General features: G+C 41.3%; 9 protein-coding genes and 3 long non-coding RNA genes across 19 annotated transcripts in view; 5 read left to right on the plus strand and 7 right to left on the minus strand.

Annotated features, from left to right (window-relative positions):
• Positions 1-4,869: 4,869 nt before the first annotated feature.
• Positions 4,870-8,724, minus strand: LOC101164443 (gap junction beta-2 protein-like). The gene is made up of 3 exons (XM_004081623.4): positions 8,559-8,724; positions 6,058-6,843; positions 4,870-5,262 (listed from the first exon to the last, which is right to left on the minus strand). Exons 2-3 carry the CDS (start codon positions 6,809-6,811, stop codon positions 5,201-5,203), a joined length of 816 nt encoding a protein of 271 aa, XP_004081671.3. The 5' UTR covers positions 6,812-6,843; positions 8,559-8,724; the 3' UTR covers positions 4,870-5,200.
• A 6,347-nt stretch (positions 8,725-15,071) lies between these two features.
• LOC101161782 (gap junction beta-2 protein-like) lies at positions 15,072-18,633 on the minus strand. The gene is made up of 3 exons (XM_023951093.1): positions 18,077-18,633; positions 17,399-17,843; positions 15,072-15,369 (listed from the first exon to the last, which is right to left on the minus strand). The coding sequence occupies exons 1-3, from the start codon at positions 18,081-18,083 to the stop codon at positions 15,072-15,074; spliced, it is 750 nt and encodes a 249-aa protein (XP_023806861.1). The 5' UTR covers positions 18,084-18,633.
• Positions 18,634-29,653: 11,020 nt separating this feature from the next.
• On the plus strand, positions 29,654-35,213 carry LOC111946764. Its single transcript, XR_002872517.1, has 2 exons — positions 29,654-30,004; positions 33,603-35,213. It is a non-coding gene; the product is annotated as an uncharacterized LOC111946764 (long non-coding RNA).
• Positions 35,214-50,960: 15,747 nt separating this feature from the next.
• LOC111946712 lies at positions 50,961-52,753 on the plus strand. Its single transcript, XR_002872443.1, has 3 exons — positions 50,961-51,415; positions 51,533-51,591; positions 52,495-52,753. It is a non-coding gene; the product is annotated as an uncharacterized LOC111946712 (long non-coding RNA).
• Positions 52,754-53,138: 385 nt separating this feature from the next.
• On the plus strand, positions 53,139-54,500 carry LOC105356777. Of its 2 annotated transcripts, XR_002872442.1 has the most exons (4): positions 53,139-53,645; positions 53,763-53,797; positions 53,983-54,044; positions 54,203-54,500. It is a non-coding gene; the product is annotated as an uncharacterized LOC105356777 (long non-coding RNA). The 2 variants fall into 2 exon arrangements; XR_002872441.1 differs by having other exon boundaries at positions 53,139-53,797.
• A 765-nt stretch (positions 54,501-55,265) lies between these two features.
• On the plus strand, positions 55,266-57,733 carry LOC101164935 (tripartite motif-containing protein 16-like). The gene is made up of 3 exons (XM_023951095.1): positions 55,266-55,605; positions 55,653-56,296; positions 57,277-57,733. Exons 1-3 carry the CDS (start codon positions 55,266-55,268, stop codon positions 57,601-57,603), a joined length of 1,311 nt encoding a protein of 436 aa, XP_023806863.1. The 3' UTR covers positions 57,604-57,733.
• A 1,580-nt stretch (positions 57,734-59,313) lies between these two features.
• On the minus strand, positions 59,314-65,021 carry il17d (interleukin 17D). Of its 2 annotated transcripts, none has more exons than XM_011489433.2 (2): positions 64,128-65,021; positions 59,314-59,894 (listed from the first exon to the last, which is right to left on the minus strand). In XM_011489433.2, exons 1-2 carry the CDS (start codon positions 64,436-64,438, stop codon positions 59,573-59,575), a joined length of 633 nt encoding a protein of 210 aa, XP_011487735.1. In that variant the 5' UTR covers positions 64,439-65,021; the 3' UTR covers positions 59,314-59,572.
• Positions 65,022-65,264: 243 nt separating this feature from the next.
• ift88 (intraflagellar transport 88) lies at positions 65,265-94,593 on the minus strand. Of its 5 annotated transcripts, XM_011489444.3 has the most exons (27): positions 94,333-94,593; positions 94,107-94,169; positions 93,653-93,712; positions 92,950-93,003; positions 92,675-92,738; positions 91,873-91,942; positions 91,469-91,559; positions 91,060-91,164; positions 89,739-89,841; positions 88,777-89,123; positions 87,051-87,121; positions 86,887-86,973; positions 81,145-81,244; positions 78,750-78,836; positions 78,474-78,660; positions 76,676-76,784; positions 76,370-76,520; positions 76,156-76,271; positions 75,182-75,234; positions 74,425-74,490; positions 74,230-74,336; positions 72,154-72,217; positions 71,842-71,889; positions 70,889-70,903; positions 70,728-70,778; positions 68,158-68,256; positions 65,265-66,094 (listed from the first exon to the last, which is right to left on the minus strand). In XM_011489444.3, exons 1-27 carry the CDS (start codon positions 94,411-94,413, stop codon positions 65,976-65,978), a joined length of 2,568 nt encoding a protein of 855 aa, XP_011487746.1. In that variant the 5' UTR covers positions 94,414-94,593; the 3' UTR covers positions 65,265-65,975. The 5 variants fall into 5 exon arrangements, with proteins under 5 accessions (XP_011487746.1, XP_020568872.1, XP_011487747.1 ...); XM_020713213.1 differs by lacking the exon at positions 71,842-71,889 and having other exon boundaries at positions 94,333-94,537; XM_011489445.1 differs by lacking the exons at positions 70,728-70,778; positions 70,889-70,903 and having other exon boundaries at positions 94,333-94,537.
• Positions 94,594-94,849: 256 nt separating this feature from the next.
• Positions 94,850-110,883, plus strand: cryl1 (crystallin lambda 1). The gene is made up of 9 exons (XM_004081597.3): positions 94,850-94,983; positions 97,454-97,561; positions 98,775-98,901; positions 99,925-100,086; positions 100,304-100,399; positions 102,587-102,685; positions 106,031-106,139; positions 108,326-108,432; positions 110,523-110,883. The coding sequence occupies exons 1-9, from the start codon at positions 94,943-94,945 to the stop codon at positions 110,625-110,627; spliced, it is 954 nt and encodes a 317-aa protein (XP_004081645.1). The 5' UTR covers positions 94,850-94,942; the 3' UTR covers positions 110,628-110,883.
• A 4,028-nt stretch (positions 110,884-114,911) lies between these two features.
• On the minus strand, positions 114,912-115,807 carry LOC111946786 (EEF1A lysine methyltransferase 1-like). Its single transcript, XM_023951121.1, has 2 exons — positions 115,425-115,807; positions 114,912-115,326 (listed from the first exon to the last, which is right to left on the minus strand). Exons 1-2 carry the CDS (start codon positions 115,738-115,740, stop codon positions 115,193-115,195), a joined length of 450 nt encoding a protein of 149 aa, XP_023806889.1. The 5' UTR covers positions 115,741-115,807; the 3' UTR covers positions 114,912-115,192.
• A 4,363-nt stretch (positions 115,808-120,170) lies between these two features.
• On the minus strand, positions 120,171-126,345 carry LOC101157982 (EEF1A lysine methyltransferase 1). 2 transcript variants are annotated; one of them, XM_020713131.1, is made up of 5 exons: positions 126,229-126,345; positions 125,603-125,822; positions 125,139-125,275; positions 120,684-120,973; positions 120,171-120,585 (listed from the first exon to the last, which is right to left on the minus strand). In XM_020713131.1, exons 2-5 carry the CDS (start codon positions 125,753-125,755, stop codon positions 120,452-120,454), a joined length of 714 nt encoding a protein of 237 aa, XP_020568790.1. In that variant the 5' UTR covers positions 125,756-125,822; positions 126,229-126,345; the 3' UTR covers positions 120,171-120,451. The 2 variants fall into 2 exon arrangements, with proteins under 2 accessions (XP_020568790.1, XP_004081646.1); XM_004081598.4 differs by having other exon boundaries at positions 125,139-125,221; positions 126,229-126,344.
• Positions 126,346-129,319: 2,974 nt separating this feature from the next.
• xpo4 (exportin 4) overlaps positions 129,320-142,120 on the minus strand; it is a 71,488-nt gene continuing 58,687 nt past the window's right edge. The window contains exons 17-24 of the mRNA XM_023950593.1: positions 140,434-140,640; positions 139,126-139,212; positions 138,043-138,223; positions 137,845-137,966; positions 137,629-137,759; positions 134,099-134,216; positions 132,801-132,893; positions 129,320-130,582 (exon numbers count right to left, since the gene is read on the minus strand). Of these exons, the coding sequence (XP_023806361.1) occupies positions 130,385-130,582; positions 132,801-132,893; positions 134,099-134,216; positions 137,629-137,759; positions 137,845-137,966; positions 138,043-138,223; positions 139,126-139,212; positions 140,434-140,640 (1,137 nt within the window). The 3' untranslated portion in view covers positions 129,320-130,384. The remainder of the gene's footprint in view (positions 130,583-132,800; positions 132,894-134,098; positions 134,217-137,628; positions 137,760-137,844; positions 137,967-138,042; positions 138,224-139,125; positions 139,213-140,433; positions 140,641-142,120) is intronic.

Below are 142,120 nucleotides of genomic sequence, written 5' to 3' on the forward strand. Positions count from 1 at the left end.
GATCTAGAGGAGGATTGGGCGCAGTGGCAGTTCTACACTTACTTACTCCCCAGGCGAGTATGTTTTTGTGTTGATGTTGTCTCTTCTAGTCCTCTTGTTGCATTTGGCGCTCTGTTCCATTACTCCACTGCTGCTGCTGCACTTCTGCTGCGTATGTAACGAGGTTTCGGTACTCCTTCAACCCCCCCCGTCAACAACATCCTGCTCATTCACTTGCTACACCTGTGAACGCACTGAGGAAGAGGAGGGTTGTGTCTTCATTCACTAAGCAGAAGCAGTGAATACAGAGGCAGAAAAAAGAAGTGAATTACATTTTTTTGTGTAGTACATTCATTCATTCATCTTCTTCCGTTTATCCCTTTCGGGGTCTTGGGGCTGCCGGAGCCTATCCTGGCCATTTATGGGCGAAGGTAGGGGACACACTAGACAGGTCGCCAGTCTGTCACAGGGTAGTGTAGTGCAAAGTATGAAAAATATTTATATGAAATAAAAGCCGTTTCATTCACAGCCGTCCCATCACAGTTTTGTTTAGTCTGCCTTTCTTGTTCCTGTAGCCATAAAATCAGGAGATTTGTTTAAATAAAATTGAGATGAAAATGTATTATATTTAACAAAACCAAATAAGATATTTTTTCATGTTTAAGTAAAATGTAAATAAATTTCCGTTATCAGGTTTGTAAATTTGTCCCATATTTTGTCAGTGTACTTACATGTCCAAAAAAAATGAATCAACGTTTCCTCAAACTGGAAACAGAAAGCACAATTTTTAGTAATATCCTTTCTTAACCTTTGCCTATACTGATTTGTTGGATAAAACCTATAAATGATTTTGAATGAAGCCTCTTTTACCTCTTTCACTTTGTTGTTATAAGATATTTGTTTGGAAGAAGCCAAACCTTTTCCCAAAAAATTGAACCATGAAGTGAAGTCCAGAAAGTAATGGCTGGGGATTCCATTCTGAGCTCCTGCTGAAACAGTCTTCGGACGGCTTTGTTTTGGTTTCTCAAAATTGAGAAGCAGAGTTTTCCGACAGCAGTTTCCGTCACGTGAAGTTGTAGGTTGTTAGGTTAAGGCAGGGTTCGGCAACCTTTTTTACTCAAAGAGCCATTTCGGACCGCCCCTAATGAAAAAAAAAGCACCCGGAGCCACAACCCGTTTTGACATCATTATATATATTATGCATGTATATATTATATCAAGGGTGCTCATTACGTCGATCGCGATCGATTTTCAAGGACATAAGTGTAGATTGCGGGCCAGAAAAGATTAAAAACAAGTACTTCTTTCTTTTCATCTTCATGTTTATTTGTTACATGTTTATTTCAACATTATTATTTATGTACTGATGTTTAAAAACTACACAGTGAGTTTACATAAAGATACTTTGTATTAACAGATGAGGCGTTTTTTTACAAAGACAGAAAGCAGCGACCATCGTATTCATGCTCTGCTGTAAACGGTGCAATGCGGGGAGTGTGGCATATTGTGAGGCATTTGGCGCTGCTGGCTCCGTATTGATCAGTATTGATGGGGAACAACGACTACTAATTTAGTGCTCCGTCCTCCGAACACACAATATATTTCACGCACACACCTCCGCTCCGTGCTCACACCCCCATCTCCACCTGCACGCGCCCCTCCCTCGTGGCACGCGCGCCGCTCAGCACAAACACACACTCCGCAACAGTATAAAGCGCGTGCCTCACAGCTTCCTTGATGAGCTGGTATTTATCGGGCGAGAACTGCAGAGCTGATAGCAGGAGAAGACACGCAGGGCGGCTTTAATAAACTCCGGTTGCTGGACTTCTACCGGGGACATGATGTGCCGCGGGGAGAAAAAGACGTTCTGAAGGCAGAGTTTGTCAGAGGATGTCCGATTGGCCATTCTGCATGTCAATCAAGTCCCGTACTTTTCGGTGAGGATTTTGATTGGCTGGTGGATTTTCAAGAAGCACTCTGTTCCCCTTCAATCTCCCCCACGTCCCCGAAGATGACCCGTCGATCGCGACCGACGCAACGAGCTCCCCTGTTCTGAAACACACATCACCGCACACGGGAGTCCAAAACACCGGCGCAAACTCTCCGTCACCAGAAAGCCGCTCCCCGTTCCGCGCCACGCCAAGCCCCCGGCAGAAAATCACTCCAGACCCGGAGTGTTTATTGAAGCCGCCCCGCGTGTCTCCTCCTGCTATCAGCTCCTCAGCCCTCGCCCGACAAACACGAGCCCACCAAGGAAGCTGTTTTTTACGTGGCACGTGCCTCGCACGGAGCCAGCAGCGCCTTTGAAATGCCATGAAAAATGAACAAACTAAAATAAATTTGAATTTTTATAAAATACTCATTATTTTCCAAAGTCACAGGGAGCCACAACAGAAGGATGAAAGAGCCACATGTGGCTCTGAAACCATGGGTTGCCGACCCCTGGGTTAAGGGAAACGGCATCAAAAAAAACCTGAAAAGTCCTTTACAGAAACAGGGATCTTGTAAAACTGAATATATTCAGTGTAAGTGTAGAGTTGACCCTGTTAATTGAATAATTGACTGACTAATCTGATATTATGATCAAACCACTGTTGGATAAAGATAGCTTTATTTTTGTAAAGAATATATCTATGGTTCCAAATGTAAAACCTGTGAGGAGAAAAGTTAAGTTTATAGATCATGGACCAAGCAAGCAGCATCTGTTTATGAAATGAAGACTTTGTCTGGCTTAAGGTGCAGAGCAGTAAAAATACGAGGCCACCAACCTGTGAGAAAACGTAATTGGGAATGGAGTTCCACAGAGTTTGGATGAATCCAGTGTTGGTAAAGGTGAAGTTCAAATTTGTTTCAGTCTAAATGCCACATCCTTGTGCAAGGGCACTTTGTCTCTCTCCAGAAAGCCATTCAGTGTCATCTTTGAAATGTCTCCCCCTCTTCTCCTGTTAACTAGTATTCCATTTGCAATGGTGGCTTTACAAAGATCACTGGAGGATTTTGGTGCTCTTTCAAGTCCTTTAGTGGTCTGTAGTCTTCTCCCGAGTGGAAAAATTGAGTTTTGCAATAAATGAGAAAACTTGTAGGATTTTTAAAAATGTTTAATTTTATTAATTGCCACCGTTTTATTATTTATTTCCTTTTTGTTTTGTGCTGGTTAACTGTGTCTCTCTCTGGATGTCCTCCCCCTTCTGCCACAGCTTCCTGCAATATCTTGTTTGGTTCAATATTTAAAGAGGAGTTTTCTTCTTCTTTCTTTCTGTATGTGAGGTTCTGTATGTGAGTGTATTTTGGTTTCACCTTGTCTTTGGATCTTTGTTTGTACCTTTGGGAAAATAATCTCTGGAATTCCCTGAAACTATTTGAAAAAGGAACAGAAAATTGGAATCAAATCACAAAATTTTGAAAAGGAGACAAAGTACAACACTTGCTTTAATGCAAACACTGATATTTTCAACAGAAAATGTGTCAGGATTAAGTAACTTTTAAATTGAAAGCAAAAAACCCCCGAAAAACTTTACCATGAACCTTACAGGTTTAACCTCTTTTTTTTAAATTGATATATTCACTTAGCTTTATATTCATCACCATTTTAATCATAATATACACCGAACCCTCTTTGTTCTAGAAATTTGTAAATCCAAATAACTAGCAAAGATTGAACTTTCTTTGTGAGGGTTTTGTAGCACTGAGGTTAGCCTGTTGATTCAACGACCACACCTCCATCTGTGCTGACTTCTAAAGTCATACGTAGAATAACTTACGATGCATAAACATCAGAGTAACTGAATTGTAATTTCAATATAAGCACAGAGACAAAAACTTTTTGGAAATCAGGCTGTAACAATGTCCAGCAACCTCTTGCTGAATCAATTCTTACCTTATACAATCCTGTTTTCATGCCATGTTTTTTTCCAAATAGTTAATAATAATAAACTTTATTTGTATAGCACCTTTCAAGATAAAATCACAAGGTGCTTCACAGTAAAACACAGTAAAACCCAATAAAACACAGTAAAACACAGTAAAATACGGAGAGAAATAAGAAAAAGCAATTTTAAAAAGATAGGTTTTTAGCTGCTTTTTAAAGGAAAACAATGAGTCTGCAGATCTGAGACTGAGAGGAAGGGAGTTCCAGAGGGATGGGGCCACTGCTGCAAAGGCTCTGTCACCTTTAGGCTTTAAGCGGGTTTTCTTAACAACCAGCAGACCCTGGTCACATGACCTCAGGGACCTGCTGGGAGTGTACCGGTTGGTAGATGGGTGCTTGGTTAATGAAAGCTGTGTATGTTAAAACCAGGATTTTAAAATGCACTTGGTGGCGGATGGGGGCTAGTGCAACTGGATTAACAACGGGTTGACGTGTAAAAACTTAGATGATTTAGTTAAAAGCCTTGCAGCAGTGTTCTGGACAACTTTAAAGAGTTTTTGCTTAAGCATGTGAAGATGGAGTTGCCATTATCAAGACGAGATGAAATAAAAGCGTGGATGAGCATCTCCAACTCCTAATGTGACACAATTGGACTCAGTTTTGCAATGTTTTTAAGATGATAAAACCAAGAGCCTACAAGTGACCCGACATGAGAGTCAAGGGATAAAACTGGGTTGAGGGTTACCCCGAGGTTCCTGACAGACGGCTTGATAAAGGAAGCAAGGGGACCAAGCCACTGGACTATCTGGGGGAGGCAACTGTCAGGAGTACAGACTAGTACCTCAGTTTGGCTTGATTTAGTTTGAGAAAATTCATCCAACTCTTGACTGAATCCAGGCACCTGCATAAAATCTGTACTTTAAAAACATCCTGCGGTTTAAAAGACACATAGAGCTGAATATCATCAGCATAAAAATGATAAGAAGCATCGTTAAAAGAACTTAAAATGTGCTATAAAAAAAGGCAATAGATATAAAATGAACAATAAAGGTCCCAAAACTCAGCCTTGTGGGACACCAGAAGTGAGGGATGCAGAAGAGGACTTAAACTTTGTAAAAACAACTGAAAAAGATCTACCAGTCAGATAAGAGGAGAACCAGTTTAAAGCGGAACCATATACCCCAACCCAATTTTTTAGCCTGTCCAGGAGGACATAATGGTCAAAGGCTGCGGTCAAGTCCAGTAGCAGTAGCACAGAGCATTTTCATGCATCGACCCATCAACCCATCGATGGCCGAGGTCGTCCGATGAAGGAGTAACCAGCCTGGCAGAGTTCAATGAGAGATGAGTGAGTTAGAGATGTGTTGTCATCGGCCAGGATTTAGGCACTTTGGCTTGATAGAAGCTCCAAAGACCTTCGACAGAAATAAGTGGGTTTAGAAGATGAATTGTTGAAAAGTTTTTTTTTTTATAAAGCACATAACTTCCTGTTTGTGATAGAAATGTAATTTGCATTTGCAAAATAATTGGTAAAATGGTAAACGACAGATTTTTCTAGCGATTTTCTAGCCCAAGGACACTTTGACACATAGATGGGGGGAATCAAACCTGCAATATTCTGATCAGAGGTCGGTCGCCCTTCCACTGCACCACAGGACATAGTGTAAAGGTTTACAGATGCTCCTGACACTAGTTTGTTTTTAATTAAAAAAACGAATAGATTGTTATATAATATATCAAATGCCAATCATAGTAATATAGGAAACTCATTCTCATTATTTTAAATTGTGGGAAATAAAATGTATTCAGCATTTTTTTAGGAAAACATTAATACATGACAGTTGTTAGACCTTCAATCTTTTTTCATAAACTCTGAAAAAAAGTAATGTAATAATGAAGTAAAACAGCAGAATCCTTAAATTATCTGCCATATTCTTTTACAGACCCACTCCCATTAAAAATTGTGTTTTTGAGGTTTTAACGTGTTGCTGTGGCACGATGGAGGACATATATAAAGAAAATTAACCGTAAATTGCATTTCTAAACGATAATTTATTTAAATTGTTGTGAATAGAAAAATGCAGACAAAAATGCCATTTATAAAAGATTGTATTTGTTATAGAAAATGAGATGGGCAGGCTAAAAGTTCCCCGCTCCACTCCATTCTGTCTACTGCTCATCATGCTCTGAATCCAATTGTCGACACTTACTTGGAGAATGCAGTAGCTCCTTCTTCTCCCGCTCCTCGTTTATCTTGTTATCCTGGAGTTCGTTTGAGTTCATTGAAGACTCAGTGAGCTTCTTATGGATGAGGTAGAAAAGTTCAGCCACGTTCAGCATCATGCAGATGGCCGATGAGGCCACCATGAAGATGGTGAAGACAGTCTTTTCTGTTGGCCTGGAGATGAAGCAGTCCACCGTGTTAGGACAAGGCCACTGTTCACACTTCACAAGCCGGGGCATATAGAGGCCATCATAGATGAGGAACAATACATAGATGAAAACACCTTCAAAAATGAGCCTGAAGAGAATACTCCAGGTATAGGTCCACCATAGAGAGCCTGTGATGGATAGACGCTGCTTCTTCTGCTTCTTCTGCTTCTTCTTCTCCTTCTGCTCCTTAGGCTCTGAATTCTCAGAGGACTGCTCGCTCTTCCCATCCTTACGTTGTTTGAAGATGACATGCATGGTTACCAGCAAGGCTGGTGTGGAGACAAAGATGAGCTGCAGGCACCACAGGCGGATGTGCGACACAGGAAAGAAGTGGTCATAGCAGACATTTTTGCATCCAGGCTGCTGTGTGTTGCAGGTGAAGTCAGACTGCTCGTCTCCCCAAACTTTCTCTGCTGCCAGAATCAGGATGGCAACGCGGAAGATGAAAAGAACAGACAACCAGATCTTCCCCAAACTGGTGGAGTTGTTCCTGACACGCTTCAACACGGTGTAGAGCTTATCCCAATTCATTCTGAGACCATGAATCTGCACTGAAATCAAGACTGAAAAAGAGAAAACATCCGTTATCTTAGTTTCTGCATAAACTAACTGACATGTAGAAGAGATCAACTCAAATTCAGGCACACAGAGAAGAAACAGGATTTTAAACTGAAGACATCAATTGCTCTTAAACTCACTACAAAGTTAATGAGTTTTGAAAAACAAAACTAATGTTTGATGCAAAAAGACAAAAAATATGTGAAACCTATAAATTACACAAATGGATGGAGATTACCCTCTAAACAGATATGGTATTTTTGAACAAGTTAGAACAATTAGAAAAACTGTGTGTGTGTGTGTGTGTGTGCGTGTGTGTGTGTGTGTGTGGGTGTGTGCGCACATGCGCGTAGGCACGTGTGTGAGTGTGTGCGTCGGTGTTTGGAATGAATATGTGGAATAGCATGGACATTAAACAATTTACATGTACTAAAAACTTAAGATGGACGGACAAAAATAATGAAATCTCCAATTAATAATGGTCAAATAATTATTTGGAATAATATTAATTATTATGTAAAAAGTAGCTAACATTATAGGCTTAATTAGGCATTGGTACTGCCCATTTTTAACCCTTGTGCTATCCTAGGCACTTAAAAGTTGGTAGTTGGGTCATCTAGACCCACTAGACAGTGCTCTGAACCTTTTTTCTTCAATGATTTGTGATCTTCACTGGTGTCCATGGATTACATGAAATCTTTCCACCTTTATCCACCTTTGTCATGGTAGGGAGAAAAAGTCAGTGTAAGGGTGGGGTCATCTAAGATAGCACAATGGTTAAATGTGCAATTATTTAATAATAATAACCAATTTTATTTAAAAGCGCATTTCAAGGAACTCAACGACACTGTACCAAATAATAGTCACTCAGTTCACAAAAATATTCAATCAAAACACAATGAATAGTATAGCTGACAGAAAATCAAAAGTGAATCAGAGTGAAGAAGCCAAGTAAACAGGTGAGTTTTGAGGAGTTTGGGAGCCAGCTGAAGGCTCGGCTCCACATGGTATCGAGCCATGCCGAGGGAAAGGACAGCTTTTCCATTTTTTTTTAAGCATTGAAGATGGTGATTGTATTTTGTAATATTTTAATAATTTGTATTGTTTTTACATGTTTTAAATAAAGGAAATAATAAAATAGTAATTTTAAAAAGTCTCAATTTGTTTCTAAATAAATAAGCAGATCTACAACAAAATGTAAAATAGGTCAAATAATCAGCAACATAAAGGCCCGTACACACCGGGACGAATATTCGCCAGGCGTTATTCGCCAGCGTTTTTCGCCACGTTTGTTGTGTTCACACCCAGGCGATTTTCGCTGACGATGAGCCGAGCGAACATGCAATTTCATTCCCTGACGTTAGATGGCGCTTAATGTAAACAGAAATTCTCCTGTACACAAGGGGGCGCTGCGCAACTTTATGCTTCTTAAAGTCGCTTTTCACTCAGAAGAAGAGAGCAAGTATTTACGCGATTGTCAGATTCAAACAAAGAAAACATGAATATTTCAAGTACCAGTAGCTCCAACAACAATTAGATGACATTTACATGGTTTTTCTTAGTTTAAAAAACCTTCTTATATTAAAAACCTGAAAAAAAGGTAAGAAATTCATACAAATGTATTGCAAAATGATGACTTAGTGCTAACAAAATCTAACAGTCACAGTAACAGTAGGCTGACAAGTTTACTGAATCCTTAAAGGGGTTACCTAAAACTCACCTGACTGAAGAATTTTTCCAGACAGGAAGAATGTATCAAGTCTCCATAAAGAGAAAACACAAACAATCCTCAGTGACTTTGGTGCACAATCTGTGTGAGCAGCTGTAGATAGGAGCTCAGTCTCCTGTCTGCACTCCAGTTCAACGGAGAAGCACCTGGATCAGCAGAGGTTCATCAAACTCCTTTCTGACGAAGACGGAGGAGTGTTGTTTAGGGAGGGACTCTTCACGCCTCTTCAGGTGCTTTTCCGGTTTGGCATGCAGCTTCATTTTGAAAATGAAAAAGCATTTCTGGTTTTGACCTTGCTTTTTATTTATGCTACAGAATCGCTTCCATAGAAAGATGACTTCTTGTTGCTTTTCTGAAGAGTATTTCTAATGACATGGTCAAATAAATAAATAAATAGGCTGTAGCTACAATAACACTGTCTTTCTACAGACTTGTATCTGCCAAAGGTTGACCTTGACAGGTTATGCAAAAGAAGGAAAATGGTTTTTAACATGAGATTGGAGTGACCCTTAGTTTATGACTTTTTCTGCGAGTTTCAAAATCTTTAAAAACTGCAGGCATATGAGAATATACATGAAAAAAAAGTATTTGGCAGTCGCTGATTCTGCAAGTTCTCCTACTTAAAAAGATGAGGTCTGCAATGTTTTTCACAGGCATTTTTTTACTGTGAAGGACAGAATACAAAATAGGAAACCAGGAAATCATTTTTTTGGACGAAGGCGGAAGGTATTCCACCGAAACATGTCGGTACGTTTTATAAAACAAACCAGTGTCTGATAAAAAAAAAATTAATTACGCAATCCGGGAAATCCTTTTGAAAGAAATCTTTAAAATAGTTTATAATAGTGCAGAAAATAAGTATTTAGAAACTACAAATATGAAAGAATTCTGTCTCCCACAGACCCTTTAGTTGTTTGTCAAGAACTCTTCTCTCCTCCATCTGTTAACTGAATTCATTATCCTTCATCCGTTTCCTGTATTACAGTTTTTTTCCAATTGCTAAAACACTTAGTGTCATTCTCTAAACCAACTACGGAACTGCTTTAACTCTTTTCTCAAAAACGCCACTCTCTGGTCTAAACCTAAAACACAATTGGCAAAACTGGGATCTACTAATTGCAAAACAGAGTTGACATTCTCAACACACAAGATTCAAAAAGTTAACACAAAAAGGAAAACTCAAATTCTGCCCCAACACAGCAGTGATCATCAACAACCAACGAGCAAAAACTGGACACTTGTTGCAAAGTAACTGCAGCTAAAATAAGGGCAGTTGTAGAATAACTGAGCTGCTGTTCAGAAATAGATAACAGAGCAAGGCAAGTTACTAAAAAAATGTTATTGTGAATATCATTTTTAGGTCTCATAAAACATTAAAAACTAAATCATATGACTCATCACTGGGATTACTCCAAAAAATATTTGGCATTCTCCTAATTTTGTGCAACACCAACAGCAATAATCCTCTAAAAAACTTTAGTACTTTCATAAACAAATGATCTATTGTTTACTTGTGTTCTCAAAAAGCGCATCTGTTTTACTGCCTGCATTACCTGCTGTCTTTACGTCAAATACTAACAGCAAGTAAACCACAGGCAAAAATAAAAAAAATACTTTTATATGGAATATAAAGACACGTAATAAAAATGTCTTCAATAGTTAATAAAAATCACATTATTAGCATGAGATGAGTCATCTAAAGGCACGCGATGATCCAGGTGTTGCGCAATGAAATGTGAAATGTGAAAAACAACAACCTTTGTGCCTTTATAGCATGTGAATATTTTTAACAGTCTGATGTAACTGTTGGGTTCAGCTGTAACTGTCAGGAGGACAAAACCTGTCAAGGTAAAATAAAAAAAGCATCCCCCTAAATTGCTGCCAATTTCCTCCTTGATTTATTAAACCATTTCTTCCTCAAGCCTTCATGAGGCATGGCACCAGGAAGTAAAACCAAGTTATTTTTACTTACCTGTTTTGTCCTCAAAAGACATACCATAGTTCCCATTTGGGACAAGGTTATTGAGTGAGTACTATACATGTGGTATTTGCCTAACCCACATTTCTCCACCAAACTGAAAGAGAAGTGAAAAAGAAAAAATAAATTCCCCTCAGTACATCCTGACCAAATCAATCAATCAATTAATCAAACTTTATTTATAAAGCACTTTTAATATAAAAGAATAACACAAAGTGCTTTACATTAAAACCAAACAAAATAAATAATATCAAAACAAGCATGAAGATTAAAATAAACAAGCACAAAAAATAAGTAAATTAATAAATAAATGCCTACACAACTCCCACCCCCTAATTGATGGGGAAAGACAATTAGAAATGAGAAATAAGCTGAGCACGAAAACGCTGATAATTGGAACCTACCTCTCTGTGAACAGCTGCATGACCAGCCAAATGCAGCATCACAGGCGGGAACCGCTCCACCACAGCTAAGAGGTGATGCAGGTCCCCATCCAGAGCCGCAGTGGCTGTGGCACACGATTAAACTATGAGGAAAGAAAAATGGCAAGAGACATGATGTTGTTGACAGAGCATGACATAATTACTGCCTGAGCACATACTTTCCCATCTGTTTTTTTCAGTCAGTAATGATCTGCTCTAATCAGGAGAAGATTCTCTCAGTTCTCAGGTGCAGGTTGGTTGTGGAGCTGGTTCTAGATGGAATTGTTTTTTTGTATATGGGGTTCTGTTTGTGCCAAAAATATGTTTTCGTGTCCACTGTCTTTGTCTTTGGTCCCTTGTCTATGTCTACTGAACGAGTTCATTGAACATTGGTCCATGCTTAAACAATATATTTAATAAATTAATTTATTCAAAAACATGGTTTATGTTTAAAACTTTGCATTTGTCCAGATTTTGCTTCTTTTTCCATTTATTTCAGTATGTTTTTGTGTTGATTTTGTCTCTTCTAGTCATCTTGTTGCATCTGGCACTCTATTCCATTTCTCCACTGATGCTGTGTATGTAATGAGGTTTTGCTGCCCCTTTAACCCCCTCCCCTGTTCAGCACAAACATGTTGTGACCAATGATAAGCGGCTTGAAGATAAAAAGAAGTAAGAAAGAATGAAGGACAGTTAAAAAAACGGTTCACAGGAAGAAGCCAGCTTTTGTCGTTCGCTTTAGCCAAGCAATGGGTCATCGCACATATCGTTTCCACAATCTAGTTTCGTTAATACTACTGTTGTGTTCTGTGATGTACTTCTGAGATGCGTTTATACTTTTCATACAACACGATCGTCTCCAGGGTTTATTCATAAAATCAACGACATCCCGCTCATTCACTTGCTGCGCCTGTGAACGCGCTGAGGAAGAGGAGGGTGGTATTTTCGTTCATTTGGTCTTCAGACTGCAACCAGGGGTAGTTGAACTGTACCGCCACAATGCAGCGGTCAGTGGCGGTTTTTGATATGGGCAAAGTGGGCGGTCACCCAGGGCGGCACATAACAGGGGGCAGCATTTTCCAGGGTGCGCACTTCCAATAGCATGCCCACAGTGTAACACATAATAAAGCAACTCAGCGATGGATGAGACTTTCAGCCCTTTATTTTGATAGGCTTACCACAGACAGTATTTTGCGCCTATATTTTGACACATCTGACACTGAACATCGCACCCATGTCTTCATCCTCTCCCCTCTCCACACTTATGGTGCAAAAAAATAAAAAAAGTAAACACAACAAGATGAAATAACTAAGAGTCAAACAACGTAAAACAGCCACATGAAAAGGCACTTAGGCAAAAGAAAAACCCATGCTCAACCCAATTTCGACCAGAGCAGGCAAAGGGTATTATTTCCCACAACTCCCCGCTCCGACAGAGCAGACCCAACGTGCACGTAGCCACCACCCTCTGCTGCAAGACACTTGCGCCCACCCCTCTTTGCAGTAGTCTTTGGAACAGAAGTCAAGAAGTTCGAGAAGGGGCAAGTCACCGGTGGCTGGGTGAAGCACATACAAACACAGGTATTTTTTTTAATTTAATTTAATTTTTTTACACAAACACAGGTAATTGTGAATCTTTTTCACTCTAACAATCATCTGTAGGACGCAGCTGTGCGCTCCTGTCATAGAGACGGAGTCGCGTATGTCAGAATGAAAAGGGGAGGGGTAGTGGGCGCAGGCTGTGCAGACTGCAGCCTTGATTACGCAACACCTGGATCATCACGTGCCATTGAATCACTCAGCTTATGTTATTAATGTCAATATTTTACTTTACTTAACTATTGTAGATGTTAAGACAGCAGGTAATTCCGGATGACAGCTGCACTTCATGAGATCAAAAATAAACTATAGATTGTTTGTGTATTAATGGATTGAAGTTTTTAGGAGGATTTCTACTGTTGGTGTTGCACAAAATTAAGGAAATGCCAAATATTTTTGGAGTAATTTCAGTGATGAGTTCTATGGTTTAGTTTGTAATGTTTTACAAGACCTAAAAATGATGTTCACAATACGTTTTTTTATTTTAGATCCAATCCCTCTGATCCGTTTCACAAAGACACACACAGAACGTCACACACCAAGAAATTAACTTATTGCTAGAAATGATTCCAGGAGTCCAAAAATGATAAAAGAGCAAAGAAAACGGAAAGACATGATTTTTTTTTCTTTTTAATGTCATGACTATAGAACGACAGAGACCCAGATGCTGAAATCCTGAATGAGACACAGAGCAGAGATGTCTTGGCGAGAAGGTGGATTTAATGTGATGGCAAGACAGGTAGGACACAGTTCCTGGAGGTCCGGAGAATGAGTAACTGCGGCTCGTGGCGTCACTGGTGGATATGCTCGTACGGGTCTGGAGTCGGCAGCGTGGTCCCGTCTCGTGAGGCAGCTAGTTCGGCAGAGGCTCGTGGTGAGTGTGGAGGGAACAGACCAGAAGAGGTTTCCAGATAACGGCTGCTGTGGGCAACCACTCATGGCTGAGGTTTCCTGGAGACAGGTAAGACAACGTATGTTAATTGCTTGGCTTAAGGCAAGGAAGCAAAACATGAACTTGACGTGAGGCCAAATATGCACCATCAGGGGCAACGGACTGGTGTTGAATGAAGATCCTGGAGCTCCTTAAGAAGGCAGGTGTGGCGATGAGGTGAGTGGAAGCAGCTGGGAATAATCAGGAACCAAGCGGAGAGGAGAGGGGGAGGAGTCTGACAGAGGCACCATGACAATTAATGTTTCCAGGTTTTGTTTGTTTTGTTCTGCAGCATGTTAATGTTTGTATAAAACCACAATGATCATAATTGAAACACCACTGGGAATGCTTTTCCAATAGATCAAAAGATTATTGAAGTGGGACTTAAGTATTTTACTCTTTTTCAATAACTATTTTTTAGCTGTAATTTTAATGTTTGTGATACTTTCACAATGGTTGTTCTTCAATTACAAAAAAAGCATCTTCCTGGCCTCAAGTTCATCGCTTTTATAATACTAAAGTTTCTCAAAGACAATTTTGGACTACTTAGTTTACAACCCAAATATTATGCAATTTAATTGGAAAGTAGAAACCCATGGATAACATACAGTGGTGGACAAAATTGTTGGTACCCCTCAGTTAAAGAAAAAAGTCCACAACGCTCACTGAAATTACTTGAATCGTTCAAAAGTAACAATAAATTTAAATTTATTGAAAATTAAATAATCAAAATCAGCCATTACTTTTGAGTTGTTGATTAACAGAATTATTAAAAAAAAAAACTCATGAAACAGGGCTGGACAAAAATGATGGTATGCATTACTTAATATTTTGTTGCACAACCTTTTGAGGCAATCACTGCAATTAAATTGTTTCTGTATTTGTCAATAAGCCTTCTGCACCTGTTGACAGGTATTTTGGCCCACTCCTCATGAGCAAACTGCTCCTGTTCTCTCAGGTTTGATGGGTGTCTTCTCCAAATGGCATGTTTCAGCTCCTTCCACAGATGTTCAATGGGATTCAGATCATCAACAACCAACCAACCAAAACTGGACACTTGTTGCAAAGTAACTGCAGCTAAAATAAGGGCAGTTCTAGAATAACTGAGCTGCTCTTCAGAAATAGATAACAGAGCTAGGCAAGTTACTAAAAAAATGTTATTGTGAATATCATTTTTAGGTCTCATAAAACATTAAAAACTAAATCATATGACTCATCACTGGGATTACTCCAAAAAATATTTGGCATTCTCCTAATTTTGTGCAACACCAACAGTAATAATCCTCGGAAAACTTTAGTACTTTCATAAGCAAATGATCTATTGTTTGCTTGTGTTCTCAAAAAGCGCATCTGTTTTACTGCCTGCATTACCTGCTGTCTTTACGTCAAATACTAACAGCAAGTAAACCACAGGCAAAAATAAAAAAAAAACATTTATATGGAATATAAAGACACATAATAAAAATGTCTTCAATAGTTAATAAAAATCACATTATTAGCATGAGATGAGTCATCTAAAGGCACACGATGATCCAGGTGTTGCGCAATCAAGGCTGTGCTCCTCTGTGCCTACGCTACTGTGAATCCTGGATTGTGCTGTCAGTGCAGAGATCGTTCCTCTTTTCTGAGTTCTTTGAAGACTTAGTGAGCTTCTTATGGATGAGGTAGAAAAGTTCAGCCACGTTCAGCATCATGCAGATGGCCGATGAGGCCACCATGAAGATGGTGAAGACAGTCTTTTCTGTTGGCCTGGAGATGAAGCAGTCCACCTTGTTAGGACAAGGCCACTGTTCACACTTCACAAGCCGGGGCATATAGAGGCCATCGTAGATGAGGAACAAAACATAGATGAAAACGCCTTCAAAAATGAGCCTGAAGAGAGTACTCCAGGTATAGGTCCACCAAGGGAGAAGACAGAACAAGGGAAAGGTACTTCTCTGAAATAATTGGAAGTTGCAGCAGCAACTCTCGTATCCTGTTCACAACAGTTAACAGATTAACTAACCCTCCAACCCAGCTACCAATAGAATTGGTTTGTACACCTAAATGTAATGAGTTTGCTGTATTTTTCAATGACAAGGTTCAGGGCATTAAAAAAGCCATCAACTCCACAACACATATAACTATCGAACGGCCACCTACTCACTCTAAGCTGACTCACTTTATACCTGTCACTGACCAAACTGTCCAAGAGACCATCACCCGTCTGAGCTTGTCTACATGCTGCCTTGATGTGTTACCCACTAGATTTCTAAAGTCTGTCTTGAACAGTGTGTTGCCATCAATTACTCAAATAGTTAACATGTCTCTTCAATCTGGAATATTTCCGGAGGCCTTAAAAACTGCAGTCATTAAACCCCTCCTGAAAAAGAGCGGTCTTGATCCCACTGTACTGAATAATTACAGACCTATCTCTAATCTGCCATTATTAGGAAAAGTCCTTGAAAAAGTTGTCTACCAACAGCTCACTGACTTTCTCTTATTAAACAATTCGTTTGATGTTTTCCAGTCAGGTTTTAGACCCCATCATAGCACAGAAACTGCTCTTATCAAGGTAACCAATGACATCCGCCTGAACACTGATGATGGAGAGGTCTCTGTCTTAATCCTGCTAGACCTGAGCGCTGCCTTTGATACTGCTGATCATGGGATCCTTTTGCACAGACTCCAAGACTGGGTTGGCATCTCTGGATCTGCCCTAAGTTGGCTCAAGTCTTATCTAGAAGACAGGAAATATTTTGTTGAAATTGGGAGTTGTGTCTCAGACTACATGGGCTTGAATTGTGGTGTGCCCCAGGGATCGATCCTGGGACCCCTTCTGTTCAACCTCTACATGCTGCCACTAGGGCAGTTAATACGCAGTAATAACATATCTTATCACAACTATGCAGATGATACTCAGATCTATGTGTCACTGACAGCAGGTGAATATGGGCCAGTGGATTCACTCAACCACTGCCTCCAACAGATCAGCGCGTGGATGCAGAACAACTTTCTCCAGCTAAACTCAAACAAGACCGAAGTTATTGTTTTTGGCCCACAGAAACAAAGAGAAAGTGTCAGCAGCTACCTTCATTCTCTGTCTCTTAAACCCCTTAAATCAAGTCAGAAATCTAGGGGTAATCATGGACTCTGACCTGAACTTTAACAGCCATATCAAGTCAGTAACATCAGCGGCATTTTACCACATGAAAAACATTGCCAAAATCAAAAACATAATCTCAAAGCGAGACCTGGAGATACTTATCCATGCATTTGTCTCCAGTAGGTTAGACTACTGTAACGGCCTGCTCACCGGCCTCTCCAAACGAGCTGTAAAACAGCTTCAGTACATCCAGAATGCTGCTGCTCGAGTCCTGACCAAAACCAGGAAGTATGATCACATTAGTCCTGTGCTCAGGTCTTTGCACTGGCTCCCTGTACCTCAAAGAATAGACTTCAAAGCAGCTCTGCTTGTGTACAAGTCTCTCCATGGCCACGCACCAAAGTACATCTCTGACATGTTAGTGCCATATGAACCATCTCGTACTCTGAGGACCTCAGGGGCCGGCCTCCTGTTGATTCCCAGAGTCAGAACTAAACAAGGGGAATCAGCGTTTCAATATTCTGCAGCTAAAATCTGGAACAGCCTCCCTGAAGGCGTAAGACAGGCGTCTTCTGTGTTCATGTTCAATCTAGACTTAAAACATTTCTGTTTAGCCGTGTATATGACTGAAAGGTCCTATCTGCACCTTTCTTTCCTTCCTTTCTTTTTAAATCTTTTTTTTTTTTTTTTTTTTCCTTTTCTTTTAAAGTAAATTTTATGTTGATTATTTCTATGATGTATTGTGATTTTAATGCATTTTTCTGTTTTGTGAAGCACCTTGAATTACTTTGTGTACGAATTGTGCTATACAAATAAACTTGCCTTGCCTTGCCTTGCCATATAGAGCCTGTGATGGGTAGACGCGGCTTCTTCTCCTTCTGCTTCTCAAGGTCTGACATCTCAGAGGACTGCTCGCTCTTCCCATCCTTACGTTGTTTGAAGATGACATGCATGGTTACCAGCAAGGCTGGTGTGGAGACAAAGATGAGCTGCAGGCACCACAGGCGGATGTGCGACACAGGAAAGAAGTGGTCATAGCAGACATTTTTGCATCCAGGCTGCTGTGTGTTGCAGGTGAAGTCAGACTGCTCGTCTCCCCAAACTTTCTCTGCTGCCAGAATAAGGATGGCAACGCGGAAGATGAAAAGAACAGACAACCAGATCTTCCCCAAACTGGTGGAGTTGTTCCTGACACGCTTCAACACGGTGTAGAGCTTATCCCAATTCATTCTGAGACCATGAATCTGCACTGAAATCAAGACTGAAAAAGAGAAAACATCCGTTTTCTTAGTTTCTGCATAAACTAACTGACATGTAGAAGATATCAACTCAAATTCAGGCACACAGAGAAGAAACAGGATTTTAAACTGAAGACATCAATTGCTCTTAAACTCACTACAAAGTTAATGAGTTTTGAAAAACAAAACTAATGTTTGATGCAAAAAGACAAAAAATATGTGAAACCAATAAATTACACAAATGGATGGAGATTACCTGTCATGGCTACAGAACACTTGTCGACCCAGACGCTGGAACCCGGAGGAAACACAGAGGAGGACGAGCGTGGCAGGTAAGAGGTTTTAATAGTGAACAGACAGAAAGCCGTGGGCAGGATCTAGGGTTCCCAGAGAGTGAAGATCGAACTCGAGTGGCGTCACTGTTGGATCTTTCCGCAGACAGTCGGAAGGAGTTGACGTCGGAGGGGGTCCGAGAGATGGCAGAAGACGGCAGAGGCTCGAGGTGGGACCAGCGGGAGCAAACGGAGGGAAGGTTCCAGACAGAAGTTGATGCAGGCGACCACTTGTGACAATGGATTCCTGGAGATGAGCAGAGACAGAAATTAGCCAAGGGCTTAACGAGACAGAACACCATGAACGAGACGAGAGGACCAACTATGCACCATCAGGGGCAACGGACTGGCGAAGACTGGTGATCCAGAGGCTCCTTATGAAGGCAGAAGAGGTGATGAAGTAAGTGGCAGCAGCTGGGATGGAGAAGCAGCCAAGTGGAGGGGAGAGGGGGAGGAGTCTGACAGCGGCACCATATCATTACCCTCTAAACAGATATGGTATTTTTGAACAAGTTAGAACAATTAGAAAAACTGTGGGTGTGGGTGTGGGTGTGGGTGTGTGTGCACGTGCGGGTAGGCACGTGTGTGAGTGTGTGTGTCGGTGTTTGGAATGAATATGTGGAATAGCATGGACATTAAACAATTTACATGTACTACAAAACTTAAGATGGATGAACAAAAATAATGAAATCTCCAATTATTAATGGTCAAATAATTATTTGGAATAATATTAATTATTATGTAAAAAGTAGCTAACATAATAGGCTTAAATAGGCATTGGTACTGCCCCTTTTTAACCCTTGTGCTATCTTAGCCACTTTAACGTTGGGAGTTGGGTCATCTAGACCCACTAGACAGTGCTCTGAACCTTTTTTCTTCAATGATTTATGATCTTCACTGGTGTCCATGGATTGCATGAAATCTTTCCATCTAGGTGGGTCATCTAAGATAGCACAAGGGTTAAATGTGCAATTATTTAATAATAATAACCAATTTTATTTAAAAGCGCATTTCAAGGAACTCAACGACACTGTACCAAATAATAGTCACTCAGTTCACAAAAATATTCAATCAAAACACAATGAATAGTAGCTGACAGAAAATCAAAAGTGAATCAGACTGAAGAAGCCAAGTAAACAGGTGAGTTTTGAGGAGTTTGGGAGCCAGCTGAAGGCTCGGCTCCACATGGTATCGAGCCATGCCGAGGGAAAGGACAGCTTTTCCATTTTTTTTTAAGCATTGAAGATGGTGATTGTATTTTGTAATATTGTAATAATTCGTATTGTTTTTACATGTTTTAAATAAAGGAAATAATAAAATGGTAATTTTAAAAAGTCTCAATTTGTTTCTAAATAAATAAGCAGATCTACAACAAAATGTAAAATAGGTCAAATAATCAGCAACCTTACCTAAACTAACAAAAATCATTTTATAAACAACAATTAGGTGACATTTACATTGTTTTTTCACAGTTTAAAAAACCTTCTTATGTTAAAAACCTGAAAACAGGAAAGAAATTCATACAAATGTATTGCAAAATGATGACTTTGTGCCAACAAATCTAACAGTCACAGTAACAGTAGGCTGACAAGTTTACTGAATCCTTAAAGGGGTTACCTAAAACTCACCTGACTGAAGAATTTTTCCAGACAGGAAGAATGTATCAAGTCTCCATAAAGAGAAAACACAAACAATCCTCAGTGACTTTGGTGCACAATCTGTGTGAGCAGCTGTAGATAGGAGCTCAGTCTCCTGTCTGCCCTCCAGTTCAACAGAGAAGCACCTGGATCAGCGGAGGTTCATCAAACTCCTTTCTGACGAAGACGGAGGAGTGTTGTTTAGGGAGGGACTCTTCACGCCTCTTCAGGTGCTTTTCCGGTTAGGCATGCAGCTTCATTTTGAAAATGAAAAAGCATTTCTGGTTTTGACCTTGCTTTTTATTTATGCTACAGAATCGCTTCCATAGAAAGATGACTTCTTGTTGCTTTTCTGAAGAGTATTTCTAATGACATGGTCAAATAAATAAATAAATAGGCTGTAGCTACAATAACACTGTCTTTCTACAGACTTGTATCTGCCAAAGGTTGACCTTGACAGGTTATGCAAAAGAAGGAAAATGGTTTTTAACATGAGATTGGAGTGACCCTTAGTTTATGACTTTTTCTGCGAGTTTCAAAATCATAAAAAAAATTAATTACGCAATCCGGGAAATCCTTTTGAAAGAAATCTTTAAAATAGTTTATAATAGTGCAGAAAATAAGTATTTAGAAACTACAAATACAAAAGAATTCTGTCTCCCACAGACCCTTTAGTTGTTTGTCAAGAACTCTTCTCTCCTCCATCTGTTAACTGAATTCATTATCCTTCATCCGTTTCCTGTATTAAAGTTTTTTTTCCAATTGCTAAAACACTAAGTATCATTCTCTAAACCAACTACGGAACCGCTTTAACTCTTTTCTCAAAAACGCCACTCTCTGGTTTAAACATAAAACACAATTGGCAAAACTGGGATCTACTAATTGCAAAACACAGTTGACATTCACAACACACAAGATTCAAAAAGTTAACACAAAAAGGAAAACTCAAATTTTGCCCCAACACAGCAGTGATCATCAACAACCAACGAGCAAAAACTGGACACTTGTTGCAAAGTAACTGCAGCTAAAATAAGGGCAGTTGTAGAATAACTGAGCTGCTGTTCAGAAATAGATAACAGAGCAAGGCAAGTTACTAAAAAATGTTATTGTGAATATCATTTTTAGGTCTCATAAAACATTAAAAACTAAATCATATGACTCATCACTGGGATTACTCCAAAAAATATTTGGCATTCTCCTAATTTTGTGCAACACCAACAGCAATAATCCTCTAAAAATCTTTAGTACTTTCATAAACAAATGATCTATTGTTTACTTGTGTTCTCAAAAAGCGCATCTGTTTTACTGCCTGCATTACCTGCTGTCTTTACGTCAAATACTAACAGCAAGTAAACCACAGGCAAAAATAAAAAAAAAATACATTTATATGGAATATAAAGACACATAATAAAAATGTCTTCAATAGTTAATAAAAATCACATTATTAGCATGAGATGAGTCAGCTTTTTTTTTTTGATGATCCAGGTGTTGCGCAATGAAATGTGAAATGTGAAAAACAACAACCTTTGTGCCTTTATAGCATGTGAATATTTTAACAGTCTGATGTAACTGTTGGGTTCAGCTGTAACTGTCAGGAGGACAAAACCTGTCAAGGTAAAATAAAAAAAGCATCCCCCTAAATTGCTGCCAATTTCCTCCTTGATTTATTAAACCATTTCTTCCTCAAGCCTTCATGAAGCATGGCACCAGGAAGTAAAACCAAGTTATTTTTACTTACCTGTTTTGTCCTCAAAAGACATACCATAGTTCCCATTTGGGACAAGGTTATTGAGTGAGTACTATACATGTGGTATTTGCCTAACCCACATTTCTCCACCAAACTGAAAGAGAAGTGAAAAAGAAAAAATAAATTCCCCTCAGTACATCCTGACCAAATTAATCAATCAATTAATCAAACTTTATTTATAAAGCACTTTTCATATAAAAGAATAACACAAAGTGCTTTACATTAAAACCAAACAAAATAAATAATATCAAAACAAGCATGAAGATTAAAATAAACAAGCACAAAAAATAAGTAAATTAATAAATAAATGCCTACACAACTCCCACCCCCTAATTGATGGGGAAAGACAATTAGAAATGAGAAATAAGCTGAGCACGAAAACGCTGATAATTGGAACCTCCCTCTCTGTGAACAGCTGCATGACCAGCCAAATGCAGCATCACAGGCGGGAACCGCTCCACCACAACTAAGAGGCGATGCAGGTCCCCATCCAGAGCCGCAGTGGCACACGATTAAACCATGAGGAAAGAAAAATGGCAAGAGACATGATGTTGTTGACAGAGCATGACATAATTACTGCCCGAGCACATACTTTCCCATCTGTTTTTTTCAGTCAGTAATGATCTGCTCTAATCAGGAGAATATTCTCTCAGTTCTCAGGTGCAGGTTGGTTGTGGAGCTGGTTCTAGATGGAATTGTTTTTTTGCATATGGGGTTCTGTTTGTGCCAAAAATATGTTTTCGTGTCCACTGTCTATGTCTTTGGTCCCTTGTCTATGTCTACTGAACGAGTTCATTGAACATTGGTCCATGCTTAAACAATATATGTAATAAATTAATTTATTCAAAAACATGGTTTATGTTTAAAACTTTGCATTTGTCCAGATTTTGCTTCTTTTTCCTTTTATTTCAGTATGTTTTTGTGTTGATTTTGTCTCTTCTAGTCATCTTGTTGCATCTGGCACTCTATTCCATTTCTCCACTGATGCTGTGTATGTAATGAGGTTTTGCTGCCCCTTTAACCCCCTCCCCTGTTCAGCACAAACATGTTGTGACCAATGATAAGCGGCTTGAAGATAAAAAGAAGTAAGAAAGAATGAAGGACAGTTAAAAAAACGGTTCACAGGAAGAAGCCAGCTTTTGTCGTTCGCTTTAGCCAAGCAATGGGTCATCGCACAAATCGTTTCCACAATCTAGTTTTGTTAATACTACTGTTGTGTTCTGCGATGAACTTCTGAGATGCGTTTATACTTTTCATACAACACGATCGTCTCCAGGGTTTATTCATAAAATCAACGACATCCCGCTCATTCACTTGCTGCGCCTGTGAACGCGCTGAGGAAGAGGAGGGTGGTATTTTCGTTCATTTGGTCTTCAGACTGCAACCAGGGGTAGTTGAACTGTACCGCCACAATGCAGCGGTCAGTGGCGGTTTTTGATATGGGCAAAGTGGGCGGTCACCCAGGGCGGCACATAACAGGGGGCAGCATTTTCCAGGGTGCGCACTTCCAATAGCATGCCCACAGTGTAACACATAATAAAGCAACTCAGCGATGGATGAGACTTTCAGCCCTTTATTTTGATAGGCTTACCACAGACAGTATTTTGCGCCTATATTTTGACACATCTGACACTGAACATCGCACCCATGTCTTCATCCTCTCCCCTCTCCACACTTATGGTGCAAAAAAATAAAAAAGTAAACACAAGAAGATGAAATAACTAAGAGTCAAACAACATAAAACAGCCACATGAAAAGGCACTTAGGCAAAAGAAAAACCCATGTTCAACCCAATTTCGACCAGAGCAGGCAAAGGGTATTATTTCCTACAACTCCCCGCTCCGACAGAGCAGACCCAATGTGCACGTAGCCACCACCCTCTGCTGCAAGACACTTGCGCCCACCCCTCTTTGCAGTAGTCTTTGGAACAGAAGTCAAAAAGTTCGAGAAGGGGCAAGTCACCGGTGGCTGGGTGAAGCACACACAAACACAGGTATTTTTTTAAATTTAATTTAATTTTTTTACACAAATGTCGCGCTTTCAGCGCAAGGTTCTGGGATACCAGCACGAGTTCCACCGTTAGAAAGGATGAACGCAAAATATGTTGGTGTCAAAAGAAATCTTTAATATGTACCAGTGGTGACTACCACGAGAAAAATAGCTAAAAAAATTTAAAAGTCCCAAAAGCATAAGCAAAAGCATAAAATGGCCAGGTAAAAGGAGCAAAATCGATCACAAAAAACACGCCTATAAAAACACATTAAGAGTCCATCTTGGCAGTTCATGCATTGTAAAGAAAAAAATAGGAAGTCCTTCAATTTAAAGCAGTGGGTGAGCAGCATTCCACGAAAGGAGTCCCGATTAATACTTTTCTGCTCCAGCAGTGGCCCCCTTCCTGCACGCCACTGGAATGGGGAGAAGGAAACTCAGCTGCAGTTCAACAAGGCCAGACAGTAGCCACGTTCGTGCTCACAACACCAGTTACATTCCTTTAAACTTAGCTTTATGGGCGATTCATCACATCCATTCCAGGCCCATTGCAACTGGCCTCTGGGGTTGGTCCTCCGCAGCCCCCCTCGATCCGACCACACGCCTCTCTTCTCCAGTCGGCTCTCCTGCTGGTCCCTGGCTGCTCTCTGGTGGTGCTGCTCCTCTGCTGCGAGCCAGCGCTCGATCGTCTGGCTGACTCGTAGGGCGACCCGTTCTGGCACCACTTCACCCCGAGCTGCTTCACCCGGTGAGCGTTCCTTCGGGGGGGGGGACTCCTCCGCTGTCGGTCCGAAGCCTGCTCCTGCCGCAGCGATCCTCCCCTGTGTCGGTCCCGGCACCTGCTCGTCTCGTGGTGCTGCTCCTGTTCGTCCCTCTCCTGCTTCCCCTCGCGCCCCGCTCAGTCAAACGTTCTCCTCTTTATAGACTCCTGTGTGCTTCAGGTGCGGCTCATCAGCAGGTGTTATGCATCACCAATCAGTCCATGCAAGAGTTCATGCAAAGAATCAAGGAATCCACTACAAAGTCATGCAACACAGAAACCCACATAAATATTCAATAAAAACATGTGATAAGCCACCCGACATTTACCCCCCTCCTTTAACACAGGTCGTCTCGACCGCTTGCTACTACTGGTACCTGACTGGTGGGCGCCCTAAATTAACTTGCTGGGAACGCCGTAGATTTGGGTGCTCCTGTTCAGCCCTGGGAACTGCTGGGATACATGGAGGCTCAGGTTGCTCATTTTGTGCTGCACCTATGGTCGGTGGTACTGATTGTTGAGTCCCTATAACTAGACCTGGAAGCCAACAAGTTGGTGGCGGCAACCGAGGTGGTTCTTTACATGGAATGGGGCCTGGCTCTAGTGCTGTTGGATTTTCCTGTAACACACCTAGAGGACATGGACGAAGGTTATTATAATGCACTGTGCGTGTTGGGGCTTCCTTGCCCTCGGGCCACAGTACATAGACTGGGAGGCCCTTTCGCAACTGCGTCACCACCACAAAAGGTTCTGGACTCCATTTTGGGGTCAATTTGCCTTTGGCTCTCCTTTGGAAATTACGGACCAACACTCGTTCGCCTGGAAGTAAGGGGATCCACCTGGTCCGGCGATTATAACGTGCCTGGTCTTGCTTTTGTCAATGATCAGTGTGATTCCGGACACACTGGTATGCATTGTTAAGGGCTTGCTCGTGTTGTCTGACCCAACCTTGCAGGGTATAGGACTCTGTAATATGGTTCAAGCCCGTAACCCAGTCGATAGGGAGCCTTGCGTGTCTTCTAAACACCACAAAGTGCGGTGTCATCTTCGACGTGCTGTGTACAGTGTTATTGTAGGCCTGAAGGAGAGCCGGCAACTGGTCTGGCCACTGTGCTTGGCCAGTCTCAGCTAATGAACCCAGGAGCCCTATCAATGTCTGATTAAACCTTTCGCAGGCCCCGTTTCCTTGTGGGTGTTACGCTGTATGGGTGTTCTTTTGACACCCATACAGTTTACATAACTCTTGCAGTAGTGATGACTCAAACGAAGCCCTCCGATCAGTCAGGATGTGCTCCGGGCAGCCAAAGGTTCTTATAAAATGTTCATAGAAGGCTCTAGCTGTTGTATTAGCTGTTTGATCCTTGGTGGGCACTGCAACTGCATACTTAGAAAACAGGTCAGTTATGACCAGGATATATGGGTACCGGTCCTCAGGGCGGCCCAAAGAGAGGTAGTCCATGCCAATGACCTCAAAGGGATAGGATGTCTGGATAGGTACCAGTGGTGCTCTTGTATCCGGTCCAGTCTTGGAACACACACACTGCGGGCAGCTTTCCGTCCAGGCCTTCACTTCCTCTGTCATTCCCGTCAGAAACAGCGTTGTTTTAGAATGGCCAATGTTCGAGCTATGCTCGGATGTCCCATCTCCTTGTGGTATTTGTCCCAGATGTTTCGAGTGGCCTGTTTAGGGACAATTACTTGGAAGAGTTCTTGGTTAACATCGGTTGCTGTGGTTAACCTTCCAATAACACCATCTCTCACTACGATCTTATCCCACTCCCTCAACAGCAGTCTTACAAAGGGTGACACTTCACCCATCTGTGACCGTGGTATGGCCTATTCTTTCCACTCTCGTACCTTGCTCAAGTCTGGGTCCCGGGCCTGTTGTTCCACCCACGTCTCCTCTTCAATGACCACCTGGTTCACCTGCACGTCATCATCCCCTCGGTCATGCAGCCTTGACAGTGCATCGGCATTCTTATTTTGGGTGCCAGGACGATACTTGATGGTAAACTTGAAGTTGGCAAGCTGGGCAACCCATCTTTGTTCAACTGCGCCAAGGCGAGCACTCTCCAGGTGTACCAGTGGGTTATTATCTGTGAAGACAGTAAAGTCAGCACCATACAGATAATCTTTGAACTTTTCAGTCACTGCCCATTTCAGAGCCATTAGCTCCAACTTAAAGGAGCTATAATTTTGGTCATTCCTTTCAGTGGGATGCAGGCTGCGACTGCCATAGGCGATTACTCGCTCTTTACCTTCTTGTACTTGAGCCAGCACCGCCCCCAACCCACCAAAACTGGCATCTGTGTACAGGTTAAATCAGGGTTCGGCAACCTTTTTTACTCAAAGAGCCATTTCGGACCGCCCTTAATGAAAAAAAAAGCACCCGGAGCCACAACCCGTTTTGAGATCATTATATATATTATGCATGTATAAATTATATCAAGGGTGCTCATTACGTCGATCGCGATCGATTTTCAAGGACATAAGTGTAGATTGCGGGCCAGAAAAGATTAAAAAAAAGTACTTCTTTCTTTTCATCTTCATGTTTATTTCAACATAATTGTTTATGTACTGATGATTAAAAACTACACAGTGAGTTTACATAAAGATACTTTGTATTAACAGATGAGGCGTTTTATTACAAAGACAGAAAGCAGCGACCATCGTATTCATGCTCTGCTGTAAACGGTGCAATGCGGGGAGTGTGGCATATTGTGAGGCATTTGGCGCTGCTGGCTCCGTATTGATCAGTATTGATGGGGAACAACGACTACTAATTTATCGCTCCGTCCTCCGAACACACAATATATTTCACGCACACCCCTCCGCTCCGTGCTCACACCCACATCTCCACCTGTATGCGCCCCTCCCTCGTGGCACGCGCGCCGCTCAGCACAAACACACACTCCGCAACAGTATAAAGCGCGTGCCTCACAGCTTCCTTGATGAGCTTGTATTTATCGGGCGAGAACTGCAAAGCTTATAGCAGGAGGAGAAACGCGGGGCGGCTTTAATAAACTCCGGTTGCTGGACTTCTACCGGGGACATGATGTGCCGCGGGGAGAAAAAGACGTTCTGAAGGCAGAGTTTGTCAGAGGATGTCCGATTGGCCATTTTGCATGTCAATCAAGTCCCGTACTTTTCGGTGAGGATTTTGATTGGCTGGTGGATTTTCAAGAAGCACTCTGTTCCCCTTCAATCTCCCCCACGTCCCCGAAGATGACCCGTCGATCGCGACCGACGCAACGAGCTCCCCTGCTCTGAAACACACATCACCGCACACGGGAGTCCAAAACACCGGCGCAAACTCTCCGTCACCAGAAAGCCGCTCCCCGTTCCGCGCCACGCCAAGCCCCCGGCAGAAAATCACTCCAGACCCGGAGTGTTTATTGAAGCCGCCCCGCGTGTCTCCTCCTGCTATCAGCTCCTCAGCCCTTGCCCGACAAACACGAGCCCACCAAGGAAGCTGTTTTTTACGTGGCACGTGCCTCGCACGGAGCCAGCAGCGCCTTTGAAATGCCATGAAAAATGAACAAACTAAAATAAATTTGAATTTTTATAAAATACTCATTATTTTCCAAAGTCACAGGGAGCCACAACAGAAGGATGAAAGAGCCACATGTGGCTCTGAAACCATGGGTTGCCGACCCCTGGGTTAAATGGTTTAGAGAAGTCGGCATAAGCCAAAACAGGTGCTTTTATCAAAGCCTTCTTCAATAGATTGAAGGCTTCCTGACACTCTGAGGACCAGTCGATTACAGCTGGTTTCTTGCCATTTCCATAGCCATGGGTCAAAGCACGTAGTGGTCCAGCGACTCTGGAGAAGGCAGGTATATAGCGACGGTAGTTGCCAGCAAAACCAAGGAAGGACTTAACCTGCTTCACGGTCTGGGGTACTGGCCAATCCTTCACAGCTGAGATCTTTTGCGGGTCTGTGGCTACTCCTTCCTCACTGATAACATGTCTTAGGTAAGTTACTCTGTGCTGGAACAAGCGACACTTGCTGGGCTGGAGCTTCAATCCATGTTGATTTAGTCGTTGGAACACTCTCTCCAGATGGTGCACATGACTGCTGAAATCAGGGGAAAAAACGACAATGTCATCCGAGTAAATCAGCAAGAAGTCATTCACCATGTCTCCAAGGCAGCGCTGCATCAATCTTTGAAATGTTGCTGGGGCATTACATAGGCCAAATGGCATCCGGTCAAATTCATATAGCCCAAAAGGTGTGGTGAAGGCAGTCTTCTCTCGATCACAGGGCTCCACCTGCCAATAGCCACTGGCGAGATACAAAGTTGAATACCATTTGGCAGCTTTGAGTCCAGTTAGAGACTCCTCAATACGTGGGAGAGGGTGTGCATCCTTGTGGGTCACTGCATTTAATTTCCTATAGTCGACACAAAATCGCCAACTCCCATCCTTTTTCCGTACTAGCACAATGGGAGCTGCCCACGGGCTAGAACTTTCCCTCACCACGCCACTATTGAGCATGTTCTGCAGCAAGGCTCTTAATTCCGTATACAGGCTTGGGGGAACGGGTCGATACCTTTCCCTACTCAGTGGTGCTGACCCCGTCGGAATTTGATGTCTCACTGCTCCGGTACGGCCAAAGTCCTCATCATGGCTTGCAAAAACCTTGGTTCATCTGTGTAACAGACTAGTCATCTCAGCCTGTTGGATGGAAGTCAAACCATCTCCTTGTAGGGAGTTTAGAAGGTGAGTCCCCACATCATTTTCATCTGAAAACCCCACCCGTCTTACAGACACCTCCACTACATCTGATGTCATACTACTCAGGACCAACTCCTGTTCTCCTTGTACATCCTCTTCTGCGACTCCACCCACTTGGGCCAACGGCTGTCGTTGAGGGATTTCTATGGGGTAAGGATTGGGGTTATGTTAGGAATAATTAGAAATAGAATAGTTAGAAACTCCCTTTTTACTATTATAACATTTACCTATACCTTTTATTACACTAATGGTTTAAACTTAATTCACTGAGCATGTATTATCATCTCAAAATTATATTACATCCTAAGACAGCACAAACAAGCTATTGTCCTCACAGTTTCTCCTCATCCTCCCTTTTTACTTTTGTGTGTTCTGGTGTTTGTGCTCTGGCAAATGTCTGTGGGAACATCAGAGAGATCTGACACTTGAAGCTTTATGACCTTCAAGTATCCAGCCTGCAACAGCATGTGGGTGGGTTTTTCACACCATAGATCCCCAGACCATCTTTTGAATATGTAAATGTCAGGTATATATACCAAGCCCTTTTCTGAGTGTCTTTGTTCAGACCTGGTTCAGACCTTGTGATCCTGTTCCTCCGTCTGTAACCCTGCGTACAGATCTATGCTGTTTTGTGCGGAGTAAACCTACACTGAAGCTAAGTAACTGTCTCTGAGTCATTATTCATTATTTCTGTGTGCTGGAAACTGAAAAGGGATCGAACCAACCTAATACTATATTTAATACAGTCCTTTCTAGAAAATCCAGTTTCCTCACATTTGGTCCTTCTGAGCCGGCCGACTGACGCCCTGGACATCGCTGGAACCCCTGGGGGGGGGTTGCCTGAAAACCGCATGCGGTCTGAGATCACAGCCTCAGCATTGACACATCCGCCTTCAGGATCGGCGGCCCTCGCCCTTTGGATCCGGCGGTGCCCCCGACGTCGTGTCGGACCCTCATCAAATAACGAGGTTCATTGCTTGAAGTGAGTATGCAACACAGAAAGTCTGTCCTCTCTTTACTTGCTAGGGTTTTATGTTGACTGTGTCTGCGTCTTGTGTGTGGGTGCATCATCTCTTGGGGAAGAACAGAGAGAGCCGCGTGCAGTCACAGTGCTGCGCGTGCACGCTCCCTTTCCACACCGACTGTTACGCTCCTGGTTTCGGGCAGAGAAGTTCTCTTCCTCTGTGACAGTGGTGCAACCAAAACCACATTGAACTTTAAATTAGATGACATGACATTTAGCGGCAAAACAATTACAGTCAGGTCAGCTAATGGCGAATTGACCAAAGAAAAAGTCACAGATCCACTTTTGTTTGTTGATCCTGTCAGTAACCTGCAGACGGAACTGTCTGCAATTTACTGCCCATCCTGTCCTGTTAATCTCCTCGGCAGGGATGCTGCCTTTGATCTGCACTTAGCTGTAGGTCGTCAGGGGGATGACTACAGGGTTATACGTCAGACTCCCCCGCAGCAGCTCATGTGGCATGAGGATGACGGTGACTGGCAGGGTACTGGCATCTTATATGCCTATATGCTGCCTGAACACTATGCACATTCTCTTCTTGGCGCCTCCTCTTCTGCTTTAGAGTATGTGGCCCCGAATGTTGCTGCTGTTCACCCACCTATAACTCTGCATGTTACCATGCGTTATGATCCTTCAATTATGACTGATCTTGACTATGCTGGCAAGCTTGAATCTTTTCAGACTGAGGTTTTCCAAGTTACAGGTCTTTTCTTTCATGCCTCTGGTCTTTCGGCTGCCGCAGTAACACTTCCGTCCCATCTCGAACCCCTCTTCACTGAGGTGGCCCCTCACATCGCCTTATCTGGGTCCTCTGATGTGTTTTGGGAGGACTGTGGCCACCTTGTGTGTGAAGGCTTATCTGCAAACGATTGGTTGCCATGCACAGATCGTAAAGATATCTTCCACTCCCGCCTGACAGGGCTGTTTAAATTGCCATTTGCCTTTACGGCTGTGGGTTCTTTCCAAGTTGAACGCCAGTGTGGGTCAGAGAGCAGATGCCCCTCTGACTCCCTCCCCCTGCGAGTGCCCATTCCGTCATATTGCCTGCAATCTTCTGACTCCGCTGATCAGGCCTCTGATTTTCTGTTTGATAACCAGGACTGACCCCTTAAAAGCATTCCTGAGACTCTCTGGTCTACAGGACCTTCTGATGTGGGTCTCATAAAAGATGTGGCCCCCGTTGTTATTACACCTAAATCTGGCTTTCGACCCTATGTTAGGCAATATCCTTTAAAACCAGACGCCGTCGCTGGCATTCGTCCCATGCTTGAATCCTTTTTGAAGTCAGGTGTTATTGTTGAATGCCCAGATTCCCCCGTCAATACACCCATTTTTCCTGTCCCAAAAGCTCCTCCCAGTGTTGGTTGGAGGTTAGTTCAGGACTTACAGGCTGTTAATTCAAATGTAATTTCCAGATCCCCTCTTGTGCCAGACCCACACACTTTGTTAAACGATTTGCACCCACAAAGTCGATTTTTCACTGTGGTGGATTTGGCTAATGCTTTTTTTGGTTTGTTTTTTTTTGGTTTGATCTCAATTTTGGTTCGCTTTCACGTTTGAGGGCAAAAGACTCACTTTTGCGCGACTACCTCAGGGGTTCACTGACTCCCCTTGCATTTTTTCAATGGCCATGTCTGCAAACCTTTCAAAGTTTCAACCTCCAGGGGGCTCCCAGCTTTCACTTTACATTGATGACATTCTGCTGGCCTCACCTACCGAAGACATTTGTCTTTCTGATTCTATTGCATTGCTCCATTTCCTACATTCTCAGGGCCACAAATGCAGTAAATCTAAAATCCAGCTGGCCCAAACACAGGTTAAATTTTTGGGACATTTAGTTTCTGCCTCTGGCAAAACTATTTCTCCTGATAGGATTTCCACAGTTTGTAATTTGCCCGTCCCTTCCTCTCGTAAACAGTTGATGTCGCTATTAGGGACCTTTAATTACTGCAGACAATGGATCCCGAACTACTCTCAGATGTCTGCCCCTCTTTATTCTTTGTTATCTGGCCCAACCGCACATCACTGTTCGCAGATGCACAATTTTAAACCCAGCCACTCTTCTGCCCACTTCTGAAGATGGGGAAGCTCATGACTGTTTGGACTGTTCCCTAAAGATTTTTTTGCCTAGGTTAGATTTAACAGATAAGCCCATTCCTAACTCATTGTGGCTTTTTACTGACGGTTCGTCTTTGAAAGACGACTTTGGGGTGACACACACGGCTTATGCTGTCACTACTCTGTCTGATGTCTTGCTAACGGACACTCTGCCATCATCTTACTCTGCTCAGGCAGCTGAGTTAAAAGCTATGATTGCAGCTTTAAATTAAACCTCGGGCTTCCCTGTCACGATTTATACCGACAGCAAGTACGTTTTTAATGCCTGCCACACACATACCGCCATGTGGCATTTACGACAGTTCTCAACCTCTTCTAGTGCTCCTGTAAAACATGCAACTCTGCTGAAAGAGCTTTGTCATGCACTGACCCTCCCATCAGCCCTCGCTATCGTTCATTGTCCAGCCCACACAGGAAAAAAGGATTTAGTGTCCCTTGGAAACGCACTAGCTGACTTATCTGCTCGTTCTCTAGCTTTGAATTTACCTGGCACGCCTGCCCAGCTCTTGTTGTCAGACCCTGTTGACCACACTGTGCTATTACATCATCAGTCTCGACTGACTCCCTCTCCTGACATGCATGTTGCTTCTAACACAGGCATCCTTATACACGGACCCACGAACAAACCTGTTCTACCACCTACATTATATTCTTGGGCGGCATGTGTTTCACATGGTGCTTGCCACGTCACCACACGGAAGATGACAGATTCGGTGCAAAAAGTTTTTTACTGCCCAAATTTTCAGAAGATGGCCCAGAAACACGTTCGTGCATGATTGATTTGTTTACGCCATAACGCTCAGGGTGCTGTTAAAACGCGACGCGGTTCTTTTCCTCACCCAACGGAACCTTTCCAACATATTCACATGGACTACATTGAGCTAAACAAATCCCACAATTTTAAATATTGTCTGGTTATTGTTTGTGCATTCAGTAAATGGACAGAAATCCATCCTACTGCCTCGGCGAATGCAGACTTTACATGTAAGGTCCTTCAGTCAGCTATTTTTCCTCGTTTTGGTTTTCCTCAGATTATTTACTCTGATAATGGCACACATTTCACAGCAGAGTGTGTCAAAACACTGTTGACTTCTCTTGGCATTAAACATAAGTTGCATGCAGCCTATCACCCTCAGAGTGCGGGCCTTGTTGAAAGACAAAATTCCACAATTAAGCAGTTATTAGCGAAGGTTGTCGCTGACACGGAAAAATCTTGGCCTCTATAGATGCGGTTAGATTAACCATAAACACCACCCAAAGCTCTGCGACAGGTCTGTCTCCCTTTGAATGTGTTTTTCACAAACCTTTTATTTTGCCTACCTTTTCTGCTTTTCTGCCTGATTCTCATGAAAACTCTGGTGATTTACATGATTATTTGAAGAAAGCTGTGAGTGCAAAAGAACAAATTGAGTCTGCCCAAGCCCTTTCCTCTCCACAGACTCTGAAGCCAGATCAGGAGATCTCTGTCGGTGACCTCATTTTTCTCAAGGCCGTTCAACGGACTGTTTGGTCACAACCCAGGTGGACAGGACCTTTCAAAGTTCTCCTCGCCACACCAACGGCAGTCCGCATTGCTGAGCGACCCTCCTGGATTCACGTAAGCAACTGTAAATTACTGAGAGCCTACGAGACTGACATTGTGAGACACTCCACTGACTAAACTCCCGCTGAGAGCCCTGACACTGCCCCTGGCTGAAGAGCGCCCTCTGGAGTGTCTCCCCTGACGTTGCTCTCCTCCAGCTACAGTGAGCTTAGAACCAGCTGACATGGGTCCGCCTCCCCCTCGTGTTTTCATCTGCCTGTGGTCTGCCCTGCTGCTCCTGTGCGCTCTCACCCTTTTCCTCTGGTACTATGAGACTGGTCCACAAATCCACTCCCAGTCCGAACCGACAGTGATGCCAACGACGCCTGAATGGATTCCCAGAGTTAAGAGATTTTTGGTGGATCCCATTGATCATCAGGACAATTACTGGTTTCAGACGGTTAACCTCACAGCTTCTTCTTACAATGTCACTGATTGCTATGTTTGCTCTTTTGTTCCCCATCATGCACGTCACAATCCCACAATCACGCCCAGGTCTGTTTCTATGTTTCAGACGCTGATGTTTTTTGTTGACTTTACCTCTGCTTACTGTAGTATTGGTGTTAAAAGACTTTTTCCTGGTGTTAACATTTCTTTTTCTGCCCAGTCGACATGGAGACAACCTGCCCACTTTTCCAACGCCACTAACAGCACAAACTTAAGGGGTTTGGCTCTCAACAGGTGGCCTGAAACTACACCCTTCTGCATTAGGAGTAAATGTGATGCCCGTTCTACCCATTTCCTAGGCCGATCCCACTGTAAGGATGTTGTCGTCGTTCCTGGTTCAAACTTATCTGTTGCTTCTTTAGGTGGCATGCATTGGAGCTACGACGCCTCCATGCTTTCTAAACACAACCCTCTCCCTCATGCTTTGATCTTCAATTACACTGCCATAGGCATTCGTGCTGGTTTACGTACACCAGCTTCTGTTCCAGCTGCACTCACTTACGTTCCAGGACCACAGGGTTTTCCCTGTCCTCCTGAGTATGTTTGGACATGCGGCCTTAACACCTATCTGTGGCTTCCTGCAGATTGGTGCGGCACCTGTTACCTGGCTGAAATTATTCCTGCGTCTCTCGTTTTTCAGAAGTCTGACCCAGACACTGCTTCGTCTATTGATCATCTGTCCAGGCGTCGTCGCGACACTACCCATTACGAACGCCCCCCTGCTATTGGCACCGGTAAAACAGTTGCCATGGCGCTTTTCCCTTCCTACGGTGTTGTTGTTTTACATAACGCAGTAAATGATTTATATTGGTCCCTTGATAATCTCACCGCGTCCCTTTTGCATCTGACAGAATTTCTTCATGAAGACCCCGAACGAAAGGCTATGACAACAATGATCTTACAGAACAGGATGGCGCTTGATTTCATTTTAGCTGAGCGTGGAGGTGTTTGTGCTTTAATCCACGATTACTGTTGTACTTTTATTCCCTCTTCCTCCGCGAATCTCACTCACATCATCAATGAGGTCAAGACCCTCAAATCACACATTTCTTCTCAGATGACTGACACCTACTGGTCCGATTCCCCGCTTACTTGGTTCACTTCTGGCCCCTGGTGGAGTGTGCTGGTAAAACTAGTCACTCCGGTTCTCTGTGTCTTGCTTTTATTTTTCCTTCTCGTTACCTGTGTGTTTCCCTGCATCAGATCGATGGTTGACAAAGCCCTGTCAGGCCGTGCGACGTATGTCAACACCCTTTATCAACACTATGCCTGCAATTCTCCTGGTTCGCACCCGCTCGAGGTTGAAACTGGTCTTTAAGGTGTTATTTTTCCTTTTTATTGGGTTTGAAATTTTTTCTTGAGTTTGACTTTCTTTTATGGGGTTTGATTTTCTTTATTTTCTTTATTTCCTACTTTGTTTCTTGTACTATGTAACTTTAATTAACGCTTTTGTGCCGAGGTTTGGACTGGTGATGCATGCGTATCCTTACGGATGACTGCTGAGGGGCACAGAGTCGTTGATGAGTTTTGCCCTCCCTGACTGCTCACTGAATGTTTCACACAGATGGTATAAGTTTAGCCCTGGAGGTTTTCGCATCAACACTCATGTATCACCCACCACCTCTGATATACTCATTTATTCACGTTGATTTTATCTGCTCTTCAGTATTTACATGTACCTATACATTTTTGTTTTCGATGCGGTGCCGATATGATGCCTATACTGAAATTCCTCGTGAAATGGTATATGGTTGATGATGAGAAGTGTTCTGCTGACTTTACACATATAATTTTGATATGACAAACAGGGGGGTATGTTAGGAATAATTAGAAATAGAATAGTTAGAAACTCCCTTTTTACTATTATAACATTTACCTATACCTTTTATTACACTAATGGTTTAAACTTAATTCACTGAGCATGTATTATCATCTCAAAATTATATTACATCCTAAGACAGCACAAACAAGCTATTGTCCTCACAGTTTCTCCTCATCCTCCCTTTTTACTTTTGTGTGTTCTGGTGTTTGTGCTCTGGCAAATGTCTGTGGGAACATCAGAGAGATCTGACACTTGAAGCTTTATGACCTTCAAGTATCCAGCCTGCAACAGCATGTGGGTGGGTTTTTCACACCATAGATCCCCAGACCATCTTTTGAATATGTAAATGTCAGGTATATGTACCAAGCCCTTTTCTGAGTGTCTTTGTTCAGACCTGGTTCAGACCTTGTGATCCTGTTCCTCCGTCTGTAACCCTGCGTACAAATCTGTGCTGTTTTGTGCGGAGTAAACCTACACTGAAGCTAAGTAACTGTCTCTGAGTCATTATTCATTATTTCTGTGTGCTGGAAACTGAAAAGGGATCGAACCAACCTAATACTATATTTAATACAGTCCTTTCTAGAAAATCCAGTTTCCTCACAGGTTACAAATCCTACAAGGTATCTTCCCACCACTCAGTGTGGCCAGTGTGCGCCCCACACACCAATCTGTATCACTGTCTGGGAGAGGCTCTACCATCACATCGGAGGAGTTGCATACGTCGCCCGATACTTGGGTCCAAATGACCATCTTGGCGTAAGGTGGGATGATTACTGGTTGCTGACGGGGCAACTTTGCCACACCCTGACAAGGTATGGGAGGAACCCTTGTGGCCACACGCTGACACTCTGCAAACGCCTGGGTCCAGGCCTGCCCTTCCATAGGTGATACGATTGTCTTGAATGCTGATATCCCTGGATGACTCCCTTGAGTGAGAGAGAGAGGACCACACGGCTTGAATAATGTTCATTCCCAATATTCCCTTGTCAGCCCCTAAGCAGCCATCATCCACAATGATCACCCCTTTTTCAAGAATATGCATTCCTCCTACCGTGCAGTTCACCAACATGTAACCAATGTAGGGGATCTTCAGGCCATTAGCAGCTCGTAGCGCCAGCCAAGGGACTTGTCCATCCTTGGTCACTCCAGTCCCCTCCAGGTGTTGGGTGAACAAACCTTTACTCAACAAAGTCACTTGAGAACCTGTATCGAGCACAAAAGGTATGGTTTGACCATTCATCTCAATAATCACGGTAGGGCACTCACCCACTAGGGCAGACTTTGGCTGGGCTGCTTTTAATGTGGGCTCCTCGCTCTGGACAACCACCCCTGCTGCCTGGCCCTCGACTGCAGGGGAACTCAAAAACCCTGGCGCTGGTTTGATGACTGGGTGCAGTGGCGCTGGAGATGTCCGACCTGGTTGCACAACTTGCATATAGGTCTACCTTGTGGGTCCCATCGGTAGGTCTGCTGTTGCCGGTCTGTCCGTCGTGTCCTTGCCCAATTTTCTTGCATGGGAGCCACGTGGTTGTCTGTAGGCTTTGGTGCTGGATCATCCATAGGAGCCTGCGTCTTTAGTTCTGCCAGAAGATTTGCTGATATGACCTTCATCTGTTCAGCGATCTCTTTCCGCATTTCCTTAAGCAACTCTGCTTGCATCTCAGCCCGTATTTGACTATGTGGTTCCCCTGTACTGATTGTAGCCACGCCTCCTGGGGATCGGGCTACCACTCTCTGAGAACAAACGGCCGGCTCTCCATCTTCACTTTCTTGTTCCAAAAACCGCGCTTCTTTAGTGGGTTCAGAGAAGGTCATTCTCTCATTACGTCACATTTGTCTGCTTAGTTCTTGTTTTACACGACCTGGCTTAAGCCCAACCATGAGCTGATCCAACAAAAGATCTTCACCATCATGCTCATCTTCATCTTGCTCCCGCCACCTGGCAAAGAGCTCTCGTAATCTCAACACAAAAGTCCGCACACTCTCTTCAGGCCTCTGCTTGCAATTAAAGAAACTGGCCCGCAGCTGCGCTCTGGAGGCTGATTGGCCATACAGCCCCTGTAAGATGTCCAATATCTTCTGGCTAGTATTTCTTTCTCTTGGACGTAAAAGTTGTAGCTCTCGTTTGGCTTCTCCTTCTAGGGCACCGAAAATAAAGTCAGCCTCTTGTTGTTGATTAAGTCCCTGTGCTCGCAGCATGACTTCTACCTGAGCTCTCCATTCGACAAATTTAGTTTTATCGCCATCAACTTTTGGAATCCAAGCAGCCCCCATAAACCATGGCACAATGTACTGTGTAGTATATGTAGGGTGAGTACTACCGTGAGCGGCCTCCATTTCTAACAGTGGAGCTGGTATCCTGCCGACAACGCCAAAAAATTAAAAGATGTCGCGCCTTCAGCGCAAGGTTCTGGGATACCAGCACGAGTTCCACCGTTAGAAAGGATGAACCCAAAATATGTTGGTGTCAAAAGAAATCTTTAATATGTACCAGTGGTGACTACCACGAGAAAAATAGCTAAAAAATTCTAAAAGTCCCAAAAGCATAAAATGGCCAGGTAAAAGGAGCAAAATCGATCACAAATAAACACGCCTATAAAAACACATTAAGAGTCCATCTTGGCAGTTCATGCATTGTAAAGAAAAAAATAGGAAGTCCTTCAATTTAAAGCAGTGGGTGAGCAGCAGTCCACGAAAGGGGTCCCGATTAATACTTTTCTGCTCCAGCAGTGGCCCCCTTCCTGCACGCCACTGGAATGGGGAGAAGGAAACTCAGCTGCAGTTCAACAAGGCCAGACAGTAGCCACGTTCGTGCTCACAACACCAGTTACGTTTCTTTAAACTTAGCTTTATGGGCGATTAATCACATCCATTCCAGGCCCTATTACAACTGGCCTCTGGGGTTGGTCCTCCGCAGCCCCCCTCGATCCGACCACACGCCTCTCTTCTCCAGTCGGCTCTCCTGCTGGTCCCTGGCCGCTCTCTGGTGGTGCTGCTCCTCTGCTGCGAGCCAGCGCTCGATCGTCTGGCTGACTCGTAGGGCGACCCGTTCTGGCACCACTTCACCCCAAGCTGCTTCACCCGGTGAGCGTTCCTTAGGGGGGGGGGACTCCTCCGCTGTCGGTCCAAAGCCTACTCCTGCCGCAGCAATCCTCCCCTGTGTCGGTCCCGGCAACTGCTCGTCTCGTGGTGCTGCTGATCCGTTTCACAAAGACACACACAGGACGTCACACACCAAGAAATTAACTTATTGCTAGAAATGATGCCAGGAGTCCAAAAATGATAAAAGAGCAAAGAAAACGGAAAGACATGATTTTTTATTTCTTATTAATGTTTCCAGGTTTTGTTTGTTTTGTTCTGCAGCTTGTTAATGTTTGTATATAACCACAATGATCATAATTGAAACACCACTGGGAATGCTTTTCCAATAGATCAAAAGGTTATTGAAGTGGGACTTAAGTATTTTACTCTTTTTCAATAACTATATTTGTCTTTTTTAGCTGTAATTTTAATTTTTGTGATACTTCCACAATGGTTGTTCTTCAATTACCATAAAGCATCTTCCTGGCCTCAAGTTCATCGCTTTTATAATACTAAGGTTTCTCAAAGACAATTTTGTACTACTTAGTTTACAACCCAAATATTATGCAATTTAATTGGAAAGTAGAAACCCATGGATAACTTTATTTTTGGATGCTAGTGTGCTGCGGGATTTTTGTCAAGGTTAAAGTGTGCCGTGGCTCAAAGAAGGTTGAAAAACACTGGGTTAATGGACTAATGGGTAAGAGCGGGCAAAGAAAGTTGTAATATAGCAGGGGGTGAGTGGAGATAGGTTCAGGAGTGTCAGGAGTGCCTGTTATCCAGCTCACCTGTGGAAACACCAGAAAAGGCCTGAGGAGAGCAATGGCAAAAATAACCAGCAGAGGGAGACAGAGGAACAGTAACATGTAAAATCACGCCACTGGGTTTGTCTATATCACAGATACAGGTATTATACATACAGTGGTGGACAAAATTGTTGGTACCCCTCAGTTAAAGAGAAAAAGTCCACAATGCTCACTGAAATGACTTGAATTGTTCAAAAGTAACAATAAATTTAAATTGATTGAAAATTAAATAATCAAAATCAGCCATTACTTTTGAGTTGTTGATTAACAGAATTATTAAAAAAAAAACTAATGAAATAGGGCTGGACAAAAATGATGGTATGCATTACTTAATATTTTGTTGCACATCCTTTTGAGGCAATCACTGCAATTAAATTGTTTCTGTATTTGTCAATAAGCCTTCTGCACCTGTTGACAGGTATTTTGGCCCACTCCTCATGAGCAAACTGCTCCAGTTGTCTCAGGTTTTATGGGTGTCTTCTCCAAATGGCATGTTTCAGCTCCTTCCACAGATGTTCAATGGGATTCAGATCTGGGCTCATAGAAGGCCACTTCAGAATAGTCCAACGCTTTTCTCTTAGCCATTCTTGGGTGTTTTTGGCTGTGTGTTTTGGATCGTTGTCCTGTTGGAAGACCCATGACCTGCGACTGAGACCAAGCTTTCTGACACTAGGCAGCACATTTCTATCCAGAATGCCTTGATAATCTTGAGATTTAAGTTTACCTTGCACAACTTCAAGACACCCTGTGCCAGATGCAGCAGAGCAGCCCCAAAACAGAACTGAGCCTCCTCCATGTTTCACAGTAGGGACAGTGTTCTTTTCGTAGGATGTTTCATTTTTGAGTCTACAAACATAGATTCTGACATAGATGTGCCTTACCAAAAAGCTCCAGTTTTGTCTCATCTGTCCAAAGGACATTTTCCCAGAAGCTTTGTGGCTTGTCAACATGCATTTTTGCAAATTCCAGTCTGGCTTTTTTATGATTTCCTTTCAACAGTGATGTCCTCCTTAGTCGTCTCCCATGAAGTCCACTCTGGCTCAAACAACAACGAATGGTGCAATCTGTCATGATGTACCTTGATCTAGGAGTTCACCTTTAATGTCTTTGGAGGTTGTTCAGGGCTCTTTGGATACAGTTTGAACTATCCGTCTCCTAAATTTGTCATCAATTTCCCTCTTCCGGCCACGTCCAGGGAGGTTGGCTACTGTCCCATGGGTCTTAAACCTCTAAAATAATATGTGCCACTGTGGTCACAGGAACTTCAAGCTGCTTAGAGATGGTTTTATAACCTTTACCTTCACAATGTTTGTCTATAAATTTTGTTTCTAACGTCCTGGGACAATTCTCTCCTTGGTGTTCTGTTGTCCATGTTCAGTGTGGTACACGCCTTTTCACCAAACAGCAACGTGACTATTTGTCTCCCTTTAAACAGGCAGACTCACTGATTATGGGTTTGAAAACAGCTGTGATGTCAATTAAAGGACATACCTGAGTTCATCATGACCCCCTGGGTAATTAGTTCTCAGTCTTTTATGGAGGTACCATCATTTTTGTCCAGCCCTAATTCATTAGTTTTTGTTTTTTTTAATAATTCTGTTAATCAACAACTAAAAAAGTAATGGCTGATTTGGATTATTTCATTTTCAATAAATTGTAATTTATTGTTACTTTTTAACGTTTCAAGCCATTTCAGTGAGCATTGTGAACTTTCTTTCTTTAACTGAGGGGTACCAACAATTTTGTCTACCACTGTATGTATAATACCTGTATCTGTGATATAGACAAACCCAGTGGCGTGATTTTACATGTTCCTGTTCCTCTGTCTCCCTCTGCTGGTTATTTTTTGCCATTGCTCTCCTCAGGCCTTTTCTGGTGTTTCCACAGGTGAGCTGGATAACAGGCACTCCTGACACTCCTGAACCTATCTCCACTCACCCCTGCTATATTACAACTGTCTTTGCCCGCTCTTACCCATTAGTCCATTAGCCCAGTGTTTTTCAACCTTCTTTGAGCCACGGCACACTTTAACCTTGACAAAAATCCCGCAGCACACTAGCATCCAAAAATAAATAAACATAGGAAAAACTCATAGTCTGTATTGATCTAGAGCCCCTCCGCAATCTCACATACATTTTTGTGATAATTGTGGCAAAAAAAGCTGTTTTTTTTCTAACAGATGTAATAAAAGTTGTTAGAAGATTTAAAAACTGTTTAATGTGTGTTCGTTGTGGTTTCAAGACGTTTAGCAACAAGGACTCCTGTGAGACGCTGTCACTTTAACCCAATGCATCATGGGAGATGTAGTGTGAAAACGGCCAGAGATCGCTTCTCTGAGCTTCGTTGTTTTGTTCACTTGTTCCACGGTCTGTTTTTAGATCAGTGAATGAGGGTAATTTCCCACGGCACACCTGACCACCTCCCACAGCACACTGGTTACTGGTTGAAAAACACTGCATTGGCCAACATTTAGAGAAATTGACCTGACATCCATAAGATTAGTTTGGGTTTGATTCCAGTTGTCTTCTTCATCTTTCAGCCTGACCCACCTTTTGGATTATCTTCTTCAAGAAATAACATGAAATCTGGACAAAAACATGCTTTCATTTTGATTGAAAATTAATATGTATTTTAAAACTGAAAACTTTTGAGTGTTTATTTCAAAACTGTGGCTTTAGTTCTCACTTTAGTGGAAATTGCACCAATGGATTGATGTCCCTCAGGGGAAAATGCACTTTTAGAGAAATGCTGCATTTGTGTGGTGTCGGAATGATCTGAAAAATGATTGTCCAACTTTTTTTTTTTTACTTGTACTGTCCAACAGCTGAGCTCACAGATAGGAGCTAAAGGCTTCTTGTGTTAGACATATTTCACTGCTACAGCAGGGGGTTCTGGATCTTCTGACGCACAAGTTTTGTATTTGTATAAACCCCTTTTGCAATTTAGGCTTTATTTATATTAATTACATTTGTATCGTTTTTTTGTTGGACCGGACAGAAAAGAAGAAGACAAAAAAGGGAGAAATAGGAGACCGGGGGTAAGGACACAGAAGAAAGGGGGAAAAGAGGAGTTAAGGAAATGTGGAGGATGATTACAGAGGTGTTGGAGGGGTGCAGTCATTAAGTAACAAGATGCTGAAGGAATGTCGTCATTACCGTCTGGTGTAAATGTTAGTCAAAGGGGGCGGGGCCTGTCCACACATACTAAAGTGTTACAAATATACCTGTTGGCTCCAAAAATCTTCACGTACAATCATATCAACATGTACTCAACACAACCACAGTTCACACGCACATATACATACAAACCAATACATGTAAAGCATTTCCTTCTGTCACACATACTATTTGTGTTTAGAGAGTGTTTAGAGAGACTCTGGCCGAAGTGGTAGCAGTACCCAGGACCCCCAGACACTGACATGGTATTGCAGATTGAGGGAATCCGCCCGCCAGGCAGTCCAGTCAGACACCCGAAACAGGTCTAGCAGGACCGCCCCACGGCCCCCCAACGTCTTAGCTTTAGCTAAACATAAACTAACTAATGCCAAGTTCAATTACTATAATCCAAGTGTTTTTGTTTTTCTGGATTTTTCCAGATGGAGATCAATTCAAGTCACAGGGTGACTTTTTAATTATATTGCCATAGAAATTACATGATTTTTGCAGCGTGACCATACAGTCAATGATCATGACCCACCTTATCTCAAGAATAGCTTTGGCAGATTGGCTGGCTGATTGTGATAGATCTTCACACTGTAGCGTCCACTAGCAAACACCATAGCCCAGGAGTGGCCAATGAGCCCACTACATCATTAGCAGAAATGTTTATACACAGAATCACACAAACTAAGTTATTGATCCTAGTTAGTAGTCCATCTATACTGGAGAGCAGAGATATCTGTGTTTTACTGTTACTAATTGTTGTTATGGTCCTTAACAAGTACCTGTATGCAAGGCAGGGTCGACACAGGGACGCACAAGGCACTGAGGCTGAGGTTTTTTAGAAAATATTTGCACTTTCTATGCAATTTTGTCCAAGACATGGATTCAACTACTATAATACAGTAAATGTTAAATAAGCCCAAGAAAGACAAACCCTAGAAAACAGTGCGGATTAGGAGCTCATGCAAATGTCACCTTAAAGTGTGTTGGTTTTAAATTAGTGATAACATTTTCAAAAAAACTTCCAAACTTTCTTAAAATACTCTGTGCATCTCCTAATATGTTTTAAAAAGTATTCTGGCCCCTCTGATGTTGGAGCAGTTGGCCTTATGGCCAGCCAGTGGGAACACAGGATTAGACCTTTAGTGTTTCTGCTCTACTAAAATAAAACAGAAACAAAGAAATCAAGAGTTAAAAACCTTTTTAAGCTATTGACAGGGATGTCCTGGAAGTAGGATTATAGTCTTAAATCAAAAGCCCCAACACCAGTCTGAGTCCAAAGTACCAATAAGTCCCAATAATTGCCAAAGAGAATAGGATGAATGGTAAAATCTCTACAGCTGTTTTTTGACACTGCTTTTGAAACATTACATTATCGGAAAATGTCTGACAGGCAGAACACAGGACTGGACTCAGATGCAGAGCTTGAGAAGGTTTTTAATTCTTGGACACAAGAGAAGAGCTAGCTTTGACAGGTGATTGCACGTGACAAACAGGCACAGGACAAAGGGAAACACAGGCTATAAATACATGAGGAGGGGAAGCACAGGTGGGAATGATCAGGGATGATGAGGCAGACTCAGGTGTGGGGAACAGACAAAGCAGGAAGGGGAAGATCTGGAACGAGAGGTAGGTTAGACTTTCAAAATAAAACAGGAAAACCCACACAAAACAACAGGAAGCTTGACGAGACATGACAAACCCCCCCCCTTAAGGACCGACTCCTGACGGTCCAGGAGCCCCAGACCTAAAGAAATCCGTCAGGTGTGACCTGTCCACAATAAAGCGTTCCGGAATCCACTGCCGCTCCTCCGGACCATAACCCTTCCAGTCCACTAGGAATTGGCGACCCCGGCCCTGCTTCCGGACAGCCAGAATCTTCTGCACCGTGTACACCGGACCCCCACCCACCATTCTGGGCAGAGGGGGTGGCTCCGAGGGAAGGCATCAGGGAACTGTCCACCACCGGCTTCACCTTGCTGACTGTGAGCTGGAATTTGGGATGGACCCGGAGGGACCGGGGCAGCCGAAGGCGGACCACTGCAGGGTTGATGACCTTGGGAAATGGACCCCTTGGGAAATGGACCCACGAATCTTGGAGCCAACTTTCCGCTAGGAACGTGCAGGTTGAGGTCCTTGGTTGAGAGCCAGACCTTCTGACCGGGACGGTAAGTGGGGGCGGGACTCCTCTGGGGGTCAGCAACCGCCTTGACCCTGTTCTGTTGCCGAATCAGAACCTGCCGGGCTGCCGCCCAGACGCGATGGCAGCGGCGGACCAGGGCGTGGACAGACGGAACCGCAGCATCTGTTTCGGCCGCAGACAGGGGAAGCTCGTATCCGAAGACACACTTGAAGGGCGAGATGCCGGTAGCCGAAGTGGGCAGGGTGTTTTGTGCATACTCAACCCAGATCAAGTGCCTGCTCCATGTTGAGGGGTTCTGAGAGACCAAGCACCAAAGGCCGGTTTCCAGCTGCTGATTAAGGCGTTCAGTCTGGCCATTGGATTCAGAATGGTATCCCAAGGTCAAGCTGACTGTAGCACCGATGAGCCGGCAGAACTCCTTACAGAACCGGGATATGTACTGAGGCCCCCGGTCCGACACAATGTCCTTCGGGAAACCGTGGTACCTCACAATCTGGTTCATGATAACTTCAGCCGTGCCTTTAGCTGAAAGCAGTCTAGGCAGGGCAATGAACCGGACCATCTTGGAGAACCTGTCCACGACCATTAGAACTGTGGTGTGTCCACGTGAGACGGGAAGGCCGGTGACGAAGTCCATGAAAATGTCCGTCCACAGTCTGGAAGGAACAGGAAGCGGTTGTAGGAGCCCCATGCGACGACTGGTGGAAGACTTGTTCCTGGCACAGACTGAACAGGCCGGCTCCATGCGTAGCCACCAGAACCTCCGAGAGATGGCGTGCATGGTCCGCCTTACTCAAGGGACAAAAGGAAAGCAGAGAGGTGTGGGCCCCGTGGATCACCCTAGAGCGCAGTGTCGGGGGTACAAATAGGCGATTCCTCGGGCAACCACTGGGCGTTTGCACCCCACTGTTAGCCTGCATTACCTCAGATTCTATCTGCCAAGAAACCGCTCCAACCACACAAGTCAGTGGAAGAATAGGTTCAGGTTCTGTGGCAACAGGCACGGGGCATCCGGCTTGACGTTCTTGGACCCCCGCCTGTAAGAGAGGGAGAAAGAGAAACAATCAAAAAAGAGCCGCCATCGGGCCTGGCGAGCATTGAGTCTCTTGGCAGTCCTGATATACTCAAGGTTTCTGTGATCTGTCCAGACAATGAAGGAGTGCTCTTCCCCCTCCTGCCAGTGCCGCCACTCCTCCAGATTCACCTTGACCGCCAACAGCTCCCGATTGCCGATGTCGTAGTTGCGCTCCACCTGAGAGAGAAGCCGGGACAGGAACGCACAGGGATGAACCTTCCCATTCTGCTCCGACCGCTGCGACAGGACAGCCCCTAACCCTTCATTGGAGGCGTCCACCTCCACGATTAACTGACGGTGAGGATCAGGCATAGTGAGCAGTGGAGCGGATGTGAAGTGGTGGTTCAGCGCCCAGAAAGCGGCCTCGGCCGCAGGCATCCACCGGTACTTCACAAGTGGAGACGTGAGGGCATGGAGGGGTGCTGCAATGGAGCTGAAACCCCGGATAAGCGTCTGTAAAAGTTCGCAAAGCCAAAGAATTGCTGCAGCTTCTTACGGCTGTCAGGTGTCGGCCAGTTCTTCACGGTGCTGACCTTGGCTGGATCCATCTCTACCGCCCCTGCGGACACAACAAAACCTAAGAAGGCGACGGTGGTGACGTGGAACTCACTCTTTTCAGCCTTGACGTAGAGGTTATCCAGAAGTCGCTGGAGGACTGCAGAAACATGGGAGACATGAGAGTCCAGGTCCAGGGAGTAAATCAGGATGTCGTCCAAATAAACATACAAAATAAACATACACGAAATGATCCAAGAAGTCCCTGAGGACATCATTGATCATGGCCTGAAAAACGGCGGGGGTGTTACTGACTCCAAAGGGCATGACCAGTTATTCATAGTGGCCTCTTGGTGTATTGAACCCTGTTTTCCACTCGTCCCCCTCTCTGATCCTGACCAAATGATAGGCGTTACGGAGATCAAGCTTGGTGAACACCCGGGCCTGCTGGAGCTGGTCAAAAACAGAGGACATGAGCGGCAATGGATAACTGTTCTTGACGGTTATGTTGTTGAGCGCGCTGTAATCTATGCAGGGTCGGAGAGTCCCATTCTTTTTACCGACAAAGAAGAACCCGGCACCAGCTGCAGATGAGGGACAAATGAGACCCGCTGCCAGGGATTAAATGTATTTGTTAAGTGCCTGGCGTTCTGAAGATGCGATCAAGTACAGGTGTCCTTTAGGAATGGTGGACCCTGGAACCAGGTCGATGGCGCAGTCAAAGGGCCGATGGGGCGGGAGGCTCAGAGCCTGGTTCTTATTGAAGACCTCGGCCAGATGATGGTAACAGGAGGGTATAGTGCTTAGGTCAGGGGCCTCTGGACCTGAAGCAGGACGAACAGGGACAGGGTTATTGTTCATGATGGTTCGTTTACCTGCGGGATGGGAAATTTTGTGTCACATCCTGGCCCCCACTCAAGTATTTTTTCGGTCGCCCAGTCCACCCGGGCACTGTGCTCACACAGCCAAAGAAATCCCAGAACCACCTTCCTAGAGGAGCCCCTAAACAGGTGGAAAGACATGACCTCTGTATGGTGGTCTATGGAAAGTTTGAGAGGTTCGGAAACATGCATTATATCAAAGAGACCCCTCCCACGAAGGCCCCGGGCCTGGATGGGTCTGTCTAGAGCAGGGGTGGGGAACCCTGGTCCTCAAGAGCCTCAACCCTGCCTGTTTTCCAGCTCTGCCTCACCAGCTTGCTGTTGATTAGCTGACTCAAGTGATTTCACATCCTGATTGACTGAACACACCTGATTTAAGTTATAAGCATCAAGCATTCCAGGGAGAGCTGGAAAACAGGCAGGGTTAAGGCTCTTGAGGACCAGGGTTGCCCACCCCTGGTCTAGAGGCTGTGGCTTAAGACCTAAGCCGATGGGCAGCTTCCAGTCCATAAGGCTGACATCAGCCCCGGAGTCAATGAGGGCTACGAGAGTCGTAGAAGAGCCATGGTGGGTTACCACTAATGACGTGAGGCTCCGTGCGCGTCTGTCCATAGCGGTGACTGACTCACCAACTTGGCTTTTTTCATGGGACAGGAGATAACGGGATGACCGATCTCCCCACAGTAGAAGCACCGACCCTCCTGCAGGCGTCGCCGTCGTTCCTCCGCCGAAAGACGTGTCTGTCCCTACTGCATGGGTTCTTCACATCTTTCCGCCAAGACGAAGGGATGCAGGTCGGCTGTGGAGCGGCGGAAGTTTCGTCTTTCCATGGAATCCGCCCTGCGAGACGACCCGCCTCCTGATGATCCGCCTCCACGTCGGGAGACCAGTTCACGGATTCGATTATCCGTGAGGATGGCGAGAGCGATCAGAGAGTCAAAATCCTGAGGTAAGTCCACCGGAATGAGCTGCACCGGAATGAGCTGCTCCTGAATGCGCAGAGCCAGCCCCTTCATGAAGAAATCATACCGCGCCAGCGAGTTCCACCCACTCTCAGCTGCTAGGGTGCGTAATCGGATGGCATAATCGCAGACAGAGTCCCCACCTTGACGTATGAAGGTGAGCTCACGGGCTTTATCCTGGCTGGTAGATACCGGGTCAAATGTGTTCTGAAGCGCCTCCTGGAAGGCTACGAGCCCACTCAGCCATAGCCCATGCACGAGCCCTCCCCGCTAAATGAGAAATCATGAAGGCGATCCTGGCTCTGTCAGAAACAAAGGCATAGGGGGAATGTTCAAAATGAATCGAACAGTCAGTGAGGAAGGGCTTACATAGTCCAGGTTCTCCACCGCGGTCAAGTGAGCCGACATCTGTGGAAGTCAGTCGCGCTAGCCGTCACTGACTTTTTGCATGCGTGTTTACATCATAGTTTATGGTACACACGCCCAGCGAGCTGGAAAGACGGTATAAAGCGCTAATATCACCCATTTCACTGTCTGTTACCCATTATCACATAACATGTACTGTACTCTGAAATCAGTGACAATTATTGCAAGCCCTATATTGTTATTTGATGTACAAATGTATTCATTTGGATTGCATGTCTGTTCATTCCATAATAAACTACCAGAAATAACGTGTTATGTCTGAAATATAATCAATCAGACAGATTCTGATTACTTAATTATTACGTAAAAAATAACTATTTTAGAAATCAACATGGCAAATGCAGATCAGTCATCTGAAATATATGCAGATTATGTTACTTATAAAAGTCATTCATATGATTAAAACATAATACTATATCAGTAAAGTAGACACAACACTGTTTCAGAAATTTTCATAGCAAAATTTCATCATGTATCAAAAGTTAAAAACATGTGCAAAATTGTGCTACATTAGGAAAGATTTTTGAATCAATTTATCAATTTTTGGAGCTAATGAAGTAATATCACTAAAAGTCAATCATTTTAACAATTTTCAATAAGTGATTAATCATTTGTTTTACTTTTTTTCATATTTTTTTGTATTTTTTTTTTTTATAATAAAGTAATGCTGTAGAGGAAAAATAAAAAGGGTCCATAATATGTCGATTGTCCAAGGTTGGTATTTCTTCTTCTGCTGAATGACAGCTGATCTTCTGGGTTCAAAACAGTTTATAGTTCTCTTCTATGTTATGTCTGGAGACATTAGATTTGGGTCCATATCCTTCTTCAGCTGATATCAGCTGCGGTGAAAGTTGAGGTCAAGTTGTCTGCATGTCAGAGCTCTGCTGTTATTCAGGTGACGTCAGACGTATGGAGAAAGTGAGGAATCCAGGCGTCATATTTCTTGAAATTATTTGGCTCTTTGATTTATTACTGCATGTTGTTTCAGACGACCGTAATAAGACACTTCTCAAAGTCCTTCATGGTGTTCAGAACCAGAACCTTGACCCGGTCCGGTGGACCGAGTGGTTTGACGTAAATCCTGCAGCCTTTAACCCAAGTGTTCTCAATCTGCTTACGCTTCCTGAGAAGCCGTGCATGTTTTGAGATTTCAGCATTCCTTCTGGTCAGATGGTCGTTCAGATAAGCAGCCGAACCTTTCAGGTGTTTCCTTTGGGTCATCAAAGCTAGCTTGTGTTTTTGATTCACAAGCCTGATGAGGATCGCTGGTTTATCCGTCTCCTTTCTCCTGGGGAGCAGGTGGCAGGTCTCGATGGTATTGAGATCCAGGGAAATCCCTTTAGATGTGAGAAATGAATGTATTTGCTGTTCCAGAGTCTCTCCACCGCTCTCTGTATTAGCACTACTAGCTACGCTAGCGCTAGCATTAGCAGTGCTTGCTCCTGCTGTCTGCTTCGCTCCAGTTTTGATTGGTACTCCAGTGAGAATGGCATTATTCCTCCTTACTTGCTGTTCCACATTGTCCAGTCTTTTCTCCCGAATGTCGACCCGGTTTTTTCTCGCTGCTCGTTTTGAGCCCGAAATCTTCGGAACTCTTCCATCATTTCCCAAAGTGGCGTTAGCTTAGCGGACACTTGGTCCATAAAGCTTTTCAGCCTTTCTTGAATAACGTCAAGAGTCTTTTTGAGGTCTTCGTATTCCTGGGTTTTCTTCGGGGGCATGGTCAGCTCTCTTTTTTGGAGAAAATCAACCTTTTAAGTAATTTGAAGATAGTTGTATTCGCAGAGAGGCACGCCACGCGTCCTGCTGTGTAACCTGGAACCGGAACTACCATTTATTTCAGAGTACAGTACATGTTATTTGATAATGGGTAAGAGACAGTGACATGGGTGATATTATCGCTTTATACCGTCTTTCCAGCTCGCTGGGCGTGTGTACCGTAAACTATTTATTTAGGTTTACATAAATCAGGGTTCCAGCACATAAAACTCACAGAAATAGGATTCTAAAGTTTTATAGAATTGAGGTGAAATCACATCCTTCACAACTGGATTAAGGACAAAACCCCCTCAATTTCTTGATGGCAGAGGGCGTTAATGGAATACATTCCTTTGGAATGCCTGACTAGTCTCTCACACTCCAAAACTGATATCTTTGAGAAAACTTGGAGGCCATTCCTTGACTATAGTAATGTGAACATTTCTGCCTATGTGACAGACAGAGCTGTGGGTGGTAGTTTGTCCCTCATGGTGTTCCATAGATGAACATTCATGGCCAGCACCTGTCTGTTGAGCTGTGATTGGCTCACAAGGCTGATAAATAGCAGCAGTGGGAGTTCCATCTAGGTGCTGGTTTCCTGGTTTGGCCTTGGTGGGTGAGCTTGACATGTGGACCTTTTTTACTAAAGCTTTTAATCATTTGAGTCCTTTTACTAAAGTTTTTAAGCATTTGAGTTTGCAAGATTTTAAATTATATTTATATTAACAGGTGGTGGTGCATGCAAAAATTCAGTGACGGCTGGCGAGATGTCGGCTCACTTGACCGCGGTAGGTTCTCCTGAGTAACGATCGGGAGGAGTGAGCTTGATTTCCAGGCTCCTGGCAGGCATGGGAGTAGGAGGAGATGGGATGGACGTAGAAGGTCCTGGAGGAGGGTTGTTCCAGATTGAACTTGAACGGAGGTCTTGAACTTGGGTAGAGACCTGACCCATATGGGACGCCAGGGCCTTCTGGAAGTCCTCCTGTTGGGCAAGGCGGGCTTCCAGGCGTTGCAGGATTGATGTTAATCTACTGCTCTCTGCAGAGTCCATTCTGGCCTGTTTGTACTGACAGGCAGAACACAGGACTGGACTCAGATGCAGAGCTTGAGAAGGTTTTTAATTCTTGGACACAAGAGAAGAGCTAGCTTTGACAGGTGATAGCACGTGACAAACAGGCACAGGACAAAGGGAAACACAGGCCATAAATACATGAGGAGGGGAAGCACAGGTGGGAATGATCAGGGATGATGAGGCAGACTCAGGTGTGGGGAACAGACAAGGCAGGAAGGGGAAGGTCTGGAACGAGAGGTAGGTTAGACTTTCAAAATAAAACAGGAAACCCCACACGAGACCACAGGAAGCTTGACGAGACATGACAATGTCATTTAAAATTAAAGTTGCGAGCAGCTGTCACTTCATACCTGGTCAGAGTTGCACATAGCAAATTCATGAAATCATTTTTTCAAAGTGGTAGGGTTTCCATTTTATACTTTGGTAGAAAAATTGGTAAAAGTAATTTTTTTTATTTCCTTGGCAACTGAGGGTTTTTGTTGACCCTATCTACCCTATCAGATACCCTATCTGTATATCAAATCATATCATATATCATGTCATTTTGTTCAACTTGATCTAAAGATTTGTGTTATAAACATTTCCAATATTCCTGTAAAAAAATGCTGTTCTTCTCCAGCAGTGGAACGCAGGTGCATCCCACAGCGATGGAGACGTAGATCTCAGAGTAGGAGTGGCGCCCGCCAGCGCAGGAGCCGGTCCTTCTGAGGATGACGGACGGAGAGTAAACTGGAGTACTGCGGTACTGCCTGCTCTCCTCTCCTGATGGTCCAATCAAGCAGCCTTTGCACAGACAGTAGGCCTCAGGGATGGAGCGAGGATATCTGGTTGGGTCATAGGAAATCCTGAAAAATACATGGAATCTTTTTTTTCTTCAACTTTGGTTGGTTAAACACACCTTGTTACCATCAACAGAAGCACAGACACACTGCTACAGAACTCAGCCATCACCTCATCCAAAACAGAGATGCAGTTTCATCCATGAGTTTCACAATCACGGATATTTGTGAATGCAGACTGCACAGATCAGATCAGGTACACGAAGATGTAAAAGAGACAGGATTTATAAGAAAATGATTATAGTTATACAGACCATTTCCAAAAAATGAGAATATCAGGGTAAAGTGTGTCATTTTCATATTTCCATTAAAAATTAATAAAATATGGATTCAGGGCCTACTGTGTAACCCTTGTTCTATCCTAGGCACTTTAACATTGGGAGTTGGGTCATCTAGACCCCACAAGACAGTGCGCTGAACCGTTTTTCTTCAATGATTTGTGATCTTCACTGGTGTTCATGGATTACATGAAATTCTCTTCACCTGTAATTTATTTCAAGTATTTATTTATTTAGGTTTACATAAATCAGGGTTCCAGCACATAAAACTCACAGAAATAGGATTCTAAAGTTTTATAGAATTGAGGTGAAATCACATCCTTCACAACTGGATTAAGGACAAAACCCCCTCAATTTTTTTTGATGGCAGAGGGCGTTAATGGAATACATTCCTTTGGAACGCCTGACTAGTCTCTCACACTCCAAAACTGATATCTTTGAGAAAACTTGGAGGCCATTCCTTGACTATAGTAATGTGAACATTTCTGCCTATGTGACAGACAGAGCTGTGGGTGGTAGTTTGTCCCTCATGGTGTTCCATAGATGAACATTCATGGCCAGCACCTGTCTGTTGAGCTGTGATTGGCTCACAAGGCTGATAAATAGCAGCAGTGGGAGTTCCATCTAGGTGCTGGTTTCCTGGTTTGGCCTTGGTGGGTGAGCTTGACATGTGGACCTTTTTTACTAAAGCTTTTAATCATTTGAGTCCTTTTACTAAAGTTTTTAAGCATTTGAGTTTGCAAGATTTTAAATTATATTTATATTAACAGGTGGTGGCATGAGTTCTGACCCTGGGGCATGAGAGGTAATATAAGGGTTTGTAAAACATGTCTTTGTCCCAGGGAGAACTAACTTATTTTTCTTTTTCCAGCAGAGTTGCCACTGCTGTTTTGCTTGTAGTGTTTTTAGTCATTGTTTTTAATTTTCTTTTAATCAAGCTTGACACCCTTGCTTTTATCCATTTTTAAACTGTTCTGTGCTCATTTTTAGTATCTTGGTGTCTGGACCTGGCTGAAGGTGGCTGCCTCCTCCTTTTATCCTTATGGTGGCTGGTGGGTGCCATATAGTATTGTGTAAGGGGGATCCCCCTGTTTTCAGCCCATAAATTAGTGGTGACCTGCTCAGGTGCACCTTTTTTTTTTTTTTGTATTTTCTTTTAATCACTGTTTGGGTTGTGGTGTGTTTTTGTGTGCATTTGGGCCCTGAGCAGGTACTCCTGGTGAGGGTTTTGGATCGGAGATCTCCCTTGGTGGTGGTTGTGGCTACCCGCCAGTGCAGTGGGGCTGAGGCAATCCTGGAGGCAGCCGCCCTCATGCAGTGTTCGAGTGCGGTCCAACTGTCCGAGTCTATTTTAACTTTCTCTTTTATGGAATTTGTGTCAAGTTTTTAATTATGTTTTTAACCTATCAAATCCAGTCTCCATTTGGGTTACAAATGTAAGAGGGCGTTCGGTCACACCTATATGATAAGAGCATTTGTGTAGAAGTGTACTTTCTTTTCGTCTGCTGTATTTTATTTATTCACTTTATTGCACATCTTAAGACTCCCCTTGCATTATTAATGGATTGTGATGGAAAACCTTTGATGTACCCAACACGTCTGGAACTGTTTTTTTCTTTTCTCCGGCTGTTTTTATTTTATTTTATCCTTTTTTTTTTTTTTTTTTTTTTTTATGTACATATTTCTTTTTTTTCCCATATTGCTTGGATATAGGGGCTGGCTCTCCTCTTTGCTTGTTTTTTCTTTTCTTTACATCCTTTTTATGTACTGTCTTGTCTATGTACTTGTCAATGTGGTTATTGACAAAAATTGAACCGTCATCCTTTTTCCTCTACTACTTAACTGCTTCATTGTTTCAGGATCCAATAAAAATTCTATCAAGTTTAAATACAAATCTAGATTTTTAACACTTCCTTCTTGAAAACTGATGGGATTTTCTGTCTTTATTTTTTCTCATTTTAGTGGCAGAAATATCCCCTCATAGTTCCAGAGTCTGTCCTAAATTCATTCTAAAGAACTTCTGACTGTTGTTGCTAAAACACAGCATTTGATAACCATGAAGAACTTTGGAGTTTTTCTCTTGATCTTTGACTGACAGTAAAACCAATAAATTTTTCTGAGTTGCAGTAAGTCCTCTGGGAAATCAGACTCTCCTGGACTCTGATCCTTAAATCCCTCCTCCTGATGACAAGAGTCTTGAAGGGACACAAGCTGTGAGGAAACCTTGACTGCAGAAAGAACTGCAGCTTCTTCAACTGGAACTCTGCAGCAAAATGAGCAGGAAGGATCTGGATGAAGAAAGCTTCTGCTGTTCCATCTGTCTGGATCTGCTGAAGGATCCGGTTACTATTCCCTGTGGACACATCTACTCCATGAAATGTCTTCAAGGATTGTGGGATGAAGAGAACGTCCACAGCTGTCCTCGGTGCAGGAAGACCTTCACAGCGAGGCCTGTTCTGGTGAAAAGCACCATGTTAGCAGTTTTAGTGGAGCAGCTGAAGAAGACCGGACTCCAAGCTGCTCCTGCTAGTCTCTGCTCTGCTGGATCTGAAGATGTGGTCTGTGATGTCTGCACTGGAAGAAAACTGAAAGCCATCAAGTCCTGCTTGAGCTGTCCGGCCTCTTACTGTGAGAAACACCTTCAGCCTATTTGAAAGCAGCTGCATTTAGGAAACAGAAGCTGGTGGAACCCTCCAAGAACCTGCAGGAGAACATCTGCTCCCGTCATGATGAGGTGATGTTCTGTCGCACTGATCAGAAGTGTATCTGTTATCTCTGCTCTGTGGATGAACATAGAGGCAACGACACAGTCTCAGCTGCAGCAGAAAGGACTGAGAAGCAGAGAGAGATGGAGGAGAGTCAACAACAAATCCAGCAGAGAATCCAGGACAGAGAGGAGGTGAAGCTGCTTCAACAGGAGGTGGAGGCCATCAATCACTCTGCTGATCAAACCGTGGAGGACAGTGGGAAGATCTTCACTAAGATGATCCTTCTCATCCAGAAAAGAAGCTGTGATGTGAAGCAGCAGATCAGAGCCCAGCAGCAAACTGAAGTGAGGCGAGTCAAAGGTCTTCAGGAGGAGCTGGAGCAGGAGATCACTGAGCTGAAGAGGAGAGACGCTGAGCTGAAGCAGCTCCCGCTCACAGAGGATCACAGCCACTTTCTGCTAAACTACCCCTCACTGCCACCACTCAGTGAGTCCACCCCCTCAGCCATCATCAATGTCCGTCCTCTGACATACTTTGAGGATGTAACAACAGCTGTGTCAGAGCTCAGAGACAAACTGCAGGACATTCTGAGAGAGGAATGACAATAAGCCTTTGGACAGGCTTATTGTCAGACTAGTTAGTATTCAGAGATTATTTAACTTAATGTTAATTTATTTAAGTTAAACTTAATAACTATTTCTTTTAAAAGGCTGCTAGAAGTTGAAGCTGGGGTAACTATGGTGCACTGGGGTTCTGTCCTCTTTTCTTTTCTACTTCTACCCTTCCTCTCCTCTATTCTTGATCATAATTTATCATTTAGTTCTCCATGCCTCTGTTTGGTACAGTGCGATTCATGTATTGTCCCTCTTTTCCTCTCCCCTCCTGGGGAGTGGGAGTGCTTCCAGACTCCAGTTGGCTCATCCGTGCTCCAGTTCCTGACCGTCTACCTTGCCTTTGCTCCCGCTCCTACACCTGGCTGTGGATCCTGCCTCTGGCTCATCTCTGGCTCGTCTCTGCTCTGTACCTGACCGAGTACCTCGCCTTTGCTCCTGCTCCTACACCTGGCTGTGGATCCTGCCTCTGGCTCATCTCTGGCTCGTCTCTGCTCTGTACCTGACCGAGTACCTCGTCTCTGCTCCTACTCCTACACCTGGCTGTGGTTCCTGTCTCCGGCTCGACTCGCGCCTTTGACTGTCCCCACAACCATGGCTGAAGCTCGTCTGCTGGACTTTTTATATATGTAGTTGTAGATTTAGATAAGTTAATTCTTCTCTAAGAGTTCTGTTAAATCGCCTGTCCGTCCTGGGGGAGGATCCCTCCTTCATGTGGGCACCCCTGAGGTTTCTTCGTTTTTTCCGGAATCCGGTTTTTTTGGGAGTTTTTCCTTACTGCGAAGGGGGGTCTAAGGGCAGGGATGCCAGTATAGCTTCGTCAGTTTGTTAGTTCATTTTAGTATTTTCCTATTGAACTCTTTGTATTCGTGATCCTTTTGAGTTCATGTTTACTTCGAAGCCCATCGAGACAACTGTTGTTGTGATTTTGGGCTATACAAATAAAATTGAATTGAAAATTGAAGGAATGGACAAACATCTCACTGACAGTCCCTCGTGTGGACGTTTTACTGTCAGAACCAGAACCAAAGAGCAGAGCTGACTTCCTCGGATATTTAAGTCAAATCACACTGGATCCAAATACAGCATGCAGACATCTGTTACTGTCAGATGAGAACAGAAAGGTGACATATATGGAAAAACCTCAGTCTGAACATCCAGACAGATTCACTATTCATGCTCAGGTTTTGAGTAGAGAGAGTCTGACTGGACATTGCTACTGGGAGGTGGAGACGAGAGGAAACTGTTTATGTAACAGTCGCATACAAGAACATCAGCAGATCTGGAAATGATAGTGTATTTGGTTATAATGATAAATCTTGGTCATTAGTTTGTTCTCCATTCAGTTTCTCATTTTACCACAAAAGCATAGGAACCTCCATCTCAGCTCCTGGTTCCTCCAGAGTAGGAGTGTACCTGGATTACAGAGCAGGTGTTCTGTCCTTCTACAGCGTCTCTAAAAGCAGGACTCTCCTCCACCGAGTCCAGACCACTTTCACTCAGCCGCTCCATGCGGGACTGAGTTTGTATTATGTTGGATCCACAGCAGATGTGTGTAAAGTGAAATAGTTCCTGAAAGAAGTGAAATGTTTGTTTTCAGGGATTTCTCTGCTTTGGATCATTTAAAACTAAATGTTTGAACTGCTAATATTTTGTGGAGTAATGTTTGTAGTCAGAAATAGAGAGAACTAAAAGAATCTTTAGAATGTGGATTGGAGACATTTTCGAACATGAATGTTAAACTTTTGGGAGTAAAATCTGTTTTCTTGTGGTTTTTTGAACTTTGGAATTTAAAATGTTTTTGTGTTGTCATGGGAGCTGAAGGAACCTGTAACACAAATAGCATCAGTGACATCACAATCCCAGACTTTTTCTGGTTTGTTCTACAAAGAAACGACAAGAGAAGAAGCTGTAGGGGAAGATTGTGTTTGTGGAAAGAATTTTTGAATTTAATTTCTGCTTCATTTGACAACTTTTGATTGAAGATTTGTGTTTTCGTTGCTCTGTTCTTCAGAGAAAAGTTGTTTCTGATCACATGACAATAAAAACATCCTGATTCTTTTGTCTTTATTCCAGACTTTGAGTGAAATGTGATGAAAAGTGGGAATAATATGAGGGAAGAACTGAAGGAGTTTTCCTGAAACTCCAGAAATGACTGAGTTCATGTTTAGAGCAGAAACATCTGTCAGTCAGTCTGAGTCCTTTTAGCTTAATTATTGTTTGTAAATAAGGATTATTAGCAAGTGTCAGTTTGCTCATAAGTTTCTAAATATGTTGGCCAGAGCTTTATTCCTGGTTGAATGGACCCGGACCCAGCAATTCAATTTTATTTGTATAGTCCAAATTCCCATCAACATTTGTCTCAATGGGCTTTGTACAGGCAATTTTCAAAACCAATTTTTTTCAGAATAAAAGATTTTTCAAAGGTAGCCAATTTTCCTTCCCTGACCAAACTTTACACCTCAAGCTGTAGCTGAGAAAATCCATCCATCCATCCATCCATCCATCCAGGTCGCGGGGGCAGCTGTCTAAAAAAAGATGTCCAGACTTCCATCTCCCCAAAGGAGCTGGGGGGACCCCCAGACATTCCCGAGCCAGCCGAGAGACAGTCCTGGGTCTTCCCTGGGGCCTCCGCCCAGAATCTGATTATTTTTCAAAATAAAAGATCTTTTAAAATAAAAGATTGTCGAAACTTAAACGGAAAAAAAAAAAGAACCAGGCATAATTAATTATTTTTTCTGCAGCCCGTTGCCAATTGATCCACGGACCGCTACCGGTCCACGGCCCGGTGGTTGGAGACCCCTGTCCCGTCTGGGACCAGCTGAAGCAGAGACTGGATGATTGTATCCCCACCCCCAAATGATCTGTAGAACTGATAGTAGCACTTGTAGAATAGTGGAACTCCTCAGAACAACATCATGAGGCTAGTGAGGAGCAGGAGACGTTGCTGTTAAGATGTCATTGAGGAAAATGATGGAATTAGCTGCTTTTGACATAGTCAGTTTTGGTTATTTGGGGATTTCTTTATTATTGTCTTCATTTTTGGGTTAACGTTGATGAATGTCAAACTAATGAAAATGATGTTCTTTCTCAGTCATTATTGGTGATATCAAAGGAAACTTTAGCATATTTCATTAAAATTCAGACCAAATAGGAAAAGCTCTCCTAAATAATTGTGAGTACCGTAGTGTAGATATAAAGCCTCTGCAGAACTGAGTCTTTATGGGGAAAAAAGCCAGAGCATTTGGAGTCCTCCTTTCTTCAGCCCTTGTGTCCAGCAGCAGAGACTCTTCTGGCTTTGGGGGCTCCTCTCTGCAGGGTTTGGTTTCTGCTCTGTGGCTCTCTGTCCTTCTCCAGCAGTGGAACGCAGGTGCATCCCACAGCGACGGAGACGTAGATCTCAGAGTAGGAGTGGCGCCCGCCAGCGCAGGAGCCGGTCCTTCTGAGGATGACGGACGGAGAGTAAACTGGAGTACTGCGGTACTGCCTGCTCTCCTCTCCTGATGGTCCAATCAAGCAGCCTTTGCACAGACAGTAGGCCTCAGGGATGGAGCGAGGATATCTGGTTGGGTCATAGGAAATCCTGAAAAATACATGGAATCTTTTTTTTCTTCAACTTTGGTTGGTTAAACACACCTTGTTACCATCAACAGAAGCACAGACACACTGCTACAGAACTCAGCCATCACCTCATCCAAGACAGAGATGCAGAATCCATTATCCCTCCTCCACCAAACTTATCAGGGGGAGGCTCAGATCTTAAGTCAAACAGACAGCAGGCAGGTTTTCACAGCCCCACAGTCCACGCTCATGTTGGGCCTTCAGTGAAAGCAATTTCAGGTAGCTCCAACAGCTCAGTTTTCTTTAAAGTTTTGAATTGGCGGATCATTTAAACGTTTTATGACTCTCTTCATGGATGAGCTGCTGTGATTCTAAAACATGTCTACAAAGAAAATTGAGATCCACTGGCTGGATCCAGCAAGCATGACATTAATGTACTGGTTTATTGCTAGAGTGGCATCATGATGGAACACGAGCTTTTCCATGAGTTTCACAATCACGAAGATTTGTGTATGCAGACTGTACAGATCAGATCAGGTACACAAAGATGTAAAAGAGGCAGGACGAGTGTAATAAAGACAACATTGGAAAAGCTGTAATTGTTCCGATTCAGCAGAGTGTCACACGTTTTTCCATCTCATAATAAAACACTTTTAATGAGTTTACAAGGTCCAGGTATTAGGTTTATAAGAAAATTACTATAGTTATACAGACCATTTCCAAAAATTGAGAATATTGGGAAAAAAGTGTATTCATTATCATATTTCCATTGAAAACTAATAGAATAAGCAGGGCCTACTGTGTAACCCTTGTGCTATCCTAGGCAATTTAACATTTGGAGTTGGGTCATCTAGACCCACTAGACAGTGCGCTGAACTGTTTTTCTTCAATGATTTGTGATCTTCACTGGTGTCCATGGATTACATGAAATCTTCTTCACCTGTAATTATTTCAAGTATTTAATTGTTTATGTTTACATAAATCAAGCTTCCAGCACATAAAACCCACAGAAATAGGATTATAAAGTTTTATAGAATTGAGGTGAAATCTGCCTAAATTCTGCAGGACATGAATGTTTTCAACTGAGTTTCACCAACTTATCATCTACTAAACTCAAAGCACCTGCACAGATTTACCAGATGACAGCTTGGATCAATATGGGGAAGACTTCAGACTTGACAACCAGCCAGAAGACCATCATTGATCCCCTCCATAGTCTGGATAAGCCACCATAGTTCCAAGCTAAAGAGGCTGACTGTTCACAGACTGTGTCCAAGCAGATCAAAGGAAAGTCTAATGGAAGGAGGAAATGTGGCATGAGAAGAAACAGCAGCAAAAGACACGACTGTGGGCTTCAGCGGATTATCAAAAGATTCCAGAACCTGCAAACATCCAGAAAGAGTAAGGAGGTGGAGGAACAGCTTCAAAAACCACAACATTCAGACACATTCAGGAGATGGGCTACAACTGTTGGGTTCTCGGGTCCAGACACTTCTAAGCCAGGGCCAACGGAGGAAACGTCTCAACTGGACCAAGGAAAAGAAGGACTGGACCGTTGGAGGGTGGTCCAAGGTCCTGGTTCTGATTAAAGTAAAGTGTGCCTTTCATTTAGGAATCAAGGTCCGAGAGTTTGGAGGAAGGTTGGTGAGGAGCAGAACCCAACCTGCTGAAGATCCAGAGTGAAATTTCCACAGTCAGTCATGATTTGGGCTGCAATGTCTAGCGCTGGTGTTGGTAAACTCTACTTTCTTCAATCCAAAATCACTGTAACAGTCTAGCACAGGGGTCGGCAACCCATGGCTCCGGAGCCACATGTGGCTCTTTCATCCTTCTGTTGTGGCTCCCTGTGACTTTGGAAAATAATGAGTATTTTATAATAAATAAATTTTATTTTATTTGTTCATTTTTCATGGCATTTCAAAGGCTCTGCTGGCTCCATACGAAGCGAAGCGAAGCGAAGCGAACCGAAGCGCGTGCCACGTAAAAATGCCATGTAAAAATCAGCTTCTTAATGAGCTCGTATTTATCGGGCGAGACCTGCAGAGCTGATAGCAGGAGGACTCACGCGGGGCGGCTTCAATAAACACTCCGGTTGTCCGGAGTGATCTTCTGCCGGGAACTTGATGTGCCGTGGGGCAGAGAGCAACTCTCTGATGACAAAGAGTTTGCGCCAGTGTTGCCAAATAGAGTCAAAGTTTTCCAACCCAAAAGTCATCTGAAAACCGCCAGACCCAGCCAAAAACCGCCCAACACAGCTTTTCTTGATGTTTTTTTTTTTTTCGTACTGGACTTATTTAGCAAAATAATAGATTTTTCTAAATAATAGTTAGATAGTTCAGACTAATAATAAAATGTGTACACTATTGAATTTTTCTTCAGTGGGCCGCCTTCTTCAAATCATTTTCACAACCCGCCCCGACTATCGTGTCAACCTATGATGACCGTACTTTGCGCTCTCTGTGTAGGACACACTGAGGAGCGCAGGGGAAACAACTCTCAGCTGCAGAGGATGTGAACAGGTGAATAGGTAGAGAGGAAAAGCAGGTAAAGAGGCGGAGAAGGGGCTTTGGCTTCAAACTCTGTCAGAAAGATGCAAACATGGGCGTCAGATTGAGACGCAGCTTTCACTGCAGGAGTTGAAGCAGAGACTTTCCCTGGGATGATTTTATGAACTCAAACATGGAAACATGATTACCAAGTAGAACTCTTCAAAATAATAAACCTGATCTCTCCACATTCTTCGTGTCTACCATGCATTCACAAACACATCGCTCCATGCAGCGATCAGACCATAACTTCAGCTGGTAGCTCCTACCACACGCGGCCACGGCATCATCCTTTAAAGAACATAATGTGCATTTGCAGTGATGTACGTTTCAGAGGATGTCCGATTGCCCAATGTACATATCAATCAAGTCCCGTACTTCTCAGTGAGGATTTTGATTGGCAGGTGGATTTCTAAGAAGTACTTTTTTTAAAAATCTTTTCTGGCCCGCAATCTACACTCATGTCATTGAAGATCTACCGGTCGATCATGATCGATGTAATGAGCACCTTTGAATAATTTATACATGCATAATATACATAATGATAACAAAACGGGTTGTGGCTCCGGGTGCTTTCTTCTCATTAGGGGCGGTCCCAAATGGCCCTTTGAGTAAAAAAGGTTGCCGACCCCTGGACTAGCAGAATGTTTTAGAAGACTTCAAGATTCCTCCTGCTGAGGATCTGGATGGAGAAGCATATTTTCCAGCAGGACCTGCTCTCTGCCTGTACTATTGAAGATGGATATATCATTTATTATGATTGATTTGATGTGATCATAATGTCTGCCTTTATATTTTTTTTAAATGGGGATTTTATCCACAGTATACAAATTTTCTGAAATCTTTTTTTTGTGTGTTTTATGAGCTGGAACTCCAATTTATGGAAAAATAAACAATTGAAATCAATTAAACAGTGGGCCTACAAGACCTCTATATGCAGTAGGGGTGTAACAATTAATCAAATCGTTTTCTATTCCTAGTATTGAACCAGATCAGTCTGTCTGAGGCAGAATCTAATCACCCCATAACATTAAAAAATCATTTCAAAATGAGATAAATCAATCTAATTGAAATAGTGAAATACAGAATGATTGACAACACGCATGTGAAGTCAGCAAAAACTGATCCATCCATCACTCCAGTCCAATGTCTGGACTGCAAAGACACATGACCATACGGTGTGCTAGAATTATCTAATAATGTTCCATTTGGATTATTTGGATGTGGAAAAACAACAGTGGGCGGAACTTTAGGAAATTAAAATGTGAATCGATTTACTATTCATTGTTGTTTGTACACATATTTTAATTACACTTGATTATCTTGCAAGAAATCCAAGGAATCTGGAAAACTTCTGCTGAACTGTTCAGTACCAGGTATTTATCTCTGAGTCAGACTGGATGAAGTTTTGGCTAAAGATGTCCTGGATCTATTTTAGGTGAGTGAATTGATTAAACAAAATGAACCAAAATTGAAAATGAATCGAAACGGCAACATCAACTATCAAAAATCGTTAAAATGAATTGTTACGACCCTAATATACATAACACTATTGATAGACTTCTAAAGTAACATAATAGAGTTGTCTGAGATAGAAACCTACAATAGGTGTACTAGTTATATAATATCTTGAGCTCAGTGGGAATCGTGAAATTGCTCCACAGACTGCACGTTATTGTCAGATCTCCCAGCTTCTGCTCGGCTCTCACCTGTAGGCCCAGGGGGAGACGCTCAGCAGGTTGACCGGGAGGCGCGTCCTACTGGCGGTCAGAGTCCCCGCCGTGGACGGGCAGCTCAGGTTGAGTTTGTCCTGCGGTTTCAGCTGCAGGGCGTGGTGGAAAGCGCTCATCACTCCCACGGAGAGCCGTCCGAACATCTGCTCCAGAATCTCCTCCGGCAGGTCCAGACAGGACCGGGTCCTGCTGGCCTTCTTTCGGACCCTGCTCGCATCCAGCAACGCCGCCAGGTGCAGCAGCAGCAGCAGCAGCAGGACGCAGATTCGAGAAGAACCAGCTGTCATCTCTTGAAAACTATGTCGCCTCGCTCGAGGCGCGTTCACGAGGTGAAACTGCGGGTTGTTTGTTTTTAACCCCTCAATTTTTTTAGATGATCATGAAGAGCACAGATGTGAAATTTCAGACGCAGCTTTCAATGCAAGCAGCCCGCAGCCCCGGAGGTGAAAGTGAGACACGTGCGCTCCAGCAGAGGGTTTTTACAATCATGCTCTCATCAAAGACCCGCCATGACGCCACAAACAGCAGATGCCTTACAGAAGGAAACCTTTCAAATACTGGTATAGGATTAACCCAGGAACTATGACAGAAAAACCCATTCCATTTCATTTCCCCTCTCCGGAAATCTGTGCGTAAAATCCTTTGGGAGACGTTTGGATGCAACTGCGTGGCGCCAGAAATCTAAATCAAACCAAAGCACTGACAGATCAAGTCCCGTTCTGAGGCTTAGAGCCACGGAGACAAAAAGAGGAAAGTTTTCCCCTGCGTGACTGAGAGCAGCTCCTGACGCGAGTGGGAAGTCCAGACAGTTGGTCGCGCGCCTCCGCTGCTGGACGCCAGATTACTGGAACCCGCCCTGGAAAACCTCTGGAGTTCTGAGGAAACGACGATTTTTTACAGGACCACAGTATCAAACAAACAAAAATACCCCCCCCCCCCCCCAAAAAAAAAAAAAAAAAAAAAAAAAACAACAGAAACTTTTAAACCAAAACCCAAATAATCGAAAACCAATAATCATAATCCAGTTCCAAAATTTCATTTAACAAGTTTTTCAAATCTATGTTGAATATTTGATTTAAAGAAAAGAAGCCCAAAGGATCACACTGATCATGCTTAGGGGAAAATAACAATGTTTTATTTGAACAGTTATACATGTAAATAATCATTTATAAAAGATAATACAAATTTAGTGACCTGGGCTACCTTAGATCCACTAAGACTCCTGGGAAATGTGAAATCCTGTACAAAGAGTGAGGGAACTGACGGTCATGTTGTACACTTATTGTGTGTGTACTCAGCGATTTTCTTGCGAGTAAGAGACTGTGTGAATCTCAGAAACTACTAATAATACATTCTTAAAGATATTCTGGGGTCTTGCGGTGTATGGAGTACAGATGACTTTCCTACTCAGTCAGTCAGTTGGTAGGTCAGCACTTGCTCCCCCTCTACAAGTGATTTACCAGTCGAGTTGATACAGTTATAAAAAACTAGAACAATGATAACATTCATCTTCTTCTTCTGTTTATTCCCTTTCGGGGTCACGGGGCTGCCGGAGCCTATCCCACCGGAGCCTATCCCGGCCACTTGTGGGCAAAGGCAGGGGGCACCCTGGACAGGTCGCCAGTCTGTCACATTATTCAACCCATATAAATAGAGAAAAACCTTTATTTTATTTTGAATTAATCCACAACTTAAGTATAAGAATGCTGCTTCGCACACATCTGGTCTAAAAACACTTGAATGTGTGAATTTCTGAACATATAAACTGGCCTGAAGAGCCTTAAACAATCTGGAAAAGTTCATTACAGAACAGAGCAGATCCATCTACTCTGGCAGAAGGTCGTCTCCAATATCTTCATCAGCGAAGTCTTCTTCCACGACTCTCTTTGCTCCTGTTTTTGGTCTCTCCATAAGAGGCCCCAGCGGGTCCACATAGTATGCATCTACACGCATGTAGAAACAAAAAACAGCTTTAATGGTAACGTTTTTATTTTTTTGTTTGGACATAAGGAGCTACTCTCTAAAGCTACATCTTTTCACCCTCGGCAACACATGTTCAAGAGACCACTTCCATTCAAGAGTCTATGTAAACGTGTGTATCTGCACTATTTGGGCTTCCCCGTTCAAAACTCTCGCACTCATGCGTCGCTATGAGAGTTACTACGACCGTTTTTGGGCTCTATGTTCGAAGGGCGCACCCATTGAACGGGCGTTTAAGGTTAAACTAGTTTGAACTGTGACCAATCAGGGACTCCGATTTGGTAGTGACGGCTTCCATGTTAATTCGTGGAAGTGCCAACCGTTTGAAAACTGATGATAGAGAAGAAATTAATCATTTCTGAGGATGTTTTTCAGGACATTGAACCATTCTCAAACCAGAACAATGGCATGTAGATGTTTGTTCAAAAAAACATCCCATAACATTAGTTTAAAGACCTACTTTATTGAAAATGGTGTTTTTAAAATGGTGCTTTGTGGCCTTTTCTGATGATAGAGGACATATAAAAAGAAAATTAAGATGAAAGTTGCATTTATGAGTATTTCTTTATTCATATTATTGTAAAACAGGAACAGACGAATATATGCTGTTTGAAAAGTATGGAACCCTCCAGGTGCCAGTGGTTAAAAAAAAAATCTGATAAACCATGCACACGGATTAATCGATTGTGCTCGTACTGTTGCGCAATCATGCGCACGCACATATTGCATGTGCGTGTCTCTGAGCAGAACAGCCAGACTGGTAGCTTCGTGTTTGCAGGCAGGTTAGGGTGCTTTACTACGGTGTTGTAACTCAGGACAACGGTCTCCCGGGAGATTTGTATCTCCAAAAAGATGAGCGGCTTTGGGACGGGCGGAGGCGGCTTTTGAATGAACAGTCCTGAGAAACTGTGCAAACAATCATGTGAATTTGTGTTACCAGTCAGGTCCAGACAAAATAAAGGATGATGGTTATTCCAGTTTAAGTTCATCCACGGCTAAATGTTGTTAGTATGTATTAACCTCATCTATCTATCTATCTATCTATCTATCTATCTATCTATCCATCCATCCATCTATAAAGTCCCGTTTAGAAGATCATCTCGCTATATGTCGGAACTTTGTTTACAACGGAACTGGCGATATCTTCTTCTATGGTCGTACCTTAATTTATCCAGAGCAATCACTATCTTACACGTTATCGGACCAACGTACAGCCAATCAAAAAATGTGACGTCATAATTAGTCGCAGGCCCCTGTGGCCTGCGACTAATTATGACTTCATAGTTTTTTTTTATCTGTGCCGGCCGGTGCCTTTTTTTTTGGCTGAACTGACCCGGAAAGAGGATTAGGATTAGGTTAATATGTGCTAACAACATCTACCGGTAGCTGTGGATGAACTTTAACTGGAATAACCATCAGCCTTTAGTTTGTCTGGATCTGACTGGTATCATGATTGTTTACACGGTTTCTCAGGACAGTTCATTCAAAAGCCTTAACCTCTGTGCTATCATAGGCACTTTGACATTGGGAGTTGGGTCATCTAGACCCACTAGACAGTGCGCTGAACTTTTTTCTTCAATGATTTGTGATTTTCAATGGTTTCCATGGATTACATGAAATCTTTCCACCTTTATCCACCTTTGTCATAGTAGGGAGAACACATCAATGGTCATCTTGATAGAACAAGGTTTAAGAGGTAATGAAACTATTTGATTTTTTCCTCTATTTTCTATATTTTTCGAATCGTTACAAAAAGAGAGGTCTAAATAATTTGAATTGACACGGGACTAATGCCTGTGGGTTAGAATTGTTTACCTGTTTCATGACTGCCTAATGAGTTCTTGTTGTGAGGACTGTTATATTTTAATATTACCTAACAGACGCTCGGAACTTCAAAACACCAGTTTTTCAGGAATGTCACAGATACAGAATGTACAAACTTTTAAAGCTTGAGGATAAAACAGAAACCAAGCAGACTGCCTGGACAAACACATTCACATACAGACAGGACACACAAAAACATTACCAAGTTCCTTTGGGCTGCTGCTCTCATAAGGCTCATTGGAAGCAGGAAGTGAAATGTTTTTGCCGCTGCGCCGCTCTCCTCTGGAGCTGTTGCTGCTGTCTGCATGAAACAGGTTGTAAAAAAAACACAGCTCTGATGGTTACCAGGCGTTCAAATTGAACGCTGTACAGGTTTTAAAGACAGTCAGATGTCAGCCTGTTAATCATCTGCATGGTGGCGCTCACACTCTGCACAATGTGAGTAATGTTTCTGAGAATGATTAAGGTTGGGTCATAGAATAAAAATTTAGTGGATCTTCACTTACAAATGGAAAATAGATGCATGAAATCCACAAGTTGATTTTCCTTTAAATGAATTTTTCATGAAAAAAAATTATATGTATATATATACACACATATATATGAACCCTGTATAATTAATACATACATTTCTCACACCCCTATCTGATTAGTATTATTCAAACTTTCCTTAAAAAAACCCATTACGTATATAGAACTTAGTCCATGTTATCTGCCCTGTAGTTCTTCATCATTCCACTAGAGGCAGTAAAAGGGCATTACCATTTCAAAATGGCGGCTACCATGACATCTCACTTATGGTGAGAAAGGATTAGCTAACTTTCAAAACTTAATTTGTTGATAATGAATTCTTTATGACACAGTTAGACTATGTTAAAAAAGTGTAGATCAAATTTATGACAGTGCTTTTTCACTGAACACTCAATATTTTTGCATCTTCAACTAACATCGTTCGGAGCAAAAACTTAATCACCAATGCATCAATAATGATATGATCTATATTACATAAATAATTCAATTTTTTACGTAGATTAAATCAAAGTTTTTAAAAAAACTTCTTAATTAAAAAAAAAAAGAATTTTCTATTATTTATTTGATGTTGTAGGTTTAACAGGGTTAAAGGATTTTTCTCAACTGTAAATTGAAACATGAAGTTGAGAATCAAAGCGATGGCTGTACGGTCATCTGCATGGTGCAGCTGTGGTAGCCAGGAATCCTCCAAACCTGAGAGGTCCCCAAACCTTTTCTTGTGAGGGCCACGTAACTTTTTACTTCTCTGATGTGTCTGATTTTAAACTTCTTTTGTCTTTCTTTTATTATGAAGCACTTTGAAGCTCTGAATGAGTTACACAGGGGTTGCAAACCAAATAACTCTCTCTGTGATCTTCAAAGAAAGAAAGAAAGTCAAGAAAATTATACTAATACATTTCAAAAATATAGCCTAACAAATAAATAGTCTGTCTTCTCCCATCATAGCCCCCTTGAGACTTTAGAGGGCTGCAGCTCCTCCCACATCTCACAGTTTGGGTTGAATTTCACAAATCAAACTGAGCAGCAGCACTGTGTCCTGCACGTCTGTTTCTCATCCAGTGATACTGAAAAAAGTCAAATTCTTATGTCTTCTGCTGCAGCTGGACATATATCTGCATCACCTTTTCACCAGTACAGTGTTCTCTTGTTTATCGTGGGAGTTATGTTCTAAAAATAACCCGTGATCGATGAAATTCCCAGAGTGGGATTACAGATGTTCATGGCTGTAAAACTCATCACTACACACTTTCTACACTTTTCTGTGACAGACATGAATATTTTAACACTTTTCTCTCTTCCTTGGATTCTCAAAGTTCAAACCTTCATAGAAATTAAGTTCAGTATTATAGAAGGAAAACAAAGATCTGATCGCTATCAAAGATTTATGTAGATCTGAAGAGCTGTGCGTTTCTGTAGAGGAGACACGACACACAGGAGATTGATTGACAAGGTAACTACTTGAACGTGTGTATCAAGTAAAAGTAAGAAAAGTTTTTAGACACAAAAGAAAAAAGAAGCCTTTGCAGTTGACTGCAGTGGCTGTAAACTTCCTCACAAATGTCCACAAACACACACAGACTTCACAGAACAGATGGAAAATTCTCAGGTGAACTTTTCCCAAATAACAGAGGGCTGTGCTTCATCGTCCCCTCCTCCTCCTCAGTCAGAGCAAACATCTCAATTCCTTGTCAGAGTTTTAGAGCACTTTCACACGTTCTGACAGAATACACTTGTTGAGTCTGTCTACAGTCAGTGACTTCTGAGAGGATTACAAATGAACAAATGAGTTGTTTTTAAACAGAAGAAGCATTTTTACAGCTTTGAAGAGGTGCTCTTTGAGTTTTATTCTATTTGTAACATAAATGCATAGAATTAAACTTTCTGAGGCGTGAGACTGCTCTGCAAAAACAGACTCTTAAGAAAGTAAAAAGATAAATTGTCTTATTTACTGTCCTGCAAGAAAAATAATCGCATCAAGAAAGTTTTTCATTAGCGTAATAATCTTTTTTTTCTTTGAATAGGAACTTTTGTAAAGACTATATTTTCAACCACATTGGTAGAGTTTTCTTTTCTTTCGCTTGTTCAAAGGAAATCAGCCAACGGGGTAAGGTTTTTTCACTGATTTCCTAGCGGCCTGTTTTAACAGTGTACAGCGCTGAAACCAGTTTCTCCACATTTAGGCATATTTGACCCAAGCTGCTGGTTTCCCCCTCCTCACATTTGGGCCTCAGTCTTACATACCTCTCCCAGAGTCCAACAGTGGACTGAACAGTTTGGATTCTGGCTGAGACACTGGACAGCAGAAAAGAAGCAAGAGTGAGAGCAAAAATAAGATGTATGAGTCAAAAGAAAGCCCTATGAGTCAAAAGAAAGCCCCAGAGCTGAGCAGAAATCCTTCTCACCTGCTTTAACGTCTTCTGTTGAGCCAGAAACAAAACAGAAACACTTCAACTCAAACTTTACAATAACATAATTTAACAAGCAAGAATGTCTGAAGAATCTAAAACAACTAAATTGATCTTTTAGATATATTTTAAAAGATCACATCACACTAATAAAGCTAAACTATGAAATAAAAAGTTAAAGACCCACTCTGATGAACATCATGTTTTTTGTGTTTTTAAAATGTTCTTGTGCCATCTTCTGATGATGGAGGACATGTCTAAAGAAAATTCAGCTCAAAATAGCAATTCTGAGAATTTCTTTATTCAAATTGTGGATCAGGAGCAGATGAAAAAATGCCGTTTGAAAAAGAGCTTAATAGTGACATGAAAATACTATAGGCGAGCCACAAGCTCCCTGCTCTGAGCTTTCAGCAACAGGGAGGGGAAGGGGGGCGGGGTTGCTCTGCGCCAACAGTCCCGCCCACAACTCATAGACAAATTTCAAAAAAAGTGTTGCCGCTCTGCAGAAACTATGTCCTAAAAACAACATAGATTTTTTTATTTTGTCTAAAACGGCATAATCATAATTCAAAGACCAGTGGGAACGCTTTTACAATAGATCAAAAGCTGATCGGAGTGGGACTTTAATAGTAATAATAGGAATGTTGGCAGAGAAGAAACACATAAACAGATAATACATAGATCACAGTGCAATTCAACATGCTATTAGAAACAGCTGCACAGCAGAAAGAGCTTTGTGTACTCTAATGGCGGTGTGAGATTCCCCCAGAATGTGTTGATGGGACAGTTTTCCAGCATCTCAGCCAGTGTCTGTGTGTTTGTTGTGGGTCTGTTGTGAAGGAGAGCTGAGTGTGTGGGAGTTCAGCCACAGTGTTCTGAGGATTTATCGGCCTGTTCGAGGAGCCCTGACGCAGACGCACCAACAGCTGAGGTGAGGAAAATGAATGTACCCGTAATGCTGGACTTCATAGGAGAGGTAAGGACGGGAGTGGAGATGCCTGAGGCAGCGTGTGAGCAACAAAAACAGGAGAGAACAAATCATTTCAATTGACTCTAGAACACAAATGCAACCGGATTTCTACAGTTTATATTTTCAGTCACACACGACCCAAAACCTTTCAGCAAAACTGATCTCTAAGCTTTCTCTTGAAAACAACAAAAATGAACATGGTTACATATTAAATACCACATTGAAACACATCTTTAGTTCATGTGGAGTTTAGTGGCTGAAACTACATGAGATCAGACGTTCAGTGTATTACCAGCGCTGCCTTCTCTGCTTCCTCTGCGACCTCTGGAGCTGCTCTCTCGCCCCGACCTCACCCTCTGCCCCAAAAATGAAAAGTATGTCAGCCTGGACCGGGAAGATTCACAACAAACTACAGAGAAGATCAGGAATGACTAAACACAGACTGAACCCAAAACACTGAACGATCCATTAAAAAAACTGTTATTTGGTTCTAAAAATGAGGTACAAATCATCATCTTAATGCTTTCAGGTATTTCTACAAAACAAAATCGATGATTCAACACTTTTACTCTTGTGTGTTGTACTGAGGCTAAGGATTAGAGACCAGCTAGTTTTTAAATTAAAGTTTTCTCCGAACTTTTCTTTTTTACAGATGGAAAAGTTGAAACAAAGACTTGAAGCATGGATTGAAAGGCTGCCTTGAGCAAAGGTTGGCTCACATCAATCTCAGTGGTTTATTTGTATATAGTTATGATAAAAGATCTTTGAAGCTAAAATGGTTTGATAAAGCACTCACAGAGATGCTTTACTGATTAATCATGTGCTTTAAATACTATGTTTGTTTTGAATTTGAATTTTGTTCTGTTTCCAGTTCAGTAGAGGCACGTGGGTGCTAGAGGAAGTGAGGAGCAACAAATATTAGAAAAGGGATTCATAGAAATAAAGAAGTGTGTAGTTTGGCAGTAGTTTTGCTTCTTTATCACCAGTGTCTCAAAGTCAAACTGCAACATGAAGTGGCTGTTTTAGGACAGAAATACAAAAAAAAAAGGACTTCAGCCTAAACGAACTAACAGACCATCCTTGTTGGTAATGTTCAGCAAACTGAAAGATCCACAAGTGTCAAACGATTAAAAACCCACTCTAATGAAAATTGTGCTTTTGGTGTTTTTAACACATTCTTGTGGCATTTTCTGATGATTAGAGGACATATATTGAGAAAATTAAGCTCAAAATTGGACTTCTGAGTACATGTATTTCTTTATTCAAACCGTCGTGAATCGGGAGCAGGCGAAAAAGTGCTGTCTGAAAGAAATTCTGACGTAGGAGCTACAATTGAAAGGCAGCAAGCTCCCTGCTCTGCTCCATTCTGATGAATCCACTTGTAGACAAATAGATCCAGGTACGTCTTTGTTTTCCTCGTCCTGGAATCTGGATCAAAACTGTACGGCCGGATAGCTCCAATATTGTTCGCCATTTTTGATATATCGGTAATGTTAATTTGGGGTTGTGAGGGTCTGTTAGCTAGCGGGAAAGCATGTAAACAGATAGATGATGGGAAGTGGGATTGCGGGGTTGCTCCGTGCCAAGGTCCCACCCAAAACTCGGATGTCAAAAACAATGTCTTAGTTTTTGGGGTGGCTGTGGGGCAGTGAAAGGGCGGTCGACCTCTGATAGGAATATAGGGAAGGAGGAAGAGAGGAGCAACACTATTAGAAAAGGGAAGCCATAATATAGTAGCCGTACACCCCAACACTGAACCCCACCATGCCTCTGGTGGAAGGTTGATGCCAGTGTTCAGCAGCAGAGCCGCCAACAGTGTGTGAATGGGTGAATGGATGAATGGGTCTGTGACTGTAAAGCGCTTTCGGCCTTTGAAGAAGGTAGAAAAGCGCTATATACTTAAGTATACGCCATTTACCATTTTAGAAAATGACAGTTTTTTTTAATTTGGGCTAAAAAGACAGAATCATAACTGAAAAGACCAGTGGAAACAGATCATTGTGATCGGAATGATGATCGGAGTGGGACTTAAAGCCACACCAAACAAAGTAAACAGGCTCACAGGATCAGGTCTTTGAGAAAGGCAGGATATAAAAAAACAAAAAACTCCAGATTAATGAGATTCAGGTGTTGAACAGCTTCTTACCATCTTCTGTCATCACTGTTTAACATTTATGGACATCAAAAAGAAGTTATGCTGCAAAACGACACATCTGTTTTTTAGATAGTGAGACTATAAAGAGTAAATAAGAGGCTGCCATGATCCTGCAAAAGTGATGATAATGTATTTTTTTTTTTTTTTTTTGGAAAATGACTACAGTAGGTTATCCAGAGAACATCAAAGCCTTTAAAGGTGAACAGAAATGACCTGCTCTTGGATTTCCTTCGTCTTCTCCGCCTTCTTCAGCTTGGTGGCATAATCTTGGACCTCCTTCAGACCCATATCAGTAGATAACCTCACCAGGAAACGCAGGCCTGCATAACAAGCATCCATTATTTTCTTTAATTCTGCTGCTGTTCAAGCATTTGCTTGGAATAAAGTGTAAAAAACTCAAAATGTTACATTCGACATTGTCTGGAAACTTGCGGTGGATGTTTTGATAGGTTTCCAGAGCTTTCTGGTAGTTTCCTAAAGAAAAATTTATATATAAGTAAATTTATTTTAAAAAGATAAAGACAATCAGTACTCGGTTTAGGCTTCTGCAGTACAAGTGGCTTATGAGAACATATATAACACCAGCTCAACTGAACCGATATAAGAGTAATATCCCCGATATCTGTTGTAAGTGTGCTGAGGCTAAAGGGACTCTCTTCCACTGCATGTGGCAATGCCCTGAGATAAGACTTTTTTGGGAGGTTAGAAAAGCAGTGGAGATGATTCTTTCAAAAACTGTTCCAACAAATCCTGCTATGTTTATTCTAGGTATATATCCTTAAAATCCCAAGTTTACTAAAAGCAAACAAATTATGATTGACATGTGTTTTTTACAAGCAAAAAGAACCATTGCAATGTTTTGGAGAAGAACCTGTAGGCCCAAGTTGACTCACTGGGGGAAACAGATGCTCATAGTTTTTTCCATTAGAAAGGATTAGATGTATTAGGAAAGGAAAGTTGGAACTGTTCGAAGACATGTGGGGTCCTTTAAAAAGTTTTGTGAGGAGTCTTAATTTGGAGAATGGATCTGTGGGCCAAGACTAACTAAGAATACTCTGTAAACCTTCACTATTTAAAATAAAAAAATAAAAGAAAAAGATAAAGACAGGCACTTTAAAAAACTCTTTTGATTCTGTGCTTGTTTTGAAAGAAATTGCCATCTCACCGCTTCTTCTGTAGCAGCTTGCCACCATCAGCTGCCACTTCACCTGGGTGGGTCTAAAGAATATGACATAGAAGTATCCAGTCAGTGTGAAACCAGCCGTACACCCCAAATTCCAGAAAAGTTTAGGAATTTTTACATTTGAATGGAATAAAAGCTAGAAGAAGAACAAAAATAAAGCTTGAAATCAAAGTCACATTTTGCTTTTACTGACTTGGTGATAAGAAACAGGAGTCCAGATGCTGCTGTTTTCTCCCTTCTACCTATTCTTCACTTTCTGAGAAGTTAAAGTCCCACTCCGATCATCTTTTGATCTATTTTTCTGTGTTGTTTTCTAGGACATAGTTTCTGCAGAGTGACAGGCGCTCATTAGAAATTCACCTCCGAGTCGTGGGCACATAGCAACCCTGTTCTCATTCGACTCCCTGTTGCTGAGAGCTTAATGCGGGGAGCTTATGGCACGCCCAGCGTATTTTCTACACAACAAATGAATCCTTTTTCAAATGGCATTTCTTCATCTTCTCCTGATTCACAACGATTTGAATAAAAAATACAAAGAAATGCTCATTTGAGCTTATTTTTCTTTATATACATCCTTCAACATCAGAAATATGCCACAAGAACATGTTAGAAACACCAAAAACACGATTTACATCAGAGTGGGTCTTTAAACTGAATATGCACTCTGCTCTGAGAGGATTTTTAAATATCTTCTCAGCAGAGTCAATGCAGTACATGTACAGTTTTAATGGCTCCTTCCCTCACTGATGATCTCCCAAAGACAAATAGTGTGTGTTTCAGGCTGTCTTAGTTTGAAACCATCTATTTTTGTGTGAAAGAGTAAAGCCAGCTAAACAAAGGACAGCTTCCTGACTGGGATTTTCTTCCTCCCCTTCATATTACAGATCCATTCAATAGATTTGGTTTGTCAGTGAACGTAACGCTCACTGCCATCACGCTCCATCATTATAACTTACTGTATCAGAGTGGCTCTTTCAAAATACTGAATGGCGTTCTCACAGAACTGGGTATCCAAGTAGTAAGCACCCAGCCATGTGATCACGTTGATGTTGGAGGGAAAGTACCTGAAAGACTGAACAGCATGTCAGCAACCTCTCACTAACCAGGGATTCATGCAGTACATAAGCGCTCATTAATAAGTTTGTAGAAAGAAAGGAATTGAGTTTCTACCTCAGAATAATAGTGTAGAGCCTGGGACTTCTCTCCCTCATCGTTGTGCAGCTTTCCCAGCTTTGCGAGAATGTGTGGGTCAGTGGGAGTCACGCTGATGACCTGCATCAGCCACTCGATTGCCTGCTGTAGATCTCCCAGCTGCTCATAGCTGACATCAAAACATCAAGGGCTAAAAAGAAACGCATGTGAAACTGAATAGAAATGCAACTTCCATGACCTGAAAGGGATCTTAAAACAACCCATCTGTTTTAGAAAATATAAAAAGACTTTTAAAGCCTTTCAAACTGATTTTGACAAAGATACAGGTCAGCTATCTGACACATGACTTGGTCACTGTTCCTCAGAATGGCATTAAGCTTCAGGAAGCAGTCCAGGGCATCTTCAAGGCGGTTCAGTCTCTTATAGGTCAAACCTGAAGTCAATTAAAGGAGAAAAAAATTAAGTTTTAGGTTTCCTGAAATGCTAACATCTTAAAACTGCATCATATTTATTAGTAAGAAGAAATACATTTTTAGTTTGATTCTAAGTACTTAATCTCTCAGTCATTTGCTTTTCCAGGCTCCTGTTAAAATAATAACCCCTCTTATGATTCCATTTAGAACAATCTTTGAAATTAAGATTATGGATGGATAGAGCTTTTTTAACAAGTTCTCCTTTGTAGAATCAATTAAGTTCTAACCCTCTATCCTATTCTATTCTATTCTATTCTGTAAAGCCGTAATTGCCAATGTGGTGCAAAGCAGAGTAGACAGAAAGTTTGGATCACGCCATTAAAAGATCCTCCATTACCTTCTAGCTGTGTCTATGAAACATTTAAAGATTTTTTTTTCCCATTTTTTTACATTTATTGATCACTGCAAAAAATTTTTAAATGTTCATCTTTAACTTACATATTATCTTAAATCATAAAAACCTCTTGAAATATCACATGACGTTAAAAAAAAAACTTTAAAAAAATTTAAGAAAAGAAAAACATCTATTGTTTGCATTTTCCCCCAAAAGTCTGCTTTAGAATGATCTCCTATTGGCTCCTATTGATCTCCTATTGGCTGCAGCCGTTAAATCTGTTGTTAGAAGGCAACTTCACAATGATCCCTAAGAAACGAACAGCAGGTTTTCTCTAAGCTCAGCAACCACAATAATGTGGAAACAGATGACTATGAAGTGGGTGAACGCCTTAGTCACATGCACTCGTACGGGCGCTGACCTGTAGGGGTGCTGTGGGTTTTTGGGTTGTCTAGGCCTGTGCAGGGTCACAAGGGACGTCATGGAAGTAGAATGTACCATTGCTGTGTGTGTGGTAAGTGTATTGTGAAGTACTCTTAAGGACAATGTCAGTTGCCCACACTAATGACATATGAATGATGCTGTCGTACGGTGGTGCACTTATATCACACTCTAGTCAATAGTAAGGTATGCAAACTGGCTCATTACTGAGCGTGAAAATCCAGCTTGCAAGAGCCATGTAGTAGAAACATAAGTGCCATTAAGATGCCCTTTAGGATGTCCTCACACACTAAGCTCTGATTGTCTACTTTCCTTATTCCTAACACACAGACTGCTCAGAAGGAGCGCACACTTATCACATGAACAGCACTAATGGGCTCTTTGTGCAGTGCACAGGTTTTAGTGAGCTTGAAAAAATTAAAGATCTGGACATCAGGCTTGCGTCCAACCTATATTACCCTTACATTTTGTTTAAATGTTCTACTACCTGACACTCTGCAGCATGCCCGTTGCAAAAAAAATGTGCATGAAAGTTTTCTCTGTACAGGCTGACTGAAAAACTTCCTGCGAGCCACCTGCATGTCCTGGACAGGTTTGGCCATTTTTCATTCGCAGACAGCCTGTATCTACCCGACTAAGGCGTTAAGAAAAGACGTTTAGGCTGACAGGAGTCTTTCTCTAATCTGGGTGATCAAAAATATGTATCACAAACAATGTATGACAAACAGAAACTGCTGTGCCATATTTCCGTACTCATCATTATGTCTTTTGGTAATAAAGGCTGTAAACTGTTTCAACACAAGTCCACTTAGTTATTATTGAAATGAAGTGAATTGTCACTGTTTTAGTTCTCCATGAAGAGCTCCAGTATTACCCAGGTTGTAAAGGCCTTCAGTGCAGGAGGAATCATTCTTCAGAGCTTCTTTGAAGAACTCTGCAGCCTTTTCATAATCCTGCTTGACAAACACTGTATTTCCCTTATTGACGAGAGCAGCAGGGTTGTAGCGGTTAGCGTTCATAGCAAGATCTGCGTATCGATCAGCTTGGTCGTAATCTTTCTCCTGGAAGGGGTCAAACAGGTTACAGAAACAGAGAAAACGATTAGATCCCCACATAAAAAAACACTTTTGATATTTAAAAAGACTTTTACCAGGAAATAGATGAAGGAGAGATTTGTAGCTGCAACGCTCTTCACTCTGCTGTCCTTTTTCTCAAAAGTCTTCAGTGTTTCCACTGCCTGATTACACAACATACAACAACCAGTTGATCAGAAACAGGGTTTTTTTTCTTTTTTTCTCATCCAGATGAATTTGATTAACAATATAAACCAAGTATGAGCATTTTCCCTTTTAGATAGATCTTCTACAACTAGAACACCAAAAGAATGAAAGCTTCTAAACACATCAGCATATGAAGAGAAAACTCTTCTATAGTTTACTTGCAAAAATTTAACAAACACTTCATTTAAAAAAAAATTAAAAATAAGATTTTATTACGTTCCTACTGTCAAAATAGATTTTTTAAGATATTTCTTTCAAAACAGAAATTCCATTTCTAACAATTTTATCCACTTCAAAAACAAAGTCTACAATGGAGACATGTTTTTGGTTCTTAAAGAGCAACAGTTGAAATGTTCACAACCTTAAAATTGAAAATTGAAGCATGTTTTCATCCAAACTCCATGTTTTTTCTTTCTCCTATGAGGTGGATGACCAAATCACTCCATGCCTTCTGGCCCTTGTGTCAAATTTTAGAACCCTTTGAGGCCCATAAGCCAAACGGTTCAATCAAATCCATTCAAACCCACTGAGTCATTAGTCAACTAAACTTCTATTTGATCATTTTTCTCATTCAAAACCAGGTTTGCTCATTTTACTAAAAGATTTGGATCAAGGAAAAACTGATGAGTTACTTGTGAATTCCTATTCAAGCCTTTATTTATGGGTTTTCTGCACTCTGTCACTCTGGCTTCCTCCCACAATGCAGGTTAATTGGTAGTGCTAAAGTGTCCCTAGGTGTACATGTGTGATTGTGTACGGGAGTGCTTGCATGCCCTGCTCCAGACTATCGACCTGTTCAGTTTGTACCCCGTCTTCGCCCAACAGAAGCCGGGACAGGCAACCCCCGTGACCCCGAAAGGGATTTTTGCATAAAACAGGCCTTTACCCTTTAGCAGGTATTCAATATTTCATTGCAGGATGGTTGGATATTTCCTATAATGTAAAAATAATTTTACATTTCTTTTTTTTATCAAAAAGTAATATAAGACACATATTTTTCTGCTCACTGTTATGATCTATGATAGTACCAGAGCATCTATGTAAATATTATTGCCAAAAACAGCAAACAATAAACTAAACGGATAATTTCAACGACTCTATTTCATTCTGAACCATTAAAGATCCACTTCAATCATCGTTTGAGCTATTTTAAAACGTTTCCAGTGATCTTTTAATTTGGGGGTTATTTAGCCAAAATAAAAATAAAATGGTGCTCTATTCTGGAACATAGTTTTTGTAGAGCAGCAGCAGTTTATTAGACATTTGTGGGCAGGACCTTGGTGTAGAGCAACCCTGCCCATCATTGAAAAGATACATTTTTTTTTTGGAAGTCTGGATGGTGTGCAGAAATCCTTTAGCTTTTGTAAATAAATATATAAATATAAATAAATAAATAAATAAACTACATCTTGTCTAGGTGATAAATCCCAACAGCTTAAAGGAGATGATTAATGCAGAAGGCAGACATCCCTCATTCTTTTTCATCCAGTTGGGAAAGAAATGAAAAAAACAAAACAAAGACTTGAAGCTGACATGGAGGAGAAAATGTAAACTCAGGAGCTTTGATCAACAGTTTTGTGATGAAAAATTAAACAAATGAATTGTGGTTGTATCAAATGACAGTACTTGAAGAAGAAAAAAGAGAACAACTGTCTCAACCCTCAGCCGACCCTCAACTCACTAGTGAATTTGCCAACCGCATCAACTGTTTACAATAACACAGCAAGGAAACTCAGAATGAAATTCAAAATTCAACATTAAGGTTTTAAAAAGATTGAAGCTTTGGAATTTTTGTATTGCAACAAGCATAACAAGAGTTACGACACATAAATGTGATACTAGGAATTTATCATTGAAAGTTGTATGTACTGTAGTTCAGTGGGATTTTGCCATTTATTTGATAGATTTTTCACATTGTTTTGACCTTTTCTTTGCATTCCTTGTGGATTTATACATTTTTATTTTGCCTTTACATGTTTGATTTTTTGTTTTTAAAGATAAAAACTGTTTGATTTTTTTTTTTGATTTTTTTTCCAGCAAAATATGCACTAATTTACCATTTGGCATTGAGGTTTTGGACAGTACCAGGTTTATTGTGAAATTTCTGTTTAGTATAATCACAAACATATCAATAAATTCATAGAGCAAACTGTAAAGTAGAAAAAAAGATCAAAAAGGGTTAAAATAACGAACACAGTGCGATCTACTCCGGTCATCAAATACATTTTTGGTCAGCTGGAGAACTAAGGCGCTAAACTGACTCACCTGGTTGAAGTCCTTCTGTCTGAGGTATGTAATGGCTTTGTTGATCTCCAGATCGTTGGCAAGCTCAACATACTGAGAAGCCTTCACCATATCCACACACCTTAAAAGCAACAATACACTTTACTTTTAATGTAACACTTTGCACATATTATTTACATAATAATAACACTGATTTACCAAAGGTTTGTGTGTACAAACAGCACATGTAAAGGCGAGATGCACGTTCACTGACCGCAATGAGTCAATTAAGCGGACAAAACAGCATACAAGTCAAGCAACTCCACACCAACAGTCACGGACGTCTCCTTCCTTAACGAGCTAAATTACTTTTATGCTCGCTTCAATAGCGACAGCAAGGAGACGGCCACCAAAATCTCACCCTCAGCAGACCACCAACCCCTTAAACCACATATGTCAAACTCAAGGCCCGGGGGCCAAATGTGGCCCTCCATGTCATTTTATGTGGCCCCCGAGAGCATAAAAGTTTTTGATTTCTTAAAATAAAAAATAAAAATTGGTGTGTATTTATTCATATCTAGGGGGAATCTGCCTTGAAATATCGAATTGGGCAACTAAACATTATGACTCAAACACTGTCCATATAACCTAACCTGACAGAATCAAATTTAAAAGGATTTATGCTAGAATAACAAGCAAACATATGTTTTCTATGCAACTGTGATTGTCACTTTCAAAAATTATAATAAATAAATAAATTAGTTGTTTAACATTAAGGAGTAGTTACATGTATGTTTCATTACATTTAGTTACATGTACAAGTTATATCCGGCCCTTTGAGGACAGCCGCTATACTGATGTGGCCCTCGGTGGAAATGAGTTTGACACCCCTGCCTTAAACTCACCCCCTCAGATGTCCAAACTGCACTGAGCCGGATCAATGCACGCAAGGCTGCTGGCCCGGATGGCATTCCTGGACGTGTGCTTAGGGCATGTGCAGAGCAGCTTGCAGGGGTCTTCACAGACATTTTCAACCTGTCCCTCTCCCAGGCAACTGTGCCAACATGTTTTAAGTCCACATCCATTGTGCCAGTACCGAAACACTCCTCCCCAACGTGCCTGAATGACTATCGCCCCGTGGCACTCACACCCATCATTCTGAAGTGCTTCGAGCGACTGGTCCTAGCACACCTCAAAGACTGCCTCCCACCCACACTGGACCCACACCAATTTGCCTACTGCAGAAATAGGAGCACAGAGGATGCAGTATGCACAGTGCTGCACTCTGCACTCACACACCTGGACAATAACAACACATATGTTAGGATGTTGTTTGTTGACTTCAGCTCAGCATTTAACACCGTCATTCCCTCCAAACTGACCACAAAACTTGGAGACCTGGAAATCAACACCTCCCTCTGCAACTGGATTATGGACTTTCTGACCAACAGGCCTCAGCATGTTCGGTCAGGTCACACCCACTCCACCACCATCACACTTAATACTGGCGTACCACAGGGCTGAGTGCTGAGCCCATTCCTCTACTCCCTTTACACCCACGACTGCAAGCCCGTGCATGGATCCAGTGACAACGATGAGACTGCCTACAGGGAAGAGGTACAGCACCTGGCCACATGGTGCGCTGACAATAACATGCTCCTTAACACCAACAAGACCAAGGAGCTCATTGTGGACTTCAGGAAGAAGAATGGAAGCCCTCATGACCCCATCCACATTAACGGGATGGTTGTTGAACGTGTTTCCAGCTTCAAGTTCCTGGGAACCACCATCTCGGAGGAACTGTCCTGAGCCACAAACACCTCCAGCCTGCTCAAGAAGGCTCACCAGCGTCTTTTCTACCTCAGGACACTGAAGAAGAACCAGCTGTCTTCATCCATCCTGGTGAACTTCTACCGGTGTGCGATCGAGAGCATCCTAACGAGTTGCATCTCAGTCTGGTATGGGAACTGCTCAGTGGCTGACCGCAAGGCACTGCAGAGGGTGGTGAAAACTGCGCAGCGCATCACAGGGACACCACTTCCTCCTCTTGAGGACATCCAGAGGAAACGCTGTCTACGTCGAGCTCGCAGCATTCTCAAGGACTCCTCTCACCCTGACCACGGACTGTTTAACCTCATCCCCTCCGGGAGGCGTTTCAGGAGCCTCCGGACAAGGACCACAAGATTCAGGAACAGTTTTTTCCCTAAAGCTGTCTCCTTGCTGAACTATTCCCTCTGACACCCCTAAAACACCCCCCACACCACCATAGACTCCTCCCCCTCTTCAACACTCTGAATTATTTACTATTCACAACAAGCAAAAACAGTAACTTGTTATTACTTGCACTACTGTCTGTTCATCCGGGAACACTGTATAATCCATCTGCACATTGTAATATTTTCTATGTACTTTACTGTCCATTGCAATACTGTAAATTATGTTCATAGTTCTGCCTATAGTGTTCATACACTTTTACATAGCCCATCTGAATAGTATGTTCATAGTACACCTATCTGTATATCGTGCTTATAGTATTAATATCTGTAAATTATGTCCATAATACTTACCTGTATAGTTATTGTACATACTATAGACCTTGATTCTGTACTTACTGCTTATTGCACTTCTGGTTAGATGCATTTCGTTGCCTTGTACCTACATGTGCAGTGACAATAAAGTTGAATCTAATCTAATCTAATCTAATCTAATATATAATCCATGTATGCAATAAAAGGGTTTTTGGCAGTAAGTGAACTAAACTGGGAAGATTAATGCAAATATCTAAATTTATAGTGCACATTATGGGCTTTCTGAAACATAAGTCAAGTCCCCTAACCATACAACTAAACTGAAGAAATCCTGCTGGAAAGTGAAACAACTTGATACATCATAGTTTTAATGAGATATCGACAGAGATTATCTTTTCTGCTCATGTGAATTCAGTGGAATGACAGATGTAAATCCTATTGACACATCAGTCAGTGTTTCTCAATCTTTTTTGAACCGAGGTTAAATCTATTCTTGATAAAGGTAAAAGGAAAAAAAGAATTTCTGTAATCTTACTTAACAATATACAGTCATGGTACACATTAGTGTGCTATGGCACACTGGTTAAAAACACTGACATAGGCTTTCAGTAATGCTTCCATAGTTTTGAGTTACTGGAGGAGCTAAAGGCTGACTGTTCATGGTTATTAAAGCCATTTATTACAGTTTTTCAAATTTATTATTTCCTGGCTTTAAGTCAGACCTTTTTCAAAGGTCATTCATTCATTCATTTTCTTGACCCTTTTTCTCTTTCGGGGTCACGGGGCTGCCGGAGCCTATCCCGGCCACTTGTGGGCGAAGGCAGGGGACACCCTGGACAGGTCGCCAGTCTGTCGCAGGGTAGAATGTCCACAAACACACAGCCATTCACTCTCACATTCACAACCTAGGGACAATTTAGAGTTGCCAATTAACCTATGAAGCATGTTTTTGGACGGTGGGAGGAAGCCGGAGACCTCGGAGAGAACCCAGGCATGCACAGGGAGAACATGCAAACTCCACACAGAAAGGTCCCCTGTTGATGTTGTTTTTTCATGTCCCCCAGCCGGGACTTGAACCAGAGGCCTTCTTACTGTGAGGCAAGAGCGCTAACCACTGTGCCACCGTGCAGCGGCTGCAGAATGTGTTTTAGTAAAATTGCATCTATTGTGCATATTCTCTACTCTTCTTTGCATTTATTTATTGTGAGCAATTCATAGCACATTTTCTATACTGCGTGGTCTTAGTCGGTCAGCAGCAAATCTCATTTAAACAGCACAAATAATCTTTGCACAGCTTTACACAACTCAAACCAGGCCATAGATGCACCTTAGACTGAATTTTGCTTCATGGCCAATGGCTTCAATTCAACCTGTGAGGGGTTTATATGAAGAGAATATATTAGCTCTACTCATATTTTATCATGAAATAGTTGAAGTGTCATAACATTAACATTTGTATTTAAAAGTTAGTTATTCTCATTGATGCGTAAAAAAAAATCTAAATATTGAGAAATTAAAAAAATTAATTGGTTCCCACATAAACAAAAAAAACTCAAAATTAAATTATTGTTTGACTTTAATGCAGGGGTGTCCAAACATTTTGCAAAGAGGACAGATTTGGTGATGTAAAAATATGCAGGGAAGATTATTCAGGCCAAATCCAAATGTTGTAGGTGCATTTGGAGCTGTAGTGCTGTCCCAATTTATTTTTGTAAGGAAAAGCCGTAGTGACTTAGGCCGGTCTATCCCTCTGCCGCTAGGTTGATCCGTGTCGCGCGGTGCCATGGAAGAGAAATGCATTTCTTCATGTGGGTGTGCTCTGAAGCACAAAAGTTTACATTTCAATGTAAGTACTGACTTTTTGTTTTTGGATGACTTTTTAAAATGATAAAACCAATGTTGTTATGTATTTTCTGAGCGCTAACGTGGCTCACCTGTGACTATTCATGACGTCAATTTGGGGTAGAGTTGTCTGAATTTAAGGAAGCTATTTTTCCACAACTCTCCGCTTGTAAGGTAAAAACTGTAGGTGTAGGGAGAAGCCGTAGGCGTAGGGGAAGAATTTGGATTTGGTCCAATTCGGTCTTCCAGTCTTTGAACCATTGTAATAACATTAAATGCAAATGAACTCCTGAATTTCATGAAAACTTTCTTCCAATGGCATTCTTTACATTTCTTCACAGTAAACACAAATAAACCTAAATACAATTCAACCCAAACTACTGGGATTTTCATACTTGAGGAACAGAAATAAAAAGAAGAAATAGTCTGTTGGGAAAAACAAACCTTTCAACATAGTTAAATTAAGGTTTAAATGAAAATAATTCATTATTTCATCAGTTTTTTAGAAGGACCACTGTGCCTTTGATCAGAAAAACAAATCAATCTGGGCCCTGAAGGTCAAGTAGCTCTTCGCTGACCTTCATTACATCATGCACTCTTCAAAAAAAAAAAATCTGTACCTTTTGTTGTAGGCAGAAGACAGAAATTCAGACCTCACTACTTTTGCCTCCAACTGTCGAACTTTCTGATGAACTGTTTTCCAAGTTTCCAGACCACAATGTTACAAGCCAGGCGAACATTGGCAAACTCTGGCTTCTGCTCAGGTCAAATGTTCTCCAACCCTTTTCATCACGTAGTCTTTAATAAATTCCCAATCAGTAAAAGGTTTGCTGAGCTGCCGCAACCTTGTTGCTTTCATTGAGGCATCTTCATTTGCCTCACAGGTTTGTCAGAAAACACTGCTGTGCCGTTAAAAGACTTTCTAGTTTTTGCACTGTTCTTTCTGTCCCAGTCAGGTTTTCCCAGTTAGCACGTCTCATCTGGTAGTCTTTCTTGATGTTAAACTGCTTGAAAACAGCAACAGTCTCTTGGCATGTTAGGCAGACACAGCTGTTTCGCATGTCCACTGAAAAACACACTCCAATTTTCACTTGTCCTGGAAGCAGTGGCCCTCACTGTCAACTTGCCTTTTTTTTATTTACATTTTTCACACATTTTAGAAATGGCCTAGAAGGGTAACACAACAGTGTTGCCACAGATTTACAAATTTGAACATAATTTAGCCAATCAAAGTAAATAATTTGGACCTACAGTTTGTAGAACCTGATGGTGGCCACATATTATTGATTTTATGACAGGAGCTTCAGGGCTCAGTGGAAATTTGGAACCCAGGCTATATTAGGTCCAATGGTCCAGACTTTGGACATGCCTGCTTTAACGTCTTTTTGAATGTTTTCTACAAACTTCTACTAACCAGTCAAATCCACTGGCAAACGAGGTCTCAATGGCCGGGGCGATGAGCTTGGCTGCGGTCATGATGTACTTCTCTGCCTGGGCTTTTCTGTGAACAACACAGGAATGGACATTCAGTTGGTTCACTTGGCAACAAACTTACAAATTTACTGGAGTTTTTCTTACTTGTCTCTTTCCATTTGGTAAAGCTTATCATTCTTAATGGCATCAATGACCATATTTGTGCTAGAGTCATCCTGAAAGAACAAAAAGGACACGCCTCAATGCAGAATGCTAAATTCACTAGATTAAGAATGTGTGCGTTACACAATGATTTTGTTGCATGGAAAAAGAGAAGACAGTGCACAGATGTGAGTAAGCAGTCAAACAGGAAGCCAATTGCTTTTTCCAGTCTTCAGCAGAGGCCAAACTGCTCCAACAGGAAAAATAAAAATCCCACTCAGCATTTGGCAGGTCTTCCTGACGACAGGCCTGTTTGCTGGCAAATGCACCAACACCATTATGTTCAGGATAGAGTTTCTCATGATAATACTTTTTTCTCAGTTCAGCACAGAGTGAAACCACAGATGAAGGCTTTTTCAAAGTTTAAACATAGTTTTAAAGAGAGGGGGGTTTGTGTTAAGAGAGTGTTAAGGATGTAAAACGATCTAATGTGACAAAAGAGTGAAGCTATGGCCATGCTAAACTACTTAAATAAGCGTGTTTCAACATTTCACAGTTCAGACAGTAAACAGCAAAAACATGAAAATCGTTCAAATTACTGCAGAAGTCAGCAAAAGTAGCAAAGCCACTTGACAACTATTGCATCAAACCACTTCTGCTCCACATTTACCTTAATTTAGCATTTATTTGAAAGCACAAGTACTATTTGTGGATTATTTTTTTCATAGTTGGAACTAAATTCAGGTATTAAGGGGTTAATGTTTTTTATGCCCCTTAAAAAACTGCTTTATGTGATTCAATTGTGCAAAATCCCTCTTTCTCCTTGCTTTAGGCATGCCTTGATATACTCATAATCTCTGCTTTAAAACCTTTCTCCTCCCAGTCCAGCAGCCTGCCAGCCAAGCAGCCTGCCAGCCATTGTCCAATCGTTCAATTGTCATGAGGTGAAGTTTTTCCCCCCCGCCAGCTGGAAACAAATGTACCATTCTCTAAACTTTATAGATATCAGCTGACTGACATTGACTTTAGATGAGAACTGGATTGAGAAATTAACAGCTATTACTCATTATGTTTGTCAGAATCACTGAATAGCTCTACTACCTTTTTTACGATGTTCTTGCTAATCCTAATTTTTTTCATGATAATTCATCTTTAATTGCAAGTAATTGAAGTTATAAACTCACCAATCAGATGCCTGAGTAAAAGTATGTGGTCTCACGTCAAATGTTCGAAATGTTTGACAGATTTAGTGTGGCCTGCTTTTGAGTGGTAGGGGTGTGGCCTTCCAACAAGCTCAGTCCTGCTTGGACCGGGCATAGAAATTATGACTCAGACCAACTTGGACCAATCACTGCCTAATGACGTCGTCTGGCTCCAACATGACAGTGTCTGCGTTGCAAAAATAAATGGCAATTGAACTAACTTCATATAATTGGAGCTTGAAGTAAACCGTTATCTATCGGTGACGTCACAGTCACTCAGTCCAGTTCTCAGATACAGACAATGCTAACTAATCAAGTTTTAATGTGATGTTTTTTTTAACTAGGTAAGTGGTGGAGGATCTTGGCAGGTAGATGCCAGATCAGATTTTTCTGTCACCACTTTTTACTTTACTGAAACACACAGACAGACCGTCTAATGACTTTTGGGGATGACAAACGCAGTAAATATGAATCTAACTGCGAGTTGATACTGAACTCAACATCAAGTGAATATGAATGTTACCCACAGTGGCTGGAATGTATTTGTCCTCGTCATCTATTCCCAGAGGAACAGAAATGAGCATCTGAAAGGCCTTCTTCATCCCCTCCCTGTCTCCAGTGGCGTAGTTGCACAGCACAAGGTTGTAGCCCGTTGTGATGTTGGGACTCTCTCTCATAATGTGCTCAAAGGACGTGATGGCATCTGAATACTGGCCCATCCGCAAAAACACCACCCCGATGTTCTGCATGATCTTGATCCTCATTTCTTTGTGAGCGTTGGAGATCTGATCCAATGCCATGCGATAGAACTTGATGGCTTTTGGGTAGTTCTTCTGCTGGAAGTAAATGTTGCCCATGTTGACTTTCAGACGGCCTGAAGGAGAAGCACAGTTAATATGAGTGGAAACTGCAGAACTAAAGCAAGGACTGACATTTATAAAACAAAAGCCAAATCTGTTAAAGATTACTTGCCATACGTTTTAACATCAGTTTTTGAAACCTGATTTGTGCAATTTTAAATTAAAATGGATACAAGTAAATTAGGGGTTCAAATAACTACAAGGAAACAACGGTTATCATGAAAGTAAAAGGCATAAATCACAAGTTTGTCCTCATGACAGTGATCTGGGATATTTCAGGTACTAATTTGTCCCAAACACAAATGTATTTATGCTTCAGCATCTGAAAACATTTATAACTATTTCAGTGCAACTTATACTCCTCTACAATTTTTTCTTCTTTATCAAGCATTTTTTGGCTGCTGCGACTTATACTCCAGAGCGATTTATAGTCAGTGTTTAAAGAAGCTTTCTACTCTTTTAGAGTTTTTATTGGAGTAAAGAGACCAGGATGGAAATGAGAGTTCAAAAAAGAAAAAATCTCTGGTTTCACAGGAATCCCCGTGTCATAGCACAGGATGTCCTGGTCCACCACAGCAACCAAACTCTGAACTCAGTGACAGTGAGCGTAACACAGGTGATCTGCTCACCTGGATTATTAAACATCTTGTTCTTCACGATGACCTGGTAGGTGTTCAGGGCTTCTGGGTACATTTCGTTGTGTTCATACTGGTTTGCAAGGTTGAGCAAAACCTGTCAATAGGGGAAGAATTGGGTAAATACTGTGATAATGAATTTGCTTTATTTGTTACATATTTATTCCACTCAAATGTTTCAGATTAACATCCTTTGCCAAAGATAACCCAAGTGAAAAAATGTTATATGTTGTTCTGGTTCGTTTTTGATGTCCTGGATGGGATTTTGTTGTCAGATTCCAAATTTCTCCAGTTGTCTAAAAAACTGTTTTTTGGACAAGCATGTGTAATCCATCAGGGATTTTCTTTTGACATCATTGGATTTTTTAATTGAACTTATTAAACGGCCTTTTTCTCTAGTTGCTTTGTTAGGATGGTCTGAGAGAAGTCAGGCCTGGCATAATGTAACATCTCCTCCTGACAACCTGCAATGTAAATCTGTCCTCTGTAGAGCACATTTCTAAACCTGAATATCTCCCAACCACTGCATACCACTGAATTAACTCCTTTTTCAAAGAACATTTTAATGATAGCAAATGCGAAAGGAATTGTAGTTTTTGGTGGGATGACATTTCTTAACTGTGTGCAGATGACACACAATCAAACAGGAAAAGAACCCAAGCGGACCTTAAATAATTCATTCACTGCTCGTTTTTCACATTTTTTTAAGCAGGAGTTTGTTTGGCTCAAAACACATTTTTTAAGATAAATTGATCTTAAAATGTGTATTCCTAGTCTTACTTTAAGTTGATTATGGTCTAGAAATAGGGATAGTTGGATTGTTGCTTAAAATAGAATATGTTTGGGGGAATCGAAATGATACCAACTGTAATTAAATTATTTTGCACAACATGCTTATTTTAAGACATGATATTTCCAATAACACGAGAAAAAAAAACGAAATATGAGCGTTTATAGCTAACATCATGATTTATTTATTCTAAAATGTGAAGAACATCACAACTTATTTTAAAAATTTTTACCAAGACAAATTCTACGTGTTTCATTAGCAGATTTTTTCTTTACTTACAACAAGGGGAAAACATCTTATATTCTATATTTTTTACCTCGTTTTGAGAAGAATATTTTTTCCAGTGTAAATAATGAACTTGTATTAAACAGAGGCAATTATTTCATAAAAAGGTATGAAAAAATGACATGTTATTTTATCCGTCTCCCCACACAAAAAGAAAACAAATCAAACAGAACAGAAAAGTGGAAAACAGATCAATCACAGAAGAACGGGAGAACACTACTTGCCGTCAATCTAACTTACAGAGTAGGTTAGGTCTAAATTAATATGATCCGCAGTACCAGACTGTTCCCTCTGCCTGACGAGCGCCTGCTCCTTTCTCCTCGCCTCTTTGGCCTTTTCAAGAGCCTATAGCGACACATCAAAGACCCAAACCCAAAGGCAGATCAGCAGCTGTGATATAAATGCTCATGTTTGAGGTGAAAAAACATAAACGGTCAAATTCATGTTAAAAATACAGGATAAATAAAAGGAAAACTAACCCTAAGAATCCCAATTATTACTCCGTTTTTCCTTTTTGGTTACATATAAGTGTTTTTTCGAGATGACAAATGTCATGTAGTCATTTTAGCATGAACAACAGAGCTACAAATCTTACAAAACAAATGGAATAACTGCATACAGGCTGAGGTAAATAAATGATCTCCCTGACCAACTGTGAGGCGCCACTGCTGTAAGCCATGCAACTCTCCTCTATCAGGTCATTGACTTTCTTCTCCATGATTTTGATCTTCTCCTCGGGCCTGAAAGACAACAGGACAGAACGTGACTGTGTTAATATCTACGATCAGGTTGGTTGAAAGGCCAACAAAACAAACTGATAGATATAGAAATAGTGCCTGCCTTTGTGTATGTATGTGTGTGTGTGTGTGTGTGTGTGGGGGGGGGGGGGGGGTTGTTGTTGGCATAGTTTGTCGTGTCATTTTATTTTTAAATTTGATTGTATTTTATGCAAAGCGCTTTGAGGGACATGTGCTGGAAAAGTGCTATATAAATAAAGGTTGATTTGATTTGACAATTTTAACGAGGAATCAATTAAAAAAAGGAATAACTCACGCGTCCTCATTCTTTCCTTCAAGAGGAGGTGCGGGGCCCCTGTGCTGGCCCAGTGTGTCAAATGTTGAACCTGAAGAAAAAAAAAACTGTTTAAACTATGGGCTGGGTGAATACTCGATTCTGATTGGCTGCAGGATGTCAGTTAAAAGTTACAATGGACACTGGTTGAATAGTTTGAATTATTATTGCACTGGCCTAAATGGACTTTGTTTCTTTAAAACAAACTTTTGCTTCATCATCTGGACAAAAACTAAGCAGTAAGAGGTGAACTTTCTCTCTGAAATGATCCTTTGTACCATCCATGGGCTGAACAGTAGAACAGTGGTTAGTGCTTTTACCTCACAGTGAAAAGGCGTCGGTTCAAATCCAAGCTGGGTCCCTTGCTGTATGGAATTTGCATGTTCTCCATGATGCTAAGAGCACTTCCGGGCATTCTGGGTTGATTGGTTTTTCTAAAGTGTCCCTAGGTGTGACTGAGAGTGTGTGTTATTGTGTGAACCTGCGACAGGGCTGGTAACCTGTCCAGGGTGTGACCCACCTTCTCCAACCAGTAGCCGGCTAAGGCTCTGGCAGCCCCGTGCTCCCAAAAGGGGTACAGCGGGTTCAGAAAATGGATGGATCACTTAACATGACGTTCAGCATATATAGCACTTTTCTCCGCTGCAGCAGAGACAGGTCGGTGCAGGCTCAGGAGCCGTTATCATGACAACGCATTGCGTTTAGTAAAATAAGTAACAAGAAAGTACCAAACAAAAACAAAAAAACTTAAGCCAGACTTTGTATGTGATTCACTTGAACTTACCACGCATCATGGTGGACGTGTAACCTGCAGCTCTGATAGAAGTCATCGGACGAGCAGCTCCTTCCTGAAACATTTTTGAAAAAAGCAGTCTCATTTCACATGAGCTTTGATTACACAAGTGGACTTAACAAAGTATGTCAATGCAGAGAGGCGACAATATTAAGAGAGACAATTGTGTATTTGCTCACAAAACCAGTCTGAAGTATTTGCAGATGTTCCAAGCAGGAATGAAGTCATGTAAGAAAACATCAAAGCTTTTAAGAATATACTTTCACCTGCACAGCTCCAGTCACAGGTCTGCCTGCTGATGATGCCAAAGGGACCCGAGACTACATGAAACAGCAATAAAGACAAGAAGTTGCACACATTAAAGCTTATCTGAGAAAACGGACCCCAAGCAATTTCCTTAACATACACACAAACACACACACACACAACTATAACCAAGAGCAACACTTCTTTACAAACAATTTAAACAACTGATTTAACAGAAAATAATAACATGTCTGAATGATACTTTTAAAGAAAATCTTTCCTATTTTACTCAAAATCTTTCTTTGGATGTTTCATTGAAAAATATGTCACTGCCGATGAAATTATGCAATAAAGTTATCAAACCAGTTTTTCAAACTACAACCTTATTGTCAAACAATAACCACTGAGTTAAATATAAATGGGTTTCTTGTACATTTTATTACATATTTGCAAATCATGTACTTCTGGTATTACTTGTTGGTCTCATGCATGTTATGCATTTTATGTTGAGATTCTATTTAACTTAAAATAAAAAGTGGAGATTTCACGATAAATCAAGAAAATAAATGAACATAAATCAGCTTCAGATACATTTTTTTAGGTATTTTACTTGAAAACTACGCAATTTCACCATTCTTGACGGTCATAAGAGAAAAAGAAAAAGACGAAAGAAAAAAAAACAGAATGACTAGACTCTAGAGAAAGGAAGAAGGATGAACTTACTCCAAAAGATGAAGCTAAAGGTCGACCTCCAATGGCAGTACCTGGCAACTTTGCAGTCATCTTGACAAAACAAAGACACATTTCTGCTATTAAACCACAAAATTACAATTTATTGATCCATCTTCAGTGTATTGCTCTACTCCTCTTTACTGTAGTTTGATCCAGAAATATTTAGGCACAGATATAGTTTAAAATTTTAGCCCTTCATTGATGAAAAAATGATCATTCAGGGAAGTAGTATGAATATTTGTAGTTTAAGTTTTGTTTAAAATTAAATAAAGAGTTGTAAGGAGCTTTTGTCTCGAAAATATTACACTCACTAGGGGGCGTCCGTGAGAAATAATAATATTAATAAAGAATTAGGGAATCATATTTGCATTAATACTCATTACTCAGACAGACAATATCCACATATTTTTTTGTGTCACACAGCAAAACTAATGTTTAGTCTTACCAGAGGTCTTCTTCCTTGGCTTGTCCGCAGTGCCTGCTGGAAGCCTATATCATTCTCCAACTCCTTTAAAATAATGAACCATTCGTTTATTTTAACTACAATGTCCCCGCCCATCAGCACACAGACGTGTTATATGGTAGTTTAGGATCATTAGCTGCGACTCCAACATTGTACAACAAGTGAATCCAATTGTATAGCTTAGGTGTTGCAGTGAAGGAAAGCTCACCTCTGTGAAAAACGTTGAATTAAAGTCGTTGTAACCCGAATAAAGATCTTCGTCCTCCACTGCTAAATGAACGTTTTCCATTTTCTCTCCACGCGATAAACTGGCTTTAAAAAGAAGCACTTATCGTCTAAACAAAACCGTTTTCCTCTTCTTCTAACAGTTTTTTAAACAAGCCCGTTTGTTGTAGTTGTTAGGATTTATTCCCACAATTCAACGCGGCATTGGTGGGATTCAGTCCTTTTCCAAACGTTCAATTGGTTAACAAGGAGTCATTCATCGTGTGGACCTAACCTGATTGGTTGAATGTTACTCACCCGTTGCTAGGTGACAATCGTAAACATTAGCATCTCTGCAACAACTTGTCAAAATTCAAAATTATTTTTCTCAGTGTCTAGCTTTTACTTGTCACTATATACAACTATGTAATGATTCTCTTGTGTATTCCCCAGAAGAGGATAAACATTAAACGATGTCGTTTTCAATTTTTTGAGTTTTTTGTCCTTAAGGGTTGCCGTATCACCCTCTACGCGTGACTAGGAAGGGGGGGGAGTGAAAGAAATTTGGCATAAATGCAGAAATCTCTGGTTGAACTGCAATACTAAAATAAATCATGAACATTTCGGAGTCAAAGACCATCACTGTAATCGGCAGGTGAGTAAGAAAAGACAGTTTGTTTGCACACAGAAAAAAAACCATTTTGGTTTGTTAAACTTGCATGTGTAAAAAAAAAAGCGGTAGTATATTTCCACAAGTTTACTTACAACTAGGTCGGCGTACCGAACGTTTTGCAAGCATTAAGACAACAGCTATTCGTAATAACGCTAAAAAGAAACGTTCAAGCGGTTTTTGTTTTAGCAGACAGATTTTTTTTATCTAATAAGAGGAAGAACTGTTATTTGTCCATTGGGTTGGCTTTTTCTCGTCTTATCCTGTTTACATTTTAACCTGTTTTCTGCACCTTGATCAGTGTATCTGTGCACTGAGCGGTCTTTGTAACAGGGGTCAGTCTGCTGTAACCCGTAAACAGTTTTCAGTGTCTATATTACTGGAAATAGCTTTTATTTCATGTTGTCTATTCTTAGCTTTTGTACGTTTTTTTATTAGATTCACAGATATACTTTTTTTAAAAATTGTTTTTGCAATTCTTCTTTCTTACTGCCCCTTTGAGCGAACATTTCACCTGAGCTTAAAAGTCAATTTGCACCATTGACTGTATAAGAGAACTGGACTGAGTGGTCTGGACTGACCAAATAGGAAGTACCCTCTAGTCCCCTAAAGCCTAAATCATGCAGACCTCTATTGAAACATAAACAACTATCACTCATTATTATTACTATGCAATTATTGTACAATAAGTATTATTATTATTACTATTAGTCATTCTATTTGTCAGAATAACTGTTCTTCATCTGATACCTTTTTTAATATGTTCCTGATAATCCAAATTCTTTTGGATTATATTTTTTTCTGTAATGCAAGTTATTCAAGTTATGAACTGGCCAATCAGATTCCTTAAAAAAGTAGATGGCCTCACATCAAATATTCAAAGCATTTGATTCTCCTGAGCCCACTTTCAGTAGAAAGGGTGTGGTCTTACAACATGCTTACTCCTGTTTGGTCAGAGCGGTTGCTATAGAAATGTAGACCCAGACCGACTGGGACAAATCACTGCTTACTGCCTGGTTCCAACATGGCGATGGCCGTATAGTGGAAAAATGGAAAGTGAATTGACTTCATTTCATTGGAATTGGGAGCAAGGTATTTTCTATGGGTGACGTCACACTTGCTCTGCTCATCTCTCGTATACAGTCAATGATTTGCATGCATCATGTAGACCCACCCAAATACATTTTGGGCATAGCAAATTCCACCAATGAAAAAAAAAGACATCACAGCGCGAGAGACCATCAAAAATTGAAGTATGAAGTATGAATGGGGCAAAAATCTGCCCTGTAGGGCTCAAAAAATATTTCAAAATCCACAAACATAACCAAAACACAAGTCAGGGATATTAAAGGAAATTTTAAAATTATTATGGGATGGCCACAGGACCTAAAGCTTGGCAGTCATTTAGTGGCAAAATATGAAATTTGCGAATTTTCACTTTTAGCCACAATATGGGGAAAAAATTCACACACATGCCACCAGGTTAAGGGAATATGGGGAATAAAGGTGTAGTCAACAAAAACCCTCAGTTGCCAAGGAAATAAAAAAAATGTACTTTTACCAATTCTTCAAAAATTTACATAGACCTATCCAGAGCCCCCAGAAAACCAAAGTATAAAATGGAAACCCTGCCACTGTGAAAAAATGTTTTCATGAATTTGTTACGTGCAGCTCTGACCAGGTAGGAAGTGACAGCTGCTCGCAGCTTTAATTTTAAATGACATTTTCAGGTAATGTAATGTTTCAAAGGCAGTGTCAAAAAACAGCTGTAGAGATTTTACCATTCACCTATTCTCTTCAGCAATTATTGGGACTTACTTTGGACTCAGACTGGTGTTGACATTAAGTTGGGGCTTTTGATTTAAGACTATGTTCTTACTTCCAGGACATCACTGTCAATAGCTTAAAAAGGTTTTTAACTCTTGATTTCTTTGTTTATGTTTTATTTTGGTAGAGCAGAAACACTAAAGGTCTAATGCTGGCTGTCCAAAAGGCCAACCGCTCCAACAGCAGAGGGGCCAGAGTACTTGTTAAAACATATTAGGAGATGCACAGAATATTTTAAGAAACTATTCTCAGTTTTTTTTTAAAATGTTATCACTAATTTAAAACCAAGACACTTTAAGGTGACATTTGCATGAGCTCCTAAACCGCACTGTTTTCTAGGCTTTGTCTTTTCTTGGGCTTATTTAACATTTGCTGTATTATTGTAGTTGGATCCATGTCTTGGACAAAATTGCATAAAAAGTGCAAATATTTTCTAAAAAACCTCAGGCTCAGTGCCTTGTGCATCCTGTCTTGACCCTGCCTTGCAGGTACTTTTTAAGGACCATAACAACAATTAGTAACAGTAAAACACGGATATCTCTGCTCTCCAGTATAGATGGACTACTAACTAGGATCAATAACTTAGTTTGTGTGATTCTGTGTATAAACATTTCTGCTAATGATGTAGTGGGCTCATTGGCCGCTCCTGGGCTATGGTGTTTGCCAGCGGAGGCTACAGTGTGAAGATCTATGACAACCAGCCAGGACAGGCTGCCAAAGCTATCCTTGAGATAAGGTGGGTCATGATCATTGACTCTATGGTCACTCTGCAAAAATCATGTCATTATTCCAAATTCATTTGTATTTTCTATGACACTATCATTAAAAAGACACCCTGTGACTTGAATTGATCTCTATTTGGAACAATCCAGAAAAACATAAACACTTGGATTATAGTAAGTGAACTTGGCACATCAGCATTACTAAGTTCATGTTTAGCTAAAGCTACGGTTACATCATAGACTGTAAGAACAGTTTACAGTCTATGATCACATATACAACTACCACACCAAGTCTATGATCACATATACAACTACCACACCAAGTCTATGATCACATATACAACTACCACACCAAGTCTATGATCACATATACAACTACCACACCAAGTTGGGGAGGCATCGGCAGAGTCTTGAAGAAATTGTAAGCGTGGTCATGAATGCAGACGGGGGCAGTCCGGTGGCTTTCAGTTAGGTGGGGTTGGCGTTACAAAATCGGGCGAAAGCTGGGTGGTCAAAGCCAGATTGCTGGCCGGCAGCTCTGACTGGACAATGTTTAAATGTTTCTGACATTTAAGCGGCTGTCCATATCAAGTGTCACCGGCAGCCGACCGGTAGCCCAGGGAGCCTCAGTGTAGCAGCGTGTGCAGTGCGTGGGGGAGCTTGTGTGTTTGCACAGACACACCAAAAATTAGAGGGAACATTCCTGCCACCAGACCCCTACTGTGCTACCTCCTAATGTGCCAGGGCGGTGGCTGACTGATGCCAAAATTCATCTGGTTGCCGCACAGCATTTAAAAATGCGACTGCCGCCGCCTGATCACAAGTGCCACCGTGCGGCCACCTGCCGAATTTGCTGAAAAACTTGTATTTAGGTTGATGCACTGTGGCAATTTGCATATGTGACCATAGCTTCAGCGGTATTAGTTATATTTATATACACATTTTTTCAACATAAAGAAATTATATTGTCCCACATTAGAATATACCACTTTTTGGCTTTATAGCATATTAGGTTAAAGTCCAAACCCAACACAACGCACGGTTATCCAATAGCGCTTTACTTTATAAAACTTTGTCTACTGTACATTCATTTGGAAAGGAAAAAAGACAAACAAAGGATCTTACAAAGTTTTTATTAAATAGACTGGTCAGGTATGTATTATTTTACATGTATGATTATATTTGTCACAAAGTGAAATCTGTATTTTCTTGCTTGTGATATCTCAGTCAGCAGCTGAAGGAGTTGGAGGAAGCCCACATGCTTAGAGGGGAGCTCACCGCCACACAGCAGCTCACCCTGATAAGCAGCTATGACGACTTGTCTCAGGCCCTGGAAGGAGCCTTCTTTGTTCAGGTAAAGTCATCACAGAGGAGCACATGTCAGTATTCCTAATTTTACTGTTCAAAGGAGTTACAGGTGATTTGAACTGTTATTGTTAGGATTCTGACATTCTGATGTTGTTCAAAGCTGGATGAACTGGGGAATGAGGTTCTTCTTTTTCCAATGGAGTCGGATGAAAAGATTGTATTTTCTTTGTTTAATAATTCACTATTCTATTTGATAATCTACTTCAAATGCTGTTGATCCAGTTTACAGTGACAATGTTCAGCAGCTTTTTCTGATTTTACTATAACTAACTCTTACTGTAACTTTACTGAAAATTTTGAGTTTAAGCAATATTTTTTCCCTTTTGCAAATTTGGAACAACATACACTTTAAAAAAATGTAGTATTTCAATCCAGGAGGTCCAAAAGAAAGTCAAGTTTGCTTATAAAGGCCAATAAGGTCAATAAGAGAGTCGTTAAAACAAGGAAACTCTTTATTCAGATTAACATTAATGCAATTTTATTTTAATCTGGATAAAAATTAAATTTGTTTAAATTTAACTTAATAAAGTTTTGATCATGGTTGACATATCAAATTGATCAAAAATATGTTTAATAGCTACATAGAAAAGTGCAAGAAAGTGTTAGGGTGTAGAAAAGGGATTTGTATTCTGGCATAACGGGGGATGTTGCGGCTGCATGGTGGGGTACAGATTAGGACTCTCCCCTCAAAGGAAGAGGACCCTGCAACTGAGTCCTTTCTTTGTGGAGTTTACATGCTCTCCTTGTGCATGTGGGGGTTTTCTCTGGGAACTTCAGATGCCTCCCACAACCCAAAGATACAAACAACAGCCAAGGTGCTTCTGTCCACGGAAGCTCACCACAGTTTAGATTCAGCTAACAAACAAATAACAGTATATTTGCATTACAAAAATATTATTTACAGCATTTACATATTAACATCAAGGTTTGTTATAAAATGACAAAATAATCACTAAGTTCCTGAATGTTTTTGAAAGTGGCTGATAGTTATGCTCTGTCTGTGTTTTAGGAATGTGTGTTCGAGCAGCTTGAAATCAAGCAGAGCGTCTTTCAGGAGGTTGAGCAGATTGTGGGAAAGGATGTCATCCTGAGCAGCTCTACCTCATGCCTGGTGCCAAGCAGTGTCTTCTCTAAACTTCAGAACAAGAGCCGCTGCCTCGTCTCTCATCCGGTTAGTCGGAGGGAAGTTTCTGGCACAAAGAAACAAAACTTTTCATGCAATATTGACACAAAAAAGCAAAAATGATCAAGTTGACATAAATGTAGTAAAGTGAGAGAACTCTAGTCTACCGTTCTTCTCTAATCACAACAAGGTTTTATCTGCTAAAGTGAAGTGTATCATTTTTTCATTAATCATAAACGCTGCAGTTTTATATTTGTTTTCCCAGGTAAATCCACCTTACTATGTCAAACTGGTGGAGCTTGTACCCCACCCTCAGACGACAGCAACCATCATGGACACCACCCATGCTCTGATGACCAAAGTAAATACGCCTCATACCATACACCAGATTTCAGTTGACTTGTAACCAGTAGGAATGTAGCAAAAGTCTGTCGCTCAATCATTTTGGCATTGGTAAAAACAGAATAGTCATTGTCAAAATCCCACCAGTTAAGTTTTAGGGTCCTGTAATGCACTAAACACAGCATTCCCACCCTGCTGGGGATTATGTTTTCAGGGAATTGGGCAATTGTATTTCTTGATATGAAACTAATGTAAAAGTTGTTCTCTGGAAGTACTAAAAAACAAAAAAGTTTGAAATGGTCCAAAGCAAATTCTCTATGTTTTCATTGGAACTCAAGCTTCCATTTACTTGTATTGTTATATAGTTGCAGTTTAGAACTTTTTGGTCATTTCATGTAATACAGGGGTGGGCAAACTGCAGCCCGCGGGACACATCCATGTTTGGTCCAGCCCCCTGAACAATATCAGATACACATGATTTTATTTTTATCTGGTCATGCGATCGAGACCCACTTAGAATGTTACATTTTATTCCACCGCTCTGGAGTCTGTGCCCCAATCTAAACCCTCTGAAAATCTCTTTCATGTAGAACAGAAGACAGTCTTCCCGTTCCGCCTCGCAGTTCATCTTTTGCGTTTTTGCTCATTCTTTTAGGGCAATCATGCTTCTTTTTTTTTTTCATTACACACTGTTCTGTGTCTTGATTGGCTGGAGACCTTGTCAATCAATCTCCTCTGTGTCATGCAGCTCTCCAGAGTTTTACAGCCCTTAAACATCTGTAATCCTACTCTGGGGATTTCATCGATCACGGGTTATTTTTAGAACGCAACTCCCGTGATAAACGAGGGAACACTGTACTGGTGAAAAGGTGATGCAGATATATGTCCAGCTGCAGCAGAAGACATTAGAATTTGACTTTTTTTTCATTATCACTGGATGAGAAACATATGTGCAGGACACAGTGCTGCTGCTCAGTTTGATTTGAGAAATTTTACGCAAACTGTGAGATGTGGGAGGAGCTGCAGCCCTCCAAAGTCTCAGAGGAGAGGCTATGACGGGAGAAGACAGACTATTTATTTGTTAGGCTATATTTTTGAAATTGATTAGTATAATTTTTCCCGACTTTTTACTTTGAAAATCACAGAAGTGTTATTTGGCTAATTATTTATTTCATAAATAGTGTTTTTTAATTTATTAAAAGGATCATGAATGAATGAAACTTTATTCATTTAGAACTTTAGAACTCCTCAGGGGAACCAAAGTGCTTCACAATAAAAGAAAGAAAAAATACATTTAAAATCAGACGCATCAGAGAGGAAAAATGTTATGTGGCCCTCACAAGAAAAGGTTTGGGGACCCCGCTCTAGCATTTCTGTGGTGTTTTTTGTTGTTTGTTGTTTTTCATTCTTCCGATCGTTCAAACTGCACGTGAACGCAGCATTTCTCTAAGTTTGGGTTTTACACGAGGTACATAAAGCCATTGGTTTAATTGGCCCTAAAATGAGAACAAAAGCCACAGTTTTGAAATAAATATTTTCTGTTTTAAAAAAAAATTCAATCAAAATTTCTTTGTCCAGATTCCATGTTATTCCCTTCTCTTAAAAGGTGGATTACCAAAACATTCCACGCATCTGCTCCTTATTTGGCCCTTCTATCAAATTCTATAACCCTTTGTAGCCCACTAGTTGAAGAGTCTGCCCACCCCTGTTGTAATACTTCATCAGATAACACTGTTCATGGCTCCTGATAGGCATTTGCTAAAACTGCATATTTCCTAGTTCTGATCGGTTGAGAGTTGTGAACAAACTAATGGCCTTCGTGTGAAGTGAGCTCTCTGAACTAAACTAAAACTAGACTTTTGTAGACTTACACTAATAGAGTTTTATATTTTCTCAGTTTTTCTCTCTTTTAAATGATAATATACCTTCCAACATCACCTGGGGTGGACTTTATGTCAGTCTTTGTGCACGTTTTTAAAAATATTTTACTTTTTAATAGTTTGTTGTGATTGATATTGTGCTGTTTTGTTTTGCAACATTTGATGGAGCTGCACTTTTGTAATAAATGTGCAACTCGTCTGCTGTATTAAAAAGAGTAATTTAACTCAAAAATTCTTTTTAAACTGTTATGTAATTCTAATAAAACAACAAATAAATCTTTTGTCCATTTCTTATTCTTGGTCATTTGTGATCCGTCTTCCTTTAGGTTGGCCAGGTACCTGTCTGCCTGAAAAAAGAGATTGATGGCTTTGCCATAAACCGGGTCCAAGCAGCTATTATCGCAGAGTCATGGAGGCTGGTCCAGGTCAGTTTCTTTTTGTGCCACTTTTTTACACATTAGCGCTAAATTCATTGGAAATAAAGTTGCGGAAAAATATATTTAAGTGTATCTTCTTTAAAAACAAAGCATTAATAATTGTTTCTTTTTTCACCTATGTAACAAAATTGTTACAATTTTCCAACAATAAGGGAAAACTTTTGTTTAAACAATCTTAAAAAAATGTGACACACACACCGCCAGTTTAAGTCTTTAACCACAACCAAAGTTTTGTTGACCTTTGACCTCATTTGAGGGGCTGCCCCTCTTAAATTTCCCCCCAAAAGAATAAAACAACTTTTGTACCAACTACAAATTTATCTTCTCCTAGGGATTTTGACCTTTCGCCTCCTAACTTGGACGCTGTAGCTCAGAAGCTACAACAATTGTCCACCAACAGGAAGGTCACTGGATCAATTCCTGGTGTTTTATATTTCTTCGGTGGCTCGGTGGCTCGGTTGGTAAGGTGACAAGCTACCATGCAGGAATCCAGGGTTCGATTCCCGGAGGGGAATAAGCAATGGTACTGGGGGGCAATTACCATATCAATGGCGAGCAGTTAACATCACCCAGTGGAGGTCCTTAGGCCCTTAACACTACTGCCTCCCGAGCACGGTTCAGCTGCAGCTCACCGCTCCCCCAGGGGATGGGTCAAATGCGGAGAAGAATTTCCCCATTGAGGGATGAATACAGTATAAATTATTTTATTTTTTTATTATTAACTCCTCAAGCATCAATTTATGACTATGGCTTGTTGAGGCAGCACTGATGAGTTGCTGTTTCTTATAATCTCTGTTTTTGTCCTCATCCTTTCAGCTTTTGCATTTCCTCTTTCCTCATTCTTCAAGATTCAAGATCAACTTAAACATCCCCAAAGGGAAATTTATTTGTAGTAGCAGCACCACAGAATAAGATAAGAGATAAAATAAATACAAGACACAAAATATACAGGGAAGAAAAAAAAATTAACAGGTGAAAAATAGACAGTCGATAACTCTAGAACTCTTGAATTAGATGTAGTCCCCAAAAATGGTGTGGAGTGTTTTTCAAATCATGCTTCTCATTTATCTGCTAAGCCGTTTGTTCCCTTTCGGGGTCACAGGGCTGCTGGAGCCTATCACGGCCACTTCTGGGTGAAGGCAGAGGACATCCTGGACAGGTCGCCAGTCTGTCACAGGCTTGCTTCTCCATCTGGCAACCTGATAGACAAGCCTAGGTTTTACAATGGCCAGGAGAACATGACGTCTCTGAAAGCATCGTGCCAAATGTGATGATTGGTGGAGGGGGGATTATGATGTGGGATTGTTTGTTTGTTTTTGTAGATGGTCTAGGAAATTTATGGACAAATCTATGGTTCAAATTTTGATCCTTTTAAATAATTTCTAAAACTAGAATGGGAAAAGCCTGAAGCTATCACACTCCTCCTTTGTACGTCTTTATTTCACTTCAGATCTGGAAGCACACACCTTCCCTAGCTTTAAGATTAGACTTGAGAAGTTTGTCTTGATTCAACTTGTAGATGGGGATAAACTCATACCCCGAGTCAAGTCGTTAGTAATGCTATCACAAACCGGAACCACTTGGGGTTGTTTTAGGTTAAACCATTCGTTTTCCTTACTGTTGACCTGTCTGCTCTTTCTTCTTTTCTGTGCTTATATCTGTGTGTCAGATCACGCTCATAACGGCACAATGAATACAAATTAGTTTTACTTTTGTCGAGTTCTAAAACTTCCATAAATACTTGAGGAAGAAATGGTTTAATAAATCACAAAGGGATGTAGCAGCAGTTATGGGAGTGCTGTTTTGCAGTGTAGTGTGAAAAGTATGAAACATGAAAAGCTTCGTCTTAACACAATGTTGTACGCTTAAACTGAAAGTTAACACCTTTATTAGGTCAGATAAAGTTGAGGTTCTCTTCTTGGAATTTAAAGCTGAATCCTAGTAACGACGACATCAGACGGACGGAAAAAAAATAGACACAAACTAGTTGAAAATTTATTTTTTAATTAACCCCACAGATTCTCTGTTGGATTGAGGTCCAGAGACCACTTCAGAACCTTGAAATGCTTTTTATATAGCTGCTTTTGTATGTTGTTATTATGTTTACCCATAATGCTCTCACTGATGGAAGGAGGGCTTTGTCCAATATCTCTTCATACATGACCCCATTCACGCTTTCCTTAAAGCAGATCGATTGTTTTGCCTCATTTGTAGAAAACCAACCCCAAACCATGATGTTTCCACCCAAGTGCCTCATAGTGGGCTTTGTGTTCTTGAGATGCGACTTAGCATTCTTCTTCCTCCTTCAAACACAGCGAGAGGCATTTACACCAAGGAGTTCCATTTTGGTTTCAACACATGACATTCTACCAGTCCTTCTCTGGATCATTTAGATGCTCTCTGGAGAACTTTAGATAGACCAGGACATGTGCTGGTTTAAGCAGGGGGACCTTTGGACTGGATATGAATCCATGATGATTAACTGTGTTACTAGAGTAATCTTTGTTACTGTGGTCCTAGCTCTCTACAGGTCATTGACTAGTTCCCTTGTGTAGTTCTGGTCTGTTCCAAATTGTTCTCTAGATCATTTGTACTCCACCAGGTGAGCTCTTTGAGCTCCAGGTGGAGGGATATTGTCAGTGATCCTGTGTGTCTTCCATTTTCTAATTATTGCTCCAACAGTAGATCACTTCTCATCAAGCTGCTTTCTTACTGTAAATTGGTTAATCCCAGTCTTGTTTAGGTCTACAATCTTGTTCCTGGTGTCCTCAGACAGCTCTTCGGTCTTAGTCATGTAGAGGTTACAATCTAGCTGTTTTTGCTCAAATAACCAGTTCCAACAGGTAACATTAATGCAGGTAATGAACGTAAGATAGAGCTTTAAGGAGCGTCTTTAAAAAAAAATAGGTCTGTGAGGGACAGAATTCAGAAAACACAGAATTCAGCTTCACAAACTGACAGCAAATTTGAAAAAGCCTTTATGAGAACTGATGTAGAATAATTTTCCTGAACATCCGGATGTTTTTCTCATTTCTGCAGTTTAAAACATTGTCAAAAAAACACACAAGTCATGTTATGTAAGGTGTCAATAATATTTCTTAGGGAGAGGCAAAATAAAAAAAAGAGACTTTAACAAGACATAAAAAGGAAATGTTTTTCTACATTTACACATTTCCCCATCCTGAATGAGAACGTTCAAAAACGTTTTCCTTTTTTTCGTGCAATCAGCCACTATTGAACAAGGATCTGAGAAACTTTTGGCCTTTGCCCTTCCAGATTTCAGTTAAACATCCTCTGTGGGGTTTGTTGACACATTTTTTCTCGTCTCTCCAGGACGGCGTTATCTCAGTGAAGGACATTGACTTAGTGATGTCAGAGGGACTGGGAATGCGTTATGCTTTTATAGGCCCCATGGAAACAATGCACCTCAATGCCCCTGAAGGTAATGCAACATACATGACATTTTTACTCAGTTTTGGTTTTGCCACTAATCCTGATTTTGAACATTGTTTTTCTTCAAGAGCCAACAAAATGCATTAATGAGAGGCAAATATAGGTCAATCTTCCTAACTTGGACAATCTAAAAAAAATAACAACTTTGCTGATGAAAGTGTGGTGGATTTCATTTATATACTTGTACCACTTTAACAAAATGTAAAAAAATCCATTTCTTTTTACCATCAGTTGGTTAAAATGTGGGTGTGTGTTTTTGCATGTGTGTGCGTGTGCACACGTATGTGTAAAATAGGGGTAAACCTGACATTTAGCTGAGAAAGCTTTTAGAAACCTAAACCGACATCTTAGGAAAAAAATAAAATTAATAGACACAATACAGTGAACCCATAGCTGAAGTTACTTGGTTTAGATCAGTTTTTCCCCCTATTTTTAAAGGAAAAAACTTATACAAATTTTTTACTTTAGTTATTTTGGCAGAATTCTATTAAGACAAGCAATGAGTAATACTTGGGGGAGTTCAGCTTTTATAAATTCACCCGTATATCTTCTCCTGCTCATCCGGAGCCGGGTCACAGAGGCAGCAGTCTCAATAGAGATGGCCAGATATCCAGCTCCTCTGGGGGAATCCTAAAACGTTCACAGGCCAGCCAAGAGACGTGGTCTCTACAGCATGTCCTGGGGTCTTCCCGGGGTCTCCGCCCAGTGGGAAACACCCAGAATACTTCCACATGGGGATGTCCAGGAGTCATCCAGAAGAGATCCCTGAGTTAGCTCGACTAGCCTGTCTCGATATGCAGGAGCAGCGGCTCTCCTTCGAGCTCTCTGTTTTGGCAAAATAACTATCATGTTCTAAGATTGTCGTGGTGCCTTTAACACCGTCAGGTGGTGCAAGCTGGCAGGAGGAAGAGAGCAGCTTGAACGTGCGGAGGGGGTGTGTCTGCAGCTGTGAACGCCGACCAAAGTCTATTATGGGATGTAGAGTTTTTCTTGAAAGACAGCTATCTCGTAGGTGACACATAATAATAATAATTGGTACTTTATTGATCCCACAATGGGGAAATTCTTCTCTGCATTTGACCCATCCCTTGGGGGAGCAGTGAGCTGCAGTCTAACCGCGCTCAGGAGGCAGCAGCGTTAAGGGCCTAAGGACCCTCACTGGGTGATGTTAACTGAGACGGTTATTGACCCAGTACCATTGTTTATCCCCCTCCGGGAATCGAACCCTGGATTCCTGCATGATAGCCTCTCACCTTACCAACCGAGCTTCCCAGCCGCTAATGAGCACCCCCCAAAAAAAGGCCTTTTCCCCCCTAGACTAAAACCACCCATTTTCCAAAATTAATTAGATTTGCGTTAGGGCACCCCTACTCTCCTGTCACCTTGCTGCTACGATGACCGTATGTTGTGCTGTCTGTGTAGAACACGCTAGAGGGGGGGGTTGCACGTGGGGGAAAACAACAAACAGGTAGAGAGGCGGGGGCTGGGCTAAGACTCACCGCTTATGATTCCAGCCCCGCAACAAACTAACAGCTGCTTCCTAATAAAAAATAGTTTTCATTCATAAAATTAATATAATTTATTGGGTTTACTGGATATAAAGAAAAAGAAAAAATAGAAAGGAGTCTGCATCAAAGGAAATTTGTTTCCATCATCTCATTCATCTTAACTCTGGGTGTTTGACAGACGGAAAAGTCTATTCAAGGTTGTGGAAAATGGACAAAAGATTAAAGGAAACGTCACGCTCATGAAGAATAAAAATATTTAAAATAAATAATTAAATAAATATCCTGACAGCATTTTGAATCAATACAAGTATTGCTAATTGAACTAACTTGAAAGAAACATTTTTTCTAACACACTTAGTGTTGCGGCTCCCTGTGCTTTCATCTCAGTGGGAAACTGATCCAAATGGCCCTTTGAGAAGTACAGGTTGCCGACCCCTGACCTACCCAGAGAAGGCATACCCCCTTTCTCTCGTTGAGAACAATAGCCTCTGACTTAGAGGTGCCAGTTCTTATTCTAGCCACGTCACACTCTTCTGCACACAACCCCAGTGCACGCTGAAGGTCCATCCATCTATCGTCTTAGCCCGCTGAATCCCCAAATCTGCAAAGCACATGTAGGTAAAAAATGTTATATATTTTATCCAAAATCTTTTCTATGCACTCTCAGGTTTGGAAGATTATATGAAGCGATATGGCAAAGGCATTCAGAGAGTCCTGACTTCATTTGGGCCTGTGCCTAACTTCTTCGATCAGGGAGCCGGGAGCATCGTTGAGGTATGAGCACAGATTTTTAAGCTCATTTCATAAAGGAGGGGTGTGTGTCATGGCAAGGATTGGAGCAAATCAGTGTGGTGATGAAACAAATAATTGATATAGGTGATCTGTTAATGGTCGTGTTTAAATTTCAGGATAAATATAGTTAAAACATTAGTGCTAATTTCTGTTGACGCTTGATGGTATTTGTACTTGTTCTTCATTTGTACTGTTGGGCTAAAGCCGCAGTCATTTGAATCAGAGGCATTCACAAACCATTGAAAAGTCAAACATTTGCACTTACTTCCCTATCAAATGAGTAAAGAAAAAAAACACTAATTTAATTTGAGTCACATATTTAAAAATTTTGCTGCATTCTCTTTACATACCACCATGGTCAATTGTTTGACTCGCCCATCTCAGAGAGAGAACAGTTTGAGGATTTACATTAAAAAAAAACTTGCCAAATATACAGTGGAAGGAATAAGTTTTTTGCTGATTTTTTAGTTTTGCCAACTTAAAGAGAAGCTGACAGTCTGTCAAGCTATTGGTCGGTTCATTTGAACAATGAGACATAGAAAATCAAGAAAATGACTTTAAAGAATTGATATACATTTGCATTTGATTAACCCTTGTGCTATCCTATGGCGTCAAGATGACCATTGACGTGTTCTCCCTACCATGACAAAGGTGGATAAAGGTGGAGAGGATTTAATGTAATCCATGGAAACCAGTGTAGATCACAAATCATTGAAGAAAAAAGGTTCAGTGCACTGTCTAGTGGGTCTAGATGACCCAACTCCCTATGTTAAAGTGCCTAGGATAGCACAAGGGTTAAGGAAAATAAGTATTTGATCCCCAAGTAACCATGAAGAGTTCTGGTTCACACAGACCAGTAACCCGAAGATTGTTACCCAAATTAAAGACACCTGTTTGAACTGATCACCTGTAGAAAAGACACCTGTCCACAGAATCCGTCCATCAGTCAGACTCCAAACTCTCCAACATGGAAAGACTAAAGAGCTTTCAGTGGATTTAAGGGAGAAGAATGTAGACTTGCACAAAACCAGAATTGACTACAAAACCATCAAAGCTGGAGTTTGTCAACAAACAGCCTCATGATTTAGAGAGTGATTGGAAGAAAGTGCTATAGTCAGATCAAACCAAAATGGAGCTCTATGGCAACAACTCAGCCAATCGTGTTTGGAGGAAGAGAAATGCTGCCTATAAACACCATCCCCACTGTCAAACATGGAGGTGGAAATATTATGGTCTTGGAGTGTTTTTCTACACAGGGCTACTTCCCCATGTAGATGGGAGGATGGATGGAGCCATGTACCGTCAAATCGTGAGCGAGACCATCCACCAGGACACTTAAAATGGGATGGGTGGGTCTTCCAACAAGAAAATGATCTAAAACATAAAGCCAAGCCAGCCAAGAAATGGCTAAAGAAAAAGCATATCACGCTCATGGAGGGGGTCCAGCCAGTTTCTGGACCTCAATCCTATAAAAAAAAAACTATAGAGAGCTGAAGCTCAGAGTTACCAAGCAACAGCCACAAAATCTAAATAATTATAAGTCATTTGAAAGAAGATGACAGACCGTCGTTTTTTCTTAATTGGGCAAACTTATAAAACCAGCTAGGGATCAAATACTTACCTCCTCCACTGAAGCTATGTTTGTTTTAAATTTATAAGCATCTCCCTAAAATGTGATCCATTACAATGTTAAAAGTTAAGAAAATTTACTATTTTCTTTACTGCAGTGGGAGCCAAACATTTTGAATTTTTGTTTTGCATGATCAACATTGTCAAAATTGATAAATGCCTGTGTAAAAAAAAACTTAGAGAGTTTGTGTATGTGTGTGTGGATGGTTGGAGGGCGTTGTAACAAACTTCCAAATCTGAATTTTTACTCTTAAACGTTTCCATCCATGTTCAAAATATATTTAACTAATGCATGAATAAAAAAAAAAACAAGAACCGCAACTTAGATTTTTATGTTGATGTAATTTATCATTTGACTGTAAGTAATGAAGAACTTTGACTTGATTTTTGCAAATGAAAGATCCCATTTCTTTACACTAATGATATGAACTTTATATCTTCAGGAAATGTGTGAGCTCATTCCCAATGATGAGCAGCATTTGTCAGCAAGGAAGGAGAGGAGGGATCAGCTTCTTATGCAACTGTCCAAACTGAAGAAAGACCAGTGAGAGCGCCATCATCAAGAACAACTTTATAATAAATGCACACATTTATAGATCAATAAGGACTTTAATTGATTGTAAGGGAAAACCTCAAAATACTGCATTTTGAGGTGGTAAAATTCTACTTTCTCAGCAATCTAGAGTGTAATTCATGAAGGATTTGATTCTCTTTTAAAGTTTTCTAAAATGTGGGAAGCATTTGTAATGTGATGCTGTTAAGATATTGTTTTCTCAATAAATTCAGTTCAGTCTTTCATTGTAATTCCACATTGTCAATGTAACATTACTGCCACATTTTTGATCAGCCTTCATAAATAATCAATTGTGATTTTTTTTAATTTACACATAGAACATGACAATGAATACCTTTCAGGTTTTCAAAGCCTCTTCCAATGGAAGTTTTTTTTTTTTTCATTTTTTTTTTTTTCCGGTTCCGGGTTACACAGCAGGACGCGTGGCGTGATTTTCCCCAAAAAAAAGAGCTGACCATGCCCTCGAAGAAACCCCAGGAATACGAATTTGCAATTTGAACATTTAATTTGCAATTTAGAATTCAATGTAAAAATTACAATTCAATCTGAAAAATATTAATATAAATAAAAGCAAAATCAATTGCATTTTAAATTGTTATGGGTTTTTGGTACCTCAATTCAAATGAAAATGCATTTTAAAATCTTCAATTTAATTTTGAATATGGTCATGAAATTCTAATTTTGCAATTTACAACTCAATATTAACCCTTGTGCTATCCTAGGCACTTTAACGCTGGGAGTTGGGTCATCTAGACCCACTAGACATTGCACTGAACCTTTTTTCTTCAATGATTTGTGATCTTTACTGGTGTCCATGGATTACATGAAATCTTTCCACCTTTATCCACCTTTGTCATGGTAGGGAGAACACGTCAATGTAAGGGTGGGGTCATCTAAGATAGCACAAGGGATACAAAAGGCATTTTAATTCCTTGTTTGTTTTAAATTCATTTTAAAGTTTTAAAGCTAAAAACTAAATTGACTTTTTTGTAGGTGAAGAAAGTTATTCTGCTTTCATGTGGTGTTGGAAGATTTGTTCTTTTTCTAATATTCATGTATGTTGTTCAAGTTGGACGGTCATTTTTCACCTCAAAAACGTTCCACTGAGGGACATCAATCCATTGGTGCAATTCGCACTAAAATGAGAGAAAAAGCCAAAGTTTTGAAATAGAAACTCCAACGTTTTCAGTTTTAAAATATCTATTAATTTTCAATCAAAATTAAAGCATGTTTTTGTCCAGATTCCATGTTATTTCTTGCTCTAATGAGAAGGATTATACTCCATGCTTCTGCTCCTGGTCCAGCTCTTTTTAATTTTAGAACCCATTGTGGCCCATGAGTCAAAAGGTCTGCCCACCCCTGGTCTAGAGTGTGCGTTGAGAGGAGTCTGCCTCACCAAAATGTGCTGTTCTATTAGCAAGCCAGATGTTTTATTTATTTAACTTTTACTTTACCAGATGAATCAATTGAGAACAGTTTCTCATTTACAATGATGACCTGGCAAAATGACCCACAAGACGTAAAACAAGCAAATACAAAAATAGACAAAAAAAGAAAACAATACATATTTATCCATGACATGCATTCGTATCAGTGTTATACAGCAGTGAAAGTGAGATTATAAACAGTTGAAAGTTGATTTATATTGCTTTTTTTCTTTTGTTAATGTTAAAAGATACAATTTTAGGTATACTTAGCACAATTTTTGTAGATACTGATCTTATTTAAAGTCACCGCAGCGAGTGTGTGTGTGTGTGTGTGTGTGTGTGTGTGTGTGTGTGTGTGTGCGTGTGTGTGATACAGACCAAAGTTTGGACACACCTCATTCAAAGAGTTTTCTTTTATTTCCATGACTATGAAAATTGTAGATTCACACTGAAGGCATCAAAACTGTGAATTAACACATGTGGAATTATATACATAACAAAGAAGTGTAAAACAACTGAAAATATGTCATATTCTAGGTTCTTCAAAGTAGCTACTTTTTGCTTTGATTACTGCTTTGCACACTCTTGGCATTCACTTGATGATCTTCAAGAGGTAGTCACCTGAAATGGTCTTCCAACAGTCTTGAAGGGGTTCCCAGAGATGTTTAGCACTTGTTGGTCCTTTTTCCTTCACTCTGCGGTCCAGCTCACCCCAAACCATCTGGATTGGGTTCAGGTCTGGTGACTGTGGAGGTCGGGTCACCTGGTGCAGCACACCATCACTCTCCTTCTTAGTAAATAGCCCTTACATGGCCTGGAGATGTGTTTGGGGTCATTGTCCTATTGAAAAATAAATGATGGTCCAACTACCCAAACCGGATGGAAATAGCAGGCTGCTGCAAGATCCTGTGGTAGCCATGCTGGTTCAGTATGCCTTCAATTTGGAATAAATCCCCAACAGTGTCACCAGCAAAGCACCCCCACACCATCACACTTCCTCCTCCATGCTTCATGGTGGGAACCAGGCATGTAGAGTCCATCCGTTCACCTTTTCTGCGTCGCACAGACACAGTGGTTGGAACCAAAAATGTCCAATTTGGACTCATCAGACCAAAGCACAGATTTCCACTGGTCTAATGTCCATTCCTTGTGTTCTTTAGCCCCAAAAAGTCTCTTCTGCTTGTTGCCTTTTAACAGTAGTTTCCTAGCAGATATTCTACCATGAAGGCCTGATTCACGCAGTCTCCTTATAACAGTTGTTGTATAAATGTGTCTGCTGCTAGAACTCTGTGTGCCATTGACCTGCTCTCTAATCTGAGCTGCTGTTAACCTGCCATTTCTGAGGCTGGTGACTCGGATGAACTTATCCTCCGGAGCAGAGGTGACTCTTGGTCTTCCTTTCCTGGGGCGGTCCGCATGTGAGCCAGTTTCTTTGTAGCGCTTGATGGTTTTTTTGACTGCACTTTGGAACACTTTCAAAGTTTTCCCAATTTTTCCGACTGACTGACCTTCATTTCTTAACCCTTGTGCTATCTTAGATGACCCCACCCTTACATTGATTTGTTCTATCTACCATGATAAAGGTGGATAAAGGTGGAAAGATTTCATGTAATCCATGGACACCAGTGAAGATCACAAATCATTGAAGAAAAAAGGTTCAGAGCACTGTCTAGTGGGTCTAGATGACCCAACTCCCAATGTTAAAGTGCCTTGGATAGCACAAGGGTTACATTGGATGGGTTCTGTGGTTCTGAGTTCTTTTCTTTTGTTGAGTAAGTCATGTCAACAGCAGGTCAGCAGGTGATCTGTGATCTTGGTGGATCAGGGGATCATGGAAGGCTAACAGTCTCAAAGTGACAACTTGGTGAATTTCTAGACATTTTGTTAGGTATGCCTTTTCCATCAAGATTTAATTTTTTACATCCAGTTGAAATAAAAACACAATCATTATTTAGCATTTATGTTTTGTAGGAATCCAAACTTCCAGATATGTAGAATACACTCTACTCAGATTGCTACCAACAAAAATAATTACTGGAAAAAGCTAAGTGTGTGGCATGCAAATAGGGCCAGAGGATGTCATTGAAGTTTAAAACAAAGAATATTTTGTTGGAAAAAAAAAAGACAGAACCACCAAACTTTATACAGTGATGCACAATTCATGTTTGTAGAAAGAAAAGTTCTGCCTTTGCAATGCTGGAGATTTTTGTTTTGCAGCTTCCTGGTTTTGAATGATGCACAGAAAGTATTGGTTGGAAGATTTGGCACAACTAAACTACATTTTTGCTCACTAAGTAAACTTTAGGTCTGTAGATCCGCCGCATGTCATAAAGCTGGAATCCTCTCAGACTGGTTTCTTGAACATGACAATGACTTCACTGGACTTAGATGATCTCCAGCCACCAGATTTAAACCCAATAGAGAAAATTTGGGATGTGGTGGAACTGGAGATTGGCATCATGGATATTCAGCAGACAAATCTGCAGCAACTGCATGATGCTATCATGTCAATATGGCCCAACGTCTCTGCAGGAATGTTTCCAGAACCTATGGCACCAAAGATTAAGGCAGTTCTCAAGGCAATAGGGGGTCCAATCCAGTAGTAGCAATACTCTTCATAGGAAAAGAAAAGCTCAGATTTCAGCAGCTGAAAGTTTCCATGAGAGCAGAATTGCTTTTGTATGAAGAAAAATCAAATCCCGCATTTGATGTTCAACCAGGAATATCCAGCAGAACTTGGGTTTCTGCTCTACAACTCGGAGAAATTGTAATTTTCATCAAATGCTAGAATAAATTAACTTAAGTTAAAAGTCATTCAAAACTAAAACCCATTAAAATAAAGATGAGAGATGATTTTTTATTGGAAAACACAACATTTGATTTATTATCCTACCAAACAGCCCCTACTGACTATCAAAGTCACATATTTTAGATTTATAAGATGTTTGACATTTTTTTCTGGAAAAACGTCAATATTTGCTCCTTCAATGAGCAGTCATGAAAGAGCATTCTGTTGATTGAAGTGAAAGTCTCTTCTCCTGCTGCTCTGCATCGCCTAAAAAGACGATCCTTATTTGCCAAAGACAGTCCCTGCTCGAATCAGGCCAAGAGTTCAGAGACACAGCAAGCTGGACGGGTAGTTGACGAAACATCGGAACTCGTTGGAGAGGTTTCTGTTGTGCCGGGGCTCAAAGCTGCACATTTTAACATCCAGCAGCTCTTTGGCGAGATTCTCCATGATGGCTCCTGTAGCAGAGCAGAGCAGAGCAACGGTTAGTTCAGACAGACACGCGAGACTGACGGAACAGCGTGCAGGCTCAGGTCAGGGAGCCCCCTCTTCTCACCTGTGCACAGCAGCACTTTGCCTTTGCTCAAGTACTTGATGGTTTCGGCCACTTTGCTCAGACACTCCTCGGACAGGTACGGCGGGTCGGCCAGGACGATGTCGAAGCTGCGTGGCTCCACACTCACCGGGAGAGACAGCGGCTGGTTGTAGTCGTAGAAAACGTAGTCCTCTCTGTAGGTGGAGAAGCGGCGGTCGAACTCCAAGACGACGGCAGTGACTCGCTCTGAACCGTCCACCACGCCCTGCTTCAGCTTCTGGTACACACTGGGCGCGCTCACACAGGCTATCCTGAGAGAAGGAGCGCCGACAGACATGTTTGAAGGTCAGAGAACCTCAACGTAAAGAAAACATCTGCTGACAGGGAGAAAATCTGAAGAGGCTGAGTGAATTCATGAAATACCCCTCAGCCAAAAGGAGGTCACTTCAAGTTTATTGTATTAAATAATATTAAGTATAACATGTATACTATAGAGCACAGGTGCCAAACTCCAGACTTCGAAGGCCAGTGTTCTACATGTTTTCCAACTAACCTGCCATTGTAGCTTCTCATTGGCTGAACACACCTGATAAAGATTATTTATTGCAGATGAAGCAGGATTTCCAAAAACCAGTAGGATCCTGGAGACCCCTGTTATAGACCATGTACCTGTAGTGTTGAGAAGTATACTAACTGAATACTTCTTTAGACTAGTTTGGAACATTTTAAGTTTACAATATGTAGATAGTAAATAAAAAGTAAACTTCAGGTATACTGCCTCACTTTTAACACAGACTAGTACACTGAAATAGACTACTTTTTGCTTAGGAATACCAAAAACACTTTTACTAAAAAGACTTAAGTTCCTTGTGACTGCTGCCCATTTCATCACGTCAACCTAGAGTTGACGTCAGCGTTTCTCCCACAAAAACAAACGACATCCAAACTTTTGCAAAGATGGATATGCATATTGTGTATAGAAAAGCAAAGCGTTTTGCTGATCACCGCTAGCTTTACAGAGAAAGTGTGTGTGTGTGTGTGTGTGTGTGTGTGTGTTAGCCTGGGGGCAGAGCTGGCAGAACAGACTCTTCCCAGAAGGGGCTTTTCTCACTGATCCACGTCACAATGTGAGGACACGCACATTTTTGTGGGTTGGGAGGGGCTGGTGCTCAGAGCGCAGGTTTTTTTTAGAGGAATACTCAGAAATGCGTGAACGGATCAAAATACTCAAAATCAAAATACTACTACTTTTTGAGAGGAATTAAAATTATTATACACATAAAAGCTCAAAAATCTGATGTTGTATGGTATAGGAGTTTATTCAAACAAGGGCTGCACGATATGAGGAAAACTTGCGATATGCGATATTATTGATCAATATGGCGATAACGATATAATTTGCGGTATATAAACAAATAGAAAAATAACCAAAAACATCATTCCCATTTCACTGCAAAAGTTTAAAATTTATACTCCAAATGACCCTCATCGACACAGGTGACAATCGTCTAACATAATAGGCCTCCATCTGATTGGTAAACAATGGGTAAGCGTCCATCTGATTGGTCAAAACATAAAGGGATTTATTTGATGCGTTAAATGCTTCAAGCTGCCATAAGATTGTTTAACACATTTTGGGTTTATGATTTATTGCGATATTCACCGTCTTTCGCGATATGCATATTGCAGAGCTGGATATTGCGATAACGATAAATTTGCGGTATCAAAATTAAAGCATGTTTTTGTCCAGATTCCATGTTATTTCTTGCTCTAATGAGAAGGATTATACTCCATGCTTCTGCTCCTGGTCCAGCTCTTTTTAATTTTAGAACCCATTGTGGCCCATGAGTCAAAAGGTCTGCCCACCCCTGGTCTAGAGTGTGCGTTGAGAGGAGTCTGCCTCACCAAAATGTGCTGTTCTATTAGCAAGCCAGATGTTTTATTTATTTAACTTTTACTTTACCAGGTGAATCAATTGAGAACAGTTTCTCATTTACAATGATGACCTGGCAAAATGACCCACAAGACGTAAAACAAGCAAATACAAAAATAGACAAAAAAAGAAAACAATACATATTTATCCATGACATGCATTCGTATCAGTGTTATACAGCAGTGAAAGTGAGATTATAAACAGTTGAAAGTTGATTTATATTGCTTTTTTTCTTTTGTTAATGTTAAAAGATACAATTTTAGGTATACTTAGCACAATTTTTGTAGATACTGATCTTATTTAAAGTCACCGCAGCGAGTGTGTGTGTGTGTGTGTGTGTGTGTGTGTGTGTGTGTGTGTGTGCGTGTGTGTGATACAGACCAAAGTTTGGACACACCTCATTCAAAGAGTTTTCTTTTATTTCCATGACTATGAAAATTGTAGATTCACACTGAAGGCATCAAAACTGTGAATTAACACATGTGGAATTATATACATAACAAAGAAGTGTAAAACAACTGAAAATATGTCATATTCTAGGTTCTTCAAAGTAGCTACTTTTTGCTTTGATTACTGCTTTGCACACTCTTGGCATTCACTTGATGATCTTCAAGAGGTAGTCACCTGAAATGGTCTTCCAACAGTCTTGAAGGGGTTCCCAGAGATGTTTAGCACTTGTTGGTCCTTTTTCCTTCACTCTGCGGTCCAGCTCACCCCAAACCATCTGGATTGGGTTCAGGTCTGGTGACTGTGGAGGTCGGGTCACCTGGTGCAGCACACCATCACTCTCCTTCTTAGTAAATAGCCCTTACATGGCCTGGAGATGTGTTTGGGGTCATTGTCCTATTGAAAAATAAATGATGGTCCAACTACCCAAACCGGATGGAAATAGCAGGCTGCTGCAAGATCCTGTGGTAGCCATGCTGGTTCAGTATGCCTTCAATTTGGAATAAATCCCCAACAGTGTCACCAGCAAAGCACCCCCACACCATCACACTTCCTCCTCCATGCTTCATGGTGGGAACCAGGCATGTAGAGTCCATCCGTTCACCTTTTCTGCGTCGCACAGACACAGTGGTTGGAACCAAAAATGTCCAATTTGGACTCATCAGACCAAAGCACAGATTTCCACTGGTCTAATGTCCATTCCTTGTGTTCTTTAGCCCCAAAAAGTCTCTTCTGCTTGTTGCCTTTTAACAGTAGTTTCCTAGCAGATATTCTACCATGAAGGCCTGATTCACGCAGTCTCCTTATAACAGTTGTTGTATAAATGTGTCTGCTGCTAGAACTCTGTGTGCCATTGACCTGCTCTCTAATCTGAGCTGCTGTTAACCTGCCATTTCTGAGGCTGGTGACTCGGATGAACTTATCCTCCGGAGCAGAGGTGACTCTTGGTCTTCCTTTCCTGGGGCGGTCCGCATGTGAGCCAGTTTCTTTGTAGCGCTTGATGGTTTTTTTGACTGCACTTTGGAACACTTTCAAAGTTTTCCCAATTTTTCCGACTGACTGACCTTCATTTCTTAACCCTTGTGCTATCTTAGATGACCCCACCCTTACATTGATTTGTTCTATCTACCATGATAAAGGTGGATAAAGGTGGAAAGATTTCATGTAATCCATGGACACCAGTGAAGATCACAAATCATTGAAGAAAAAAGGTTCAGAGCACTGTCTAGTGGGTCTAGATGACCCAACTCCCAATGTTAAAGTGCCTTGGATAGCACAAGGGTTACATTGGATGGGTTCTGTGGTTCTGAGTTCTTTTCTTTTGTTGAGTAAGTCATGTCAACAGCAGGTCAGCAGGTGATCTGTGATCTTGGTGGATCAGGGGATCATGGAAGGCTAACAGTCTCAAAGTGACAACTTGGTGAATTTCTAGACATTTTGTTAGGTATGCCTTTTCCATCAAGATTTAATTTTTTACATCCAGTTGAAATAAAAACACAATAATTATTTAGCATTTATGTTTTGTAGGAATCCAAACTTCCAGATATGTAGAATACACTCTACTCAGATTGCTACCAACAAAAATAATTACTGGAAAAAGCTAAGTGTGTGGCATGCAAATAGGGCCAGAGGATGTCATTGAAGTTTAAAACAAAGAATATTTTGTTGGAAAAAAAAAAGACAGAACCACCAAACTTTATACAGTGATGCACAATTCATGTTTGTAGAAAGAAAAGTTCTGCCTTTGCAATGCTGGAGATTTTTGTTTTGCAGCTTCCTGGTTTTGAATGATGCACAGAAAGTATTGGTTGGAAGATTTGGCACAACTAAACTACATTTTTGCTCACTAAGTAAACTTTAGGTCTGTAGATCCGCCGCATGTCATAAAGCTGGAATCCTCTCAGACTGGTTTCTTGAACATGACAATGACTTCACTGGACTTAGATGATCTCCAGCCACCAGATTTAAACCCAATAGAGAAAATTTGGGATGTGGTGGAACTGGAGATTGGCATCATGGATATTCAGCAGACAAATCTGCAGCAACTGCATGATGCTATCATGTCAATATGGCCCAACGTCTCTGCAGGAATGTTTCCAGAACCTATGGCACCAAAGATTAAGGCAGTTCTCAAGGCAATAGGGGGTCCAATCCAGTAGTAGCAATACTCTTCATAGGAAAAGAAAAGCTCAGATTTCAGCAGCTGAAAGTTTCCATGAGAGCAGAATTGCTTTTGTATGAAGAAAAATCAAATCCCGCATTTGATGTTCAACCAGGAATATCCAGCAGAACTTGGGTTTCTGCTCTACAACTCGGAGAAATTGTAATTTTCATCAAATGCTAGAATAAATTAACTTAAGTTAAAAGTCATTCAAAACTAAAACCCATTAAAATAAAGATGAGAGATGATTTTTTATTGGAAAACACAACATTTGATTTATTATCCTACCAAACAGCCCCTACTGACTATCAAAGTCACATATTTTAGATTTATAAGATGTTTGACATTTTTTTCTGGAAAAACGTCAATATTTGCTCCTTCAATGAGCAGTCATGAAAGAGCATTCTGTTGATTGAAGTGAAAGTCTCTTCTCCTGCTGCTCTGCATCGCCTAAAAAGACGATCCTTATTTGCCAAAGACAGTCCCTGCTCGAATCAGGCCAAGAGTTCAGAGACACAGCAAGCTGGACGGGTAGTTGACGAAACATCGGAACTCGTTGGAGAGGTTTCTGTTGTGCCGGGGCTCAAAGCTGCACATTTTAACATCCAGCAGCTCTTTGGCGAGATTCTCCATGATGGCTCCTGTAGCAGAGCAGAGCAGAGCAACGGTTAGTTCAGACAGACACGCGAGACTGACGGAACAGCGTGCAGGCTCAGGTCAGGGAGCCCCCTCTTCTCACCTGTGCACAGCAGCACTTTGCCTTTGCTCAAGTACTTGATGGTTTCGGCCACTTTGCTCAGACACTCCTCGGACAGGTACGGCGGGTCGGCCAGGACGATGTCGAAGCTGCGTGGCTCCACACTCACCGGGAGAGACAGCGGCTGGTTGTAGTCGTAGAAAACGTAGTCCTCTCTGTAGGTGGAGAAGCGGCGGTCGAACTCCAAGACGACGGCAGTGACTCGCTCTGAACCGTCCACCACGCCCTGCTTCAGCTTCTGGTACACACTGGGCGCGCTCACACAGGCTATCCTGAGAGAAGGAGCGCCGACAGACATGTTTGAAGGTCAGAGAACCTCAACGTAAAGAAAACATCTGCTGACAGGGAGAAAATCTGAAGAGGCTGAGTGAATTCATGAAATACCCCTCAGCCAAAAGGAGGTCACTTCAAGTTTATTGTATTAAATAATATTAAGTATAACATGTATACTATAGAGCACAGGTGCCAAACTCCAGACTTCGAAGGCCAGTGTTCTACATGTTTTCCAACTAACCTGCCATTGTAGCTTCTCATTGGCTGAACACACCTGATAAAGATTATTTATTGCAGATGAAGCAGGATTTCCAAAAACCAGTAGGATCCTGGAGACCCCTGTTATAGACCATGTACCTGTAGTGTTGAGAAGTATACTAACTGAATACTTCTTTAGACTAGTTTGGAACATTTTAAGTTTACAATATGTAGATAGTAAATAAAAAGTAAACTTCAGGTATACTGCCTCACTTTTAACACAGACTAGTACACTGAAATAGACTACTTTTTGCTTAGGAATACCAAAAACACTTTTACTAAAAAGACTTAAGTTCCTTGTGACTGCTGCCCATTTCATCACGTCAACCTAGAGTTGACGTCAGCGTTTCTCCCACAAAAACAAACGACATCCAAACTTTTGCAAAGATGGATATGCATATTGTGTATAGAAAAGCAAAGCGTTTTGCTGATCACCGCTAGCTTTACAGAGAAAGTGTGTGTGTGTGTGTGTGTGTGTGTGTGTGTTAGCCTGGGGGCAGAGCTGGCAGAACAGACTCTTCCCAGAAGGGGCTTTTCTCACTGATCCACGTCACAATGTGAGGACACGCACATTTTTGTGGGTTGGGAGGGGCTGGTGCTCAGAGCGCAGGTTTTTTTTAGAGGAATACTCAGAAATGCGTGAACGGATCAAAATACTCAAAATCAAAATACTACTACTTTTTGAGAGGAATTAAAATTATTATACACATAAAAGCTCAAAAATCTGATGTTGTATGGTATAGGAGTTTATTCAAACAAGGGCTGCACGATATGAGGAAAACTTGCGATATGCGATATTATTGATCAATATGGCGATAACGATATAATTTGCGGTATATAAACAAATAGAAAAATAACCAAAAACATCATTCCCATTTCACTGCAAAAGTTTAAAATTTATACTCCAAATGACCCTCATCGACACAGGTGACAATCGTCTAACATAATAGGCCTCCATCTGATTGGTAAACAATGGGTAAGCGTCCATCTGATTGGTCAAAACATAAAGGGATTTATTTGATGCGTTAAATGCTTCAAGCTGCCATAAGATTGTTTAACACATTTTGGGTTTATGATTTATTGCGATATTCACCGTCTTTCGCGATATGCATATTGCAGAGCTGGATATTGCGATAACGATAAATTTGCGGTATATTGTGCAGGCCTAATTCAAACAAACCCCTTTCATCTAGCTTTTTAACTTTGATCTGATTTTTGAAAATTCTCCTTCATAATTCATCACAAACATGGATTTATTGACAAAAGAATCGCAGCTTGTTGGGTTTTACTGCTGCACTGCAAAACCTGTTTCTTAAGAAAGTAGAAAGATCCTCGTTTCAAGAAAATTTGTCTTGTTGTCTGTCTAGCAAGAAAAATAATCTTATCAAGAATAGCAAAATAATATTACTTTGAGAAAAGATGTCTTAATGACTAGAATTGTTTTTGATACAATAAGAATTCTTATAGCATTTTTTTTACCCCACTTGGGAGATTTTCTTGTTTGTTTAAAGAAAATCTTTCAAATTTTTAGAATTTCTAACTTATTTCTAATGGCCTGTTGTTGCAGTGTGTCACTGTTTCCAAATTGCCCAAAGTGCAATCCAGCTGAGGATCAGTAATAACAGAGATTTGATGGATTTCATGTTAGGAAGTTGAAGCCAAGGCAGTGAAGGTTTAGCAGCTAAACCGGTTTGTTTGGTGCATGGTGAGGGTTTAACTGCTAGAATAGCTCATTTCAAGCACCTTTCAAGCCCAAAATGAATCAGATCATTTGGATTTAAGTTGATTAAGTTGATTTAAGTTTTCAGACATCCATCAGAAATTCAAGCATGAGATAAGAAGGGACAGCTTTCTGGCTGATCATTTAGTCATCCGTCTTCTAAACCAGTTTTTGTCCCTTGCGGGGTCACAGGGCTGCAAGAGCCTATCCCGGCCACTCGCAGGGGACATCCTGGACAGGTCCCCAGTTTGTCGCAGGGCCACAATCACACACCCATACACACTCACATTCATACCTAGGGACAATTTAGAGTATTCAAATTAAATTTGGAGCATGTTTTTGGACGGTAGGACGAGGCCGGAGTCCCCGGAGAAAACCCACGCATGCACGGGGAGAACATGCAAACTCCACACTGAAAGGTCCCCCATTGATGTTCTGGTTCAGGTCCCCCAGCCGAGACTTGAACCAGGGGCCTTGTTGCTGTGAGGCAAGAACCACTGAGCAGTGGTTAGTGCTGATCATTGCCTTTAAATCAAGCCTTAAACCCTCAAGACGAAACAAAGTGTTTGCATAGGCGACCGATAACCCAAGAATGGGAGGGGCCTCTTCACTCAGAACTCACCTGAGGACTGATCATGATGCATCATGTTTAACACTTTGAAAGTACAATGATGCAGCATCAATATACTGATACAAGACCACCAACTTTATTTAAAAAGACACAAACCCCCAACCGAACTCTTCAAACTAAGGAGAAAGCAGAAGCAGAAAGGAGTCCAACACTGAATCAAAGGCTGGGATGTAAAAATGGATTTTAAGATTTGATTTAAAGGGTGGACAATGTAAATGTTGGTCTAACATGCTGTGATGAAGCGTTCCGCAGTTTTATAGCACAAACAGGAAGAGCTCGATCCCCTTTGAGCTTCCTTCTGGACCTTGATCATTGCAGGAAACGCTGGACAGCTGATCTGAATACGAAGAGAGAAGCTCGGAGAGCTGCCATGGGCCATCACTCAAACACTTCAAAGCAACTCTTAACCCTGGACAGTCCACCACATCAAAGAATTGACAGAAAATTCAGATTTTTGGAAATTAGAATTTTTAAACCCTTTGATGAATTCCACAAAAAATAAATCGCATCTTCATTTTTTTAAATGAGATTTACTGTAGATGGTATCAATTATGAGACATTGGATGATTTGGTCATTTTTTGTTGACAACAATGTTAGTTTAAGATGCAGATATATTGACATGAGTATTTTAAAAAGCCTCTTCTTTAGCAGTAATGCTCTACTAAAGTTTCAGCTGTTCAGGAGCGGCAACGACTCCACCATCACCTCTGTCACCTGATCCCAGTCATGCCCCGGTAGCCATTGGCCTCCAAGCCCCAAATTAGGCCCAACACATAAAACAAAATTTTGAATTGAAACTATAAACTGAGAAATAAAAGCAAAGAGGAAAAGAAATGAATAAAACAAAAGTTGAATATAAAAAAACAGCAGATGTTACAAAAAAACATTATTTTTCATTTGGTAACAGTTTTAGGTATCTAGTTCTTTTTCTTAAAATTTACAATTTACAATTTTTTTTTTGAAATTTGCAATATTTTCTTCAAGTTTACCATGTGTACTGTCGGGTTTAAAATAGTTTTCAACTTTTTCTTCCAGATTTACAACCTGCCTTTTCATTCACTTTAAGCTGATCCTGCTTTGAGCCCACTAAAGTCTTCCAACACCAGAGGAGCATCAGCAGCTGCAATGTCAGAACCAAATCTGAAACAAAGAGGGTCCTATGTGTCTAACCTTACTTGCCTCTCGGCCAGTACACTAAACTGCAAGTTTATCATCACCACAATATCAACCTGGCAAAAGATGACGTAAACTGCGATGGTTACACGCACGCTAAAACAATCTCATGACAGCTTGAAGTATTTAAAGAATCAAACTGAGCCCTTTACGCATTTGACCAAACAGATGGACCTCCTTTATGTTAGATGCCCGCCTCCTATTTGGATGAGGATCATTTGGAGTATAACTTAAGTTATGTTGACTTTTATTTAAATAAAATAGGTCCAATTAAGTGGAAAAGATGTATTAGTTGTTTATTTGCTTTGCTATTTGTTAATGCACCACAAGTCATATATTGAATTATTGATCGCTAAAATCGCACATATGTTGTGGCCCCACCTGCCTCCTTCTCCAGCTTCTCGCACCACCTCCTCCGCCAGCCGTGTTGCCGTCTCATCGCTGTACCAGAACTGACTCATCCGCTGCAACACAAGAGTCCATGCGATCGGTAACACTGAGTCATCAGGAACCAGAATCTGAAGCACACGACTGAAGTTCATCAGCTTTTCTTCCTGTTTCTGTCAGACGTCTGGATCAGTTGCTCAAAAATGCAGACGCAGAAACTCAAAGCATGTAAAAAAAAAAAACAAAGTAGAACCACAGAAATCCAAAAATGTGTCCAATAAATAAGATGTTTAACCAAATACAAGACCAGTAAAAAGAAAGAAAGAAGAAAAAAAACATTCATTTGCATTGTAAAAAAAATCCATCATAATTTGCTACATCAGAGACCAGACCATGAATGAGATTAATTTGGACAAATGCAAAAAGTTCTCCAGCATTGCAAAAGCATCTGAACTCACCCAGTCCTCCTCCAAAGCTCCTACACTGAACGGGTCGGAGGGAATTGCCTGGTGGTCCGGACTAGCTCCAGTCTCCTCATAAAACTCCTGCAGGGCAGCCAGAGTGTGAGCAGACAGAGTGGGAACATCATCATCATCATCGCTCCCACTCATGATGGACTGGAGGAGGAAGATGAGGAGGAAGCAATTCCCCCAGCAGTGATGGTTCCCTTAGATGGAACTGAGATAAGGAGAAAAAAGGGAATATTCCTGATTTATTACATTTCAGATTCAGACCTGGAGAACTCAGTCCGTTTTCATTCCGGAGATCTGACAAATTCTGGAAGACTTTCAGAAACATAACAGAACTCTAAGTTTACGCTGTGAAAAATAAGCTTTGATACATTGAAAATTATCTCTAAAACATCCTGGGTTGAGGTTTTCAGCAATAAATCGGTTCAAACGGGTTCATTTTGTCAAGGAAATTAAGAGAACTCTAGCAGCATGAATGATGATGAAAGCATGTCAGGGCTGGACGTCCCGTTACAGCCGGAATTCATGTCTGCGCTCGTTCTTAAGCAGCCAAAATTACTTTAAACTCATCGTCGATGTTTGTGTCAACGTTTGTCTGTGAGCACGAGACTCACGTGTAACCCCTTTCTCCTGTTGGCCTCTGCGTTACTCTGCAGTCAGAAACGCTTGAAACTGCTGCGCTCTCGAACTCACGGGCAGTCGCAGGATTGTGACGTAACAAAACAGTACGGCGACAACAGAGGGACAAGAAGCCAGCAAAACTGTCTTCGCCAGTGCTTCTCAATTGTTTTTTGCAAGGCCTAGGAAAAAGAAAAATTAGGTTAGTATCTATACAAATTGTGTAAGTATACCTGAAATTGTATCTTCTAACAATAACAAAAGAAAAAATCAATATAAATCCACTTTCAACAAATATTAACTTTATTTAGCCACACAGAAACCCTGTTATAGTCTAAAGCAGAAAAGTAGCTTAAACTGCCTGAAATAAAAATAAAAATCTGTCAGTCCTTATTTAAACTAGACACATTTTTGACCAACTGAACCATTTGATGCTGATTAAAATAATTCAATCAAAAAATAATATTAAATGTAAATTGATCTTAAACATTAACACAGCAGCACCAATATATTTAATGTTTTTAGTTTGAAGAAATAGGTTAACAAAAAACGTTGTGCTGTTTTTCTTTTCTAAATGATCGATTGTTTATCTATGATCTCAAAAAGTGCAGCTGTTTTCCTGCATTTCCTGCTGTCTTTATGTCAAATACTGACACCAACTAAACGACAGGCGGACAAAGAATACATTTATGGAATATACAGATATGTCATCAAAATGTCTACAATAGTTAATAAAAGATGAAATTATTACCATGAGCTGTGTTGCGGCCAAACAGCATTGAGGGCCGCCCTGGGCTAAGCCCCGGCTTCTCTGTCAGACGCGCGTTCCAACAAAAGTCCAAACTTCTGCTTCGCTGCAAATTATTTATTTTCTTCTTCTGCAGGTTTCCCATCCATACAGTCCAAACGATTAACACATTAAATAATCAAGCAGTGACAGACTTCCAAATTTTAACAAATAACGCGATTATGACGGTGTGGCACCGTCAGATGACAAGGGGGGGGCCACACCGTGTTTTATTGTTTGTGTATTTATGTGTTTTATGTTTTAAAATTACTACCTGTGGTGCCATCTGGACAATAATTGAAAGCAACGCCCAACAGGCATGGCTTAGCGCTTAAAAGGGAGCACCACAGGTAGTGAAATAAGGAGTGACGGAGGTGCCATGCGCTGTGTGGCGCTGCGTTGAGAAACTGTGGTGTCAACTGGTTCTGAATAAAGAACGACCCTCCTCACCTTGGCTCCTCTGCATTATTTCCTGACGGGACCCCGTCACAGCGGTCAACAAATGATGTCATCACCGCGGCTCACCCCACTTCTTCATCCATTCACATGCGTCACCAGTGAGTCAGTGAGCACCTTTCAAAAATTGTGCCACACACGCCTGCAGCGCTTCACCTGTGCCATTTCCATTATGGCTCCTACAAACGGAGTAATCTAAAGGCACGTGATGATCTTGGCGTGCGCTGTTCCACCTCGCATCCTGAGCACACTATCCCTCCCCTCTCCTTCTCACACACGCAGCTGCGTGTGACAGGAGACAGGACCAGCTGCAGGGACGGCAGTTCACAGGTTTCAAGCTGTTACAAACTCTGTGATAGAACAGATAATAGTAAATCAATAAAGGAGCAGATTTTTTTCCAAGCACTAAGTCACTGTCACCACCGCGCACGGTTAAATTTGTGCCCCGAGCAATTGCCCGCATTACCTGTGCCTAAAACCGCTACTACTGCGCGTCCCACTATTTGAGAAGCACTGGTCTACGCCCATCTACGCTCAGGTATTGCTAGTTCCTCAGGAGGGTGAGGGGCATGAGTGGTGGTGCTGGACCTCCTGCCCCTCAGGTCCGGTGGTGGACCCCTTCCTTTGCTGACTGTCTCTGCGCTGGGGCTGTCCCGGTCTCTGTCTGCAGCTGGCTGGTTGCCCTCTGGCTTCCCGGTCGCCCTGGGAGGTGAGGCACCTACTGCGGCCTGCTGGGGGACCGATCGCTCGGGGGGAGGCCTTCTTCCCCCGGTTGTGCCCATCCGCCTGCTCCTTCCCGCTCCCACCCAAACTAATTTTGCACACATGCACATAGGGCTCCGGAAATTGGACGGGTGGGATGTGCTGGCAGGGCTGAACGGGGTGTCACCCTCTTTGGGGCCTCAACGGCACCCGCCCTCCATTCCACTTTTACCCGCGTATTAGACACCTTGATTCATCTAGGGTCATGTGGAGGGGGACACGGGGATACATCCGGGTTCATATCTCACCTGTCCACCCCCCAATTTAACTCTCACTTTAGACACCGCACACATAGCAAACACACACTTACACAGAGGGAACCCAGGGTGGGGGTGGGGCTCTGCTGCTTGGCAGCAGGGGGGCCCACCACCCCACAGGAGACCTCCCATTTTACCTGCAGCACACACACTGTACCCCCACACCACAATACACAGTGGGATCGGGGAGGGGCGGCCGATCTTCAGACCTTCAACTCTCATCTGTTTGCTCAGTTGTTGGACAGAACAAGTTTAAAAATAAAAATGAAGGGGCGGGGCTGTGCCCTCACTGCTGTCATTTGTTTTCATTTTTATATTTAGCTGCATTTCTTTTTTCAATTTCAGTTTCTGCATGAATTTCATTTGCACATAAACATTTTAAACTACTATACTGTATATAAAATTGAAAACAAAACAGTTAATGGTGTCAAAACACTCAATATTACCACAATTCAGTTGTTCTTGTATTTTGTTTTTAAAACCTACGGACCAGAGATATTCATAAGAACATGGATTGTTTAGCTAAAAAAAAAAAAAAAAAAAAAAAATCAAATATCTCAAAAAGTTTAGTTTATTTACAGCATAACTTAAAATTACAAATAGAAGCAAAACAAATTATTTTAGATGAAGTATTATATGAATTTTTTTAAATCACCAATTGGAAAATATTTAATTGAAGGTTGCCAGGTTGGTGATTATCTACAGAATAATGCAGAAAATCTGGGCATCTTCTTTGAGTCTGTCTGACTCACAGTTATGCTGTAAACCAATCATTTTATTTATTAGATAAAGAAAACTTGACAGCAGACATAAAAAGGAAACCGAAGAGGCCAGAACATTTTATACAATAACTTTATGTACACTTTTACACTTCATTAACAAAAACAGCCATCTACAATTACTGGGATAGTGCTCTGAGTGAAATGGATCTCTAAAATAATGCTTTGAGAAGTGGCTCTGCTCCTTTTTATTTGGTTTGTTATTGCTGTCCGTCACGTCAGTCTCCAGTGTGTGTTGAACAGTGATGCTGCCGTGAAAACGCTAAAATGATCCCGTTAACCCTCCATCCCTGTCAAGCCTCTTTGTGTCAAGATTCTTAAAGCCTAGCGTCTGTCCAGGTAAAAAGGAAAATTAAAAATCTGCAAAGGTCAACGTGGTGAGCGATGCTCGCTCTTATAATAGATCCCTTAAACTCGTGCAGACTGCCATCTACTGGCCGAAAAGGAGAAGTCACTCCATCTTGTTTAAAAACAAAGTATTTTGTGCAGAAAGAATCAAAAATAACAATGCTTTTTATAATCTGTGTGAATTTGCTGAGGTTTTGGCAAACCGCAGGCACTCTGTCACACACAAGCACACCCACAGAGCAATCAACAACATCAAGGCACTCTGGAAAGGACAGGGTGGTGTGTGTTTGTGCGCGTCATGGCAATCCTCATTAAAAGACATCAAAAACGGCCCCTGTAAAGCCTAACCTAAACACAGTCAGTCTTTTCCCTCTGTGTTCTTGTGAGTGTGTTTGAGTGCAGCCTCCAGAAGCTTTCATCTCACTGAATAAAAGCGCGGTGTCGTCAAAAAAAGCAGCCTCTGCAATTTGAGAGGGGGGAACCCTTCAACCAGGTCTCCGTTGAGCAGTTCAGTCTCCATGGTTACCACAGTAACTATGTAAAACATGCTGGAGGAGCAGTGGGACAGGCAGGTGCAACGGGCACAAGAGGATTTAAAAAAAAAAAAGGTTCCCAGCTGAAAACGGGGTAAACATTCAGACTAGAAGCTCCTCCGAGGCTTCGAGCCGCATCGTCCCAGGCAAAGTTCCCAGAGAGGAGGCGGGGTCAGTCTTTCATTGGTTGATTTTCAGGACGAGTCAAGGCCAGCGATGTTATCCAGTGGTTATTTAACGCAGAGCAGGCCGCCCACGTTGGCCACAAATTCTTCCAGGCTCTTGAGGAAGGCGAGCTTCTGCTTGCGATCCATGGTGGGCGGCGTGCTGCTGGCCGTCAGCTTGTTGAAGGCGTCGGCCAGTCGCTGGTAGATGATGGCATCTCTCTGGGAGGAGAGGAGAGTCTCCACCAGCTCAGAGTACTCCACCTGATGAAGAGCAATGGGACAGGGTTACATCCGTATCAAACCACAAATTAAAAACAACTGAGGAAGTCGGAAAAATGAAAAACACACTTCAGTAAAAAACATGTCATTAACTCCATTCCAGGTTTCAAACTGATCCATTTCAGTTCTGATTTTCAGACAAGTCATTATGAGTTTAAAGGTTGTGTTTCTCAATTCTGGTACAAAAACATTATAAACTAATGTGTGCAGTTTGGAACAGACTTGAAAAGTAGGGATGTCCCGATCCGAGTCATTTGGTTTGGAGTAGCTGCTGATGCTGAGTCTGATACTTTAGTAAAACATTTAAAATATGAACAAATTTAATAAACAGATTCTCCGTATTTTTTCTTATTGTGTAGCGGTTTAGGGGACATAACTAGAGCCATACGACTCGTACACAAAGTCAGTTACCTTGATCACACGAACAAATTATTTATGCAATCAAAATTACTCAACTTTTATGATCTAGTAGAGTTTTATAAAGCTCAAATAATATTCAAGGCAGAAAACAATGTATTACCGACAAATATCAAAAGGTTATTTATTTTAAAAAAAGAGGGAAAAAATGAATTTCTCGTGTATAAAACACGTACAAAAAAAAGTTTTTTGTTTCATTATGTGGAATAAAGCTGTGGAACAGAACCAGTAAATGATTGAAACATGTATAATTACAGAAATATGATCATTGATAAATATGTACATATGCAAAAGAAAACAGGAACATTTGTAAATATGCATGCTTCTAAAATGACAGTTTGTTCATTTGGGTGTTTTTGGACATGATAATTACATGTGCAGCTGTAACTGAACGTCCTCTTAGCTGAAACACTGACCTTTGATCATGGGAAAACTGGATTCAGGAATACTAATGACATAAGGTTCACGAAGGAGAACTAATACGATTTTTCTTCTTCTCATTTCCTTTTGGATTTTAGTTGTTTATATATTTTTGTCTATTTTCTGTTCCAGACTTCGGGTTTTCCATTTTTTTTATTTTACTAACCTCCTTTTATCATGTAACACTTAAGCAAAGCATTTCTGTAAAGTAGCTTTAACAGTAAAGATGGTACATTATCCACTAGAAAAAATAGTTAACTATTAACTAGAAAAAACAGGTAGTAATTAGTCATGTGCAAACACTGACAGTATCTTTAGAGATGCTTTGTAGACGGTCCCTTGGCAGCCGTCTCACTGCCGTCTGTGTCAGCAGCACAAAGAGAGCCGTTTCCCATTAAAAAGAAATAAAAACGTGATCTTTTTCCTGTTAAAATGCCTTTCTATGTCATTGTTTGCATTAAGGCAACCCATTAGAGACACTTTCCATAAGTTTAAAATGTAAATTAACAGAGGTATTGATCCTAGAAGTCTGAATTTATGAATATTCTGCTAACTAACTTTACCCAACTGTTTTTGAGCGCCTCAAACTGATGTTGTATTCGGCTGCGTTTACCACAGTAAAATGTGGTGATCCGTTCATGATATGCAGACTTAAGTAGACTACAGTGTTTCCCTGCTTATTTGCATTTAACTATTCGAAGTTCCGCAGATTTTTATAGCGGATTCCTCTGGTTCATCACAAAAACTCAGACAACTCAAGACGCTTGTTTAAGACTTTTACGTCCGAAGGAGGGGCTGCAGGGGAGGAGGGGAGTGGAGATGAAGAGCACGTCAGCGCGTCGGCTTCCTAGTCGGCTGCTAAGGAATATTTCAGCTATTTTCACCAGTTCCTGAATCGCTAAAAGTAAAGTTTGTATTTGTGCATGGAGAAAGGGCATTAGCAGACTCAGAAGCTGCTGGAAAATATCCTGAAACGCTGAATAAGATAATCATGGAGATAATTATCATCTGGATGAATTAATTATGGATGTAACCGGCCTCATCTGGAAGAAGATGATCTCTCACACTTAACTTTCACGGTTTGAACTTTGAGAGTTTAAAGAAGAGAGAAAAACGTGAAAATGTTCACTTCTGTCTGAGAAAAGTGGATAAAGTGTGTAGAGAGGAGTTTGACAGCATTAAAAAATCCTTGTACACATATTAAACAAGGGAACTCTGTAAGTCAGGAAAGTTTTTGACACATTTGTTCAAAAAAATTCTTTTTGGTGTGTTTTTAAGTAGTGGCCACTAGAGGGCACCAAATATCATCTGAGCTGCATAACAATGAAAAAAAAGGAAAAAGATGAAGAAGAAAAATGCTGACCTGATGCAGGCACACGAGTGTGTAAAGAGCTTCTCCTGCCGCCACAGTCATCTCTGTGTTGTGCTTCTGCAGGACCAGCATGTCAAACACCAGCTGAGGGGAGGATGTCAAACACAGCGTTAACGCTTTAGAACAGGGGTCGGGAACCTTTTTGACCAAGAGAGCCATAAACGCCACATATTTTTAAATGTAATTTTGAAAGAGCCATACAATAATGTAGCGTCCCTTTCCCACACTGAGGCACGGAGACTTAACCTCTTTTAAGGTTCTTTGTTCTGGTTACTGCAGACCCCTAACAAACGCCGTACAATTAATTCAGCAACTCCTTATTCTCGCCCGCCGAGACGAGACGAGAGCGCTTCTCTCAACTTTTTATTCCCCTGCTCTCGCTCCAGTCCTCCCATTTCCCTTATTCGGCCCATAGCTGAACCCCATTGGTCCAAACTCCCTAACAACAGGCTGAGCGACAGAACAAAGGGCCAATCAGATCTCTGCTTGATCGATGCGTTCCATGAACTCCAGAACTTTTAACGAGGCCCAACAGCCAAGTTAAACTCAGTCCGCGACAATATTTTTAAAACTAAAAATACAAATGAATGTGTGCATTTGATGTAATTTTAACACTTTTAAAGTACAATAAGTCATCGTTATGCTGTTGCTAATAAATGATTCGTGGTAGTTCTGCTGATGGTCTTGTCCGGTTGATACGTGGTGAGTTTCTGCTTCATGCAGGCGTTGAGACTTTAAACGTGATCGTAGGTCTGAATGTTCTTTAGATGTGAGACAGACTGATCACATGCAGACCTGGAGCCAAACACACACTCACGCTGCAGTGAGTGACGGGCAGCGGGGTTTACGTTTTTGCCATCCCTGCGCGATTCACCTGCTGCCCCCCCTTCCCCCCCTTCTCCCTCACACATCCCGTCCCCGCAACTGCGCGCTCTTTCTCAGAGACGGGAGCGCGCCGTTTTAGGCACGGCAATTCACAGGTTTCCGGGTGGTACAAACTCTGTGAAATAATAGATAATAGTAAACTGATAGTTTTTTCTCCAAGCAACGCTACTACTGCGCGCCTCTGGCATCGCATCGCGCCCGAGAAGGACTGGTCTAATGAAAAAAAAAAGTATAATTAAAGATTTGTCTGCGAGCCACATGTGACCATCAAAAGAGCCATATATGGCTCGCGAGCCATAGGTTCCCGACCCCTGCTTTAGAACCTTTAAACCTCAGCTATGAGACTTTCCTCCATCTATGCTATGTCTACATGTATCTTGTTGTGGTTTGTGTTGCAGGCTGACCTTGAGGAAGTGTCTGGTAGCGATGAAGAGGGGCGAGTCCTTCTCCTGGTTTTTGGCGCACTGTTCAGTCAGAGGAGACAAAGCCTCCAAACACAACTGACTGATTTCTGAACCCATTCTGAAAGCAAACGCTAAGGAGCTCAAAAACGTTAGATCCAATCCTGTTTCATAAAAAACCAACATCTGCTTTGAAGCATTTACATGTCAGTTTGTCTGACAAAATAAAAAAAAAACTTTAAATCAAAATTTATTGTGAGAATTCTACTTTTTCTTGTAATGAAAGTTCTTCCTTTCTTCTGTTCAAGTCATTGGTTATGAGAAACATTGTTTGCAGTAACTGATAAAAATCAATATTTAATTAAATAAAAAACTAATAAATCTCATCCTAATAGATTCTGCATTAATAGAGTTGACAGGATCTAACAAAGACAGGAATCAAACTGCAGTGGGTATAATTCACAGATGGTTTCATCTTTTCAGCTTGGAATGTTACTTTCCTGTTTTGTTTGAACTTTCAACATTTGACAGACTCTGACCTTTACTTTAGAAAAATATATATGTTTAGTTTTTGAGTAGAAACAACAAAAAACGAGCAAAACCCGAGCTTTCAGGTTTATTTTCTATCCACACAAAAGCAGACATTTCCACTGAAATTAAAGCTGTGGGCGGCGCCGTCACCCTGGTCAAAGCCGCGTTCATTAAAACCCCACTTTTTTCAAAATGGTGCCTTTTCTGTTAGTTTTATCTCCACAGCAACCATTATATGTTCTGATCATCTGGGGTTGACGAACAGCTCCATGTAGTTTTTAGAAGTATCTGCAAAAGTAAACTTTGGAATTTGCTTAGCAACAGAGGTTTTTTCTTTTTTTTAAACTGGAGCCACATTCCTAATATATTCACGTCACATGTCACATTTTTGTTCAGCATGAGCCAGGGATTCGTGTATTCCAAATTACGGTTAAGTATGTAGAAACGAGGTGACAGTTTAAAATACCTGGGAGGAGTTTAAATTGTAGAAGGTATTAAAGTGTTTTCTTTCTTTCTCTATTTTTGTTGAAAATTTCGGTTTTTAGTAGTAGACTGAAGCTGGTGCCATATGTGTGACATTTAGTGTAGATCGTGTAAACAAAAGTTTTCATTGTGGTTAAATGTATAAAAAAATAAATAAAATAAAAAAAAAAAAATCACCAAATTTCACAATTTGTCCCAAAACGGGTAACAAGTTGTAGGACCTGTGGCCATCCCATAATAACTAAAAAAAAAACTCTTTTGGATATCTGTGGCACCTGGTTTTTGGTTTAGTTAGTGGATTTCAAAATATTTTTTTATCCATATAGGAGATTTGTACGACGGAGTATTAGGGCAACCCAAAAAAAAAAAAAAAAAAAAAGCCACAAAAAATAAAAAAAAAGTAAAATTACGAGTTTTTATCTCGTAAATTTAGGAGATAAAAACTCGTAAATTGCTTGTCATTTGTTTGATTTACAATTTATTAAAGTTTTATTTATTGATGGTTGGTTTGCAGGATCCCTGCAGCCCGATGAAGCCACTGGTGTCCCTGCAGCTTTCCACTTCAATCCTTTCTTCCTCCACCAAAAACAAGATCTCTACGTTTGTGTGACGCTTCCGTCTGAGGATCACTTTTTTTGCCTTTTTCAACGTTCTAATGCTAACATAATAGATTATTTTCATTCATCTTTGTTGTTTGATGATATAACGGGACGTTTACTTCTGCATTGGTGTTCGGATCTGATGACAGGTTCATGACGTAAGGTGACAGATGAACTTCAGGGTTTGTGAATGAAAAGGAGAATAAAGGCTGCAGCGATCCTCTGCACCAAAACGTGTCTCTGAGCTCCTTATTTTATATATGAAACTCCGCTTTACTGACACTGAACCCCGGAAAGACGGCTCCACTGACAATAATCTGATTTTGAGTCGCCAAAGGTTCAGAATCTCTTTGTTTTAAACCTATAATAATCCGAAAATAAAGCTTCACAAAAGGCTCCACATCTTTTCATCTTCAAGCGATGCTCCGATAAACAGACAACTTCTGTGTTTTTTCCTTGTTAATCTAAAAATGTCTTAATTTTACTTTTTTTTTTTTCTTTCTGTTGGCCCTAATACTCCGTCGTAGATTTGAGCCCCATTCATCTTGATGAAACTTTCGCCAACTGTGATGTCATCTTTTTTAATGTCCAAAATTCATTTCCACTGGGTTCTAGGCGCGTGCACATTTCAGTAGGTTTCAGAGTATGTGGCGGAGGTAAAACGCACAGCAAGACAGAATCTGGTGCTTTGACTCCAGAACTGCAGCGGGGAAAAAAATAAATCTTCAACCGTGTGGAAAAAATGCAGAAAAATCTTCTTGGGTGGATGAAAGTAGGGTTGGGCGATGTCCCTTAAATTGGCCGTTGACGATGTTTGCTGTCAACCATCGGGATGGACGATGACATCGTCGGGGGGGGGGGGTATTTTTACATTTTTCGTTCTTATATAAATGCTATTCGTTTTTTTGCTTTTTTCATTTTATTTCCCAACTAATGGTTAATCCGCGATGATCCAGTATAAACTGAGGGAAGTGACTTTAACAAAAAAAGTAACAAACAAAATAGAAAAGAAGTAGTCCGCTCCCGCACTTCCGGGGGAGCGCGGACTTACAGCTTTGTGTTTGATGGGAAGGGGGGGGGGGTACATGAGCGGTATGTGTGGGAGATTTAAGACTGCGATCCGTCCCGCAGCTCTAGGGGTACAAGCAACCGAACTCAGAACCGGGTCTTAAGTGTGTGTCTGAGCACAGCTCGGATCGTCAGCACACACAGCGGTTTGAGCTTCAAAGCAGAAATGTCGCTCAGTCCTTAGAAAACATTCAAACAATCACGCGGATTTGTGTTTCCAGTCGTGTCCCGACTAAATAAAGGCTGATGTTATTCTTACACGTTTACGTGCAGCGCCACCCAAAGCTAATGTTGTTAGCCCGTGTTAGCATACTGCTAATCCTGGCTTTGTTCAGAAAAAGCGCTGACCACACGGATTAAAATTCAAATGATGAGGAACAGGTGTTTCATAATAACCGTAACATTATTAAAAGCACGTTTAGAAGATCATCTCGTATTTTACCGAGCTGACATGTCAATGTATAGCCGCTCGGCGCTGTTTAACAATGTTTTGTATTGAATTGTTGCATTCAATAAAGTTTGAAAAAAAAAGCCGCTCGGCGGAATTTATATCCTTCCGTTTTTCAAACCCTACTGCGCATGTGCGGATGATTTATTCCGACGGAAAGTGTGACCTTAGTGAACGTTTTTATATTCTGAAAACATTTTTCTGTGCCCATGTACACGGTTGGATTCTAATCCGACCATTGATCCCATCAAGATATTTTGTACATGTAACCGCGGCTTATGGTGTCGACGCGCAACGTGGCGGGGGCGTGGCATCACGATGGTGGTCTCTCCATCGGGATGTCAGTCACCCATCACGATGGACGATGATATCGTCCATCGGCACAACCCTAGATGAAAGGATACGAGGTCATGCCGAGCTCCAGAGAAAACATGAGGCTCTTGAAGAGGTCTTCAGGCAGCTGTGGGATCTTTTCTGGAAAGATCTCGCAGATGAAGGTGATGAGCTTGTAGTACTGGTTACACAAAGATGGGAACTGCAAAACAAAGGGGACACATTTAGTGTCAAAGTTCACAGGGCTACATTTACTCAGATGCCATGCTGTGGCGCCGGTCTTTCACCTTCAGCAGATCCTGAGACATTAGAGGAAGAACAATGTTGACGCCGTACAGGACCACGTCTGCGGCTGAAACTGTCCGGCTGGACGCCGGCGTTCCCTGGTCCTGGTTTCTGAACACCTCATCTTGAACATAAAGCCACCACTTTCAGTGCCTGAATGCACCTCCTTCAGTGAAGCAGACAGGCGGAGGAGGGCTCACCGGTGTCGCTGAAGTCAATGAACTCTTTGGACAGCAGGTTAGTGAGCAGCTCCATGATGAGCAGCAGGTCCTGGTACTGGTCCTCCTCTGCAGTGGCGTCGCCCCGTTTCCTGCTCTGGTTGTTTTTGGAGTAGACCTGCAGCAGCGTCAGACACAACTCGTACAGCTTCATGGACTTCATCTGCGGAGAGAGAACACGCGTCCTCAGAACTCAGCAGACAGAAAAGACCTCCATCTCCCCTCACTTCACTTCTTTGTTCTGATATACAAACACCAGAGGAAGCTATTCAAACTCACAGCTCCAAAAAGAAAAACATACTTTAAAATAAGCATTTTCCACAGTAAACTGTTTAATCTGTGCTTTTCTAAAGTTGTTAGATTTTTTCCCCCCAAAAAAGTTATACAGTGGAGGAAATAATTATTTGATCCTTTGCTGATTTTATAGGTTTGTCCACTTAAAAAGAAACGGACAGTCTGTCATCTTAATGGTCGGTTCATTTGAACAGTGAGAGATAGAAAATCAAGAAACTGACTTTAAAGAATCTATATACATTTCATTGAGAGAATTAAGTATTTGATCCCAAAGTAATTTTGAAGAGTTCTGGTTCAAACAGACCAGTTGGACTCTCCTAATCTACCCGTGACCTGAATTAAAGACGCATGTTTGATCTGATCACCTGTAGAAAAGACACCTGTCCACAGAATCCGTCCATCAGTCAGACTCCAAACTCTCCAACATGGAAAGACTAAAGAGTGGAGCAAAATTCTTCCTGATATGTGCAGCAAACTTCTCAACTACAAAAAAAACATCTGACCTCTAAGCTGCAAATAAAGGTTTTGACAAAGTACTAAATCTTTAGAACAAGAGGGATCAAACACTTATTTTTTTCAATGAAATGCAAATACATTTATCTAACTTCTTTAAAGTCGTCTCACTGTTCAGATTAATCTGAAGGTGACAGACTATCAATTTCTCTTTAGATGAGCAAACCTACAAAATCAGCAGAGGATCAAATCCTTACTCCCTCCACTGTATGTTTTGTATGTTTGTATGAAACATTTGTAGGTCTTTCCAAGTCTCACCTCCCCCAGGTAACAGATCTGCTTGTGAGCCACCTCCACAAAAACCTCAATGATGAGGTTGATGGTCTCAGGCGTGTTGCTGTAAACCTACAAAATAAAAACAATTTCACCACAAAGACACCAGAAAGCCAACAAATGTCTGGTTCAGATGAGCAGAACTAGAGTCACAGCTACACAGATTAATGTATGGTCATGTCATTTAGTTGCATTTATCTGTACTTGTCTGATGAGCAGACTGTTGCTATATTAGTCAGGATTTGGGTACAAACACACATCATTTTGTCCTTTTTTGGATTTCTGAAGTACCGTACACTAATTCATAAGTCATTTTTCACATTGAAGATTATGTTTAAAAACAATAAACTATCTTTTCATTTGGCATTTCTCCTGGTTATCTGGTCGTAAATGCAGACTTTATATATTTAGCTAATTTAACTTTTTCTGTTTATTTCACATTTTTGTGTCAGTTAAATACATTTTCTAAATACATATAAAGTATTCCTTGAGGATCAAAATATCTTCTTTAAACTAACTAGGTTTCTGTAAATGTAGTTAAAGTTTTATTCATTATTTCAGCTCTTTAATCTTGGCTTTGGTGCAAATAGAAACGGTTTTCAGTGCTTCATCTGTCTGTCTGCATCCATAGAAGCATTTCTGCAAGAAACACTTTTTCCTTTTAGAGTTTTCATGAATAAGCATCAATTACTTCCATTTATTCTTCATCAAATTTTAATCGAGCCTGAAAATATAAATTATAAAAACATTCTAATGTAGTTTTAACTTGGAAACCTTTTTTTAATTAATCAGTTTGCTTCATTACATTTTTTGATCCTTCCCCTTTTAAAACCTCCTAAGAAAACTGTTTTTGGTGTTTCTAACATGTTCTTTTGGCATTTTCTGAAGATGTCGGACATATATAAAGAAAAAAAGCTTAAAACTGCATTTCTGAGTAGTTTTTATTCAATTAGCTGTGAGGGGGTGGGGGTGTGAGGAGCTGTAAGCTAGTGGAAGAGAGCGTAAACAGTCCTGCCAACAACTCAGAGGTGAACCTCTGATGAACTCCTGCCGTTTTGCAGAAACTATGTCCTAGACACGACACAGGTTTTTAAACCAGCATAATCATAATTAAACGCTTTGAAATGAGATCAAATGGTCTTTTCACAGCAATTCTTCGTCTCTGTATTCCTGTGACTTTCCTCACATTTGTGGGTTAATTTAAACCTGGAGGATTCTCTCGAGTTTCTGCATTTAAATGTAGTCAGATCAGTTTGTTACTTTGGAAGAAATCTAAAGCTGTTGGACTCCTACCTCCATGAGGCCAATACAGCTGGACAGGAAGTCCATGAGGAAAGAGAAGAGCGAGGCTACGTTATCTATCTGTGTTGCCTCAGCGATGCCGCACAGCGCCTCCAACGTGGCAATGATCTCCTGCTTGACGGCTTCTTCTTGGCTGATCTGAGCAAAATTCTCCTGGTTGATGAGGTTGAGAAAACGCTGCTGGAGCGGATGAAGAACCTTGAGAAACAGGAGGAACACCACAGTTACAGAGTCCAGCAACACTCCTAATCTACAGCTGTTTCCTTCCACAGTGAAGAAGAACTGAAGCAGAGGAGCCAAGATTGTCTTTATTTTATTTAAAGCAACTAAATACACATGACTGAGTGAGAAATGTTACACAATACACTTTTTGAACTATCTTTCATGGTTATTCTGGTCTACAGTAGGATCAGGAAAATGTGAAATATCCCCAAATGTTTCCTCTTTTCATTAAACTCTTTTTGGCTGAAGGAAAACAGGCGGAGCAGAACTCTGACTTAAATACTTAAAGATTTTCAAACTGATCTTTGCCTTTAAAAATGAACATAAGAACAGAAAATGTTAATGTTGGTGTAAAAGGTTAAACATGACTCATGCTGCCCAATAACTACTGCACATGCTGCAAATCTGCCTAAAGGCTTTGAATTTTCCTGATCCGTAACAATGCTGACAGACAGAACTCCAATGGATAAACTGGGACAACGACATCAAACTGTTGGGGTTTGAGACAGTCAGGAGGGTCTTCTTAGTGTGTTTTAATGTTCATAAGCAGTGATGTGAGTGCCCTCTGGTACAGAACTCTGACCTTAACCTAATATGCTACGTACACACAGTGTAACGCGCATTCAATGACCATTTCCAACAGAAAGTCTATGTTGCTATGCAACTTCTTGCGACCATTGTCAGACTCTAGACACAAAAGCCGTGGCATTTGAATGTGTGTTGCAAGTTAAACCAGGTCAAACTTTGACGAATCAGGGACTCGCGTTTGGCAGTGATGCGGTGAAACTCACCAAACTCAGAGTGTAGCTGGTTTATCTGGTGAACCCAGACAGCAATGAGCCTGGTGATGTCTGGCTTTGTTTTTCAAATAAAGTCAAACCTAGGCCACTCTCCTGATATGATGGTAATCCATATCCGCCATTGCAAGGATGGACCAAACCATTTCCGTTTTGTGCCCGATTCACAAGATTTGGATTTCGCACCAAGCCTCTTCCTACTGTAGGCGCACACATGTGCTAGTAAACAATAGAAAAAGAAGCCCCTCCCTGTTCGTTCAGTGTGACCACCATGAATGCACTTAGATTTCACGGTGTGAACGTAACTTTAGAGCTACAAGCTGAATGTGAAGAAACGGGCCCATCAGAACCAGACTCAACAGAAAGTCAGAGACAAAAGGCATGTTTCTGAGGTCGGTCACGCCCAGATTCTGGATCTGAACATGGATGGACAGAGCGGAGGTTAAGTAGATCACAAAAGAACAACTACTTGGAAAAAAAACTGATTATGTCCGAAAGTGTCAGCCAAGAGAAATAATTTGGATCCAAGATGAAAAGTTGTGTTGTCTTCTATGTGATGAAGAGCTGACATGCAGGGAGTGTTTGATCAACTGCAAGCTCCTTCCTTCCCTCCTCTTCCTCCTCACACAGGCTGTCAGAGTTCATAAAGAACAGCTGAA

The sequence above is a fragment of the Oryzias latipes genome, chromosome 21, assembly GCF_002234675.1.
Source record: "Oryzias latipes chromosome 21, ASM223467v1".
Taxonomy (NCBI): Eukaryota; Metazoa; Chordata; class Actinopteri; order Beloniformes; family Adrianichthyidae; genus Oryzias; species Oryzias latipes.

Coding starts and splice junctions, on each gene's coding strand:
- LOC101164443 (XM_004081623.4), bottom strand. CDS start 6,811: ATGAATTGGGATAAGCTCTACACCGTGTTGAAGCGTGTCAGGAACAAC. Junction 5,263..6,057: donor GGAGCTACTGCATTCTCCAA/GTAAGTGTCGAC, acceptor TTTCTGTCGAAG/GTCTTTGGAGCTTCTATCAA.
- LOC101161782 (XM_023951093.1), bottom strand. Junction 15,370..17,398: donor CAAGGCAAGGCAAGGCAAGT/TTATTTGTATAG, acceptor TACTCTCTTCAG/GCTCATTTTTGAAGGCGTTT.
- LOC101164935 (XM_023951095.1), top strand. CDS start 55,266: ATGAGCAGGAAGGATCTGGATGAAGAAAGCTTCTGCTGTTCCATCTGT. Junction 55,606..55,652: donor CATCAAGTCCTGCTTGAGCT/GTCCGGCCTCTT, acceptor ATTTGAAAGCAG/CTGCATTTAGGAAACAGAAG. Junction 56,297..57,276: donor TGCAGGACATTCTGAGAGAG/GAATGACAATAA, acceptor TGAAAATTGAAG/GAATGGACAAACATCTCACT.
- il17d (XM_011489433.2), bottom strand. CDS start 64,438: ATGACAGCTGGTTCTTCTCGAATCTGCGTCCTGCTGCTGCTGCTGCTG. Junction 59,895..64,127: donor GTCTCCCCCTGGGCCTACAG/GTGAGAGCCGAG, acceptor TGTATTTTTCAG/GATTTCCTATGACCCAACCA.
- ift88 (XM_011489444.3), bottom strand. CDS start 94,413: ATGGAAAACGTTCATTTAGCAGTGGAGGACGAAGATCTTTATTCGGGT. Junction 89,124..89,738: donor CAAGATGTTTAATAATCCAG/GTGAGCAGATCA, acceptor CTTCTCCTTCAG/GCCGTCTGAAAGTCAACATG. Junction 75,235..76,155: donor GAAAGAGCCACTCTGATACA/GTAAGTTATAAT, acceptor CATATTCTTTAG/ACCCACCCAGGTGAAGTGGC.
- cryl1 (XM_004081597.3), top strand. CDS start 94,943: ATGAACATTTCGGAGTCAAAGACCATCACTGTAATCGGCAG. Junction 102,686..106,030: donor AGTCATGGAGGCTGGTCCAG/GTCAGTTTCTTT, acceptor TCGTCTCTCCAG/GACGGCGTTATCTCAGTGAA. Junction 106,140..108,325: donor GCACCTCAATGCCCCTGAAG/GTAATGCAACAT, acceptor ATGCACTCTCAG/GTTTGGAAGATTATATGAAG.
- LOC111946786 (XM_023951121.1), bottom strand. CDS start 115,740: ATGTCTGTCGGCGCTCCTTCTCTCAGGATAGCCTGTGTGAGCGCGCCC. Junction 115,327..115,424: donor CAAAGTGCTGCTGTGCACAG/GTGAGAAGAGGG, acceptor GCTCTGCTACAG/GAGCCATCATGGAGAATCTC.
- LOC101157982 (XM_020713131.1), bottom strand. CDS start 125,755: ATGAGTGGGAGCGATGATGATGATGATGTTCCCACTCTGTCTGCTCAC. Junction 125,276..125,602: donor GAGCTTTGGAGGAGGACTGG/GTGAGTTCAGAT, acceptor CGTGTGCTTCAG/ATTCTGGTTCCTGATGACTC. Junction 120,586..120,683: donor CAAAGTGCTGCTGTGCACAG/GTGAGAAGAGGG, acceptor GCTCTGCTACAG/GAGCCATCATGGAGAATCTC.